General features: G+C 40.1%; 17 protein-coding genes across 21 annotated transcripts; 8 read left to right on the top strand and 9 right to left on the bottom strand.

Moving 5' to 3' along the window:
• The first annotated feature begins 13,511 nt into the window (after positions 1 to 13,511).
• LOC135942095 (atrial natriuretic peptide receptor 1) lies at positions 13,512 to 45,957 on the top strand. Of its 3 annotated transcripts, none has more exons than XM_065488049.1 (23): positions 13,512 to 13,800; positions 21,135 to 21,300; positions 21,717 to 21,794; positions 28,433 to 28,586; positions 36,768 to 36,890; positions 39,089 to 39,198; positions 39,340 to 39,528; positions 39,939 to 40,077; positions 40,292 to 40,519; positions 40,589 to 40,679; positions 40,973 to 41,081; positions 41,148 to 41,264; positions 41,321 to 41,578; positions 42,047 to 42,206; positions 42,505 to 42,663; positions 43,637 to 43,808; positions 43,975 to 44,121; positions 44,183 to 44,306; positions 44,356 to 44,424; positions 44,480 to 44,654; positions 44,710 to 44,808; positions 44,867 to 45,108; positions 45,168 to 45,957. In XM_065488049.1, exons 1-23 carry the CDS (start codon positions 13,538 to 13,540, stop codon positions 45,300 to 45,302), a joined length of 3,507 nt encoding a protein of 1,168 aa, XP_065344121.1. In that variant the 5' UTR covers positions 13,512 to 13,537; the 3' UTR covers positions 45,303 to 45,957. The 3 variants fall into 3 exon arrangements, with proteins under 3 accessions (XP_065344121.1, XP_065344113.1, XP_065344129.1); XM_065488041.1 differs by having other exon boundaries at positions 40,568 to 40,679; XM_065488057.1 differs by lacking the exon at positions 21,717 to 21,794 and having other exon boundaries at positions 13,513 to 13,800; positions 40,568 to 40,679.
• A 316-nt stretch (positions 45,958 to 46,273) lies between these two features.
• LOC135942113 (aldo-keto reductase family 1 member B1-like) lies at positions 46,274 to 47,757 on the bottom strand. Its single transcript, XM_065488067.1, has 7 exons — positions 47,619 to 47,757; positions 47,399 to 47,566; positions 47,223 to 47,339; positions 46,968 to 47,165; positions 46,691 to 46,897; positions 46,464 to 46,624; positions 46,274 to 46,409 (listed from the first exon to the last, which is right to left on the bottom strand). The coding sequence occupies exons 1-7, from the start codon at positions 47,694 to 47,696 to the stop codon at positions 46,379 to 46,381; spliced, it is 960 nt and encodes a 319-aa protein (XP_065344139.1). The 5' UTR covers positions 47,697 to 47,757; the 3' UTR covers positions 46,274 to 46,378.
• A 278-nt stretch (positions 47,758 to 48,035) lies between these two features.
• LOC135934024 (aldo-keto reductase family 1 member B1-like) lies at positions 48,036 to 49,558 on the bottom strand. Its single transcript, XM_065475524.1, has 7 exons — positions 49,407 to 49,558; positions 49,176 to 49,343; positions 49,001 to 49,117; positions 48,745 to 48,942; positions 48,478 to 48,684; positions 48,262 to 48,413; positions 48,036 to 48,204 (listed from the first exon to the last, which is right to left on the bottom strand). Exons 1-7 carry the CDS (start codon positions 49,482 to 49,484, stop codon positions 48,174 to 48,176), a joined length of 951 nt encoding a protein of 316 aa, XP_065331596.1. The 5' UTR covers positions 49,485 to 49,558; the 3' UTR covers positions 48,036 to 48,173.
• A 1,572-nt stretch (positions 49,559 to 51,130) lies between these two features.
• LOC135948344 (uncharacterized) lies at positions 51,131 to 52,981 on the top strand. Its single transcript, XM_065497570.1, has 3 exons — positions 51,131 to 51,332; positions 51,395 to 51,811; positions 51,864 to 52,981. The coding sequence occupies exons 1-3, from the start codon at positions 51,215 to 51,217 to the stop codon at positions 52,532 to 52,534; spliced, it is 1,206 nt and encodes a 401-aa protein (XP_065353642.1). The 5' UTR covers positions 51,131 to 51,214; the 3' UTR covers positions 52,535 to 52,981.
• A 79-nt stretch (positions 52,982 to 53,060) lies between these two features.
• On the bottom strand, positions 53,061 to 54,395 carry tex (THO complex 3 homolog tex). Its single transcript, XM_065497572.1, has 5 exons — positions 54,132 to 54,395; positions 53,905 to 54,061; positions 53,632 to 53,836; positions 53,407 to 53,568; positions 53,061 to 53,346 (listed from the first exon to the last, which is right to left on the bottom strand). The coding sequence occupies exons 1-5, from the start codon at positions 54,318 to 54,320 to the stop codon at positions 53,079 to 53,081; spliced, it is 981 nt and encodes a 326-aa protein (XP_065353644.1). The 5' UTR covers positions 54,321 to 54,395; the 3' UTR covers positions 53,061 to 53,078.
• Positions 54,396 to 54,707: 312 nt separating this feature from the next.
• LOC135948345 (cAMP-dependent protein kinase catalytic subunit alpha-like) lies at positions 54,708 to 63,068 on the top strand. The gene is made up of 3 exons (XM_065497571.1): positions 54,708 to 55,472; positions 57,231 to 57,605; positions 59,276 to 63,068. The coding sequence occupies exons 1-3, from the start codon at positions 54,945 to 54,947 to the stop codon at positions 59,504 to 59,506; spliced, it is 1,134 nt and encodes a 377-aa protein (XP_065353643.1). The 5' UTR covers positions 54,708 to 54,944; the 3' UTR covers positions 59,507 to 63,068.
• A 38-nt stretch (positions 63,069 to 63,106) lies between these two features.
• Positions 63,107 to 68,510, bottom strand: LOC135948343 (basic salivary proline-rich protein 1-like). The gene is made up of 7 exons (XM_065497569.1): positions 68,102 to 68,510; positions 67,967 to 68,043; positions 67,814 to 67,895; positions 67,511 to 67,730; positions 67,354 to 67,454; positions 65,461 to 66,523; positions 63,107 to 64,279 (listed from the first exon to the last, which is right to left on the bottom strand). Exons 1-7 carry the CDS (start codon positions 68,159 to 68,161, stop codon positions 63,915 to 63,917), a joined length of 1,968 nt encoding a protein of 655 aa, XP_065353641.1. The 5' UTR covers positions 68,162 to 68,510; the 3' UTR covers positions 63,107 to 63,914.
• Positions 68,511 to 68,610: 100 nt separating this feature from the next.
• Positions 68,611 to 72,893, top strand: Pcif1 (Phosphorylated CTD-interacting factor 1). Of its 2 annotated transcripts, none has more exons than XM_065497568.1 (11): positions 68,611 to 68,775; positions 69,093 to 69,405; positions 69,873 to 70,156; positions 70,218 to 70,372; positions 70,432 to 70,784; positions 70,836 to 70,977; positions 71,034 to 71,218; positions 71,276 to 71,556; positions 71,616 to 71,921; positions 71,975 to 72,125; positions 72,180 to 72,893. In XM_065497568.1, exons 2-11 carry the CDS (start codon positions 69,097 to 69,099, stop codon positions 72,339 to 72,341), a joined length of 2,328 nt encoding a protein of 775 aa, XP_065353640.1. In that variant the 5' UTR covers positions 68,611 to 68,775; positions 69,093 to 69,096; the 3' UTR covers positions 72,342 to 72,893. The 2 variants fall into 2 exon arrangements, with proteins under 2 accessions (XP_065353640.1, XP_065353639.1); XM_065497567.1 differs by having other exon boundaries at positions 69,858 to 70,156.
• Positions 72,894 to 72,899: 6 nt separating this feature from the next.
• On the bottom strand, positions 72,900 to 79,494 carry Ge-1 (Enhancer of mRNA-decapping protein 4 homolog Ge-1). Of its 2 annotated transcripts, none has more exons than XM_065497565.1 (19): positions 79,392 to 79,494; positions 79,029 to 79,103; positions 78,753 to 78,955; positions 78,492 to 78,702; positions 78,100 to 78,424; positions 77,928 to 78,040; positions 77,665 to 77,869; positions 77,331 to 77,493; positions 77,125 to 77,277; positions 76,786 to 77,072; positions 76,595 to 76,736; positions 76,288 to 76,351; positions 76,043 to 76,171; positions 75,525 to 75,988; positions 75,360 to 75,475; positions 75,074 to 75,239; positions 74,845 to 75,019; positions 73,601 to 73,954; positions 72,900 to 73,259 (listed from the first exon to the last, which is right to left on the bottom strand). In XM_065497565.1, the coding sequence occupies exons 1-19, from the start codon at positions 79,418 to 79,420 to the stop codon at positions 73,067 to 73,069; spliced, it is 3,567 nt and encodes a 1,188-aa protein (XP_065353637.1). In that variant the 5' UTR covers positions 79,421 to 79,494; the 3' UTR covers positions 72,900 to 73,066. The 2 variants fall into 2 exon arrangements, with proteins under 2 accessions (XP_065353637.1, XP_065353638.1); XM_065497566.1 differs by having other exon boundaries at positions 78,492 to 78,687.
• Positions 79,495 to 80,638: 1,144 nt separating this feature from the next.
• On the bottom strand, positions 80,639 to 82,045 carry MED27 (mediator complex subunit 27). The gene is made up of 6 exons (XM_065475482.1): positions 81,775 to 82,045; positions 81,564 to 81,711; positions 81,366 to 81,505; positions 81,213 to 81,309; positions 80,912 to 81,154; positions 80,639 to 80,857 (listed from the first exon to the last, which is right to left on the bottom strand). Exons 1-6 carry the CDS (start codon positions 81,957 to 81,959, stop codon positions 80,723 to 80,725), a joined length of 948 nt encoding a protein of 315 aa, XP_065331554.1. The 5' UTR covers positions 81,960 to 82,045; the 3' UTR covers positions 80,639 to 80,722.
• Positions 82,046 to 82,161: 116 nt separating this feature from the next.
• Positions 82,162 to 86,883, top strand: LOC135933993 (serine/arginine repetitive matrix protein 1-like). Its single transcript, XM_065475478.1, has 6 exons — positions 82,162 to 82,317; positions 82,415 to 82,496; positions 83,269 to 83,459; positions 83,513 to 86,119; positions 86,225 to 86,530; positions 86,614 to 86,883. Coding segments are annotated over exons 1-6 (3,417 nt in total). The 5' UTR covers positions 82,162 to 82,315; the 3' UTR covers positions 86,843 to 86,883.
• Positions 86,868 to 89,118, top strand: LOC135933999 (lanC-like protein 3). Its single transcript, XM_065475485.1, has 5 exons — positions 86,868 to 87,377; positions 87,468 to 87,737; positions 87,789 to 88,010; positions 88,473 to 88,589; positions 88,644 to 89,118. The coding sequence occupies exons 1-5, from the start codon at positions 87,011 to 87,013 to the stop codon at positions 88,889 to 88,891; spliced, it is 1,224 nt and encodes a 407-aa protein (XP_065331557.1). The 5' UTR covers positions 86,868 to 87,010; the 3' UTR covers positions 88,892 to 89,118.
• On the bottom strand, positions 89,103 to 89,836 carry LOC135944912 (guided entry of tail-anchored proteins factor 1; the record flags this gene model as incomplete). The annotated part of the gene is made up of 4 exons (XM_065492184.1): positions 89,103 to 89,333; positions 89,388 to 89,455; positions 89,521 to 89,686; positions 89,750 to 89,836. Coding segments are annotated over 4 exons (510 nt in total), but the record flags the coding sequence as incomplete, so codon positions are not given.
• Positions 89,837 to 90,049: 213 nt separating this feature from the next.
• Positions 90,050 to 114,337, top strand: nudC (nuclear distribution C, dynein complex regulator). The gene is made up of 7 exons (XM_065475480.1): positions 90,050 to 90,248; positions 90,920 to 90,997; positions 91,106 to 91,312; positions 91,581 to 91,745; positions 113,612 to 113,803; positions 113,925 to 114,127; positions 114,191 to 114,337. The coding sequence occupies exons 1-7, from the start codon at positions 90,174 to 90,176 to the stop codon at positions 114,240 to 114,242; spliced, it is 972 nt and encodes a 323-aa protein (XP_065331552.1). The 5' UTR covers positions 90,050 to 90,173; the 3' UTR covers positions 114,243 to 114,337.
• LOC135933997 (uncharacterized) lies at positions 93,618 to 102,936 on the bottom strand. Its single transcript, XM_065475483.1, has 5 exons — positions 102,679 to 102,936; positions 95,746 to 95,946; positions 94,892 to 94,987; positions 94,354 to 94,576; positions 93,618 to 93,839 (listed from the first exon to the last, which is right to left on the bottom strand). Exons 1-5 carry the CDS (start codon positions 102,772 to 102,774, stop codon positions 93,811 to 93,813), a joined length of 645 nt encoding a protein of 214 aa, XP_065331555.1. The 5' UTR covers positions 102,775 to 102,936; the 3' UTR covers positions 93,618 to 93,810.
• Positions 114,338 to 114,373: 36 nt separating the features above from the next.
• Npl4 (nuclear protein localization 4) lies at positions 114,374 to 118,564 on the bottom strand. Its single transcript, XM_065475479.1, has 10 exons — positions 118,392 to 118,564; positions 118,113 to 118,196; positions 117,644 to 118,056; positions 117,016 to 117,139; positions 116,781 to 116,960; positions 116,590 to 116,727; positions 115,958 to 116,257; positions 115,508 to 115,668; positions 115,279 to 115,450; positions 114,374 to 114,772 (listed from the first exon to the last, which is right to left on the bottom strand). The coding sequence occupies exons 1-10, from the start codon at positions 118,407 to 118,409 to the stop codon at positions 114,500 to 114,502; spliced, it is 1,863 nt and encodes a 620-aa protein (XP_065331551.1). The 5' UTR covers positions 118,410 to 118,564; the 3' UTR covers positions 114,374 to 114,499.
• Positions 118,565 to 118,866: 302 nt separating this feature from the next.
• On the top strand, positions 118,867 to 120,037 carry LOC135933998 (transcription factor BTF3 homolog 4-like). Its single transcript, XM_065475484.1, has 3 exons — positions 118,867 to 119,028; positions 119,208 to 119,691; positions 119,792 to 120,037. The coding sequence occupies exons 2-3, from the start codon at positions 119,212 to 119,214 to the stop codon at positions 119,795 to 119,797; spliced, it is 486 nt and encodes a 161-aa protein (XP_065331556.1). The 5' UTR covers positions 118,867 to 119,028; positions 119,208 to 119,211; the 3' UTR covers positions 119,798 to 120,037.
• Positions 120,038 to 120,401: the final 364 nt, after the last annotated feature.

Below are 120,401 nucleotides of genomic sequence, written 5' to 3'. Positions count from 1 at the left end.
ACCAAGCGCTAAAACTGGCACTCCTAAATATTATGCTTCAATATTCTAATTTGCATCGACACTAACAGATGGGAGTAGATTATAATATTCCTAAAGTTTTGTGTTAAGCAGCCACATAAAATCAAAACGAATAGAAGACTTTAACAAATTAAGAGCTTTACTCAATGGAAATTTTAAAGTGGGAGATGGGTGGAAAAAGTGGGAGAATTCAAATGAAAGATTTAAAACGCTCTCAAACTGGACAGCAATTTCGGCCGCTCATTCCCCTCAGGCTTCATCAAAATTAAGCATCCTCTCTGCAGCATGGATTTGGTTGGTTTTTCAGGTTAAGAACTGCTGATGAGGCATGAGGGGTCGAAACAGTGGCTTTCCAAGTATAACAAGAACGAGTGATCAATTTTTCTCTCGCAAATAAATACAAATATATATCAAATATTATATAAGGCTAGAAATTAAAGTGATAAATAAATAGCTCCGCACTAATATATGTGCAATTATACATACATATATATGAGAACAGAATGATACAATTTAAGACCATATATTGTTTAAATCGACGGATACCTCCTAATATTGCTTTTGTTCGTTGTCAGCTGCGCCACGCTAGTCCTCGCTTTACAAACTTAATAAAAAATCGAAGGAACAAATAAATGTTCACTAGCACTCTGGGCCATATCACACTATCCAATATCACTGTACAAATTTTCGCCATCTAGAACTGCCTGCCGCCGCCACAGTTGCTGTGAAAAGAGTTTGTTCAGCTGCCATCTCAAAATCTAAAAAATAATTATCTGATACTTGTGTCAAAAATGACTTTTGATAGTAATATTTTACAATAATTATAATAAAAGGTGTTTTAATAAATTAATTAAGAAATAATCTACATTGTTGTTTATTCTTGCCAAAGTCGTACATTTAAGATCAGAAAATTAAAATTAAAGCAAAAAATGGCTTACAGGGTTGAGGTTCTTGTTGTCTAGGAGATTTTGACACTTCAAACTAGATATCTCAAATAATCTAATCTCGTAAATAGACGAGAATATTTGAATATTTTCGGTAAATATTAAGTTTAAATTAGCTCGTGCGCATACTGCGATAATTGATTTTTTAGAATGATGGATTGTGGCTAATCAATGAAAGATATCAGCTAGTAAATAAAAAATATTCGTGCAAAAACAGTCCACTAGATTAAAATTGCTGCCTACTAAAAATACGAGACAAAATAATCTGCAAATCTAATGTAAACAAAAAGGAGGAAAGCAATACAGATAATTTGAAAGATATAGTACCCAGCACTCGAGAATATTGAATCGGTAAAATCGTGCCGACTGTCTCAACAAAAGTGTGTTGATCAGAATAATTGATTTTGTATTCGATTACTGAATGAGAATTTTTATTCCATATTAATGTTTGCAGATGCTTATTAAAGCTGATGTGCTTGGATTCAGATTGCAAAATGAAATTAGTGGACCTCTATATTTAAACCATCAATCTTTTGAAACCTCCATCTCCATCAGAGGATTATTGAAAACTAATTTGTAAACACTCCTTTCTATTTAATAAGAGTAAAAAAATCATCAGCATTCAACACTTTCCTCCATTTTCCATCTAGCTCTAGAAAAATATAAACATAGTGCCTCTAATTTTAATGGATGTTGATAAATGAAGGACAAATATTGAATGGAATGCTTAGAGTGGTATGCAAACTACATATTACGCCTCATCAAATTAGTTTTAAATCTCTTTACAATCTTCCCACACTATTTTCACCTCTTTTGACGTTGCGTCTGCATGCAGTCTCTGCGGCCCTGTTGGTTATTTACTCTATGCCATGAGGGTCATTATGCAAACATTTCAAATTTGTTGTCAGCTAAGCGGTAACTCTTAATAACGTGGAGAGCATCGAGGGGACAGCATCATCGGCCTGTTTGAAAAGAAGCAGAAAGTGTAGCGGTGAAAGGAAGCAGCAGCCTATTCGAAAAGAGTTCTGCTTACTCATCTGGCACGACCTATGTATTACTTTTTGACCTGCAATAATGTGAGGCGCCGTCGTAATTTTCTTCCTGCAATTGCGGGTTAGTGCAGGAAGCGTGCTGAATGAACCCTAAATGAATGAACGTGAAGGGCTCATAATGATTTTCTTTTCACAGAAAATGCTGCAAATGGCTCCAGCAGACCGACCCTGCTGGATTGCTTCGGTGGCAGCCCTTTACAAAAATTAATTATTTTTCTGCTGTGAGTTTTAGTTTTCATAGGCCAGCTAGAGTGCTTGGGAGAGTCCATATCTAATTTAAAAAAGTTTGCATTTTCAGTGCAATGCATGGAATTGCACTATGTTATTTTCTATGATATTTTAATAGTTTTAATCAAACGCAATCGAATTTTTTTTCTTTTTTTCGAACCTCTGCTCAGCACATCCTATGAGATTACCGAGTCCATTAACACCACTGAGTGGATAATATGGAGTCCAATGTGGCCATCTTTTCGCCTCCCTGCACCGAGATCTTTGATTGAAACGCTAAACATTTATTTGTCTCTGAAGCCGCTAGAAAGGTGCGAAAACCAGCAAGTGAGGAGTCGGCGCCGGTGCGCCTCCGAGCCCATTGAGCTATTTTAACCTTTCGAGTCACTTAACTAATCACCTTTTGCCATCTCTGACATTGGGCAGCCAGTATTAGATCCCCGAGCAACTCAAATATCTCCCATTGCTTTGACACTCCTGAGAGAAATGCTTCAAACAATGCAAGCCAACGGGCTAGTTGATCTATTCTATACATAAAAATACGATAAAAGCTTTAGGCAGGTAAATATCAACCGCGCTCTGCCCATTTCTGAATGAAAATAAAATGAAAATATTACAATTTACGAATTTAATCAATTTTTTTAACACAAAAAACGTGTACAACAGGCAGGGGAAAAATTAATCACACAATTCACATTTACGAATACATCCCTTTTTTAACCTATATTATGTACTAATTTTTCTCTCATTTAAACACATTTTAATATTATTACCAATAACATCATGTCAAAGTTAGGGACCGGATACTTTGAGTGCCACTCGCTTCTTTCCCTTACAGTTGAACTCCAAAGTTTGAATATAAAGGCATATGGCACAGTAACCAAATCCAGCCGTTGTCGATACAACCCACGCTCAGCGGCAAAGGCATTAATTTACATAGAAGATTCAATTCTCTTGGGAAGGAGTAGAGGAGTAGAGAAATAAAATAACCCGGCAACTGGCGCGATTTCAGAGAGCGAACCCGGTTGGATCCTTTTGCGATCCTGTTATCAGACGCAATAAATAGCTGGATGGATTTATTTCCCCGTTGGAGCAGGTGCATTGTCGGGTCGAAGCCAGATGAGCAAACCCTTTGTCGGCTCTTCGTGTACTACAGCTCAAAATATAAGCCAAAAGCGAATATCTTTCTTCGGCTTTAACAGAGATTATTAACAAGACATTTTGCGCAATATTTTCGGTCCTTGTGATGTCACTTCTTCAAATAAAAATGAAGAAAAAATGTGCTGACGGATATTGGTTTTCAACTCTCTTTTCATCAGGCACGATGGCTTTTTACAACGCTAATTGGCCCAACATGTAAGGTTTTAGTGCTCATTTCATCAAATTTATTTCTTGAAAACGCCTTTAGACTTTTCTCAGGATATTTTCGGCAAGAAAGGTGTAAACCTGCTTGCAGAGTGAGTTGGTGCAGATTGCGCGGAAGGGGAAATACAAATTCACAAACCATCCAAAAATTATTTTAGCAAAGTCAACACAGCGGTGCAGTCAAGCCTGCTTTTCCTCGAGCGCTCCTTGAAGTGATTTTGCTTTCGCTGCATGTCCTTAAAACTTGTCAGGAAAGCCAAACGCGAGTGCGGAGTGATTATTCACGATTTTGTTGATTTTACCTACGCGTAGGCGCCCACCGTTTTCGATTGCAGAGTGCGTAGGTTTAGCATTCGTTTCAGCTGGGTGCGCATGTTTTTCACATAGTAGAAAAAAGCGGGTAATCGGAATGAAGATGAATTAATAGAAATGGGGCGGCATTGAGGACAATGTACCATTGCAGACACGGTCTTAATAAAGTTTTGATTCAATAGCAATTCATTCGCTCCTACCCAAAACTGCGGTATAAAAAGCTTCGTCTTTCCTTTTCACAAAGTTGAAGCGATTTGTAAAAATTTTTGCTGCACAGCGGCACGATTTTATTAATACAGCCTTCTAATCCCAATATGAATGAGATAATTATTTTTCAAGGCTATTTCATATCTGAGATTAAGAGAAATGTTCACCGTAAAAAGTAATGGATTGAAGAAACTTGTTGCTTTGATTCCTTTTATAGCCGAGTGTTTCATACGTAACGCTTTATCTAGAGCGCTTCAGCAGAGGTCGCAATTAAAATATTCCGTTGGCTGAATGTTCGAAGTGCCTGCTAATTAAGATGTGTGAGTACGTCAAAGCAGTGGCTGCTCTCTTAATCATTCGCAGTGTGACGGTTTAATTTTGGTTGCACAGCGCTGAGGCAGAATCCAATTTGCAAAGTAAGGCTGTTTACATTGTATGATTTACGCGAAAAAAGCTTCAATTAGAATTTTTGCTACGGCCCAGAAGTTGCAAAAGCAATTTCATAGCTGGTCTTTTCGGAGCGAAATGAAAGAGATAACAGCACACTCAGCAGAGAATGAAAAATGCCTCTAATTTCTCCTGGAACGAAATCTGAGCTTTAACCTTTGCTTTCGAGATCCTTTGATGTGGCATTAATCTGCTGGATCAAAAAATTTGCTAGATACTTCAGGCGCACGTGCCGGGCACATTATGAAGAATTTTCGTAATAACTGTTTTCCCACTTATTCTTCCTCTTCTTTGTGACGCCGTTATTGCAAAAACTCTGAGCAAAAAATGGCTCTCAAGTTTGTATATTTTTTTGCGTCAAATAGGAAGAATTTTTTCTCGTTTTTCGTTTAAGAAATCACACCCATGTCGCGTTTTCGCCCTCCTGTGAAATTCCATTTGCCTCTTGTGTACATCCGTAAGCGACTGCTCCACCGACCGACCCAAAAAGCAAAGAAGCATTCCGCCTCGCGTCTAGCTGTTGTACATATACACGTGGGCCTGTGTGCGAATTCGCAGCCATGTTTGGCGAGCACTTAGATAACAGGCGGAATTTTGTCAAGTCGCGTTGTCGCTACCGTTTTTACCAACCTGATGTAGAACTAATATCGTATGCATAGAGACCTCTCCGGCGGATAAATGAAAAGCTGTTTGTGGTAAAAACCCCTTTTCTCCCCCCGAGTTGATAATAGGATGGGATTACTGCGTCATCAGCTTGGAGCATGGAACTAATCCCATTTGTGTCCTCAGTGGACTCCTTCGCCCGTGAACCTTTGTTATCCATCCATCTGACTTGTGCTTTGGCGAAGCGATCAAAATCAAAAGAGTGCAGAGAAGGCACTCGCTGTTGATTTTCCCTCCGAAGGAAATTTTTGGAGCTTGTTAGAGGAACAGAACGCGTGACTTTTCAATATTTGCGCTGTATATTTGATAGCATTTCGTGGCGTTCTGTTAGCAGTTGGGTCTTTTTTTAGGTCGAGTAAAAAGTAAGTAAATAACATTTGTGCAAGAAATTTTTGTTGCTTGCAAAAAATGTATTCCACTTCTTTGACTTTACAAAACGTCAAGAATAATTTGAATTTTTCATTTTAAATACACATCATAATTTATTCAAAAAATTATATTTGCCATCGAAATAGGGCTTGAATAGTTGTCTCTTTTGAGAGGTTGCGCATGAGGCAGATAAAAAACGAAGGGCAGTCTTCTTTTATTCAATCCCATTTATAATTAATTGCGATGCTCATGTTTTGTGTTACATCACCATTATTTCTCTCGAATGGAGCATTCAAATATCATTATTTGTGAAAGCTTAATAGCAAGATGAGAAAAGCATCAAAGATGCGAAAGGAAAATAAAAAATGAGGTGAAACCAATTTACAAATAAAATGTTATCCTTGACGAAACCAGCGCTTTAAAATCGCTTTGCCGATGTAATATTTATTTAACTCTATTCGATTTATAGTGCATATATAGGCCAAAAATATATAATGTTAGTTGAGGAAAGGCTGTAAAGGAAGCGGAAAACTGCTAAATCAGTCCGTATAATCACCGCAATATGCGGCCATCTTAGATCACTCAAATGTCAATTTCAATACAATTTTTTAAAACTTTCTTTTAAAAATGGTGCTTTAGGAGCGTGTATTCTACAACTTATTATGTGCAACAGTGATTTACTATGGTGCTGTTCACATATATCTTATTTGGGTTTCAAATCCATAGCCGGTTCGGTGTGTACCCTCCAACGTTGTTTTATTTTTTGGTTTCTCGTCGGCAAAAAAGGCAATCGTAACGTGCTCAGTCAGAGCGTAGGAAGCAGAGAGCAGAGTAACCCCACGCTATGCTAATCTCCTATTGTTGGGGCGTTTAGGCGCTCATATTGTTCGCTCGCCATGGTTTCATTGGGAATGAACGCTTAAGAAACTCGTTTGCGAGCAGAGTTTGAGAGGATTTAGCAAAAAAGAGGTGGGCTAAGCTTTGGCCAAACTTTGAGATCAGAGTCAAATAGATCTCAAGTCAAGAACGTTAATGAATTCCTTTGCGATTTCTTCATAGAGCCACAATATCAACACTTTCATGGATAGGTTGTCTCTCAAGTCTCAATCGTCGGGATAACGATCCGGTAATCACACCCACCTGTGTGGAGGACAAGCAGCTCTTCTTCATTCGCCAAAGGCCTCGAGGGGAAGAGTCGGTACGTCAAAACTGGCTGACAGATTCGATTGTTGTGTTGCGAAGCGTTTCCTATCGCCGCCAGCTAACCCTGCTTGCTGGACCTGTAAGTGCTATGAAATACATATATATTGTGTGTGCATGTGGTACTGTCAAGCACTCTGTGAGTACCGAGATAGGTGGCCTGCCAGCCGCCTGTCATCGATGAAAGGCAGGTTGCATACACACACCATGGCAGCTCAAACTCAATTCGCCGACGCTTTTATTGCGGTGTATACTTTGACGGCGTTCTTGTCAAGAAATTTAAACCTTCTTGTGATTTGATCTCTTCCTTTTCTCGTAGTGATGTTTGGCTTCGGAATTCCGGCTCAAAGGTGAATTTAAAGTGGTGACGTTTCTATTTCACCAAATCCTCCCATTCTAAGAAGTGTGTAGATAGCTCGAAAGCGTTTTGCATATCAAAGAGGATAGCCGCTCCTGTGTGCAAAGGGTGCCCGAATCACGCACATGTCCAATAAAGAACGTGCTCTCGCGGAAAAAGTCGATTCATTGCTGCTGTATAAGTGCCTGTTTTAATCGATATTGTGCTCTCACAATCACTGACTCCTCTGAAATTTTTATTACATATCTGGCACAAAAAATGTATCAGAAATTCCGAGAATTCCAATTAAATGGCAGCTGCTCGACTTTTTCCTTGAAGGAAGGGAGAGCGATCGTTTTATCACAGAAGGCGTTCTCAAACGAAATCAGATTATTCCATTCTCCAAGTCTCTGCAGCTCGAATTACAATGTTCTTTAGTTTATCCTTGATTTCGCTGCTATAATGAATACCCTCAGCTTGATCTCAACATATCGAAACATGGGATAATATTGAAAGCTTTATCTTGCGAGTATAATGTGTAATAAGCACATACATAATATATCAGGTAAGCCTCAACTGCCTCATGAATATGACGTACTTGATAACGTCGAAACTGGTCGAGAATTAAAACGACGAAATTGAAATAACGAGGATGAAGCCTAGTTTAATTTTTTCTCAACATGAAAACAACCTCGAGTGGTCGCCTATTTCAAAATCAGAGGTTTTATTATGTATTTGATTTCGTTTAACATGCTTGAGAAGTAATTTCTAACATATGACACCAAGATCAAAAGCTTTGCAGAAGATTGAATTAATATTCCGCTCACGTTTCAAAGACTCTTACTTTTTCAAATTGAGGAGATTTGTAAAAGTCTCCACGTCTTGACGTTGAAGTAATAAAATTTACTTTGCGAATTGCAGCAAAATCATTAAATTGTATTTTATATCTTTGAAAGATGCCAGCTTGATATTTACGGCCTATAAAATTATTTACAGCATATCATAATGGAACAATTTGAATATGGGCGTTATTTATCACAAGAATATAATGATGTATAACATCTCAAAAGAGTACTATGGAGAGTTTGCAACTTTGCTTCTTACTGCAAGCTACACCACGAACCAGTTATATAAAAAGTTGAACAAGAAAGTTGACGGATCTGTAGGCGTGCTACAAAACCGAATATGCGGTACATGAAAGGCAAGCCAGGATATGGATTGAACAAAATTTGCGAGTTTTGCAATTTGCAGAGAAAGGACGGAGAGCGTCCGAAAGATGGTGCGGGTGTGTGATTTTCCGTTTGCTGCTGCGCTGGAACGGAGAACCGCTCAGCGACAATATAGGGAACTACTAGAAGGGTGGCTCGATTTTATAAAGGGAACGATTGACGCTAATACATATATTTTATTTCATAATTTTAAATTTAATATACATCAGAAAGACCATAAAGATATTTTAAAAGTTATAGCTTAAAAAGTCTCACACTCTTTAACAAAATTTCATTCTTGATGCGATTTAAAAGAGTGAAATTTCTGTGAGCTTCGCGGCCTTCTCCGCTGGTTAATGATATTCTCAGCGTGCAGTGATTTGATCTCGATCACGCCAAAGCACTACTCAAACCAGCATAATAGATTTGTTGTAAAAAAACTTGGTCCCAAATTCCGATTTCGGACACCGGTTGAGAAATTACCCGAGAGATCTTGGCAATACACAACGCACTCGAGCAATCCGTCATCGCTCGTCTTTCCCGTCAACAAATAACCTTTGCTCGCTTGGTCTCTGGTCTCTGGCGCTGTAAACTTAATTTTATATCACGAGACAAGGAAAAATCCATATCGGATAAATTTAGTTCATATCATTTTATAATGGCTTATTCCACAGACGAATAACTAGGAATGGAAGGCTAAAAAACGAAAAAGTACGAGAGCGTAGTATGATGTCATATTTTCTCTTAAAAATTTTCAGATGTTTTAGCCTTCCATTCCAACTATGGGAGTAGCCATTGTAAAGTTGGTTAATATTATTCCATTTCTCCTTTATCTTTCCCTCTTTACTTGAGTTTTTTTTATATCCTACTTGCATGACTATTTTAACTTTCTTTTGATTTTCACCTTCCTGGATTTTCACGGCTTCACTCGCAAAAACTTCGCTCCCTCCAAACTGGTCCCACGCATATGGCAAGAAATTTCTCCAGTTCAAACCATTGAGTCAGCATAAAGTCAAGCTGTTCTAATCAAGGCTTGATGGCGAAAAACTCTAATCATCCTGATCTAGAATTATTTCAAATTCATGAAAAGGAAGTATCACTTCATGGTTGTTTCTTTCAATCTTTAAAAGGAAAAACAAGACTCGGACCAGTCATTGATTGATTTTAATAGTTTTTCAAATTTTCAATTAATTAACTAGTTATGACTTACCCGGTGAATGAGGAAAACACAGATTATTTAGATAGCTTTAACAACAGTTTTCACCATATTTAACAAGTCGGAGTATTAAATAAATAAATCCACACACCTAATTCATGAGTTAGCTACAGCCCTCTTCAAAAGACAAAATGATCATAACTAGTAGCTAACTATATAAAGTATGGCGTAATTTTTAGGATATATGTTTTTATCGTGAAATCAGGCGCACTGAGTGCAAGGATTAAGTATTTTTTCCTTTTTAAATTTCCAAAATTGTTGTTGCTTCTTCAATTGCTTGGAATACACTGTGCAAGTGCGTAATTCAATCAGAACAAATTTCAAAGAATTGACGTGTTTTGAATTGTTAAAAACGTCTCGTGTATTTTTCAACTAAAAATTCATGAATAGACACAAATCGATTTCTTCAAATGCTAAAGACCGATCGCATTTCCATGTCACGCGGGCTGCACGGGGAATGGAGCGTGTGATAGTGTTGCCTTCTCTATGCGATCATTTGATCCAAACCGGGGGAGCAGGTTGAACTCAGCTATTTGTCTACTTCCATCAACGCACGCTTATTTGACTGCGCCGGCGGGGGATGAGGAGCGATTGCCTGAAGTGGAAACGATTGCAAACTCAAATTGATTCCTTTTGACAAATCGCTGCAAATCGAGAGCCCAACCATTCCCGTGGATCTCGAGCAGGGAGCTTAGCAGAGCGAAGGAAGCACTTACAAATTGCGAGCCAGGCGGCGCGCGTCGCAAAATTACTTGCGACCGAGCCGAGAGAACTTCCATTCCATAACAACTAAGACAGACTACCTCCCTTGAGCACATGGGACGCTGCATGGTTTATTAATTTCCCTCCTGATTGATCACACACTTGCTTGGAATTTGGAGTGATGTTAATGCTGGGCTAAATAGACCGTGAGCTGCTTATATTCCACAAATTTCCACTAGATTTGTCAGCACATACATAATATCTTTTAAGTCGAGAGGGAGAAATTTTCGGCCACGTTTATTGATTCGTGTTACACGTAATAAAGCTGTTTTTGATAGCGTAATTTAGCTGCTAGATTTTATTAATTTTTAAAATTTCAGCAATGAAAATGTATGAACCTATTTTACCGATGATTTAGGTCGAATATTTATTTTAAATAACATTTAACAGTTGCAAAGGTCGGCCGTAAATTAAAAAAGTGCTATTTATTATCAGTGCAGTAAAGGACTGAATTGGATTTTAATAATATTTATAGATATTTTCAGCTAGATTTTTTTGCCTCCATTAAAAATAATATAAATAAATTAAAGAATACATTTAAATTTAATTCTATAAAACTCGAAATGCTCAAGTAGTTCGAAGGTCTGGGAGCTGCAACGACGCCCACTCGCCACTTGCTGGTTTTCGCACCTTTCCAGTGGCTTTAGGGACAAATGTCTGGCGTTGTCGTTTTAATCAAAGACCTCGAAGCGGGGAGGCGAAAATATGGCCACATTGGGCCCAAGTTCCTCTGTGGCCACTCGCCACTCGGGCCCCATATTATCCGCTCGGCGGTGATATTGGGACTCGGTGAGCTCATAATCCCTCGGGATGTGCTGAGCAGAGTGTATGCAAAAAAAAATATTAATTAATTTAAACATTCAAGCAAGTACACATGACTATGACAGCTTTTTTAGATTTATATATGATCCATGTTTAAAAGAATCACACATTAAAACGATCTAAGGAACTATTAAATGAAGAGCAAAGTCTGGATTATTTGGTTTTTTTATGAAGCACATAAAAGTCTTATGTTTTGGTCACGTGCATTTTATTTGTATTGTACTAGCTGCAATCTAGCACTTTTCAGTTAAATTATTTTATATTGGTTGAATGTTACTATCATTTATTTATTAATTTCCAAAATATGCTTCACTCGAATATTACAAAAACATACCATATTATAGCACATATGAAACGACTGTTCAAATTCACCGTGCAACCTTTATGAAAAAAACTGCGAACAAAGAATCGAGAAATTCATGTATTCCACTCTCTACCTGGGCACTAATTAAAAATTTTGCAGCAGAGGCGAATATTGAAAATGCTCCTGATGAATAATTCTTTATTAAACAGTCTTTTTGATATGCGTTCGCATGACGCCCCACTTATAAAAACATCTGATCGAAAATTTGGTCGCTGTTGTGAAATCGAATCTATTGTTTGTTTGTAGAGAAAATTAATGACTAATTAGCATGTATAGGCTTCAGTTAATTATAGCGCTGTGCGAGTCGATGTTAATTTGGGGCACTCTATCTGACTTTGAGAGCATGAGTAACATTATGCTGGTATTATTTGGAAGTGGGAAGCGATAAAATTTTAACGCGCATCGCTCTCTTTCGCAACGGTTCTATAGTGCTTGTGCACTTAACATTCAATGCACAGCTGTTAATAATACGATTTTACGGCAGGCAAACAATGTTCAATGACAGCTTTTATTGTTTGCATTATATCTGCTGTCACGTATGAAGCAAATTTACTGCACGTAAAATATTTTACGAGAATTAAAGGATTCGAAGAATATTGCTTGCATTAATAAAGAATTAATGAAATTTATCATTCCAGATGAAAATTTATTCAAAGGGTGTTTATTTATTGAGTCAATTAGTACTAATTGCCTCTTACGGCGCAGCAATTGCAGGTAGTGGCATCATTTTAAGCACGAAATGTGATCCATTACGTGCACGCTAATTTAGCAAAATGCATATGTTCACATACAGGGAGGTGCTTGAACAGCAGCCTTTGGTGTGTACTTCATTCGAATGTGCCGCAGTTTGCGTTTTCATGTGCAAATAAAAAGGATGGTTCAACCGGACAACTCATTTGCAAATTAATTAGTTTATTCACTCAATGGCTTTCAGCTGTACATCGACTACGTCGAATTTGAAAAATATGAGATTTTCCACAAACGAAGGCAATAATTTATTCCCTCGAATCTTTGATTTTTATCTCAGCCTTTCTCTATGAGCTACAATTTATTTGTGATATTATATCTATGTGTACGTCATCATTATTTGTTGGCAAAGTGAACCACAGTGAAATATCATTCGATATTCTATCCCGCATGAATGTGTTTGTGTGCAACATAGATGTATAATACATATTTGCTTCGTAAATTAATGAGTGAAATGTTGTCTGTCAAAACAAGGGATAGTGAGTATCAGTTACGAGCTGTGTGGGATGCCAATCCATTAATCTTCCCACTGCGAGCATAATAAAAATAAGTCAACAATTACCAACATTATGCACTCCACAAAGTTTTATCACTGTTTGCACAAGCGCTTCATAAACCATATTAATAATATGATTATCTGTCCTTTCTATAGCTCATTTTGCTGCCTTTCTTGCAATTATTTGTAAAGATGCCAAGGTCACACGTGATCAAGCATTTTTATGAAATGACAAAAAGACCAAAAACATAATTTTTCTATTCATCCAATAGAAAACATCTAGTTAACTTCTAGTTAAGGCTGTATTTTCTGTAACACCAGAAGCGGCCGAAAAGAAAATGATGTATAATGAACCCTTTTAAGAATAAAACAAATAAAAAAAAACTGGTGAAGACTGAATTTAAAACTGCAGTTCGAGGTTGAGAAATTTTCGGGAAATCTGCATTCTTGGCTTGGCACCGTCAATAGCCCTCCGATAATCAGCAAATCCGTTCATGCCTGATATTTCATATCGTTTTTTTTTTTTTTTTTTTTGTAGAAAAAAGGAGTTTGATTTTTCTTTAGTAGAAGCCAAACTTCCGAGAAGCACAAACAAATACATAAAGGAGACGCAGCACATGTCGTCCGAATGCAAATTGGACCTGCGAGCGACAAAGGGACATTTGAAGCGTGCGCCAGGACGTGCGCATCTGCAGCATCCGCTGGCTCGGCGCGACGCCCGACTGGAGACTCTCAGCCACCGCCGCCGCCGCGAGTGCGACTCAGTCAGTGTGCTCCGGGATGTGGCAGGCGACGCAACCTGCGCCGCGGCCGCTGTTGCCGCTGCTGTTGGTGCTGATGGTGCCGACCGCGGTGTTCGCGGGCGCCGTCAGCGAGCCCGGCAAGAACGTCACCATCCACAAGGTGGCGGTCCTCATGGCCTCCAACCTCGGCTCACCCTTCGACCTAGAGAGGTGCGGGCCGGCCATCGACCTGGCCCTGATGGAAGTCAACGAAAAATACCTCAAGGTGCACGGCGTGCAGCTGGAGAAGGTCCAGCGAAGGTGAGGCGCTTCAAATTGAAGCATGCTCTTCTACGGGCTCATTTCGTCGTAGCTGGTCGGCAGTTTTGCGCGCAATACTCGGTGTTGTATATTTTCTGGTTGTTTTTTACGAAAATTATGTCACGAGGGAAACCGGTCTTCTATAAAGTATTCTTTATTCAATATGAGTTCAAAGATTTTAGAGTTTAAATTTTGCTCCAGTTTTTTCAAGTTCATTGAAATTTGATTTTATATATTATGATCTTAAATGTGGTAGCATATTTCCTTTCGTGATTTAGATAAATTTATACTGATTCGTTCAACGAAAACCTTTCTCCAGATATAAAAAATTGATAAAATATTTCCGTGTTTGAATACCTCGAAAATCTGGACTTTTCATTGAAGCAAAGAGCAACTCTTTTCCTTGCTTTATAATAAGTGTCAAACTTATGACTAAAGCCGTTCTACATACATACACAATAATAAAAATATAGTTAGAATTTAAATTATCTTTAAACTTGATCATGATATATTTTCAAGTTTTATTTTTTTAAGGAATATTTTACTAAGATTAAATATATTTAACATGTATGTATTTTAATCGCAAAACAATATTTTATACTCTGAACTCAAGGTAAAGCATTGTAGTATACCAAGAAGATGTAGTGTCTCGAAATAATTTATAGGATGTTGAAATTCCATCGATATTCATAGTGGGAGTGTTCTTGCAATTTTCTTTCTAGATGTTTGAATTGTTCATGTTAGCTCTTACAAAATAGGCAAAATAGTTTCGAATAAATTTCACTCTTATTGGTAGAACTATAAACTCTTTCAAAATGAATTGTAAATTGGTAGACAGACTTTTTCGTTCACGATTTGCTTCCCAAATTTTCACTGCTGGAGGCATTTCTGACGCATATAATAAGTTTATGCATGGCTATCCAGCTCTTTTAAGGCCTCCAAAATCGACCGAGAGTTTTTCGCCACACTTTGAACAAAAATTGGTAGGGAGCCTTTTTCTGACAGACACAACATGTTCACGAGACAAGTTAGTCTCGGGCTAAAATATTTATTTTGTAAAAAGTTGCCTATCACTTCTACGCGAGTGAGAAATGCAAATATTGTGATAAACTAATGAACTTCGGCCGTTTCCTCGACTATGCGATAAAAAACTGTCTAACTTTGCCTCAAGCTGCGGAGCAACCGCGAAGTGAACTTATTTTTCTACCTCTGTTTTGCACTTAAATTGCTTGATAAAATATACATTGAAAGAAAAATAAAATCAGAATAAGCATAGAGACGAAATATGGAGTTTTGCTGCTCCCAGTTTGAACAAGAAAGAGTATTATAGAGTTAGCAAAGCAAGCATTTTTTTAAACAGTTTAACGCGATTAAAAGGAACAGTGTAAGCTAACTTTTGGAGTATCCTTACTTCCACCGAAATTCTCAGTCATTTTTAACTTGTTCTCGTCATAATTTTGGTATTATTCCAATTAAGTAATCTATCCCTTTTCCGTTAATCTAAATCCCCTGACAGGATGTCGGGAACGTCCTGCCTTATATTGATAAAGGTTGAAGCATATCCTTTAGAACAGATGTCCATAAAGAGCTCGACTCCAACAGCACATTATCTGGGAAACCCTTGTCTGCTCGTAAATCTGCGTTAGCACTGAAGAAATTCGTGCAAGATTCAGCGGAACAAGATTTACACAGGACCGGCCAACCGCAGGCCTTGATAAATTTGCGCGGTGAGCCGGCGGGTAAGCAGTCTGTGGCCGGCTTAATTTGCCTGGAACGAGATACAGTTCTTACTCACCCTGTTCTATACAGGTCTGAATTTTTCATACCTATGCTCGTCCGCGATTACCCGGGTAAGCCGCGCGGAAAAGAATGCAGCTCTCTTCCGCCAACTGGCGGCACTTCTACATTATAAATAAGTAGGCAATACCCACCTGCCCTTGCCATTATGGCCGCCAACTTTTTCTTCCCTGGGCTCAATTGCAGCAGGGACACACGATGCTGCGAGTTCCAACTTGTCGGAATAAAAAAGCGAGAGACCAGCGGCAGCTCCCCGAGCGGGAAGAGCTTTTGCAAATAATTGCTCCCCGAAAGCAGAGGGAACTTTGCAGACCGGCCCAAATCGTACCGGAGAGTTGGTTTTAATCACTCAGTCGAGCACAATTCCCGTAATAAACGCACACTCTCCTGGGAGACCAGTCGCATTTTGCCGCTGGCAAAAAATTTTGACAGCCAAAGACCGCACATTGAATTACACTCTGAGCTTTTTCTCTCAGTCTTCACTTTTTCTGCTCTGTGGTGTTCTATTTTCCCAGCTCTCGTTGCTCTCTGCAGACCGTCCCGTATTTTTGCTCCAAACCGCAAAAGTTTCTAAGCATTTTTACCCGACCTTTAAACAGTCCGGTAGGATCAGTGGAAATAGCGGAGGCATTTTTAAGCTCACTTCGGAATTTGGTACGCAGATAAAATTTAATATGCATCAAACCTACCCTCTTGAAACTTTTGCGTTGAATAAGAAATTCCAATATGGGGGCGCTCGGCCACAAAGAGGGTCCAAGTTGCAAATGAAACCACGGCGCAGCAGTTTGGTGATGGCGGTCTTCTGTAGTTTGCGCAGTCAAATAAGTAGACCCCTCCTCGGAGAGTTGATTGGGGCTACGTTCGTTTTCGTCGAATTTCAATTAATTTGGCCTTTTGTGCCAGCCGATACCCCGTGTCGTTCAAAATACTACATAATGTGATACACTTGGGACATACTCAAAGGGTCAAATATTCAGTTCCACGAATAACAGAGAGCCAGCATTAGAATGGGAAACGTTTGGCTGATGTGGCAAGTAAAACCCTAATCCCTCTGCGCTCTTTCCTTATCGTTATTCCCTGTGCAACACTGCACACTGATCAGTCTATTTGACCAACCTTTGGCCTCAGAGCTGTGGGGACAAACATAAGTTCTGATTTTTTGATCCACCTAACGCCCAAACAAAAATATTTGCTTATTAACTCAAAACTTACGTGCCTATTCATATCCAAATCAAAAACATAGTTGGAAGAACCCATGCTTACAAAGCTTATATTTTTTAAAGTTTTTATCTTAAAATTTGGTATAAATAACGTTTAAAATTATACTACGGCACCAAAAATTGTCTACGGATTGCAATGTGTGTTTGAACAAGAACACGTAAGCACTTAATAAGAAGTTCTAGAATTGACTTTAATCCAAGAAAATGAACTTAATGCCCCTTTATTAGTTAAAAAATATATGTGAAATTTAATTTAAAACACATCTCTTTGTCAATCTTTTTCCTTTGAAATATAACTTGACGACTGCATCACTTTACTTACTTCCATAAATTTTCCACTCGTCAAGTGCAAATTCTAATCATAAATTTGTAGATTTTGAAATTTGTTACACTGCTAACAGGCATCACAGTCCGGAATTAAATTATATTTTAGCATCAGCGTTTACGGTTGCAGTCGATACCCACGTGTAGTGGTGACAAGCTGTCAATCAATTCTTGACAGTTACAATTCAATTTAACAAATTCATACATTCATGCATCGGTGGCTTCTGCTTTTGCACTTGACTGGAAAATTCTGCGAATAGATTATTTCGTCTCCTCCACAGTGCTGATCTGAATTTCAAAGTGATCCCAATTCTTTCCCGTCTGACTTTTCCATTTGGTTCAATGGTATTGAAAAGGAGTCTCGTACTCGAGGAAAACCTTTCGATCTCTCTTCCGTTCAGAGAAAACTAATGAATTGCTTTATAATACCTACGTATCGAGAACATTTGCTTTTGATTTCAAATGAGAGCCTGAAAAAATTGCTCGTGAAATAAGGAAAATTCCTCATCAGACAGGCAACTCAACACAGGCTCAGCAGTACAAGCCAGATTTTCCAACCCTGGAAAACCACACATTGTGCGCGCGGACCGAACTTGCAACTTTGATAACAAGTTTGTTAGCTCAAGTACACTTTGATTGTTTCCATTTTCCAGCGGCCACAGCAGAGTGCGTTAGAACAATGCGAGCAGTAAATTGTACAGCCACTGCCTTTTCCAAGTCTCTATTCATTCAATTCCCCGCCTCCATGTTTGCGGATAAATATTTTGCATGAAGTTTCTTCTCTTGTTCTGTTTCTCACACAAAACGTTTTACTCCCAAGTGCACGAGGGCAAATACATATTATAGTAATCGCTGCTCGGCAGCTGCGACACGACTTGCCGCGCGTACATCCAACTCTCGGCGTTTGTTTTTCGCCTGCTGCTCAAAGACAAAAGTTTGATTGTGCAGAAGGCGGCGGCAACGGCGGTGGCGGAGAGTGAAAAGACTGACGGCCGGCTTTCTTTTGCGGAGCCTGCACAACTGCGCACAAATTACTTGCCTTCTCTGCAAGTGCCCGATTCAGCCCCGGCAAAATTGATCACAATAACGCAGCAGTAAAAAGGAGAACGAGCGGCGGCCGGCGCACATCCACGCAGATCGTCGGCAACAGTTCCTGTCTCATTTTCATCAAGATTTGGTGCGACAATTCTCGCCGCCGTATTTATGGCTTTGCTAAAAAAGTTGACTCATTGAGAGCAAAATAAAGGAATGAATCAGTGTCAAAAAGGTTTACCACGGGGATTTAAAGTTTTCATAAGCGCGGTATATTTATATTAAAAATACACTCAAGAAATCCTTTTTAACCGTTTTCACAATCAAATATATCATTTTATGCCAATTCTTTATACCATAATTTTTCCGATTCGAAAATTCAAAGTCTAATTGATTGACATAAAAGCTTTCAAATCATTTATATTTAGAGGTCTCAGCCAGCTGCACCGCAGCCGGCAAATTTTGGTTCACATGGGCAGCCGCCGTGAATCTAGCTGTAAGCTGCGCCAGCCGCCGGTGAAAAAGGTTTGGAAATTAAAAAATTCCAGGGAGAAAAAATGTCTTCCAGCCCTTCGGGCAGTTAAGCACTATCAAACTTCACGTTTAAAATATTGTCAACCGCGCCAGCCACCAGCCGCCGATGATAATGGCCAGCCAACAGTAAAAAAATTCGGCTAATTCGGTCCCGCCAGCCGCCACCGTAAATCTCGCGGCTGAGACCTCTATGTTTAAAATTTATAATTAAATCATGATTTTGGCCTCATTTTGCCGAATTTTAAGCCTCGGTCGTAAACGACCTATAAATTTTGCAAAACAAAAACTGATAATTCTTTGACGCTCTTTCTACATAGTTATCGAAAAATAAAAAATCTCACGAGAAATTTCTGACTTTCAAATTATATAATCATTTAATATATTTTCACATTCTGCACAATAATGCTCTAAACGATTTTACCCAACATTTCACTTTATATTAATTTATAGCAAAAAAACAAATTTGCAATAAAAGACAATTTAAAATATTGGTAAATTTGTGAATATGGCAAAAAACGATCTTCCCGGACCGAAGCAATCTTGATCAGAAGCTCTTGAGCGTTCGGAGGCGCAGTGACAAATTCGAGTTAAACTCATGCAGCCCGGTTACAGTGACAGCTTTGGTGGAACGGAGCGAGAAGCAGGATTAAGAACTAATTCCACATAATGCGCGCGGCCGGCGTTCCGAATTTGCAGAAGCGTCGGCAGCGCGCTCCGGGCGAATACCGCAGAGCACGGTTCAATTTGCGCCTAACTTTTAACAAAGCAGCTTTCGCCGGCTGTGTAAATGAATTATCAAACTGTATCTGCAGAGTGAGAGGAGCTAAGACTAATCTGCCTTTTCTGCTCTGCACGCACTTCATCAAGTGCTGGGCGCCCTATTCCAATTTTCATCCCTTTTCGGTTTGGGAAAATTCCACTACATAATAAACCAGAAATCAATATTTTCAGCATATTTACACGTTTCAAAAATGGAAATCTTAAAACGGAACAATTATAATTTTCTACCAACAATTTTGCAAGTATTTTTTATAAAAACTCATAATTTTTGGAAACACGCTGTTTCGCTGTCCAGATATAATGTTCTCAATATAATCTGATTAGACTTTATGTTTCTTTTTTAGTATATAAAACAAGCCATTAGGGAAATAGGAGTTATTCCATTCTCATGCATGATTCCAGTATAAAAGGGTCCGCAGAAATTAATTTCCAAAAGGACTAACGCACTGGCCAATTGTGGCTAGTTTCCGCATGCTATGAGGCGTCATTTCAAAATAATGCCACTTTTTGTTTGTATCCCTTTCATGTGTAAATAATTTATTGTCGAGCAACGTGAGTGGCACAAAAGCTTAGTTAAATTTGCGCTAGCGGCCAAAACAACGTCCGTGCACACCAAAGCAGAATTATTATCCCCTTCACTCTGCCGGCGCCCGCGATGCTTAATTAAAGGACCTAAGTCGAGACTTTTGCTTCCTTGTTTGCCCGGTGCGTGATGCGTAATTATGCATTAATTAATTAATGACGCAGCTACCAACCATAGCTCGTGAATCATGAAAGGCACACATTATACTTTTTACTTCTCTGTAGCCACCCGAATTTTCGACGCTCTTTGAGATAGCAGAGTCCCTGTTATTTAATTACCGCGCTGTATGGATATTTCACCCTTCCGAGCCTCACGCACCAAAGCCAAATTATGCGTTAAATTTTATTCGTTGTTTTAACATCATGATCAATTGATGACGCTTATGGCCTTTGTCTCCTTTAATGCAATCATGTTCACAATGCCAACAGTGCCAAATGTCGATCAAACCACCGACAAAATGGATTAAATTGTTGTTCATTGTTCTTTAATTAGTTCACATATTCATCAGTATTTTCAGTTGATGTCGTCAGCAAGTAAACCCGTGTTGTCATTTGTCATTTCTGGTTAATAAACGATTTTATAATCCCTAATTTTTTAATGTTAGCAGCTTTTATTCGTCAATTTTAGCTTAATTCACAAAAAGACTAAACTTGTTTATTTATTTATGCTTTTAAATGGAAATTTTTAAGATATTTTTTACTATGTCTTACTAAAAATAACTTAAACTTACGTTTTTACCCTATTATATTTAAGAAAGTTTTTTCCATCCAATCAAATGTAAAATTCAAAGCTCTTATCAGCACATTATTTTCTCAATAATACCTTAATTCCCCGTTGAGTTCAATATTGTTAAATTTCTTCTTTGATAAATTATTTTAGTAAATTTAGACTTTTGCAGCGCCGCATACAGTGACACGTTTTTGCAGTTTTTTGCTAATTCAATTTATTTGTGATTGTATTTTAATTTTATTTAAAGACTAAATTAACCAGGAGAATATAGTGATTTTCATTAAAATGACGCTGAGAAAATTTTTCTAATTGAGTCAATAACCGGCTGGTTGCAGTTACCCTACGTGCTCGAACGCATTGGCTCCTGGCTTGGCGTCCGATCTGCATTACTATGAACAAGTGATCGCCTTCATCGGCCCTGCGTGCGCGTTCGCTCTGGAACCAGTCGCAAGGCTGGCCGCGTACTGGAACATTCCAATTATTACTGGCATGGGTGATCAGGTAAGTCGAACGTGAAGAGCGATATTGTTGCTCTTAATTTCCCTTATTGACTGAAATGAATGATGACTTGAACCCTATAATTCATTACTCTCACATACTCCTGCATTTTGTCCCTGTAGCACTGTTGGTGTCGTTCAGATTTTTTATATGAAAGGGCTGAGAAAACTGCGTTTTAACTCTGGTTTTATTACTCATAAAAACATTTCCTCCATTGCGAGGAGTTTAGCTTTTTTTCATCAGAAAGTTTTCTGGATTTGCCACAAAGCTCTGGGTACGAAATTAATATCGTTATCAAAAGGAAGTTGAAAGCAGCCTTAAAAGTTTTTAAGTTATCTCTTCATTACAGTTTTTTGCGCCTCTTTCTCAGCCCTAACTTTTCATTATTTTTATCACTACCCCCGCGCCTGTCTCGTTAGCCACCAGCTGACGGTGAACTCACAGTGACCTCGCCGTTTATAAGCAAATTTGACAAACTGAAGAAAGGACAGTCATCCGTGAGTATCCACCACCATCTCTATGTGTGTTTTCCACATTTTTTGTGCACGCGTGTTCAATGGCTACTTTCGCGCACGCATCTTTCTGCACTCACCGGAAATGGCCAAGCTTTTCATCTGCGATGAGCCAGATTGTCTGACAGAGGACGCGCGCACCGCATTAATTAATTATGCATTCACTTGGCTACTTTGAATGTACAACGCGCGCTGCGCTTTAATTACTGACGCATCGCACGCCTGCCCGTAACACACACTCTCTCTGCCACTGCTGTTGCGCTTTGTAAGTTTTATTCTTTCTCTCTGTGCTCTTTCTCTCTAATCGCGTCGTTGATCCGTAAAGCCAGAGTGAACAAGAACGGCTTTGTGGCGTTTAACTGCAGCAGGGGGGGCTGGGGGCGTCTTCCTTCAGGTGCTATTCGCAATTTAAACTTGAGGTCGGTTGCATCCAGGATCAACGGGCTTCTCGTTTATTTATCCTTGCCTCCTAATGTATGCTCGAGCATGGAGGCAAAGTTTGCGCCATGAATTCTGTTCGGCTTAAACAGTTCTCTACTCCGGTGAATAGTGAATGAAGAAGGGAATGGGGTTAATGGGGTAATATAATGTAAATTCTCATTATGGCCGTTGTAAAATTACTCCAGTGCGTAAAGGCGATCTTAAACCACACCGCTGATATCTGTTTAATGAATGCTGTCAGTGATGTTGGAATGGGATAAATATTCTCAAGGAATTAAATCAAAAGTCATTCAATTTAATTCCCCTGTCATTACTTCAGAGCAAAAATTTAATTATTCTAACAAAAAATTGTGTAAATGAGCTACTCTAGAAACGATTTATGGTTATAATATAGTGCTCTGCTCTATATATTTGTCTTTTTCGGCGTCTCCGCGTTTTCTCAAATTTGACTAAAAATGCAAGACCGCTACACCATCATTGAAAATACACTAATTAAATCGAAATTTTTTATTGTTCTATCTGAAGGTTTTCTATACAAATGAAAGTATTACGATTTGATTCGCAAGGCTACAGAAACGCTAAAAATAACCTAATTTTTTCAATGCAGTCGGTTCGTCGTTAAAAATTGATTTTGGAAACCCTCGATCGACTCACAAGAGAAGGATTTAAAAAAATACACCCCGGAAAATTTAGAATGAAAGTAAATAATATTATCATTGATTTCCCTAAAAGGAAATCTTTTCCCCTTGAAAACTGCACTAAATATTACATTTATTAAACAATAAAAATATCTCAACGTCTGCCTAAATTGGATACCTCACCTTGATCTTCCCTATTCTCTAGTAAGCAAGGTTTGCGAAAACAGATAGAAATACCACCGAATTGAGAATTTGTATATTTATTTCGCAAATTAATTGCGCGCAATTTTTATAGATAATTAAATTTCTCAACTAGTTAAACCAAACATAAAATTATCAGAAGACCAGAGAGATTGAATTTTAGTGCAGCTTTTTGTCACACAAAAATAAATGAGCTGAATATATTTCTTTTGCTTTTCCTTCTTATTTTATAGTATAATCTAATCGCGACTTGCAATCATAATTGCATTTAGAAAAATGTGGAAACTCTCAAAATTGGTAGTTTCCCACCTAGCTTTTTAGAGAAAAATACAGTTCTACACTTTTGCAATTCGCAAATTTGGCAAACTCAGCAGGTGAGTGATTTTCTTAATTTGAAAGCAAATTATCAGGTTTAAAATTAAGACCTGTTGACATTCAACAACACAACTCCCCAAATGTCAAGGAAAAAATTCATGTGCTGAGAATTAATCAATATTGCTAATCATGGAAAATAAATCATCTCAGCGTTTACCTTCAACCTACCATATAAGATCGATATTTGAGCTACTCAAAGAAAATGACATACACACTCCCTCCTTGATGACATCCTTAGAAACCAATTCATTTCACTGCTAAACAAATTGTGCAAATCACGCAATCACAACATCACTGCTTGCGTAGATTGAATTACATGTGTGTGCTTCATCAAGCCGAGAGGCACAGGAGGAAAATTAATTTGTCCTGCGCTTGATGATGTTTTGAGTTGAGACGCAGAAATGAGGCCGAGTGTTGCGTGTTGCATCCCGTACAGTTAGTTAATACGATTCAGCAGCCTAATTGTATTCAGTCCGCCAGAAAGGCGCATCAAACATTTCCGACCAGACAGCAGGCAAGCCTGTTTCATCCCCCTGGGGACGCGGCAATTCTAGTCAAATTCACTCTAGCTCTCCTCTGTTTGTTTCTGCAAAGGCGGCTGAAGCAACATCATTGTCGTGACGAGTTGCACTTAAAAAATAACAACAACCGCCTTGACTGACGTAACCGCGCGCGCTCGAGTGGAGCACTCAAGAGGCATTTGAATAAGTGCGGATTTGTGCCGAATGCCAGATTAAATCAACCGGCGAAATGCTCTGCCACCTCAGCCTACGCGACGATGCGCTCGTCAGCATTTTAGCCACGTCTTTTCGGCGGAAGCTCCCCCGGGAAACGAATTTCAATGCACATTTTTGCTAGAGCAGTCAACAACGCAAACACGACATTTTATGAAAATGGGATTTTGAGTGGCTGATGCGATCAAAGAGGGTAAAACTAACGTTTCGTATTATTATGTGTAATTCGTTTATTTTCATGACAGCAGCAAACAGTTTTGATTTTGATGACGTGAAAATGGATAATTTCCTGTTGAAAATGAGCTTCCGGGACTCAAACAAAATGTTGTAGTTTAAAGAGATGATTATTGTTACTCAGTACAGATACAGAGTGGTTCAGGAAATTACAACACTTTTTCCTTTTTCCTTTTTTTACTCTCTTTTGAGACTGGTGTAACACCCTGATAGGGAACAACTCGCGACAACTCCGCGTCCCAATAACACCGTGGACAAATAATAACGTGGGCGCACGGGCCTCATTGGTGGAAGTCCAGTCCAGAAAAGAACCAAATCATGTTTTTGCCCCGCACCGGGCTCTTCTTAATTAGTCGCTAGACATTCGTCCAGTGAAACTAATTCACGCATGTTGGAAAGGTGGAAACCAGCAGGTAGCAAGTCGGGAAGCTTTCGCAATCCTCCCAAATCCGATGCAATGCACGAGAATCGAATTTAGGCGCAAATCAGCATGCATTCGACCCCCAAAACATCGCTCAGATTCTCTTTTTGCAACATGCACGCAAAGCATGCGCTCAACAATTCAAGCTAACTGCTTGGTTAAATCTGTTATTTCCTCGTAGCCATTTGCTATTGTATTAAATGAATGCTGTGATTCCTTCATTCTATAAAAATCTATTAAAAGAAATTGTTTATTTTGACTTGGTTGCGTTTACGTGTGTGAATTTCCATTTGGCTGCTTTGAGGAGGAAGTCAAACAAATTTGTGTTCTAGTGTTTATTTAAACTGGTGTTTTCGGTTAAAAACACTTGCTCCTCAAAGCAAACAGGAATGCTTGCACAACAAGTAAAGATGTGAATGAAAATTTCCTAATCATATCAAAATTTAAATTGCAAAAGGGCTGTCCCAGTTTCCTGACATGTGAAACTTCATCAACAATATTTCCATCACTGACTTCGGGAATGTTGACGCTTCCAAGTAGCGTAAAATAATAAAAAGGAAGAGCAAAGAAAGTTTTTTGAGTTAGAGAGGAATATATGAGAGAGTTTCTAAACTATAGTTTAGATGAAACTATCCTTAATGGGAAGGAAATTGAAAATTTTTATTCCCTTGATGGAACCAGTAAATGAGTAAATCCTATTGAAGAAATTAAATAGGGTCAATTCATGAGCAATATCAAATACGCAGAGCCCAGTTTATAATAGAACGAGGGAAGCGGGAGTTGGGTCTTTCAGCTCATTAGATGCGGTTAATGAGGTGATTTCTGACTTAGCAACCCAGTGTTTGGCAACGGTTAGGTGGCTCTTTGAATTCGATTCGTGCCATCAGCAATGATATCAAATGGAGGGTGTGCTAAATTACACCATTAACGTAACTTCTCAAAAGGCAGTATCGCTTTACTGCGTTAGATGCTTTCGAATGAAACTATCTCCCTCGCAGACATTCTCAATCCAATAAAAGAAACAACAGTTGTGCCAATCGAGACTGTTGAAGAACCATTTTCCGTTTCATTGCAAGTGTCAAGTTTTCTTAGTTAGACGCTCATTTGCCACTCGGGTGAGATCTCCGTTTTCACGACCTACGCAAACCACACCTAGCTGCTTACCCGAAATCGCTTTTCACTCGAAAAACGAGCCGCTGAATGTCACGGTTCAAAAGGCGCTTAATAAAATTTGGCACTAAATGGCGTGTCGAAACTCGAGTTTCTAGCTCGCGCGTCGACGCACGTGGTGCAATTACTAATTAATTCAAACTAATTACCGCGCTGCAGAAGCTGCTAATGGTACAGGGCCCCCGACTAATGGGCCACGTGCAGCTGAGAATCGCGAGCCGCCGCCGCCACTGCCGTGCGGGGCGTAAAATGTATTACTAAAACCTGTGGTGGAGAAGTTTTTGGCCGTTTGCCCAGCACTGAAAAATTTTGTGCTCTGCGGGGAGGATGATGCAGTGGAATGCCATGCAAAATCGCTCGCTTTTCAAGCGCTAATGCTGCAGATAAGCCATAAATTTAAACTTGTTTATCTGCATAAAATAATTCATTGGAAGTTATGCAAGATGCTTGGCTCGATCACTAAATAAATTAATCTTGATCTGGTAAAGTGGTTTTGCATTTATTTAAATTTTCAGGTCAAAATCGCTGCCTATTTTAGTTGGATTTTCCGTACTTTGACGAATTTAGACAAAAAAATCTATGAACAATGTAACTTTAAAATTAAATTTGAATTTCAATTGAAATTTATATTTTTACTGGAAAAAAATCCAGCTCTATGTATAATGAAAAAAAAATCAATTTCACTTGGCACTTTTAACAGAGTTAACAAAAGTTTTTGTTAAAAAAAGGTTTCGCCAAAATTTAGTTCCAGGCCCAATAATTCCAGGAAAAAAAGACTTTTATTGTATGAATTTTGCCTCAGTTAGAGCTCGCCAAAAATAAGATGAAAAGTTAAAATATTTTGATAGAAATAGGCAAACATAGTCGATTTTAATTGGTATCTGGGAGAGTCTCAAATGGTTTTAAGTTAAAAAAAATTGAATATATATTTTTACATATGTCGGCTTAAATTGATTGAAAGTCTACAACTCTGCAGCACATAGCAAAGTACAGGTGAAAAATCTAACGCACAACCCTAGTCGGAGACCATTTTTTTAGACATCTTGCAACAGGGGTCAAACATTTTTCTGCTTGATTACTTGCCCCGTATAAATTCTTCGCGCTTTAAAAAACTCACTGAGCTTCCCGGGGATAAAAAATTCACATGTGCGATGCAAGATTATCAAACGCAGTGGAAAATATTCTGCGAGAAAGGAAAGCACGGATAGTTTCGCAACTCAAACAGCCACTGAAAGTTTGCTCATGGAAATGAACGATTGCAGCCAGTCGTAATTCACACTTCTGCTTTGCTGCTGAGCAAATCTCGGCGGAGAACGCTTTGTCGGGCTGGTTGGTGCAGTACGATTATATGGCGGCACAAAAGCAAGCCAAGTTTGCTTAATATAAATTTAATAATAGACATCGTTGAGAGCGTCGAAACTGCTGCGCTGACACTCGTCGCCTTACGTGTGTATGGAACAGACGTGGGAAAAGGAACGAATGGCAGGCAAATCGAAAGTGCTGATGCTGCTCCACTGCGCGATGAACCCGCCCGCCAAATTATATTGCTTTTTAATGTCAGTGCGCGCCCGCGTTGGCGGAAGACGCACCAATTTCAATATCACTTCCCATTTGCCCTGAATTTCGCTCGGTAATCCTGCCGTGGAACTCAAATCGAATTCCTGAACTGCACCGACGTGGTCGTTTGAATAAAAAATTAATATTTCACACGCGTTGGCAGCAGCCAGCTCTCGAGAGGTAGTCAAAGACTTGCCATAAAAAAGGTTAGAGGTCTCCCGCAAAACCTAGAGCTTGCAGGACTCGTAAAGATGTTGTACTAAAACCTCCCCAGACATTTCGCACTTGAGTCCTTTCCCGCGCACACTTGATGCGGGCGGGCAGAATGCGAGAGATATTGCCAAACGCTTTTCAAGAGCAGGCCAGATGACTCTCTTTGATTTGCAACCGCAGCAAAGGCCGCTATGCAGTAATTTTGCTCAGTGAATTTCATAATAAACCGAACGGTGCGGTTAAAACGACTGCGTTACGAGCTTCGAAATTGGCTCTTGGTCTGGAAGAATTGCTTTTATGATGAAAGCCGGAGACTCGCATTAAATATGCTCATATTGCGGATATAGGGATTTTGTAATATTGCATGCGAATGTGATAACTTTTGCTCAGCCAGGTATACAGATGTTTGCTTGCTCTTCGAGTGTTCACTGCATGCTGTGTTCTCTCCACTGCTCGCGAATGCACATTTTCAGTGAAATTACCCCTTCACTTAATATTATACGTACATGTTAATATGTTTTGCAGAATTTTCCATTATACAACGTTATCTTTTAAAACTCCTTCAAAGAGACGAAAAATGCACTAGTTCGTTGCTTTTTCCACCCGCATACTCGAGCTAAGTCGATTTCTTTTGTGCAGCGAATCTTCAACAAGACAGAATATCCAACCCTAACGAGGATGTCGTACTGCCAGTGCCGACTTCGTCTCGTTTTCGCCAGCATTTTCCGTCAGTTCAAATGGCACCACGTTGCCCTCATTCTCGACAAATCTGATCTCTTCAGCTTCACCGTCGGTGAGTACAATCACCAACTGCTTCGAATCCAATTATATAACTTTCCATAAAAAGCGTAAATGCGAGAGAACTCTGTATTTCTTTCAGATCTTCTTTACAGAATAATGGATAAAATTAAAGAAGGGCACGTAAAAGTGTAACTTATTTATGAAAAAAAAAACATTCTTGATTTTTATTTTAAATAATTTTACTTGAACCATCTTAAACAACTTCATTTATTCCTTCCAAACCTATTTCATGGACTACCAATAAGAGTCTGAACTCGTTTGGCTCTTCTGCTAGAGTTCACAGACCAGGAACTCTGCAACTCTCCCTATTTTATTGCAGCATCTGCGTTGGATTATCGTAGATGAAACAAATATGAACCGACAATAACGGTTAACCCTCGACTGTTAATGGCCAATGTCTGCTGGAATTGTATACAGCAATCGATTTGCCATTGAATTCAACAGCTCGGCGACGCTATCGCGGCAAGTAGGTCAAACGGATTATCAGGTGCATCATCTGCAGCCGAGTAATCGCGGCGAGCATCTTCCTGCCGGCAGTTATTGTGAACTCGTGTTGCCTTGTGTGCCGAACGTGTAAGCACGTCGCAGCCCTTTAGCAGCGGCGGTGGCGTTGGTAGTGCGAGAGAAATAAATGGACACACACGCGATCCTGCCAGATAAACAAGGAAATGCCAATAAAGTGAGGCAGCCACCTATATATATGGAAGTATATTGCGGCGTTGAAACTAAATCTTGAACACACCATTGCATTTATCGACAGTGAAACTGCCAACATATTGCTAAAGTTTTGATTTAGTTTGAAATAAAAATAGCAGCACACAGTTCTGTGCAATTGTCACTTCAGATTTTAATTTCATTTTATTATTATGGTGGACTTTTGAACAAGAGTGAGATCATAAGCAGTAGTGTAATTTAGAGGCCGAATATATATTGCACCAAAAATATTGAAATTCAGGAAGAGAAAATTAATCGAGGTGGTTGAACTATGTAAGGAAACATTCTGTTTTGATTTAAGCATTAAAAGAAACCTGTCACCAAGAAAAACTACTCTTTCCATCACTGCAATATCTACTTACAAGGCTGACGGCATTCAATGAAAAGGAATCGCAAAAAATTAATTTGCTAAACGTCTATTTGTTTGCTTGCAATACTGTGCAAACACCCCAGTGCAAACAATTTCATATAAAATGTTTGCTCGTTGATTGCCAAGAAGAGTATTATACTACTTTCTTGGTTGCATTAATTTTTTGCTGCAATGTTCTCATTATTTCCATTACGTTTTTTTCTGGTTTCTAAATAATTGTTACGTGCTTGTTAACAATTTTTCACTGATGCTGCGTCGATGTATTTTTCATACCGTTATATTTGCGTAAGAATTTTCTGGATGCTTCGGTAATAACAAGAAATTTCCTGCAAACACAGCCACCTCCGCGCTCCTTTGATATTCAAGCTTATTTATTCGTGGAACTGACTTTGAAAGGTTTTATTCATAGAGTAACTGAAGAAATTTGAGAACACGCAGAGTTTTAACAATGCAGGCCCAAATTAAACAGAACTAAACGAACGCGCAAAATGAGCGGCTTTGAAATAATTGTGCACAGACGGAGCGAACGCGCTTTTGTTCCATTCATCTCGAATGGAGGCAGGCGCGCACACCCGCGTGCAAAACGTCTACAGTTCTTGATTTTCGCTCCTTCTCTCTCTCTCTTTCTGGCTCAAACGCACAGGCAGGCAAGAGCAGCCAACCAGAGCCTCTCCAACCAGCAGCCGGCCGGCGGGGGTTGCAAAAGCAATAAGGGCACTTCTCCTTTAACGCGCACGCCACCGATGGAGAAGCGGACGAAATAATCTGTCGACCCAAATGACTCGCCGCGTGAGGCCAAATAATAGTACAATTCGCAGCAAATATAGAGAGATAGACCTGCAACAAAGATCCTCTCGAGCGATGACTAGGCCTAGGCGGAACTCGACCCTTTCGTGTTTGCTGAGGAAATCAATGGGAATTCGCTGTGATTTCAACCGTCTGCTTGTTCAATAAATCACCTAATGCTAGCTGCGTATTTCACAGGGTGCAAACAAACTAGATTCAATGTTTGGAAACGAGTTTTTTAATCAAATCAATGGGTGGCGAATTTGTGTGAATCCACGCTGGATAAAAAAACAACTGCTGAGTACACATGTGGGAAGTTTAACAAATGCGAAGTAATACGTATGTAGGCTTTTAGGGAAATGAATTTTTTAATAGAAATGTTCATTGAACACTCTAGAAGTACCGCATGCACCAAGTCTACATACATATTATTTTAACAATTATTTGCTTCTCTAAAATTAATTATTCTTTTGTAGTATATTTTTGAGTCAGGATTCTTGCTTTTCACAGCACTCGTAACAAAACTTTAAACTGCGTTATCTTTTTGGTTCGCAATGAAATTACCGGTTTACCTAGAAAAGATAGCCATGTAAATCTAGTTAATTCATTCAGCACAGAATAATTAATTTCTTTAAACCTTGTGCTCTCTTTTAATTTATTTTTAGCAAATGCAGCTCTTCCAAGCTATTTTTTACAGATTACGATTCTAATTTGAGCCTTCATCACTCGTCACACACAAGTCAGCAATTCCCTTTGAATGAGACAAACTTCCTGCTCCGCCGCCACTTGGTGAGCGGTCTTTTCAAACGCGGGCTCTCTCGAAAAAATGCACCCTCAGCAACAGATGCAAGTAAAATACACACACACACACTCTGCTCTCACCACTTGACCCGAGGCACCCAAAAGTCTCCGCATTTAGTCGGGAAGGGAGTGGGAGTGTGGGTATGGCCCGCAGCCAGGGCAGAAGCAAATCAGCAACCCACAACACAAAGCATCAGTAGCGCGGCTGCGTTTTCGCGTCGCTGGCTTTTCCGCGGAAAGAGTTTCTTTTAGGCGTGCCGAGCGGAGCGAGAATCAAATCGGAACACGTCTCGCACGGAGCCGCGTGGGATCAATCGAAATTAAGGGCCGGAAGGTGATTTGTCCAATTTGTGCTGTCTAATTGGCGATAAAGCGGTGCTGCCTGCCGGACTAATTAAGCCCAAAAATAAACAGCGATTTGCTGCCAGGCCGAGCAGTCAATGTCGCTTGCCTCTAATTCCCGGCTTTCGTGCCAAAAAGCGTAATATTGCCTGCCGCGCTGATGAGCGACTCTGATTGCCGCCCGGCCGCTCGATTCAAGTCGAAATTGGCCAACGCAAACGCAGCTTTTAAACTCTTGACGCTGCCGCGTGCTCCGGCCGCCGCACATTTAGGCTCGACCGGTGACGATGAGCAGCATAATTTTGGCGGGACGGTCGATAGCAGCTCTGCGGTGTGGGTGTCGGGTTTCAAAGGGTAATATTTAAAAATGTATCACATATGTTGAAACCTGGACTACTTGCTGCTTTGCACGAGAGCGAGCATCGGGTGCGTCGCCGCGGAAATGCTGGCTGGGTCATTTTCCCCCACTGTAAAAAAACAAATTTTGAAATTTATTGCAGTGAAAAAATATTCCCTGAAACCATCCTATCAGCTTTTTCGATGGATATATCGACAAATGTTTCCCGGGAAATGTGGCAGCTGGAAAAGGAGTTCCTAGCAAAATGACTGCTGCTTGGGCCGTTATTTTCAATTTGCTCTATACAATAAAAACAATGTGTGCCGATTCGAGTCAATTCTACGTTTTTTGAGGCTGTAAATACGTACAATCAGGCGAGAAATTGTTTCGCGTGTCAGGCGCAAATCGCAACTGCCTGCAGCGTGTTTAACAGACACCCCGCTGTGATGAGCGCGAGCGGAACCGAAATTGCAAAGGTAATTGCCGTAAAATTGCCAGACTCCAACCTACGTGTCGGCAAAAAATGTTCGTCTAACGAACTGCTAGCTGCATTTCGTCTCCCGCCAGCAGCCAGCCCACTCGACGTTCATAAAACGTAGGTTGGCCTCAAAACCAGGAAAGAACCTTCAGCATTGAGAAGCCATTTAATTTTTTCTAGCAGCCGCATCTACTATAAAGCCTTTTATGCATTTTAGACCTTGAATCATTTTTCTTTGAAGTAGGAAAATTGCGGTAGTTAAATAGGATGTCAGAAAGGTGAATGAAGGATAAAAATATGCTTGAATGAGTGATGTTGTAGTGTTGGCAGTATATTGCAGAAATTTGGTAATATATGTATAGTGGCTAATTACTTCCACCTTGCTAAAATTGTACGTGAATATCATTTCCCCCAACTTCTGGAATTTTAATATATTTTTTTTAATTACGGTTATGTGTCAAAGTGATCTTTTTGCTTTCCATACGTTCCTGTTTGTATCCTTTAAATTATTTGAACTCAGATAATGCCCTTTGTCAATATGTAACGCTCGAGGTTGGTTTTTCCACGTTGAAAAATAAAAGCAGACTTCATCCTCAGATAACGTCTTAAAAGAAAGATTGTTTTTATAGACATGACTTGTTTTGGAGAATCTTTAAGTTTCCTGATCGAAACGGCATTTTTATTGCCAACACACCCGTGTATTTTTATAGGTTTTCCTACACTCATACGGTTCAAATACGCTTTCTTCCTTGTGCACGTGATGCCGTTTTTCGGTTTATGGCTGTAACAAGAGCATTCGCATAGCTACGCACATTATCCCGGCGGGAATTCTGATGTTGTCTTAAGGTCGCGCGCTTAACGAGAGAGAGGCTCTGACTAATGAGACTTAGCACGGGTCCTCTCTCAACTGCCTCCTAATGAAGTTTCGACGGTGACGCGAGAGTATTTCATCAGCCACCCACGCCTGCTTTTTTCTTTTTATTTCAAAGCTGTTGGTTCGCTCGTTCGAAGACTTGCAAGCCGGAGCAATATCATAATTATTGTGAGCGAGTTGGCGTGTTTTGTTAGTGTTTTGCTTAATCTTGAGAGCAGCTCGGGGGCTACGACCATCCAATTTCCATCCGGGCCACTCGCTTTTACGGCTGCACATTACGCCGAGTTACTTTTTGAACAGGCGCCGACTTTATTAAATTTGCTTGGCCTTGATGGTGTCTCATTATTTTCGCCTGGCGGAGCGACCGGGCGCCTCTCTCGCTCCGCAGGCACAAATCCAACCAGTAGGCCCGACTTGCATACAGAGTGTTTAGTCGCGCGATAATTTTTCCACCGAGTGCTCAGATAATGAGGCTGCTGGGTTTGTCTTCGATCTGATATACATCTTGTCACTTGCCGATGTCAGCGACATTGGCACACTGACACCAAACCCAGATCGATAAGTAATTGATGAGATCATCCATCAAACACTCTGGCCAGCGCCAACACAATATTATGCACGCTGTTCAAATGTACATACTTGGCTGCAAACAATTTGTCCCGCGTGTTTGTCAAGCGCAGACGTTGCTGGCAGGAGACAAGAGCGACGTTACACACAGTCAACAATAAAATACAACGGATAGGCGTGTGATTTTTTCATGTTGACAAGCAATGTCAAAAGTTATATTATACGTGAGATAGTATTTTTCTGTTGTAACAGTTTGCTGTTGCATATACATGAAATACATATAAAAGCAATGACTGCGACCATTTCAATCTAGAATAAACACACTACTTTGAATTTCTGAATGTTACTAAACACTCTAGTACAGCATGACATTTTCTCACAGACCAAGTTATCGTGGAAACAATGGACACAATTTTATGAGCAAAGAAAATTCAACGTTTACCACGTGCGTGTTCAATATCTCAGCAAAATGTAGAATGAATTTCACATGTGAAGGTTTTTGAGGAAAAATTTAACCCGGAAATAAATATCCAGTATTTTCTCAGTTCTATTTCTTGAGACATTTTACTGTCACATTAACTTTATCTGCTAAGATCTCGGCATTATGGCAGTTCTCAGTTTGGAGAAACTTTAAATTAAGTGTAAAATAACCAAATTTCTTGTAAATTGTCATATGGTTTTTTCATCCTATATTGCGCACAAAATTATTGTTAATTTTAACAAAAGGTTTAAACGGCTACGTTTCAAATTATCTACCAATAATACACATTGGCTGTATCAAGAATCAAATTGGAATAAAAAAAAATCTTGCAAAAAATATTTTGCCTTCTCGCTGATGTCCGAGATAGAATATTAATAACAACACTGCCGTCAGAGATTATTATGAAATGGGCAGGCTGGCTCTTTCAAAAGGGACCGTGGACCGTGCGTTTGTTTTGTTATCCAGGATTCAGAAGGATTTTTATAACAAACAGCAGCAGAGCGCAGCGTCAGTCAGCCGTAATTAGGCAAACACAGCTGGACGTGGCGTTGCAGAGCAAACACATAACACATTGCGACTCTTTGTTTCGGCGAGCGAGAGATGCAGCTGGTTGCTGATGACTTTCGGCGTGTCTGCCATCCGGTCTCGCACCGAATAAACCACAAATTGGCTGCCAATTTTCCCCCCAGAGGCCCTGTGCCTCAATAACGCAGCACAATTTCCATTTCCTTGCTGGGATGCGAGCTACCACCGATGGCTTTTTCTTCTTTGTGAGCGCGTGTGTTTTTGCCCGGTGCTGGCAGTGCCGATTGATAAAAAGCCAATCTCGTCGGCTAGATTATTTGCTCTTCTTGCATTGAGCCGAAATTAATGCTGACGACGGGGCCGAGATGACTGCTCGTTTGTGCCTCCGGCGGCGGCGTCAAGCCGACGTTCGGAAATCAAATCGACAGGCACCGCGTGCAAAAAAAATATCGCTCCACTCGGAAATTGGAGAATAGGAGCCAGACGTACAGATATATCCCATTGGCTGATTTTTGATCAGAGCGCGTCTCGGGAATCGTTGTTGTACAAGCTAATATTTTCTGTGATCGTGGCAAAACTTTCAAATATTGACCTTGAGTAGAATAAGAAAAATCAAAATCTTTTTTATTAGTATTGTATAAATATTATGTAATTTTTTGGCAAATGATTAGTGCTACAGGGGTGGCCAAAACTTGGTCAAGATAAAATAAAAATTTGAATTTTTTTAAAAGCACAATGAGGACAAGTCTGAATTTTCTTCAACATATATGCAAACCTCATGTGGAGAATTCTACTGAAAAATTTAGATATTCAAATAAAAATATTATTCCAAGTTTGGTGTATGCAAAATATTGACCAACTGACGGTAAAAAATATACATTTTAGCCTTGTTTGCAATTTTTTTAAAAATCTTTAACGAAATTTAAAATTTGACATTAAAATATGGTGACAAATGGTTTCATAATAAACTTCGCTACATATACATTCTCGAGAGAGCAACACAACCGCAAATTTATGCACCTCTTCCTTGTGAATGTGAATGCCAAGTGTATTCAGTAAACTTAAACAAACATGACGTTACTTTTTGTTGGTTGTGATGTTTCTCGCGCTCCACTGTGCTTGACAGGATTATGTTGCTCGCGAAATAAGCATCACATGGTGATATCTCTCCGCTTTTGACACGATCTGTACGCGCAAAAATTGTTCAAAGTAGCAGCAGGTTCACATTTGTTAGCTACACGGCAACACTTTGAAGTCTTTCTTTCTGTTTGTAACAAAAAGAGAATATTAATACTTGGCTCGGCATGCTGCGAAAAATACAGCTGGAGGAAAAGATTGTTCGCGTTCTCGCAGCGTTTGAAGATTTAACGAACTCAGAGCTTGAATTGTTTGGTACTGTGCCAAACGTTGCATTGTCATTCTTAGTTTTGTTTGGAAAGCTAATTTTGCAAACCATTAACATTTTACAAAGGATGCGATTTTTTCGCTCAAACTTCAAGCAATTTATTTCTCTCTAAACAAAAGATACATTTTTACTCAATTAAGACAATATTACAAGAACCTAGTTTTCAATTCAATTTGAGATGGGTCCTTCCATTATTTTTTTGGTATGCTCTGGACGATCGCATTTTGTGTTGCAGGATCATTTTGAATTTCACATATCATTTTGTTGGTGTTGGTAAGAGGCGCAAAATGAACTAGACTTTCAATCAAAATACCTTAATTCCGGTGACGGAGATGTTCGATTTTGAAAAGTACTTCTCACAGAAAATATTTTAAATATAACAAGAGGAGAGCTGTTTATTTTGAAAGATACATTTTTTTCTGAGAGATAAAAATTAAATTGTGACAGGATTTCGGATTGTGCGTGTATATTTAAAAATTCTCGTGTGTTGCAGGACGCAACCTGGAGCATGGACTGAAAAAAGAGGGCTTCCAGCTGCATGTTCGGGAATTTGACGGTAGTGAAGACAATATCGATTATGCTGATCATCTGCAGGACGTCAGCATCTACGCACGAGGTGAGTGAGCTATATGCACATATAGTGCGAGGTCTAGTGGCTGCGACGACGACGACGACAACGACGAGAAGACTAATCTACATGCGCCGCGCTTGCTTAATGAAACTTCATCCGTCCTTTGTCAGAGAGCAACAACAACAGCGCCTGAGTTTAAGCCGCGTGCTTGTTAATGAGAGAGAAAAGCCGCTCTCCACTCGCGTTTGACGGCGCTAAAGTTTGTGATTAATTTCCATTGCTTGTGGGCACTTAGATTTAAACAAAAGATGGATTTTGAGACGGGAGCGTTGGCTGAGGTCGAGCTTACTGATTCTTTGGTTTTTTTCAATTGTACAAAAAAGTTCTGGAGTATAAACTAAGCCGCGCTAGACATTTATATTGGAACAAAAACTTTATAACAGATTTACGAGGAATGCAATGCACAAAAAGATATCTCTTTGTATCCTTATTTACTGCACTTTATTCACGGAATAAAAACCTTTTTGTTCAGAACGCAGGCAAAATTATGTTTGCATTGAAAACTCGATTTGCACTGTCACGCTACAAAAAATAAGAAAAGCATCCGCGAGAAATAAACCCCGTTGGTGAGGTTGCGTCATTATTGTGCGCGCTCGTCCTCCTTTCGCCCGTTTGAACGAGTGCCTTCATTACGCTGGTGAAGTCATGTGCGAGCACGGCTGCCTGTCACTCACCGGCGAATTAACGTCGTCTCTTTCCCACTGATGATACCGGCCTACATCTATGGCTGGCTGCCACAATCAATGAAGCTGCCGCCGCCGCTGCCGATTGTGAATAGCGGGTGGAACTGCAGTCGCACTAATGAGCGGTTAGAACCTGCTTTGTTGTTGCCACGCCACCATTCTTGTCGGGAGGAAGCTTTCAAAATTGTAACACAACTTGTTTTTAACAGGCAGGGTGACACTTCTTCCGCGGCGTAAAGGTTAAGGACGCGTGAAATATCTCTCTGAAAGGAAATTATTGCACATAAATCAATTATCGATGATAATCAGGTTGTCTTATAGCAATTTCCGTTTTTGCCCTCACGACGAAACTTCCATTATCGCCAATTAGCGAGAGAGATTGCTGAACAGAAATCCCTCTGGTAATTCTGCTCAACTGCCCCAGTTGTGTTTCTCTTTTCTGAGAATTGCGCTCGAGATTCTTGCACATCAAAACTTTTGCGCGACTGCCGGTGGTACTTGATTGCATCAAACGGTCGAGCTGCGAAACTTTCTTCCTTCTTTCCTGCTTTTTTCCTCGCTACACGTCTCGCACTCTCTGCTCGCTTCATTGATCGCTCGACGGCATTATATTCTCTTCATTTCCAGTCGCAAACTTTTCCATCGCCTCTTCAGAATGATTTTCCATTTGCCGCCGGCAGCTACATAGCGAGCGAGAGGAAGAAAATTCTCTCTTTCTCTCCTGAGCCCATCTTGAGAGCGAATAATTTCATTTAAGAGCGACGTGTGTGATTGCACGTAGTGCACTCCTAGTTCCAGCCAGCGTTAAATAATAATTTGCCGTGGCTCACCTCGTTCGTCAGAGAAAGCATTAGCATGCGCATTTGCAAATGGCAAATGGCAGGCAGGCCGAGCGATCCAGCAGCCCTGCAGCCGGCGTTTATGCGCGAGTATGCAACCTGCTGGGAGCGAATGACGTGCGCGTTGCCTACCTGACTCTCGCTGCAGGCGCTCGCTCGCTGCAGGCAGCGGATAAACGGCGCTTCACCAACTTGGAAATTAATTTGCAACGCATTTAGACACTAATTTATTCTGCAGTAGCACCAGCTGAGCCGCCTGAGTGCTTTTTCCCTGTCGTGCCGATGGAATTGTAAAATGGGCGTTTTCTGTGCGCTTCGAAAGGCCAATTTGTCTCTCTAGGCGGAACTTTGCATTCAAATTGGACCGTGTGAATATTTAGTAAAATCCGTCAAAGGATTTCAAGTCTGAACCCAATCATGACAGCCTCTGAACCGGAAAATCCAGCAATTTTATTCGAAAATTCGTTTCCAACGCAAATGAAAAGCAACATTCGTTAGCCGAGCGCACGCGTCAATGCACACACACACACACATACACAAACACGCGTTCGTCCTCGGCTGGTGCTGGACCTCGAGCTGCGGTAATGCGGCAAACACGACATTAACAAACGCAAACGAGAAGAGCAAACTCATGTTTTTCTGTGCCTTGGTGTTTTTCCAGTGATCATCCTAAGCGTCCGCGGAACACTGACACGGAATTTTCTTCTGGAGGCGTTCTACCTTAACATGACAAAAGGCGAGTGGGCGTTTTTAGACGTCGAGCTATTTGAGGTAACGCGCTTTGATCATGCGGCACAAAGTGAGACACGCGCTTTTGCAATTAGCCGCTTCTGCTGATTAAAATTTGAGCCGCGCCCGACCGCGTGCGCCAGTTGTTTGATGAATATTCATGCGTGTGTTTCCCGCCCACAGAATTCGTACTGGGGCGATAGCGGCTGGCAACGCAACGACACAAACGACACTCAGGCCAGGGAAGCGTACCAATCTCTGCTGCGGGTGTCGCTTTTGCAGCCTAGGGATCCGAAATTCAAGTCGTTCGCCGTGGAGGTGCGGCAGAACGCTGAGCGTGATTACAATTACACGCTGCCAGAAAACGAAGAGGTAAGCAGACACGCCGAGCACCCTCATAAATGCAGAAAGCAAAACCGGACAGTCAGAATTAATACCGACTCAACTAGTTTCAGTTTACAAGCTGAAGCCTGCTTATGCAATGAGAGTAAAATTGGAATCAATTTGGGTTTCAGCTCTGAAACCTGAAACTAGCGCAGATGGTTTTAATCAGAATGTCCAGTTTTGTTATCTTCAATGAATTAGCCCTCGTGTGGATTCCTCCATGAATAGCAGACAAATTTCAATAATTTCCAATGGTTCATGATGAATTCCTATGTTTTACAAATGCACAAAGCTTTGACAGCTACTTTATTACATCAAACCCTGTCATGTCTTCTAATTAATGTGATTTTCCTTGTTAAACATTAATTTCAAAGCTCTGATGTGCTTTTAACCTCCAGGTCAATTTTTTTATCGGAGCTTTTTACGACGGAGTAATCTTGCTTGGCATGGCCCTGAACGAGACGCTGACCACAGGCGGATCAATTATCAACAACGGTGTCAATATCACCAAGAAGATGTGGAACAGAAACTTTCCTGGTACGTCCCATTGCAATTTTCTTTTTGTCACCTCTCGTTTGACCTTGTTTTCTTCTTCTTAACTCACATTTTCCTCCTTGGGCACGCCACAGCAATATTTCTTTCCTCCATTATTGTTCCACTAAAACTTTTTCGCAGCAAATTGGCTTTTCACGATTTTTTTATGTCAGTGAAATAAATGATTATAAATAAATAATTATCTTTAAATGGACAGGAATAACGGGACAAGTGCGCATTGATGAAAACGGAGACAGAGACGCTGACTACTCCCTTTACGATTTTAACCCGAGCAAAAACAAATTCGAGGAAGTGGGCAACCATACAGGACGCAATAAAACCTTCAATCCACGCAGTGGGCGCGTTATCCACTGGCCTAATGGAAAGCCGCCCGCTGATCAGCCAGAATGCGGTTTTTTGGGCAAAGGCTGCATGGGTCCAGCAGGTAATAAAGAGGTTCAAACGGCTAATAGCTTATGTGAAAACGTGGAAGATTTCGTCCTGTTTGTTTCAGATGATGCTTACCCTAGCATCATTTTCTACGTGTCGTTCGCCCTGATTGCATTTATTGTTTCCGGAACTACTTTGGCGTGCATCACATACAGGTAATTCAATTTAATTTAGCTCGTCTCAAAAAAACAAATCAAGGGAAAAAATATTTTACCCTCAAACGAGCGGAAATAATATTAAACAAAAATATTTTAAACATAAATTTTCAAGAATAAAATTTACCCCTCTTTCCATGCATGGAACATTATTTGTGTGAACAGTTCATTGCTGCGTGTTGCAAATCTAACGGGAGAGTTGCAACACCGCAAGCACCGCTAAATTGCCCGGGATTTGTTTGCGGGGAAAATACCGTGCTTTGTGTGCACAATTGGCCAACTCGCAATTCCAGACACGTGCGTGCGGCGGCCGATTTGAACAACATGTCGTGGCGGGTGCGGCCGGAGGACATCAAGCCGGAGCCGTGTGCTTCGAGACAGGGATTGCAGTGGATGTCTGAGGTAAGACTCTGTGTTTTCCCTCTGCAAATCGTTGCAATTTTCTCCCTTGGTCTCGTGCCGCATTAGGGTCAAGTGGGCCTGGATTTGGTCGGATTAGGAGTGGCCGGGGCCCGCGGCTCGGTCACTTCCTCGCACTCGCTCAACATCGGCCAGCAAGCGTTCACCACGGTCGGCATCTTCAAGGTGAGTGCCCGCACCTTGTTTGATCGATTATAGAATTGCAAATTTTATACTCCAAGGGCACGCGAGTGGCCGTTAAAAAAATTGCACGGAAAAAGGTCGACGTCAACAAGAAGCTGCTGTGGGAGATCAAACAGGTGCGCGACGTGACCCATGAAAACACGGTGCGCTTCGTCGGCGCGTGCATCGAAGCCTCGCCTGGCGTGATCATCCTCACCGAATACTGTCCAAAAGGCAGTCTCAAGGACGTGCTCGAGAACGAGGCAATCACTCTCGACTGGAACTTCAGAATGTCGCTCATCCACGACATGGTTAAGGTAGGTGCAAATTTTGAATTTGTTTAACACGCGTGAAATCTTCTACAAGACAGCGTTTGGCTTGTGATTTGGCGATAGTCGGCTTTTTCACATGAAAATAGCATCTGTCTTGTTCAGAGATCGTCGCAATTACTTATGGTGCTATAAACTCGGGAGCTGACGGGAGAGATGATCAAAAAATAAAGAGCGTCGCAATATAACACGCCAGAGAGCGGCACCACTTCATGAAAAGTGCGAAAAGTCTCTTGGGGGCCTTGACTGCTGAAAATGAAAAACTCATCCTGCCTGCGTTCGCTCTTTTGCCTCCATTCTTTTCAAACTCCGCAGTTATATTTGGATGCGAACAGAGGGATCCGCTATTTTAGTATAGGAAATGTACAAAAAGGTGGCGTGGCTTTGTGAGCAGCCAAAAGTTTGACTTGTTCGCGCTTCAAAGCCTTTGCTGGAAATGTTTTTCTTTCGTTCCAGGGCATGTGCTATATTCACGGAAGCGAGCTTGGCGTTCATGGCAAACTGCGATCTGCCAATTGTCTAATCGACGGCCGGTTTGTCCTCAAAATTTCTGATTTCGGCTTGCATACGCTGACAACACCCTCGGAGGTTACAAGGGATACAACATTTTACACTAGTGAGTGACTTGTTGAAATTGCATGAGAGCACAATTACCTCGGAGACTACCTTTTTCGTTATACTTTCATTACTGCGTTTGTATTCATAAACAACAGCGGGCACGTTAAAAACTTTTCATGCTGTTTTTCAGCATGACGAGAGTGGACGGACAATTTTTAAAACATCCTGCAATAAAACACAGAAATATATACAATTTTTTGTGCAACCTTCTGTTTACACGCGTTTTTCTTTCTACTGAGAAGTAGCTCTAAAGCCTCTCGCCTCTCAATTTTTCTCTCTGCTTGCGAATTTCCCAGAACTACTGTGGGTGGCACCGGAACTGTTGCCGTTGACGATCGTCCCGGGCACACCTGCAACCCAGAAAGGCGACGTCTACAGCTTCGCCATCATCCTGGAGGAAATAATCGTGCGCGGAGGCCCCTATGAAGCAGCCTCGCAGTTTCTCGGTCCGCAAGGTAAATTAGATTATACGCCCGTCAAGTTTGTTTGCTTTGTGAACGAGAAGTCCGACTTGCTTTGTGCGCGAACGTGCGAGAGCGTCGTCCGCTCTTAATGAATTTATGTGTGTCGTGGGACATCCACCGACGGTCTGTCTACTTTATAAATCCACACACCGAGGGTCAACTTATTGCCATCGTTATTCAATATACAAACTTGGCTAAACAGGTCGGTATAGACATTAATCCGATTTTTGTCATGCCAGAATTTTCAGTAACATTTTCTGTAAAATAACAACTGTCGAGATTTGGACGATTTTTCAAAATTCTCATTTAAAAAATCGACCTTTACGTCCAAGCCTGCTAAATCATCAAAATGAATAAATAAAACATTATTTTACTGCTCATTCTTTAAATAACTTTTACTGAAAAAAAATTGTTCTAGCTCTAAATTGTAATTCTTCTCCCCCAAATTTTGTTTTGTATCGTAAACAAATAAAAAATACACCCATTTTCATTACAAGAAAAAAATATCCGACATGATTAATAAAAATTACTTTTGAACTTCTTGAAATGATTGATTTAAATATTAAAAAAATTTTAATCGTTAATTTTGAAAATTCAACCATATATTTTTAGCCTTCTGTTAAAATAATTCTTTGAACTGTACATTAAAACAACTATTTTTACCGCATAGTTAAAATCAAATGCTCTATGTTTGAGTTTGGTCCAAACATAAATTGTACATAAGACAATTTAAAATATTATCTCTCGTCCCTTGCTATCATTTGTTCAAAAATACAATTTGAATATTTTGCAAGCATAATTTTACTATATTTGAAAAATGCGACCACTCGAGGTCTTTATATTCAACATAATTTTATTATAGTTTAGATAAAACGTATATATTTATCAACATCTTTTTCAAATTCATATGGAATATGAAGGTCATGAAGTTAATAGAAGTTGTGCAATGTTTCAACCCTTGCAGATGTTGTGGCTCGAGTGGCTGCACGCGAAACACCACCTTTTCGGCCTGCGGTGGCTGCTCGAGATGGGCAAGAAGAGGAGCTCAAGGAGTTAATGGAAAAGTGCTGGGCGGATGTCCCCGACGAGAGGCCGAGTTTTGAGGCTGTGAGAACCGTCATTCGTCGTCTCATGAAGTAAGAAAGGGCAACACAACTATAGCGCACACGTACACTAAATTCGCCCACCTTGCGTAATGCGCGCTGTTAATAAGCTGCAACTTTTCCTTTCGGGGGGCGCGCGCATCATAATCCTCCCTAGCAAGTTCCGCAAACGCTAATTAATGACAATGATATATCTCAGGGGACACTGCGAAAATCTTATGGATGACTTGTTGAGACGCATGGAACAATACGCGACTAATTTGGAAGCGCTCGTCAGTGAAAAAACGGAGGCCCTCAGCCAGGAGAAAAGGAGATCGGAAGAGCTGCTGTACCAAGTCCTGCCCAGGCAAGTGCCCAATTATTTCCAGCAATTTCCTTTCCCTGTATTAAACGAGATCTTGCTGCAGACAAGTTGCAGAGCAGCTGATGTCTGGGCAAGTTGTGCAACCGGAGCAGTTTGAATGCGTGACAATTTATTTCAGCGACATTGTCGGCTTCACGTCGCTCTGCGTGCACAGCACGCCAATGCAGGTGAAATTCTATCTTAACGTCTATATTCTAAACTTAATGTTCTTGCCAGGTGGTTGGATTTTTGAACGACCTGTATAGTACCTTTGACAAAATCATCGGCTACTATGATGTTTACAAAGTATGAGTTTTAAAATTTTAATGTGGCTTGGATCTAAAAATTAATTTCACTCCAGGTGGAGACGATCGGTGACGCGTACATGGTGGTGTCAGGCTTGCCGACGCGGAACGGAGACGCACACGCAAGAGAAGTGGCCCTCTTGGCTCTGGCGGTTTTGGACGCTGTGAAAAATTTCACCATTGCGCACCGCCCAGACGCTCAGTTAGAAATTAGGATCGGGATCCATTCTGGTGAAATTTTTCCAATACCAAAAATTAACAACTAATTAATTATTGAGTAATTTAGGTCCTGTTTGTGCTGGCGTTGTTGGGCACAAAATGCCTCATTACTGCTTGTTTGGGGACACTGTAAATACTGCCTCGAGGATGGAATCCAGTGGACTTGGTAAGATTTTCCACGCGTGAAATCACAAGACAGTCTTTGAAATATGACAATGTTGTAGCGCTTAAAATTCACGTCAGCGATGCGACGAAACAGATTTTGAGCCGATTTGGCACGTTTCAACTGGAACTGCGGGGTGAAGTTGAGCTGAAGGGCAAAGGCCGAGTCACGACGTACTGGTTGCTGGGATGCTCGGAGCCGGACCTTCGTCGCCCTCCTGCCACAGACGAGTCTGTCGGCCACGGATCGACATCGGTCGCTCCCGCTGACTGCGGCGTCAACGCTTATCCCCTTGTGTTTATGGTAAATTCTAGCCATCCGTTTTGATTTAACAAAAAAAAAAAAAAAATATTCAATTGCAGCGCCCTTCTGGAGAGGTTCCAGAAGTGAGGGTAACAGGATGCGACACTTCCCTCAACATGGAGCCGTGCTGGCCGTCTTCGCCCAGGATGCCCTCCTTGCAACCATCAAATTCCGAAATGGAAAATCTCACTTGATCCCTCTCATCGGTGGAATCAAACTAGCTTTCTTGTCAATTACAAGTAATGATATACGCGGCTATTTTTCTTTTTCTGATGCAATTTTCTATCAATGCACACTCTCAACAGACGCTATTTTCTCTGCGATCTGAAATTTTAAGTTGATCTCGATTTCGACTGATGTTTTCTATCTTTATGTTTTTTGTGTCAATATATGGACGCGATATATCCCGTCTGTGTGGTGAAAATGTGTACCTGTCTGTTGGAAAGCCTAGTCTAAGCAAACATGACTGCTATGTTGATGATACTTAAAATCATTCTATTCTATTTGCATTCCTGCATTTTTATCATAGAAGCACAGGCGTGCTAACTGCGTTTTAATACTATTTTTACTTGAGAGTGGATACGACGAGCAGCTTGAAAAATTGTTTGTGATAAAAAAATCGGTACAGGGATCAAAGAAAAGTTAAGCCAGCAGAGATAGCTAATCTGATTAAAAAGCCTAACCAAAATTTTACCGTGGCTGCTTGGACACTTAATTTTTCTCTGAGGATTTCAATGTGATATAATGGAGGAGATGTATTTTTAAATGTTAATATGTAATGAAAAACATGAAAGGAATATTTGTTTCGTATCAGAGCCGATAAATAAAAAACCTGTACTATTGATGTGTCAAAAATTCGATTTTTTTTATTTACTTCCAATATTAACATTTTTAGTATTTTCCTAACAAATATGACTAACAAAGAATGAAAAACTACCAAAATCTTAATTGAAGAAATATTAACAATTTTCATTTGGATTGTATAACAAGTTTAAGCCATATATTATTCAAAATATATAAGATGTCAAAATATATAAATTGGTAGAAAAGGTTAAATGAGAATAATTCCCTATTTTTATCAAATTTACTCCTTTTACCCATTAACTGTAATAAATTTAATAACTCCTCAAAAAATTTGAAATTGAGGTAAATTAGACATTCACGATTTTCGCACACCTCACATTTAATATTAAGGATGCAACTACTGGCCACAAATTTTCGTCAACTTATTGTCACTTCTATTCCGGTGATTGCCCTCACCACAGAAGCTCTAAAAAGGATAGTATTTATGGTTTTTGCAGCTGCAAAAAAGAGAGAATGTTAAGAAAAAATATTTTTGCTTTTGTTGCACTTACAAAGACAGCAGGGCTAGTCGATATATGCGACCATCAGGTCTGTTCAACTTCTCAATTTCTGAAATGTCACTTGGGTCCAATTTGAAGTCGAAAATTTGTTTGTTCTGTTTCATCCTCTCTGGCGAAACCGTCTTTGGAATGGTTATGTGACCGCAATCGATCTTAAAGTAATAAAAGTAGAATTTAATATTGTTTGAATACATATCAATATAAAAATAAAATTTTACTTGATAGCGGAGCAAGATGTTGGCCACTGTTTTGTTGTATTTTTTGGCAATAGCCACCAGTGCAGGATCTTCAAGCAGAATTGGCTCGTCAGGACCTACCCACGACCTGCTTGGTCTCGCGAATGGACTGTAGCCTGTCACAATTACACCCCGCTTTGCGCAGTGCTCCGAAAGAGACTTTTGATTAAAATACGGGTGACACTCGACCTGTAAAATAAATAAAATTTCAAACAAATTGAAATTTGGAAAAAAATATTATGTTAAAATAATATATTACTTGATTTGTGACCGGTTTGATGGTGCAGTTCGCCAAGATGCGATCTACCTGCTCTTCGTTAAAATTAGATACTCCAATTGAGCGAACTAATTTCTTTTCCACCAACTTTTCCATCGCTTTCCAGGTATCAAGGTAATCCCTGTCAGTTGTGATAATCTGGTTGTTTGCATCATGAGCAGGTACAAGTCCAGATTGTTGCTTCAAAGAATTAAAAATAGAAATGAATAAATCAATCCAACGTATTGATATTGTTACTTTGAATCCAATTGGAAAGTGCATCAAATACAAGTCTAAGTATTCCACCTGAAGGTTCTTGAGGGTGGCTCTCAGCCCTTCCTCGACATCGTCTGGCTCGTGATAAGTTTGCCACAACTTTTAAAATAATTTAAAGTTATTCTCGAAAGTAAAATGGAAATCACCGAATCACTCACCTTACTGACGATATACATCTGGTCTCTGGTGACAGAGCCGTCTTTAATTTTGGCCGCAATCGCATCACCCACCTCTGCTTCATTTCCATACGTCGGGGAGCAGTCAATGTGCCGGTAACCAGCAGAAATCGCAGCATCAACAGCAGTTTTCACTTCACCGGGCTTCGACTGAAATATTATGGGTTAAAATCTCATATTCGGTAATTAAAAGAAAATCAACCTCCCAGGTTCCCAAGCCAAGAACAGGAATTGAAGTGCCATCCAATAGCTTCACGCTGGGGATTTCAGCTGCAGCCATTTCTTCTATTCAGTTTAGGTGTGTGTGAGCAATGCGAAGCTTTTTCACATCTGACGACTGCTAGTAACAAGGTGTTTTTTTTGCTTTTATCGCTGAGATGATTAGATTTTTGTATTTGCGATGTCGCTTGATAAGCGCGGTTTGTCCCATTATATATAATAGTATGACAGAGAAGAGAGGATAGTATTAAAAATTCTAATCGATCTTCTGTACACATTTCTTTTGTTTTGATTTAGCGTTTTTTAACATAATAATATAATTTTCTCTGTGTTTCGGCTAAATATTATAACAGCTTAGTATGATGATTATTTATAAGGTTTTTTAAAGAAAATTATGAGCTTATTTTCAATCTTTTATTTTCATAAGCAAATAGCATCCATTTCTGTTGGGGTTCCAAATTGATAAAGTAAATTTAAAACAGCAGGTTGTTCATTTTTGGTTTTCAAGTCAGCAGTTTTTCTTGCCAAGAAATGAACTCTAGAAAGGGTAGTATTTGTGGTCCTTGCAGCTGAAATATGATGAAAATGCATAATTTTTCCTGGAATGTAAAATGGGCGAAACTCACAAAGACATCAGGATTACGCGGCCATCAGGTCTATTCAACTTTTCAATTTGCGAAATGTCACTTGGCTCCAATTTGAAGTCGAAAATTTGTTTGTTCTGCGTGATTCTATCTGGCGAGACCGACTTAGGAATGGTTATGTGACCCCGCTCAATCTATTAAATAATGCAGGTCAAATTTCAAACATTATTGCTAATCATAACATTACAAATTACTTACTTGATAACGGAGCAAAATATTTGCCACCGTTTTGTTGTATTTCTTGGCGACAGCCACTAGTGCAGGATCTTCAAGCAGTTTTGGCTCATCTGGACTCGCCCACGATCTGTCTGGACTCGCGAATGGACTGTAGGCCGTTAAAATTATACCCTTGTTCGCACAGTGATCTGAGAGAGGCTTTTGATTGAAGTACGGGTGACACTCGACCTGTAAAATAAATTTCAAATCACGTAAATAAATTACGTGTTTTACACCATAGAGTATTACTTGATTTGTGACGGGTTTGATGGTGCAGTTTTCCAGGATGCGATCAATTTGCTTCTCATTGAAATTGGAAACTCCGATCGAGCGAACTAATTTCTTCTCCACCAACTTTTCCATCGCTTTCCAGGTGTCAACGTAATCCCTGTCGGTAGTGATAATCTGGTTGTTTGCATCACGAGCAGACGTATGTCCAGATTGTTGCTTTTAAATAAATAAAACCGTGAGGAAAAGGCAATTTCTTTCAAAAAATATTTCCTACTTTAAACCCAATAGGGAAGTGCATCAGATATAAGTCCAGATATTCCACCTGAAGGTCTTTCAGGGTGACTTTTAGTCCTGCCTCGACATCATCTGGCTCGTGATAAGTTTGCCACAACTTAAAATAATTTGAAAGTTATTCTCGAAGATAAAATTGAAATTCCCAAATCGCTCACCTTACTGACGATGTAAAGCTTTTCCCTGGTGACAGTGCCGTCTTTAATTTTGGCCGCGATCGCGTCACCCACCTCTACTTCATTTTCATACACCGGGGAGCAGTCGATGTGCCGGTAACCAGCAGAAATCGCAGCTTCAACTGCAGCTTTCACCTCACCAGGCTTAGACTGAATATTTCGAACATTTTAATTTTATAAAAACTTATAATGAAAAATTGAAAGAGAAATAACCTTCCAGGTTCCCAAGCCAAGAACGGGAATTGAAGTGCCGTCCAACAGTTTTACACTGGGAATTTCAGCTGCAGCCATTTCTTCTATTCAGTTTTGTCTGTGTGTAAGCAACGCGAAGCTTTTCACTTCTGACTGTCAAGCATGAGGTGCTGTTTGCTTTTATATAGACGAGATGACGTGATGCTTTTTCAGGTGCGGCGCTTGGTGATAAAGCTGATGAACCATTATGTAATAAAAAATAAGCAAAGTCATCCTTTTTTGAACGAAGTGCATGCCTAAAAGTGGTGTGTTTTAACAGGCGCCTGTCAAGTATCAAAATCTAGACGGTTCTGAAGAGCATATTTTCATAATTTGGTGCAACCCGCGGTTGGTTGAAATTTGATTGCACGGAAATACACATTTTGAAATTAAAAAATAACAAAATTCTCTATATTACTCCTTACTCCGTCGATATTCTGTTACCTTATTAATGAGTTAAATATTAATCCAACTATGGGTTATTAGGTTGAAATATTTATTTACTTTATAGCAAAGAAACATTTTTTAAATGTGGTTAGCTTGTATTATAATATTCTGAATTTTGGCCATTTTTAAAACAAATTTTAGTTGTAGATATCAATTAGGTTTGTGTGTGTAATGTGGGTAATACGCGTTGCAGAAATTATAAAAAAAATTATATTTGATTTTAGCTTATTTTTGTAATTTTTGCAGCCTTTTTCTCCATAATGAAAATTAAGAAATTAACTGTAGAAAATGAAATGTTATTTAACTCTCTGGGCGTACAAAACACAAAAACTGTTGAATTCAACGATTCTTTTAAACTCATATCTGACACACTCTATTTTCTCTATTTTAATAACAGAACGACTTTAACATCACAACTCGCTAATATAGACGTTTTTAACCAATTGTAAACAGAAAATTTTGAAATTATATAAGTAAATAAATGAATGGCTGCATAGCTGGACTTCTTTTCGTGCATAATGTTATGTTTCTCAATTGTTTGCTTTTTTGTGATAGCGTTTGTTCGTTTGTTGATAACGCGTTTCATGCGTTTGATGATTCGGCTCAGTCTTCTTCAATTAACGATCACTGTCATTTTTATCACGCGTTTTCTAGCATGTTTAGCCCTTAATTGTTATCTCCTATACCTGCGTTTATCATTAGGGCCAGCAAAAACTTTCTCGCATCAAACGAACCAAAGGAACATTATATACATAATATGACATAATTTTGTTTGCCACAAGTGTAATCAAAATTCACAAAGTTGACTAAATTTAAAAATAAATGTTTAAATTATAATTTTAGAGGTGTTAGAGGGACCGTGTTATTCATCGTTTCAATAAAATTTGATTTATAAATGAATTTTATAATAATTGAGCCATATTTAATTATAAAATAATGATTCCTAATACTTTTATGTATTAAATTGCTTTAGACTTTAGATGCCTTAAATTAAATATTGGTCTGGAAATTTTCTTGGAGATCAAATATTCAATTTGACTTGAACAAACAATTTATTTTCTGTAGTTTCATTTCATAATTTCGTCTATTTATGGGGATATTGGGGATAAGCAATTATTTGGGTAATATGAATAGAGAAATGAAGCAAAAAACAAAACACAGTCATCGCTGAGTTACCGCCAGCAGATTGGCCGCCAAATTCATAGCAGACGCCGCCCACCAGCGTGACCAGGTGTTTGTTTCCTTTGTTTTTAAACACGATTCTACAAGAACTAGATGGTTTAGGAGGAAAGGAATTTCGGGAATTTCCCTAGCTAGCTTGAGGCTGCAGCCCAAAGAGCATTATGAGGCAGACACGTCGTTCCACAGTCACAGTCTTGCAAGCAGCAGAAGCCGAAGGGGCCGCAAAACAGACAAGATCGACTGCTAAATCGAGGCAGTCGTTGGCAACCGCCCCAACAGGTTAGCACGCGACCGTGTTCACTATGCACTTTTATTTAAATGTTACTCTCTTGGATGTTTAGAAAGTGATGAGGCCTCTCCAAAGAAAAGGAATTTGGCCGCTTGTAAGCCACTAAGCAACAAAATGAGCGGAGACGAGGATGTGAGATCTGTCCATTCTGAAGAATCTGAGGAAGATGAAGATGTGCATTTCTCCATCAAGTGCCTGAAATGTGACGCGGAATTCTCCCGAAAATCGTACCTCTTCTCGCATTTCAAACTAGCTCACAACATAGACTTGAGCACGCTCACCCCAGAAAAGAAGGGCAAACACTCTAGCAATATAGAATTGAACTTCGGAAAGGAAAAATTGAGCTACCCTAAAAATGGGAACAAAAAAATTGAGGATGAAGACTACTTTAGCTGCTCGTCCTCATTTTCCAGTGAAATATGTTTTGTGGAGAAGAATGACGAAGTCAGCAGTGACCTTGATGTAGAAAGTGAGTTTGTTAATTTCTGATTTGCCAGTTCATTAACGAATATTTTTTCCAGACAACTTAGATGACACTACTGTGTGCCCCGACTGTAATACAAGGATTGTTACACATTTGGATGCTGACGCGCATGCTAATAAAAAGTGCCTATTGAGAAAACTGAGTGTCGAGCACCAAGACATCATCCTGAACCAACCTTTTGTGAACCTGCAAAGACTGTCCAAAGTAGCAACTCGCAAGAGACGCCACAACGTAATAAACTTTCCACATGTATGCCCGCTCTGCAGTGTAAGGTTCGCGTCTAACATAGACATGAAGATCCACGCTCAAATGGAGCACCGAGTGGACCCAAACCTGATGAATTTTGTGAAAGGAAACGGAGAAGATAACCACAAGTTCCTTATAGCCTCCAGGAAAAAGAAGGGAGACTGTGTCAAGGACCCCAACCCCAAAAAGAGTGATCTCGCCCAGAACGGTTCTGGAAAGGTTGCGTGTCAATCCTGCTCAAAATCGTTTGGGTCAAAAGTCAAGCTTGAAAAGCATATTGAGAAGAGTCATCCAAATGTGGCAATTGTGCTAAAGCAAAAGTATGATCACAATGCAGACCCTCTTGCCAAAGCTCTGGCAAAGAGAATGCAGCTAACCAAGCAGGATCCGAGAGCCCGAGTGAAATCTCTCTTCAATTTTATGGGACTTCGGATGCAACATGATCAATCAAAATGGATTTAACGCCGACGCTGCTCTTAAGATATTTCCAGACCAAAAAGTTCTAGATGTTGGAAATTCCAGCTCAGTTTATTTTTTCCTACATATATTTTGTGCTAGATAGCACTGTTTTCATTCTGGTCTGTGCTGTTGTTCAATTTTTTGCTGCTTTAAGTCACTTCCTCTTTTGTTTTGTTATTTAGCACTTGTAAAAAGCGTGTCTCGTACTAGCTGCTAAATAAACTATTTTTATTAAATGTAATCAATTAGAATTTAGCTTAAAAATTTGTGGTCCAAAATACAATTATGATGAATTACAGTGATTGGCATTGGTGAATTAAGTTTTGAAATCCACTCCATCTCAAAATTAAATTAGAATTAATCAGTATTAATGATTTCAGCGTGGAATGACTCGGAGGTAATAACTGTATGAAATGATTTGATGAAAATAAATGAAATATTTGTATAAAATTAGACATTCTTTTTCCACCTAACATGATCAAAGTGTCTACCAAACTGCACAATTTGATGGTAAATTGAAACAAGCAGGTTGATGTAAATTTCAAAATTATTCATTACTACCAAAGCAGCCGAACAATCTGACAGTGCCTGCTCCTCCTTTCCTCTCATATCTTTCCTGTTTGTCATCACAAGCGAAGGCCAGCAAGTACTGCTTTGGGTGCCATGCAACTGTGAACGTGGCTGCTTCCACAGCTATCTCTGTAACTTTTTCTCCTGACTCAACATCACCTATATCGATGATCAAATCTTCAGACGCAGAGGCCAAAAGTTTTCCATCGTGACTGAAGCTCAGAGTTCGTACTGGCCAGTCTAACCTGTTTTACAGACATGTTTTTTTTTAATTTGTAAGATGAATAAACTTAGATGAAATTCACCTCTGAAATGTCCTCATGCAAACCAGATCGCTGACATCCCATAGGGACACCAAAGCATCTGCTGAGCCAGTGGCGAAATATTTACCAGTGGGATCAAATTCGATGCAAATACAAGTTCCTGGGTGGCATTGAAGTACATGACGAAGTTCCAGGCTTGGATAGCTGGATTAAGTTAGATATATCAAAGAAAAATATATTATATATTTTTGGGCACTGTATATCAACCTCAAGATATTAATGCAGCCTTGGCCGTTTGTCAGGAAAAATAAGTCGCCTTGCTTGTTCCATGATATCTCGTTGACCTCGAACCGGAACTGCTTCTCTTCTTTAATTTTGTCTGTTCGAGTGTCAATGAAAGTGACAAGATCTTCCTTGTTGCCAACAGCGATTGTACTGCCATCAGGAGACCAGGTGATGTTTATGTTTTCACCTGCAGAGACAGTGAAAAGTTTACTACATATTTATATAATCCAAATTAATTAAATATGAAGTAAATACCTTTTGTATTGATCTTAGTCACACACTTCTTTGATCTTGAGTCCCATATACGGACAGTTTTGTCCCCACTGGCGGTACTTAGCAGGTTTGAATTGCTGGAGTGCCAGCAGATCTGGTCTACACTTCCATCGTGCCCTGTGAAGTTGTGCTCCTTGCTCTAAAAATTTTTTTTATTTTATTTCAAAACTAAAATTTGTTAACTATGTATGTATTAATATTTGGCATACCAATCTGTCTCTGTCCAGTGTAAAAACAGTGACACTTTTGTCAAAGGAACCGGAGGCTAGTCTTCTCCCGTCACAACTCCAGCCCACCGAATGAACTTTGGAGGTGTGCGCCTGGTAATCCCGGATTTTCTTGTTTTTCTTAAAATGATTCCTCAGCTCTGCTAACTCTGCTCGTACAGGCGAGATCATTTTTTCGTGGAAAAATTTCCTTCAACGAGATTTTGGAAACTTTGGGTCCTTGTATCAAATCTTTTCTGAGCAGGCAGGGGCCAAACAACAACACAAGATCCAGCAAAACAACATTAAAACCGGTGCCGGCAAATAATTGATAACCGGTGTTTTGAACTCCACAAACTGCTTACAGAACGATGTAATTTAAAAGAATAATATAAAAAACTTAAAAAAATCTTCTTCACTGTATACAAGAAGTTAAAATTTTCAGATAAAAGTAAGAAAGTAGAGCGTTGTCAACAAGATTTTACAAAAGAATTTTTCGAACTTCAAACAAACCGGTAAACCGCCCAACGCTCAAGCAGATTATTGTCAAGCACATTCAAGCATCAGGCAAAGATTTGTTATTACTGCAGCGGAAGCGCCTCACGTGGCGGAAGTACGAAGCCGCGGGCCTGAGCGAAGGGAGAGGAGGAGAGAGGAGAGCAAGAGCAAGAAGAGCAGCAGCCTAGTAGGTGAACGGTGAACTCGTTGGTGAACCTGTTAGCAGCGAGTCGTTCGGCTGCGGATCGATTGCATGGTGGTAGCGGTGCAGCACAAGAAGGCTGAGTGTCCGTGAGTGAACGCGCGAGATTGCTGGCGATGATGGTTCGAGGCTCGGAGGGTTCGGCCAGTGGCTACCGGTATGATCTGTCGAGCGACAAGGACAGAAACCAGAAGGCTCGCTCGCCACCCCCGTGGAGCACCGGGGGCGGCGGTGCAGGCGACAAGTTCCTCTCCGAGGCCAAGAATGACTTCATGGCACGCTGGGAGGGCAAGTCGCACCCGCCGGCTTGCCACCTCGAAGACTTCGACCGCCTGCGGACACTGGGCACCGGCTCGTTCGGACGGGTGATGCTGGTTCGCCACCGCTCGAGCAAGCAATTCTACGCGATGAAGCTGCTGGAGAAGCAGAAGATTGTCAAGATGAAGCAGGTGGAGCACACGCTGAACGAGAAGCGCATCCTGCAGTGCATTCGGCACCCGTTCATCGTGCACCTCGAGTTCAGCTTCAAGGACAACGACAACTTGTACCTCGTCCTGCCCTTCATCTCGGGCGGCGAAATGTTCACCCACTTGCGCCGGCAGGGCAAGTTCAGCGAGGTGCAGACCAGATTCTACGGTGCTCAGGTGAATATCAAAAAATAAAATTATAAACATACATAGCAGTTTTCACGAACAATTATGAATTTCTAAATTCGCGAAATCATGTTTTCTTATATATATCAAAATAAAAAGTTCTGTAATTTAATCTTTGGTTGGATTTCTCTAAATCGGCCTTAAAATCATAATTTTGTACCTCGTGTTCTTACCGTTTATATTATCATGAATTAAATTTCGTTCAGTTATTTAAGTTCGTTAAAGTTCGTTCATGAACGCGTTTAAAAATATTGTCAGGACTTACCATGTTGATTAAGATATTGTTTTCTCTTTGACGAAACCAATTGATTTATGTGGTTTCAAAAAATAACTTATTTTTTTAGATCGTTTTTTCTGTAATTGTTCAATATCTTGATATAACAAGAGGGTGGATTTTGAAGAGAATCAGGACAGGCAGAATATGAAAACAGTGAGTCCAGGTGCGTGCGTATAAATACTCGGAAGCCTTTCAACGCACTAAGTGACATAATAATAAGTTTTTGTATTGTGTCGTTGAATGCTCCTATAGATTCTTTGGTCTGTCCGGGTTTTTCAGAATTCATCACTCATCATCATTTTTTACTCGATTGCGATTAAAAATTAAACGGTTTGATTAAAGTCAAAAAGTAGAATTATTACTCCTTTCAGCATGTAAATGTTCGCTTCGCAAGAAGGCGCGGCTCGGGGCTCGGTTATAATTTTTGCATTATTCTTACTGACACACATTGTGCCTGGTAACCTTTGCGTTGACGAGTACAAAGAGAGTGACATTTGACGGAAGAGCTGGAAATAAAATTCTAGGTTGCTCACGTTAAACAAAAGCGCTATATATTATGCATTGGTTTATTGGTTTTCTCAGCGCTGAATTAAAAAAAGCCTTTGTGCCGCGTCATTTCTGAATGTCTCTGTTTTGACTCGAGTCACAATAGGCTCATGAGGCTGAATATTTTAATTTTTTGCCTTCTTTGGAAACTTGCTTTCGAGGCACAGGGAAATGTTTCGAGTCATCGCTCACTGGATTTAATGAACTCCAGCTCGCATTTTGCTGACGAAAGCTCGGAGCAAATACTAATATGCCTGCTTGCCGGCTTGATGAAACTTTTTCTCCTTACCGGGCGGCGGATGTAATTTAGATTGTGAAATGCGCACGCATTTTGTCCTCGCTCAAATTTTCACAGGGACCGCCCTTTTGCCTTAAAAATGTGTCTCTTCTTTTTTCCCGTTTTATTTTCCCTTGATTTACTGACCTCTAACCCCTCGTCAGGGCCTTCGTGATGATGGGGCAGCTAAAGAGACAAAAAACACGCACACAAAGCTCTTTTTTGCACAAAGGAACACACAATACGTTGTGCTTTCCTCAAACCTTAGGGTCCTTATTTTTAACGATTTCCCACCGTCAAACAAAGCAACAAGCGAGGATGCTCAGTAATCCCCGTTTTCAGACTCGTAATAAAATTCCTAAATGATTATTTCCATCCTTTGGCCGTCAGCGTTAAATCCATAAAAATCCAAGATAGGCAACCAGGAGAGTACAAACGACACGCTGGTTGTCTAGCCTGCACTGTTTTAAAAAAACCCTCTGGGATCGGTATCGCACGGCAAAAACAGCTCCAAATATTTGCCCTCAATAATGCTGTTGTCGTTTCACGCATCTTGTCCGACATATTTGCATAAATTATTGGCTGGCGATAGAAAACAACTCTGAACTTTTTTAATAAATAACATCTCTTGCTGCCATTTAATTAACAGGTGGCCCTTGCGCTCGAATATCTGCACTACCTTGGTGTGGTGTACCGCGACCTGAAGCCCGAGAACATCCTGATCGACTCGACCGGGTACGTGCAGGTAACTGACCTGGGCTTCTGCAAGATGATTGAGGGCCGCACGTGGACGCTTTGCGGCACCCCCGAGTACCTAGCGCCCGAAGTGATCCTGTCCAAGGGCTATGGCCGCTCGGTCGACTGGTGGTCGTTTGGGGTGCTGCTGTACGAAATGGCTGCGGGCCATCCGCCCTTCTATGCCAAGGACCAAATGCAGATCTACGAGAAAATCGTGTCCGGCAGGTACCGCTGCCCGCCACACTTCAGCACTGACCTCAAAGAGCTCATCAGAAACCTTCTGCAGGTAAGATTCTGCTCTTAACTCAACTGCATGATCGGGAATTTCTCAGTCAAGATTTTAATATAATCATATTCATTTCATTCGAATATTGATACTTTTTGATCTATGAAAGCGGTATTGTTTGTTTACAATTTCTTCAAATTTAGTTTTTAATTGGTTAATATCTTTTGAGATGAGCGGCTTCCTGATTGCGACGAATTCCCCAAAAACATCGCAATCGAATAATATGCGCTCTCGAGCCTCAGTGGGAGAAGCCCAGTCCAGAAAAGGACCACCTTGCAAAAAAATATTTTCGGCGTTGAACCATTAATCTACACAAACTGCAACATTATACACGCGATGTACATTAATTATAATTCTATACCAACAGAAAATCTGTGTAATCAACATTATAAGTGATATATTCAAGGCTTCAGGTTTCATGATTTTGTCCAAACTAGCCTGCGTTATTTCCCGCCTTATAAAAATGCAGTTCACTCGGCAGCAAGTTAGAATTTCGAAACTGATTTGCTGTCAACCAGAGAGGTGTTTTTACAACCAGACCGCTTATTCAAATTAAGTGATACGGATTTAGTGATTTTTACGACACGCGCGCAGACAGATTTTCTCCTCGAACGCAATAACATAACACGGCTTTTATATTGTGGTGCGTGCCTGTGTGTTCGCTGTTTCCCCCGCAGCACTTGTTTTTTGCCCATTAGTGCGGGACTCGTGCTGCAGCACCATCCAACTTTTACCATTGATCTAAGGGAACGTGTGTCTGTGTTCAAAAATAGCAGGCTATTGATGCAAAATGCGGATGAGCGAACAGCCTGACACTAGCTAGCTCTCTCAGCATACACAGTATGCAAAACGAGCGTGCGCCCGCCGTAAACTCTGATTTATATAACGGTCCGACATGAAAAGTCTATTTTTCTTGCTGAGAACGACCTTTGCACACCCGTCCTTTTTGTTTTACGATGTATCAATAAATTTAGAATTCTTTTCTCCCTTTAAACTGCCACTCGTGTCTGTTACTTTTATTGATCTGCGCGCGTGAAGTAGCACAACACAACCTTCAGTTTTGAAATGCGCTCCGCAGCAAAAAATACTCTCAGTAGTTAGTTGTCACTTGCATCCGACTTGTTGCCACCGCTCAAAAGGACTTTTAAACAGAGGCGCAGAGGCTTTTTTATCTCTTTGCTCTCGGCTTTGCGATTATTGTCGCTGTGAAGCTAAAGCGATCCAGATTAAGCAGAGTTGTCTAATTGCAAGCAGCAACGATCTGTTTGCATTCACTGAGAGCTTCTTGAAATTCGGTTCTTCTGGTAATAGGGGCTATAAAGATGCTCTCGCAGAGATGCGGTGCCGAGACCAAGTTTTATTGCTGGCTGTAACGCTTCTACGCAAATTAAATTTTATTGCCTCGCTAAATCCTCTTGTCTCCATCCGCAGTTTGTCTTAAACCATACAGTTTTATTTACTTTATGTTTCGCTTTTATTCTCTTTCTCTTTTATTGTGTCTGTATCGATAGTAACATTTTGCTTACAATCAGGAAGACGGGATATCGTAAAAAGTTTTTTTAACATTATTGTGATAGCATACTTACTGAATTAATCGTAAAATGACAAAATTCTACAGTCAAACTAAGCTCTTAGAATTCATAAATTTCCGTGTTTTAATTTTGATCCAGATTGACCTGTCAAGGCGGTTTGGCAACCTGAAGGACGGCGCCGCCGACATCAAGCGTGACCGATGGTTCCGGCCGATTGACTGGGACCAGATTCTGCACCGGCGAGCTGATCCGCCGTTCCGACCCAAGTGCAGCAGCCCAGGTGACGCGTCCAACTTTGACACATATGAGGAGGTGACCATCAAGGCCTCGTCGACCAACAAGTACGTCAGAGAGTTTGAGGATTTCTAAGGGAAAAACACTGTTCGTCGTATGTGTGCAAAGAAGAAGAAGAAGAAGTGATCTGCCTTTGACTGCTTGGATGTAATAATTACTGAGCTCTCTGATTCGTTATATTTGAGATTCTGCCACTGAGCGCTTTGCTTTGCCCAATATATTGTTGTTGACATATCAACGTGTCCGTAGTTGATCTGATAAAATATTGAACTCGCTCCTCGTCCCTCCCCTCCGGCTGGAACGACCAACACAGACTGACCCTCGCGGCGTCCCGATCAATGAAATGACTGACCGATCAGTTGGCAAACACAGGCAGATTCGAGTGCCGCGCGTTTGAGCTTCACTGAATTTTGCACACGCAGCTCTGTGCGAAACTGACTTTGTGCAGTGCATATACACATTTTGTTGAGCTTTTTTTTCAGCACAGAGCACCTTACTCGTGAGCCGATAATACTTTTCCAGGCATTCAACGTGAATCAAATAATTGTAATTTTATGTGGCAGAACTAATTTTGTTGCAAATGCTAAGGCATTTTAAAATAGCCGATTTTAATTCAGAAACTCACGCAACGATTTTATCGATTTAAAAAATTGAGAAGCAAACCCGCCTGATTTAGTTTGCTTTGTTAACAAGAATCTCGATTTTTTGTTGGTTTTTCAAAAACCAAGTGCGCGCGTTCATATGTTCAACCCAATAAGTCATTTGAGCTAACGCCACAAGTTTCCTTTTTTAATTATTGATAGCATGAGCTTACACGGGATCAAATAAATTGAAGAATGAGCGTATATTTATACACATGCGAAACTATAAGGTATTAAGTTCGTGGAATCAGTCGGCTGAAATGGAACAAATCACTCGCCCAACCGCCCGACTGCCTGCCTGCTGAACAACTAATCAGCACGCAGACACACTTACTCACAAATTGAATTCGACCTTTTAGGAGAGATGCACTCCCACGCTTCCACAATTAGAAAGTATCGCGAAGGCGAGAAACACTGCGTACTTAAAACGCTACCTACCGAAAATGATGTCTCGCGTCACATTTTATGCAAATCGACGTGTCCAAATTGCCAGCAACCCATTTATATCGCGACAGGTGCAAATCCAGCGTTTCAGAAACTTGCAAAACCCTATCACACGTTCCTATCAAAGACGATTATATTTTTTCATTTCACAACGCTCTGATGTTTGATTTTCCTGCAGTTCCTATAATGACCAATCTGATGAAGTTAGAACCCTACTTCTCGCGAATCAAATCAATTTCGTTGGTAAAGTTGAATGAGTAAACCAAATGACAATCTCGAAACAGCGCAAATCTCGGTGTGAAAATTGTTATGTAACAAATTTAAAGTGTCATTTTCAAACATAGCTCTTGTAATTATATACAATATCAAAAAGTGGATGTACCCATCTCCTGTGTCGTCCTCCCATTTGCCGTGTTCACGTCAAAATTAGGTGTGTACCACTCAAGCCATGATATTTGTGTGCGAATTTAATCAAAATACTCGTTGCCATTATTAAACATAAAAATAAAATTATACACTTAAATTTTCCATTATATTCTCCAACGCGTGAACTGCGCTGCGCGCCAGATGATATTTGTGTTAAATTCTAAACGCATTAAAATATTATACCTTTTGCTCATTTTACCAGAATTGTATTTTGTGTGGATAGCACATAAAATATATATTTAAAAATTTTGCATTGTTATATATTGACGTCCATGTTGTAATTCGAAATCAAAATATCAATCATTAAGATAATTCATCAAAGTTTGATCAATTGCGTCGATCATATAAAATACATTATCTACCAGCTGCGTGTTTACCGACCACGAACAAGAATGAGATACATTTACAGACGAGACGCTCCACTATATTAATAAATAATTAAAATGTCATTTCATGTCGATCAATGTTTCCAATCTCGTAATACAAACTACTCCCGGTAGCTATACATGTGATAACGAGATTAAACAATATTTTAAATAATGTGTACAACTCTCAATTTGAATCACTTATATTTTAATTCATATTTCCAAAGTTGTTACTTATTTTAATGAAGATAAATTGATTTGTGCATTTGAATGGTTGATATATATTATGATTGTTGGAGAATATTTAACCATTTACAGAGACATTCCCTAATACTGTGATAGCTCTATATCATTTTAATTTCCAATATTTTTTCCCACGATTATTCATTCACCTCTCACCGCGAACAGATCAAAGCCGATATGTTCTATCGATAATAAATCAAACTTTTCCCAACTGAAGTGTTTCCTAAACTGGACCGCCTGCTTTCCACAACTCTTTTATGTATGAGATCACGATATAATTAATAATGGATTTGTGTCACCCGCCCAGGACCTCTTGCTGTTCCTTTTGCATTGTAGAAATATGTATGTGTTAGCGATCTTCAGGATGGTCCCGAGAAATTGATATTAAATGTTTATAGGATACCAGATAATTGAATGAAACAGACACAGTAAATCAAACACCAAAATTTTGAAATTTTCACTTTTCAGTTTGCTAAAGTACATAATTTTATAACAAAATGCGGTGCTTTAAAATGGGGAGTAAGAAAAGGGAGAGATTTTAGAGATTTCGGACTTTCAGAAATTATTAAGTACATCGATTTGTGCGTGTCATTGTCATTGCTTTACAAACTTTCATAAATGACGGTCGCTACACCGATATTTTCCCGTGCACAAAATTTATTGTGTCACTCTGCCGAGTAAATTGACAACATGAGTGAAAAATTATTAAAAAATCACTGGTTTCACTAACAAAATATTAATTTGTCTCCCACTTCGTCGTAGGCTGAAAGCAATATATTTGCAACTAGTGATATTTACAAATTGAAAGAAACAACGCCAATTAGTGTCCACCCTCGTCTGAAAAATTTGTTGCGTTGAATAAGAACGGTCCCCAAAAGTGGAGTAAATTTGAGTTGACGAGCGTCATAATATTATGTCACATTCTCTGCTCACTCATATAGGCTGACCAATGAGCAAAAATTGATACACATTTGTTCATCAAATAAACCAACAAAGAGTCGATGTGTTTGTGTCCCCCACTTGACGTATTCACTGCCGCCGGTCTTGTATGTCTCTTGGTCCACAAACTGTAAGATTGAAATGTGCATTTTATCTTGCTGGGCAGAGTATTGCCAAACGTAATGTCGCATTCTGACTCGCAGCCTGGCGGCCGCACCCTCTTGTCTGTCTCAGCTTATAGATTTTCATGTTCAAATTTAGTGCTATTTCGTTTCCATAAAACTGGGTTTGTATCGAAGTAGTGCCATTAAGTAAAACTTGTTACCAAGTACAAAACGTCTGATTGATTTGTTTCGAGAAGACTCTAATTTTTATTTTTTAATACTTCAACACCTTCCACCATGATTTTATTATTTGCATTTCAGCAGCTGATGTATGACTTTCTGGTATGATTCAAACGAAAATAAATTCGAATTCTGAGGCTACTTTGATTTTGAGGTCTGAGTATAATTTTGTGTAGTTGAATAATATGTTATCCATGTTTGTAAAATAAAATTAATATATATTCTATCTAAAAGACCTGAGGTTTTGTTTCAATCAAAAATGTTTCACAAAAATTTCTGAGATTTACATCAATACAACAAAGATGCATTTATTGATTACAAAATACAGCTGAATTCTAAACTTGACGCAGCCTAACTACTGGGCACATAATATCAATCGTTGAGGATTAAGTGCCAGGAAAACCGTACCTGCACCAGACATACAAGATATAAGTACGCCAAGACTATTCTGTCTTGAAAATCTCTCTGAGTCACAATAATAAAATCACACTTACTACTAAGTCATGAACTTTGAAACATCTTCTGATTAACTGATTATCAGTTGACTTGACGAATGTTGATTGACTACATATATCAGAAATTGTCATCTCGAAAGCTTGTGGCTAATAGCTCTCAAAATCACTGGAACTGTTTATTTTAGCATGGTAAGAATCCTTTTACTGTCAATGAGACGTGTCTAATAGGTTCAAAACCTTCTGGCCCTAGAATGAGCTGGGCATCTTTGCAGCATGAGCACTGTTTTCTTTCCAGTTGTGCAGTGGGAGCTCACAGCAAAGTTACAAGCAATTAAGTTCATTCCCGGTTTAAGACTGAGAGGTCAAAGGATAAAAAAATAGAGTCAACACATAATATTGTATCAATTTAAGTTGCTTTAAAAATAAAAGCAGTGTTATTAATTATCTACACGAAAAAAAGGAAGGTAAAACAAAGAGCGACGCAATTAACATTGTGAAACAAAAGTTACTTTGTCTGTCATGTGCATTTAAGAAATTTTAGTAATGTACAACACAAAAATATATCACCACTAAAACGAAAAGCTACATTCGGAATGTTCAGCGTCGTCAACCGCAAGCAAGCGTCCTTACTGAGGAGGTGGCTGGTAGCCCTGGAACCTAGTTTGATCGTAATACTGTCCCTGGGGTGGTGCTCCCGCCGGGGGCGGCTGTTGCGGGCCCCCAGGAGGAGGTCGGCTGTACTGCTGCGGTGGGTAGCCTGCCGGAGGAGGTCCCTGCGGGGGATATCCCTGGGGTGGCTGGCCGTACTGCGAGTACTGTCCCGGACCCTGTGGAGGTCCGTAGCCTGCAGGCCCGCCTTGGGCGGGTGGGGCGTATGGCTGGTTGGCAGGCGGTGGTGCGTAAGGGGTTGCTCCTGGGGCTTGCGACGATGGCGGCTGATTCGGTGTGCCCTGTTGTGGTGGACCGTTGCTGGGAGGAGCGTAACTTTGACCTGCAATTCAACGCGCGTCCTTAAGTCAACCGTACTTATTTCACTAATTATGCGAACACTTCAAACAAAAGCATTCAACTGTCGCGAAAAAGCCAATTTCAAACCAATTTGATAACAATAAGACTCAATTCAGAAAATTTCTCCAAAACAAGTAATCACAAATGAAATAATTTTAACAATGGCCTCTAATCAGGGTTGCAAGAAACCAAACAAATAAAAAATAATGCATTGGACTAATTTCTTTTTTAAATCAATTTTTACCAATTTCTTACTTGCAATTTTTGCACAAAATAGTTTGTTAGTTCTTTGCGTATGACCTTGACAAGCGTTAAGGATGGATACAAAAGTATACCGAAATCGAGAGCAGAAAAAGTACACAGCAGAATTTTTTCACCAACTATGGCATAATTGGAATTTTAGCATCGATGTATTTTAATGAAACGCTAGTCACTCGTCTCGTAAAATTCATTCACGCATTCTGGAAAGGTGCAAACTAGCAAGTAGAGAGTGTGACTGTCGAAAGAAATCCTCTAATATCTGCAAGAAATTGGTAAAATCAACTCGTAATCAATTGCAAAACCAGTGGTGAAAATAACGCCTGAAATATCTGAATAAGGTTGGATTTATGAGGGTGTATTGTTTTATGCAAAATGAAACACCCTCACATCAATATCATTTGTGAAAGCAAGAACACAGTCCTACCTAAAATTCTTGGCCCCCAAATTCTGGCAACCATTTTTCAATTTTGCATTTTTTATTACATCTTGTAATCTGTTAATGACTTTTTACTTATTAATACTCTACCTTAAGATAAAATAAACATGAGAATATATAATTTAAAAAATGAACCACTGAACAAAAAATCGGCCCTGCATGCAGAGGCTAGTGAGCACCCATTTGATATCTAACAAGCCACAATATTCAAACTCAAAACAAATGGCAGGAGAGCAGATATTTCCATCATGATGCTGCCAATGATCCCTGCCAGTTGAGGGAAAATTTTCCAGCAGTGCAAAAATGTGAAATGAAAACTAAAGCAGTGCTATTGTTTGGAAAACCCCTGTGCAATCATGTTTGAAACAAAAATAATTACCACATCAATAATTCAATATCTTTCACTTCCTAAAATGTAGAATTAAAATAATCAGATTTCTAGGAATCAACGAGGAAGGTGTGCGAACCTGGTTGCTGCGGGGGTTGGTTGTATCCCGCAGCGTTTGCGTTCGGTGGATATGGCGGGTACTGTCCCTGCGGATACTGGCCTTGCTGGTATCCGTAGCCACCTTGACCCTGGTAGCCTTGGTAGCCGTGATATGGGCTCTGGCCACCGTAAGGTGGGTAGGGCTGCGCCTGCGGGGGCGGCCCTTGCTGGTATGGGGCAGGGCTGCCTGGCGCCTGACTGCCTGCAGGGCCAGCCTGGGAGGGAGGCGGTCCTTGCGATGGGGGCGGGTAGCCCGGGCCCTGCGAGGTGGTCGGTGTGTACGGCTGCTGCTGCTGTTGCTGCTGCGGTGGCTGAGGAGGTGGTGCCTGCTGTGGCTGCTGCCCCGCGGGTCCCTGTGGAGGAGGCGGGTACTGGCCGGTGGGCGGAGTGTTGGACGACGGTGGCGTCTGAGATGGGTTTTGCTCATAGCGGGGTTGGCCTGGGCCGCCGCCCCCACCATACGGTCCGGCGCCAGGCGGGTACGGCGAGCCGCCCTGGTTAGGAGGGGGAGGACCGTAATTTGAAGGTGGAGGACCACCCTGGTAATTCTGTGGACCTGGCGGTCCTTGCGAGGCCGGAGGACCGCCTGAAGGAGGATAATTTTGCTGGGGCGGGCCTGAAGGTTGCGACTGCTGCTGAGGCGGAGGCTGCTGATGCGGGGGTTGTTGCTGCTGCTGCTGTTGTGATTGGGGTGGTTGCGGTTGCTGAGGGGGTTGCTGCTGCTGCTGCTGTTGGGAAGGCTGTTGTTGTTGTTGTTGCTGCTGCTGTGGTTGTTGTTGTTGTTGCTGCTGCTGCTGCTGTTGTTGGGGTGGCTGATTTTGCTGTGGGGGAGTGGCTGACGGACCACTAGGCTGGGGGGTAGATGGCTGGCTTGGAGGACCACCAGAATGTTGAGGATTGGGCTGAGGAGGTGCTTGTGAGGGGGTTGGCATTTGATTGTGCGACTGAGGAGGACCTTGGGGATGTGGCTGAGATGGAGGCATCTGCTGCTGAGATGGCGGAGGGTAGTTTCCTGGAGGGCCTTGCTGATTTGGGGGATAGTTCTGTGAACAATGAATGGGAACATCAATTGGGAAAACTCTTGAGTTCAAGGTATTTATAAAAAACTTTCAATAAAATCAAACAAAATGTTCATTGAACAGGCAGGGGAAATATTGAAAGTTCAAAATTTGGAAGTTTTTTAAATTCAAGAAACAAGTCTGAGTTAATAAAATATAAAATACAGTATTTTGTTTTCCCAGCAAGCTCTTGGGAAGTTGCATTCAACACAATAATAGCAAGTGGGGAAGTTGTGATATTTTCAGGAGATGCCAAAGGCCCATCTCCTTTTCGCAACCCTGAAAGAATGTTCCCAGCTGCTAAAATTTTAGGGAAACTCAAGCTAACTTTTTAGTGTAAATTTCCAAAAAAAAAAAAATGTCAAATAATGTGCAGCAAAATGGATATTGTGTTGAAAATGTTAGATATATTTCATCAGCTTTCAGCTGCTGGGCTTAATACTGTACATTTATAGACGCCGAGTTATAACGTCTAACACATACGTCTTATGAAAGTAGATTATTTCTTTAAACCCTTACACAAATCCATCTTAAACGCACTTTGTGGTTATCTGATCAAAAAACAGACTTGTTTCGGAATTTGCGCAAAATTTTGTCATGGCAATACTTCAGTTAAATCAATTTCTTACACCCTATTCTAAATGCGTTTAACATAAAAACCCCATTAGAACCTTTCCTCTACGTCACAAGGGCAGCGAAGCTGGAATTTTCACTCTAACCCAACCACCAACCCTCTTGAAAGGTCAATTCTTTTTAAACGTTTTGAAAGTGAGTTTGTAAGAATTAGTGCAATGGTGAATGCAAGTAATATCCACCTGAGCTCCTGGTTGAGGACCATACTGCGGACCATACTGATGTGGAGGTTGAGGAGGATAACCTTGAGGACCAGGTCTGTAGGGCTGTCCTGGGCCTGGTCCTAAACACATATTATATCAGGTTATATGATTGTAAAACCTTTATTATGTTCTTTACTTTGTTGGGGTTGATTAGGAGGCATTGGTTGCTGCTGGGGAGGCGGCGGTCCGCGGTAGCCACCTGGCTGCGGTGTGGGAGGCCCCTGTTGGGGATTCTGTCCATGAGGTCCATGCTGGGGACCCTGCTGCGGCCCATTGTATGAAGCATTCATGTCAGGAGGACCACCAGGTTGCTGATTTGGTGGTGCTTGTCCACTTGATGCCATTGTTCCAGGAGCCTGACCAATGAATATGAATAATAAATTGTAAAGCAAATGTATTTGAATGGAATCCTTTGACAGCTAAAAGATTGAGAACTCACCGGCAGAAGAGTGTGTATGTTTTGATTGGAATCTGCCATGGAGGCTAGATACACGAGATTTCGGTGTAGCATCTGTTGAAATCTATAAAGTACATTTAATTATGAAAAAAAAATCAATTTTATCACTGATAATGCCGTGAGGACTGAACTTACTGCATGCATTCTTGCCCTTTTCCTTTGTTTTGGTATTCCTGAATCGTCTGGATCAATTGACTATTTTCGTCCAACAACTAACAACAAAATAGGAGATGAGCTTGGTTTAAAAAATTATTCTCCACTCTCTCTCACCTTCTGTATTTGTTGGGTGCTTGGCTGAGGCCGGTTTCGCTGCACATAGGCCACTGACATTGTGCTAAATCGCTTAAAAAACGCTTCGATAGCGAAATTAAAATGACTTGGTCAAACTAGCCGTGGGGATAAGTGCAGAAAATCCAAACCTCGACTCAGAAATGTGTTAAGTTCTGATAATAATTTAACTATAAACTTCCGTGCACGGCACACCGCTGAAAAGACGATTTAATGCGTCTGCTTCTGCTTGTGTGCCTGTCTGAGTCTGATATCGGCTACAAAAGCAAGGCAGACGCACTAACTTAAAGGAACAACGTTGCCGGAGCGGAATATTTACATTTAAAAGTTGGTGCAAATAGCTAACAGATCACCAAGCATTTGTACCAGTTATTTTGTTTTGCTTTAAAAAATCACAATAAAATCAAAACAATCAGGGAATCAAACAAACTGATTAAGTTTAATGCAGTGTTATTGCTGCAGCGGCTTCAATGAGCGGCATCACTGTAAATGGGAGGGAACGCTAGAAAAATAGTCGAAACTGATCACGTGACTAACTTCAGCTGAGGCAAATGGCGTCAGCGAGAAGGGACTCTACTTTTTTGTCTCTCGAAATTCATGAATGAACCAGGTAAAACCTGAATCTCAACCCATGAAAACTCGTCAGGAAGTTTCAGGTATGGACGATGTACTGGCAGTGTAAAAATTCCAGTCCATAAACTGGCTTACGGCGCGATAAATCCATTTTCAAATTTCACGTGCCTTGGCGTTCACTGTCAACAGATTATGCACAGATAGCATTTATTCTAAAGATCTTCGCTATAAATTGAATTTTCACCTCACAACTTTTATTTCTGTTGCCTGGATTCACGCAAAACTAATTTTACCAATTGTCATCGGTAATTAGACTTGTTTTCTACTCCAAAAGCAGTTACTGCAGTTTGGCGCTATTTTGCACCACCCCTTGCTTAAGCGCAATTTATGGTTGTTTCAGAACTATGAATGAAGTGAAGCCCGAAAAACACGGGCCCATGGGGGAACCACACTGGGATACGTCCTCAATGGTGCCAATCATGCCGCCCATGGGTGCGCCCACCCCTATGCACCATATGCATCAAATGCCACCCCCGCCACCACATTTGATGCATCCAGGTGCGATACCGCCAGGACACCCGGGACACCTACCAATTATGGAGCATAATATGCCTCACACACCTGCAGGGCTCGTCGCTCCCTGTCCCATCAGGCCAACCCCCATGATACCAACTGCGGAGCCAATGCCTCTGATGCCAGGACAAGTTCAAGGGGTATGGTTTTATTTTCCAAGCTCTTATTGGGGGGAAAACACGCTTTGCCTGTAAGAATGCGCGAAGGTTGAGGAGGAAAATAGTTGTTGTCACAAGACTTAATTAGAAATTTAATCTAGATACATTATATTTCTCTTGGTGGTGAACGATGTATCATATTTTGAAATTTTCAACAAAAAGAATAAGTTTAAGAGAAGCAGCAAAGAATTGTAAAAATTTATACAGACGATTGTAGGCTTAGTGTTGCACGCATAATTGCTTTTAATAAATTATTCATTCCTTCTTGATAAATGTCAGCTTAGAGTTATAGATATTTACGTACGGTATATTACTGTTCAGTATTTCAAACTGTTCTTAAAAATCGTTGTTAAAAATTTTGTAATAATAGTTCAGACAAAGCATTTTAATTTGCCAGCATAATTACCTGGATTGAAATTTAATACCAGCTATAGTTTTGGGTTTTTCAGGAGGGTAGCGCCCCAATTGGTGAACCGATTTTGGCTCCCCTGACACCAGAGCTTATGAACATTGGCTGGCGACAGTGCTGGAGCAAAAGGGAAAACAGGCCCTATTTCTGGAATAAGCTAACCAATGAATCGCTTTGGGAGACGCCGGTCCTGAAGCCCCCACCGCCGCCGCCTCACCCTCAGCAGAGGTTTGACCCCATCACAGATCCTCTCGGCATATCGTCTGGCACCAAACGAAGAGCATCTGAGGAAGCGAATCCGCAAGCGAAGAGAATTATATTGACGTAAGTCTATCCTAATTTGAGCCATCTTTTGCTCATCTAGTTGCTATTTCACTATTTGTAGCGGTCCGTGGGATTTGGAAGTCAGTACAAATGTGATCATTTTGGAACGATCTTTGTCCGAGTTGCCTCAACCACACCCTGAGACGGAAGCGATGAGGGCGAATTTTGTGGCAAAACTGAGACAAAGCTACCAAGATCTTTGTCACTCGAGAGAAGGTTAGAACTGTCTGCGCTGCTCATTTGTCAATTGCTATTAAATAAATCACAAATTACAGCTATCGATGCGCCTAGAGAGTCGTTCAATCGCTGGCTGATGGAGAGGAAAACTGTTGATACCGGAACGGACACGCTGCTACCCAGCAGGTGCGCGCCCGAGGTTTCCCCAGCAATGTTTGCCGCCATCATGGACGATATTCCAATACGTCTGGTCAAGCCTAAATTCACAGGCGATGCGAGGAAACAATTATCCAAATATGCTGAAGCTGCCAAAAAGCTGATAGAGTCGCGGACCGTGTCGCCTGAGAGCAGGAAGATAGTGAAGTGGAACGTGGAGGAAACATTTAACTGGCTGCGCAAAACCATAGGAGCCACTTACGACGATTTCCAGGAGCGGCTCTCGCACTTGAAGGTGTGTTAAGCTAATATTCGCAGGAATTGACAGTAATTTTTGAACTTGCAGTCCCAATGCCAACCACACTTGGCCGAGGCAGTGAAACGTTCTGTAGAAGGAATATGCCTGAAAATATACACTCTGTCTTGTGATTACGCGCGCAAGGTGCGCGAAAAGAATGAGGAACTATTGAAAGCCAACAATGTGCTGAGTTAGTTTTACAAGCATTAATTTTGGCGATTTGTGTATGATCCTTTGCCCGGACAGTACCTGAGGTTCCGCCACTTCCACCAGCCCACATGCGGAGGAAGGTGTGGTGCTACCCTGTGCAGCTGGCTAGTCCAGGTGCACGACTTCCGGCAATCGAGTACCTGCCCGACAGAGCTGAACAAGCTGTATTGAGGTGGAAAGGAGATGGAGTTTCCATAAACATCATGCACCTTCAAAAATTGGTAAGACTCGTCTGTGCCTGGGAATGTCACGTTGCTATTGCTGAGTATCACTTTCAGGAGTTACTTTACAAGCACAGTTGTTACGACGATAAGAAATATGAAATGTTCCTGCCGAGAGTGTGGTGTTTACTGAAGAGGTACTCATCCTTCATGGGCGAAAATCTTCCTGGGGGAGGTGGAGCCAACTCGAGTCACTCTTCTTTGCCAACCGCGGTCTTTGAGTGCATGCAAAGCTGCTTCGGCGTCACGTTTGAGTGCTTTGCATCCCCTGTGAATTGCTATTTCAGGCAGTATTGCTCTCCATTCGCTGACACCGATGGTTTTTTCGGCTCTAGAGGGTAGGTGCCCACCATCCACGTTAGGCCTATTAATTTAAATATGCGATGTCATCTTTCAGTCCTTTTCTTGAGTTTTGGCCAGTAAGCGGGTCTTTTGAAGTGAACGCACCAGCCTGCGAGGAGCTTCTGCTTGCTTCCCTAGGCCACATTGAAAGACTTCTTGCTGGCTCGCCGGAACCTTTGTCGTTTATTGTGGCACTTCCTGAGCGCAGAGAGGTGAGCGCCCCTGCTGGTCCTGATTCGCAAGCACCAGCTCCAACGTCGGCCCTTGAGGCCCTCAACAAGTCAAGATTTGGAAGAAGACAAATTGTTGTGCCTGCTTTTGAACATGAAGCTATTCACGGTCTTCAGCACTGCATACAAAGGTACTGCATCAATTACACCAACTAAGTACGCGGTCACAAAACAGCTCTTGCAGGAGTGAGGCAATCATCAAAAGCTCGCACGCCCTGGTGCTGGTGTGGCTTCAAAACGAATCTGGCTTCCAGAAATGGGGACCGACCGAAGAGAGAGTGGAACAACTTCTAGAGGCGTTTCGCCCGGGGCGCCACTCTGACCGAGAGAGAAAGGTTTGTTGTCAGATACCAGTGCTGAGAGCGGCGCTTACTTTGTTTTTTGAGCAGGAACTGTTGTCGCCCACTCGGCCAGGCTTAGGCAGCAGTCACCACCATAGTGTTCCAATGACGCCAACCCTTCCCGTGCCCATCATCCCACTGACGCATCTGCCTGTTGTAGTCGACCACCCGCTGAGCAATGGACAGGTTTTGCCCCCTGATTCAAAGTGATCCTCAACGATTTTTCATAAATTTGTCATATATATATATAATTATACATACAAAATAATATCTTTTAAACGTGCGTGTCTGAGTTAAACGTTTTTGCAATTATCATCATGTATAGAATGAAATGTTTGGATGTGGAGAAGTGCGATTGAATATTTGGTAATGAAATTATTTAGTCTATGTCGACAATATAAGGCAGAAATAACAATGATTAGAGGTACAAATTAACTTTATATTTCTTGGGATGATGTGGAGACGACTGCACACTATGACTTTGTGCAGTACTACAGGAGTACGCCCTCTTGTTGTCTTTACATTGTTGCATTTTCTTATATTTATGAATTTTTAAATTTTGTTTCATGCTTGGAAAGCGAATATATTTTTTGCAAAGCGAAAGCTATGGAGGTTATCTTAACACAGTAGTAAAAACTAATGTCTCAAAAGTCTTATCCTAAAGTGTGCAAATCACTGGAACTCACCAACTTCCCGTGTCACTGTTTGTAAAACATCAAAAGGCAACGTATTAAATGTTAATAAAAGAAATGCACGCAAAAAGGCCTATTTAATTTGCAAACTTAGGTTTTAATTTGAGAATTCAAAGGTACATAGGTGGTGGAAAGTCGAATGAACCTTAAATTATTTTTCCTAACCAAGTAGCACCTTACAAACTTTACAAGGAAATCAATCCATGAGTCAGTCAACACGTACCGATCATTCAAACAGTCACTTCAATACTTATTGGTGGGAACCAACGCTTGTGTGGCTAGCAGAAGCATTTTCATTGATCGCACCACCTTTTCGTTGGGATGCATGGAGATGAAGTTGTTCAGCTGTTTTTGCAAGGAAACCACTATATTGGGCACATACTGCTTTGTATCAGTGCTGTCTGGCACCAAGTTCACCACAGCCTCTTCCAAATACCTAAAACAAAGATTAATTCAGAAATACTCTTGTTGCGTTGGTAGTTTGGATGTGAAAAAATATATATATTCTACCTAAAACTCGTAAAATGAAAACCGATTAAAAAAATTGCAAGGGAAGGCAGATAGTAGCTCAAAATTCGAATCATTCTTGCTAATTTAATGGATAATCTTGGTTTGTCCATTATTAAAATTTTTTTAAAAGTGAAGAATAAAATTCTAGTTGTTAAACATCTATAGGTTCGTTTTTGTCGCATTTTTTACACATTCTGAGAGGTCAAATTATATTGGAAGTTGAACGACTAAAATTGTTTGATAGGCATTTTAAAGCATGCTGCATACCTGACTTTCAAATCGGTGCTGGTGGTAAGGTCAGCCGACAGCTGCTGAATGAGGGAGAGCAGGACATTTTGTTGCAGAGGACAGGGGTTCAAACAGAAAACATGCTGTGGGTTGACTCTCTCGCACAGCTTGACCACCAACTGCAGATCAGAGGCTGACAGCGCCTGCTGGAAAGCACTGTTCAGCTGACCCTGTTGGACGAGTGTCAGTATGGCAGTGAGCTGAGCCTGGGGGTCGCTTCTGGTTTGAGGGGTGTCGGGGCGTGAGGTGATGGTGGAGGAATGTTCACGCATGGCTCTGCCCACAGACTCATTGACGGCTTCTCGAGCAGCTCGAATGACAGATTCCTGCAGACTGAATGGCGGATATCGTAAGAAAAGCAATCAACATTAGCCAAAGAGGCGGCTTAACCTTTCGTCAGCATGCTTCATTATAAATTTAAAAAATATTGCAACAAGAACTCAACTAAATAAATACATCACAATTGTATTACAAGACCATGGGCAGTTGAAAATATAATGAGAACTTAAATCGCAGTATCGCATGACCTAAACTTAATTGCTGGGACAGTTTCTTTAAGACAGAAAGCAATCAGCTGACAAAAAGTCAAGCGCACTTTCTTGATTCACACATGCTGGAATAGTGCAGTCCAGTAATTGGCAACCTATCATAAGGGAATGGCAATAAGAACAAATCATATGTCGCACTCTAGCCGGCACTCATGTCAAACGCATTCTGGGTTGCAAAAACCCCGCTTTTTTAAAATGCAATGCAGAGGTAAAAAACGGTTTTTCAATTTTTACCAGTTTATAGCAGGCAATATTTGCACCTCAGTTTTCAATAATTTTCTAATTATTTGCTCATGACCTTGACTTGGAAAACTGTCAGAAATAATATTATTGCGAAATTGAGGCAGCAAATGAGTTTAAAATATAAAATCTGCATAGCAGAGAAAATATTGACCATTTCGACCGCAAATTTAAGATTTCCCCAGGGGAAAAACCGTTAAAAACGAGTGGTGAAAAAAACCTGGTGGTAATCAAATGCCACCCTGAACGCAAACACTCATTCTCGCATTGCAGGTACAAGCATCAATTCAAATGTGAGCCACCAGTTCACATAGTATGCGCATTATAACCATCACGAAAAGGTTACATTTAAAATTTTAGTACTATTTATAAAAGACTCAGGATACAATTTTATCGCTGTGGGATATTAAAAATCATGTATGTCATGTGACTTACTTCATTGTGATGTTTGATAAGGCCGTGTGCAACTCTGTTCTCACCATCGCGGCAGTTGTGTCATTTCCTAAACGAACAGACTCTCCAAGAGCAGCTATTTGTGAATTCGTCTCGCGGGACTTCTCGTGATTCCGCATACGCTGCTTCTCAAGTTGTGCCTCAACAGCAGCCAAATCTGCATTAAAATAAAAACCTGACTGATCATTAATTTTCCTAGGAAAACACATACGTTCAGAGGTTCCTCGCGAGAACGCTTCGTTAAGTTGAGCAAACAACGTCTTGCAGGTTTTTTCAAATGTTGGCACAACGGTGGCCAGAAGCACGTCTTTGAAACATGAAGCCATGCTCATCTGGAGAGAAGCTGTCACAGTGGCGGCGAGTTGGTCATGAAGTTGCTGCAAGATGAATAATTTGGTTAATTTATAAGTTCTATGCGGCTGATTTTAGGTTTTGTTGAAAAATTTCGTTTTCAAAGAGAATCATTTGTTCATGTCCAATTTAAATTGCGCACATACCTTGCTGTGGACAAGTTTGCCAATGTACTCATTCAAGGCCTTTTCAGCAGCTTGCATCCTGTGAGCAATGTCCGTGTGCACTAACCCTTTGATGTGCTCCATGTTACTGATCACGCCTGAAGAATTCGTAAGTATTTATTTTCATTATTAACCACAGATTCTCACTTGGCTTGATCATCTTCTGGAACTCTGTTTCGAACACCATCTGCATCTTGTTGTACACATGCACATCAATAGACTTAGAGAATGAGTTGACCAAAGAATTTTCCATTTCAGTCAGCTTCTGTTTGATCTGGCTCTCAATCCCTTGGGATTGGCGACTCAACTGCCGTGAAAGGGCTTTTTCAAGAGCGACTGTGGCAGCATTTTCCAACACATCTTTCCTAGGAACTGTCCTGAGAACCTGCGTTTGCAGATCTTTGATCTGCACTTGCTGTTCCTCAATGATGGTGGTGAGCGCTTGCATGCATCTCTGCATTGATCGCAATTCTTCAAGAACCTCCTTGTTGTAGTCAATATCGGCTTCAAGCACTTCAGCTTTGATGACTGGTGCGGAAGCAATTGTCAAGGGCGAAACGGTCGGAGGTGACGGCATCAAGTTGGGTACACTCGGAATTGTAGGCATTTCACTAGAAAAATTCCATGCCTAGTTAGAAAAATTCTTTAGTGCTATAAATTCTTACATTTTGTCTATGCTTGGCACTTCTGTATTGATTTCTTGTAAATTAGGAGGCATCTCAGGTATTGGAGGTATTTGAGGCCAATCATAGCTGTCTTTTTCAGCAATTGGTTCCTCTTTCCCCTCAATATTTCTGCAATTTACATCAAATCGATGTTACTTGCACATAATATGAGAATAAATGAAAATCCATAAAAGAGTACATATTTGCAATTTACACAATAAAATTAAAATTAAATGCTTTCTTACATGTCATCCATGCTTGTATCATGCTGATCCTCTTTAGCTTCATAAAAATCATCACTAAGGCTTCCTACAACATTTTCATTTAAATATATTTAATATCCCAAAGCACATGGTGTTAAATTTTGATAATGATGTCAGTAAGTGTACCTGCTTTCGTAAAAATTATTTAAACCTGACTTGAATTGAAAATTTCAAATAAGTTGATGTAAGTACTGAGAGCACTTTCTCTAAAGATAATAGAAATCTAGTAAATTTGGTATAAAAATTATACATTTTATTTATAAAATATACTATAAAGTAAACTTCTCACCATCCTTCTCTTGAGACAAGATTTGTTGAACCTCTCGACTAGGGCTGCTACCTCCACTGGCCAAACCGGCATCCCTTCCTCGAGTGTTGAGAGATTCTTCCACGTTCAGGTTTTTCTCATCCACAGACATCTGACCCAATTTCTGTAAAAACAGATAAATGGATGCAAATTAAATTTAGATAACGAATTACGGTGAGAATAGCAGCAACATCTGATGACGATGTGATCGGTGGAGGAGTTGACAGCGCCTTCTTATTGCTTCCAGTGCTGATCGTTGAAGCCGCTGATGGGCTTTCTTCTTGCCTCGTTTTGGGTGAGGTGAATGCCTCAGGAGTCATCAAGTTCAAGCTACTGGAACTCTGAATACTAGCTGCACTGGTATTCAGCGCGTCAGCAATTGAAGTGTTGACTGAACCTTCGCTGGAGGCTGCTATCATTGTTTTCTCGCAAATATCACTTGGCATTTCGCTAGGGAAGTCTGTAAGGAAGCAGAGATAAAACTTGCATGGTCAACCAAGGCAAACTTATACCAAGAGTTTCGGTAGAAATAGTAGGTGGCTCAGCAATAGGCTCAAACACAAGTTCACACTCTTGCAGAGACTTGGGTCCGACGATGTACTTTTTCAATACAACACAAGAGGTAGCCTTTAACACATCGTCTTCGTCGTCGTCATCTTCGTCATCTGAAACACTTGGTGAGTGATTTGGTTATTGCTGGGATGTTTTAAGCGCGAACCTTGGCTAGAATGAATGTCTTCACGGCCTAGAATTCTTCTTCTGGTTTTGATTCCCGCATCTACAATTGCAAAACTGATTGCTGGGTGGTGCAATTTGAATCCTGACACTAGTGAAACATGAGCTGGACTGTGGTCTGTTTGAATTTGGAGCACATAGAGCATCTGCAATAAAAACAATGAATATATATTATATATATATTATATATATATATATATATATATATATATATATATATATATATATATATATATATATATATATATGTTGGAAAGATTGCAGAAAATAACTTAGATTCAAATTTTGGTTTATTACGGATCAGCAGGGCAACTTACCCTGCTGTTGATGTCAGAAAGTACTAAGTACTTGGAAGACAAGTCAATGGCTGCTTTGAGGACCAACTTGCTGGTAGAAGGTGCACTGAGATTTGGGCCCAACTCAAAATTAATTGTCTGAAGACAAGCCCATGTTTCGCATGCCCAAAGTTTAATTTCAGTGTTGTCCCTGGCACCGGTGAGGGCCCATTTCCAAAACTGTATCCTAAATAAATTAAAAAAGAAATTATTATGTAACATCTTATTAGTGACTTAAATATTACTCTGGTGAGTGTTCTTGATGATTGTCTAAGAACAGCAGAGTGGAGAGAGGCTGGTCGTTGTGCGGAGTCCACGAATGCAAGCACCGAGGTGGCGCTTTATTGTGCATGTACACCTAAAGTAGATCCAAAATTTCAGCACTCAAGATAGTGTTGTAGAAATTGGAAAATCAACCTGGAAAAAACTGACAAGTCCTCCTGCCGTGGCAATGGCAATCGCCGTACCGTCTGGACTGAAGGCAGCATCAGTGATGGTGTGCTCAAAATCAGGAACTCTCAAGACTCCATCGGTGACGTTCTCTGGTTTCAACGGTCCAGCACTGTATTTTGCAGTGACCATGGGCACACACCACATTTCAGCCTTCTGCCCACTGGTGAGGACAAGCAGTTCAGCGACCTCTTTGTCCACTGTTCCATCCGGAATGTAAGGACACCAGACCACTCGGTGAACAATGTTGCTTGCGATACAAACTTTGTCAACATGAAGAAGCAACTGACACCTTAAAAAGCGTTAAAAGATTATAATTAGTTACAGTTAATCTTCTTTTTTATTTTAAATCAACACACGCCAAATCTGAAGTGCCTTCCTCTATGGCGTGAACGAAAAGCGATCCTTGAGTGTCGACAGATGCTAAAATGACCTCTTCCCTGAGATGAGAAAAAGCCAGGTCCTGGACAATCCCCTTCAGTCCGCGAATTAAGCCTCTCTTGCCCGATGATTCGCTCACTACGCGAAGAACACCGTTGTTATCTCCTTTGATGGCTGAAATGTTTGAAACTGATAAGGTAGCTATGCAAAATAAAGGCTAAAGAATTTATTTGCTATACCGATCACGCCGTAGGCAAAATATCTTCCTAGGCAGTGGACAGCGATCATTTGACCAGTGCAATAGCGGGACTCCCAATTAAAATCAACAATATTCTTGTAAGTCAATTTTGACGACCCCTGCGTGTGGAATCCCTGTCCGCACACCACCCTCACGTCTGTGCAGCATAGCTCGTGGCTTTCAGCTGCTTCTGCGATGAATTTTCTAGAAAACGAAAGCGACAGATACATTTTATGCAGTGTCTGTTGACAGGCTTCAAACATAATGCTGAACTTACACATTTTGAGTGCAGTTCATCAGCATCTTCTCCTTGGCTGTGGACGAAGTGCTAACGATAAATTCCTCTTTCTCCCTAAGAAACAGAATTAATGCCACGTTTTAAAAGAGCTCACAACATAAGTTGAATAACAAAACGAAGAAAAATTTTGAGAATGTTGTGTTAAAGCCGGTGCGACACGCCTTGAGAGCTAGCAGACACCGGTGCTAAAAACATTGGAGCGTGAATACGCCAATGCTCTAAATTCACCACAGAAATAAAAACACAGGATCGCTTATCGGTAGTTCAAATTATTAGCTTTGCATTATTTGTTAATAACAAAAGCTTAATTTGTAAATAATCTCAGCGCCGAAATGCTCTCACCCCATCGCTTTCGCTAACAGGCCTCTCATCAACCTTGGAATCAAGAGGAGAGGCTTGTGAAGCGGTGCTTCACTCTTTGTAATTGTGGTGGCGCTGGCGCAACAAAATTGCATAAATTTGCCCGGGAACTAACTTGAATTTTCTATTTTCTAGCCCAGGCTGGTCCAAGAATTTATTTATCCCTCATATAATCAAATCATCATCATTAACTTGAATATGAATCTATCCCACTAGCACTTACAAGATATTTTTCATTAAAAATTAGGAAAAATAAGAAAATGCCCCTTTTAAATAATTATTCTGATTTTTTCATATTATATAAATATTTATATATTTCTCCCACACGACTTTTGTTATTATATAATAGACTTGAGAAATTTATGCGCACTTTTACACCAAAAATAAAAACAAAATCCAAATCTTTCACACCTTTAAATTTTAACTGAAGTATTACGTTGAAAAAATATAGAAATATACAAACACTATTTTAATTTTATATAATTTAAACATTAAACACTTTTTAAGTTTAGGAATTTCAGAGTAAATATATAAAAAAAGTGTTTAAATTCTGATATATATCTTATAAATTATCTTATAATGTCACGCAAAAAAGCTTAATGGAAACGAATTATTGACCCTTAAAACATCGTAATAAATATTGATCGATTAAGGGAACACAAGTACGATGACAGATGATTTACTAAAATATTAAACAACGCATGAAATTTCCGGAAAGTCAAATATGAGCTTTGTTTATGGAATAAAATAATTATGTTCCTCTACATATAGCTTTTGTGACTCATCACGATAATTAAATAAAATATCATCGGAAATTAAATAAAAAAAAAATCAATACAATATATAGTTTTTATAACCTGCAGATACCTGCGGCCCTTGATTATTTGCAAGGTTAAGGTATGGAACATATTGTCCAGCATGCATACTGCCGAGTTCTGGCTTTTTTAATATCTTTAACTATAATTTTTATTATCTTAGTGTGCAAATTTAGCTTCGAGTCGGGATCTTCAAGAATTTGTTTGAAAACTTATTTTCTTTACTCAATAACTGAACGATTTTGTGTCTTAATAATGTTACCAGCTGGGAATAAATATTATGTTAGTCCAATATATTTCATTTTTGTCCTTCTCATTAATTGTGCAGGTGTCTAGGCTACATCAATTGAAAATTGAGTGGGCTACTTTAAAATGTTTGAAAATGAAATTTTGCTTTATTTCAATACTTTCAAAATCTTTGTATTTTAAGAACTTAATGGTCACACCAGGTAATAGTACATATTTTTTGTTTTAATGAGTAATAGCTTCCGCTGTGTTTCAGGGCTTGCAATCTTCATGAAATGCTTCAAGTGTTCTGAAGTCTCTCCAAGTAGGTGGCATAGCGCAGAGAAGGTGATTGCCGCACCTCCGACAAGTATCAGTAAACAAAGATCTGAAGCTGTGGAGCCAAGTCTAAAAAGACAAAAATTCAATTCTAGCCCAAACCAATCTTATAGCAGAGCTCACCATGAATGACCGTACAGCTAAGTCTGGCAGAGTGGGAGAGTAAAAGTGCAGCATTGCAGCATTGGCATTTTCAGTGATTTTTCGGAAAACATGGTGGCGTGAGTTGGTCCACAGGTCAAGTTGGCCAAGTTGGCCACTGTCTGTTTGGAACTCTTCATTGTACGCTTTGACCTTGACCCACTCAATCATCATGCCCCTGAATGAAATTACTGCACGCAAAATTCTACCAAGGGAGACCTGTATCTATATGGGGTTTTTAGATCATTAGATATTATTGCATCTACAGCATCACCCAAGTTACCTGCAAATTGTGGCAATTAGAGGGATGAGGCCTGTACACATTCACATTCATATCCTGGTACTGTCTGTCTATTGCTGTAATTACGCCTTCCACTGAACTGTAATCAAAATCTCCATTAAATGGTTGCTGTTTAAAAAAATTAACTATGCATACCTAATAGACATATTATGGCAGCTTGGTGTTAATCGCCTTCTCTTTGCGTTCATTCCTGAAGAGTTCAAGTAAGAGTTGTACGACCTCTTCATCACGTTTTGTGCCAAAAAGCCAAACGTGATGTTGGATATTTCATGGAGCTGAAATTTCAATTTTTTTTCAGTTATGGTACACGCCGGGAGCTGAGTATTGGTCCACCTTATCAGTCCATTTGTAGCTTCCGACAAGCTCACTGTATAATGCCTGTCGATCTTGTGTAGTTTCGTGGGCCAAATGAGCTGTGTTACCCAAATTAATCTGTCCGTCAGGCGGTAGCGGAATGTTAGAGCAAGTCTGTTCTACTTTCCTGAATCAATTTCCAAAGAGATTTCAACTTTCATATTGCGTATAAAACGAAACGAACATTTACCTCATGTTGCTACTGATCTCTGCAACGAGATCTTGAAGCTCAAGAATGTATTTTGTTTCTCTGTGATCCTCGCCATGTTCTGAACGCACTCCTTGACTCAAAGACAAGAAAAAGTTGCCCACGCATGACCTGAGGGAACTCACTGCCTTCAGTGCCTCATTTAACGCGTCAAGCTCCACGTTCATTTTCGCTTTTCAGCAGCAAACAGTTTGAACTTTGTAGAACACTAAAAATATAGATACATATAATGAAGCTTAGAAGGTTTTAGGTTTTGTTTTGTGAAACACCCACCCAACCACACTGGTCTGACTGGTCCTCTAAAGCGATCTTTGCGCCCCCACAGTTGAATCCTTTAAACCATGTTGTGTAATATAATTCGCGCCAAACGAGAATGTAAACACAACGTGGAATGGGCCACTTTGAAGAGGAAAGAAAGTGAAAGATTACTGCGGATGAAAATGGTTTATCGCTACCATCGCTACGGTCAAATTGGTATAAATCAGATGTGTTGACAGCCGAGTGCCCGCTTCTCAACGCAGAGATGTAAGTTAAATCATAAAATCTAAGCAGCGAGGCAGTGTTTCTATATGCATACTAAATATTCGATTTCAGAAATCCCACATTAATGTTGTCGTTTTAGGTTGACAGGAGCAATGGCCGACGAAGAGATTGATATTTATGCAAACTTAGATGATTTTCGATCTGAACGGAATATAAAAGAGGTATGTAACATCACTAGTTGTTAGTAGTTAGTTGTACATAACATACATAAACATGCAGGTACAGTTTAGACCAATTTCGAATTAGGTGAGAACGCAGAGGGTTCTCTTCATCCTATTCGCACCAAATTTAGTTGCATCTTTACTTTGGTGCAAATATGAATCTACCATAATATTGTATGATATGTATAGTTAAAGAGAATTGAAAAAATGTACTGCTAAACCTGGAAAATCCTTGTTGCTATAGGATTTAGTTGAAGCCCTAATTATGGACCTTTAGCACTAAATTTTTTAGAAAAGTGGCTGCAAAGTTAGTAATCCTTTTCAAATGGTGTGGACTGTCTCCTTGGGTGTTTACTTTAAATCTAATTTTATTTCACAACAAAGTTTCCCCAAAATGTGGCATAATATAGTAGAACACCGTTGGATATATCTCAACGAGAGGAATCGAAATCTGCCAAGAAAGCACTGTAAATTTTAATTTGGAGAAATTTTGAATATTGACTGTAGAAATTTTTTTATTACAAATTATATAACAAATTTTTCAACGATCAACTGCTGCATCTGACTGTATCCAACAAATCAAATAATTTTCAAATGTTGCCCTGTATTGATCCAGTTTAAAAAAATGCACAATAATAATTGAAATTTTATTTACATTTGTACTGACTCCCCAAAAAATATGAACTACATCATTTTTGTAAGGAAGGCAACCTGAATCGTTTTCTATGTCAGCCACCATTATTATATTTAACGGCGTTTGTCTCTGTTTTAGTTGGAATTAGAAAACTCGGATTTGAAGAAAAGGGTTGAGGAGCTTGAAATCGAAAATACGTTACTCAAGACAGAAAACAAAAAGCTTTCCAAAAGGGAAGCTTCTCTGAATAGAAATATTTCTGTTCTCTATGCAACAGCTGTTGCCGAGCTTGATTTTAATAAAAACGAGCTTGCTAATCTTACTAGGGAGTAAGTTGTTGTGTTTCTATAAACTTGAGAAAAATTAACGAACTGTTTCACAGGAGAGATTCAATCTTGTTTAGAAGAGGTGATTATGTAAGATTGAGCAGCAGTCAAACCCAAAACGAAGATATGTCTAGATCCAGATCGCAGCAATCAAAGGTAGCAGAGGCAGCATCCATTACAGCTGACAAAATATCAACAGTCATAAAGATAAGTGAGAGACCTTCACAAAAACTTGAAGAAAAGAGGCCATCGCGCTCAAGTGCACGTGTAAGGAGTAGGAAAACGTCAGGGAGTAACAAATCACGTGCTTCAAAAAATGATTCTTCTGAAGTGCGTAAGAAACCTGCTGCCAGTGCTACTTCGGTACCTAAAGGTGAAAGGAGGAGATCTACTAGGATGGCTTCTAAGAGAAAGGAGAGTGAGAGTCATTCCTCACCTAGACCATGTGAGACTGCAAATAAATCGAATAAATCCGAACAGCCAGTGGAAAAACCTCAAGTGCTAGTGGCTCATAGGGATGCACCCATTGCTGAAAGTGCTTCTAAAAAAGTTCAACAGTGCAGTCCTCCAGAAAAAGTGGAAAATTTGGGAACGCGTGAAAGTGACAGAACTGCTGAACCGTCAACAGAAACTAAATCTCAAGTGCTGGTACTTAACAAATCTTGTGATGTTGATGTTTCTCCAAATGACTCGAGAAAGATACAGCCATCTGAGAATGTCGAGAACTTGGAGAAACAAGAAACTGTGGAGCGACATTCTGACACTTCACTTGAATCGCACGCTTCTTCAACAAAAGAAAACTCGAATGAGTCAAGGATTTTGAGAGCTGAGCGTATCCACAAAGAAGTAGAAGGCAGTTCACCGATTTCTCTCGCCAAGGAAATAAAAAAGCTTTCACCAAGGGTAAACAGTAGTTATTATGATTCAGATGGTGACTCCCAGCACGGTGACCTTTTCAAATCTTTTCTGGAGTCTGGAAAAGAAAGAATGAACTTGCCTGACAAAAAGAAGAAAAAGAAAGCTGCTGTGCCAGTTTTGTCTCCCAATGAGAATCCTGTAACACCAGGAAAATTTCTCCTAGACGGGCGTTTGTCTGAAATGTTGTCAAAACCACAGCCTGAAGTTTTTAGCAGCACAGAAAAGTCTCTTTCCCCTGAGTTTGCTGGTCCCCCTCAAACGCCGGGCAAGCACTTGCCGAACCAAATTTTTCCACAGATTGAAATCTCGCCTGTTACTAGTGCTACCAGTGATGACAGTGCGCGGAAAGAGCTGAATGAAGCCGTCAACAGTATTATGCCCACCCCTCTAAAGAATATAGTGCCAAATCTACTAAGCCCTTTGCATGCAACTCCAGTCTGCACAGGCCCTCCTCAAGAAAACGTTACACCAGAATCGCCAAGTGCCACAACCACGTTTGCACTTACAAAGCCACAGTCACCAAACCATTCATTCAATTCCTCAATTACCTCTGCCAATTCAACTCGGCTCATGATTGATATGTCTCGCTTGAGTGCCGCGAGTGAAACGCCTAAAGCAGTGACTCCAGCTTCCAGATTTCCTTTCAAAAGGAAAAGGGTACTGAAGATAAAGTGTGGATCAGCTGGAACCACAAGTACTGAAGAGAATAATGATACAAGTGTAGATGAGCCACCTAAGAAAATGGTTTGCGTCCCTCTTCAAGCAGCCTTGGAAAATCACCTGTCTTCAATTATCTCACCAGTCAAAATGCCCAATTCACCTGAGCAAAAATCGAATGAAGTGCCTAAATCCAAGAAACTAACCCCTCCAAGATTGAAAAAGAAAACAGCTAAACCTAAAGAAAGGGAGTTGGTTCCTTCAATGTCAAATATGTCGCCTGTAATAAGTATGGCAACTCCTAAGCACCAAATAGAGTTTGCACCTGCTTCACTCCCAAGCACTGGGCGGAAATCCAATGACAGCGGCACCTCTCAGGACTTCCACCTCCACTACACCTCTGGATCGGAAATGTCCAGATCACCTTCGCCGTTTGTTTCTTATCAGCCATCCATGACCACTTCCACTCCCAATGCAATGAAACCTCATCTAGAAAAGTTGTCTGTATCGTTGAAATGTCTTACACCAAGCTCAAAAATGAAGAAGCTTAACTTCATCATGTCCGAAATGTTTGGCGACTCACCATGCAAAGAACGCGACGACCAGTTAGACATAGACGTGTCAGAGGAAATGCGGAAAGACCTGGGAGTTTATTCGCCCGTTATGAAACAGGAAAAGCAGACTCAATTGGGGGTTAAAGCGAAACCCGAGCAGGAGAGACCTAGCAGCAGCTCGAAGAAGGGGCGTAAATCGCCTGAAAGGCACCTCAAAGTATTAAATGTTGACCATAGGAAATCTCCAGAAACTTTGAGAATGGCGTCACCTGAAAGAATCAGGAGGCGAACTCCTGAAGACCGAAGGAGGCCTCTCGAAAGGGACAGGAGAAGATCACCTGAGAGGGAGCGAAGGAGGTCTGTGGAGAGGGAATCAAGGAGGGAGCGGGAAAGAAAGTGGGAACTTGAAGACCGTGAGCGACGCAGGTCCCCCAACGACAGTGAAAGAAGGAAATATTTTGAAGATAGAGCAAGATCACCTGAATATAGGGACAGGAGAAGACTACCTGATGACAGAGACTACAGACAAAGGAGGTGATTTGACCAAAGAAATTCAACTATCAAATCCACAAACGTTTTTTCAAAATAGTTATTTTGTTAATTAATTAAGTGTTCACATATTTATTATTTTACTTATAGAAGGAGTCGTTCTCCAGAGCTAGCAGGATATTTTTCATCTAGTCGAAGGTCTCCAGGACCTTACTACAGAAAGACTTCTCCAAATCAAAGGTCTATTTCGCCTTATGAAAGCAGGAGGCATCAGGAATATGCAAGCTCTCATCAACCAAGGGAGGAAAATCGGAGGTACATCAAAGACTCTCGGTCGCCGTCGCCAAGGGCTGCAGGTAGCTCTTGGAAATTCAGTGAAAGGAGACCTGAAGAAAAATACAGACGCAGAGATTTTTCTCCTGGAAGACCATGTCGCACCGATAATTTAGAAACCAGGTATTTTGAAGAACTTTTCAGTAAAAAATTATCGTTTTCAAACGTATTCCATTATATTGCGATTTCAATATAAAATATTTTAGGTCTCAAATGTTGCCTAATCCTGATGGGAGAAATCAGAAGTCCCAGATTCAAAGTGGATATCGAGAAATCCGATTGGAACATAATACAAGCAGGGATTCATTGGACAGTCGAGGGGCAGTTGCTAATTCAAGACTTGAATTACACTCTGAAAAGAGAAGAGCTGCTGGACATTCAAACAGAACTGACGCTAGTATAGATCATGAAGATGGAGAAGTTTGTTCTGATTGACAATTTTAAAATTAAACCTTGCGGCAGAAACGTATCAAGAACTTTTGAATTTTAGCGCGATTTCCTTATTTGTTTGCCAAGAGGGTGTGGCGATATTTTGGTTATTTTCCTTGTCAGCTCTAGAGATAGCGCGGCTTTTAGTCTCCTTCAGTTATAGAAGACGTTAGTATGAGTTCCCAATCACGGTATTTGCCAAACAATATTCCAATTGGGGAGGACAGCGTGCTGAACCGCAGCTTGCTCAAGTGCAGTGTCATTGAGAAATATGAAGCTATCATCCAGAAACAACCGCCGGACCCAAAGGACACGGAGGGCGGTATCTATGTTGGCATAGCAGGGATAGGCTATCTCTGTTATCACCTCAGCAAGTCGCCGCTTTTTCAAGACAGCAGGGAAGCCCTGGTTACCAAAGGCAAGGAATATCTGGCAGCTGCGCTTGGGGCGATCCGAAACAAAGATGGCAGTTCAAAGGACGACACAGCGTTCATTCTTGGAAATGCAGGAATCAATGCTGTTGCTGCCGCAATGTACAATGGTAAAATTCTCAGACTTGAATTTAAAATAAACATTTTACAGTTTAGTTTTCTAGTGTTATATTTCTTTACTGAAAAACTCCCCTTTTCAGATGAAGGTTTCCTGAGGGACTATGCCCAGGGATTGGCAAATTGCAAAAAGACGAATTTCCTGACCTGCGGAAGTGATGAGCTCTTTGTCGGCAGAGCTGGTTACCTTATGGGTGTACTGTGGCTCCGGAAAGCTCTGCAGAAACCTGTGATCGCTGACAAAGACCTGATGGCCGTGTGCACCACCATTGTCGAGTCTGGTCGACACTATGCACGCCATCATCGCAGCCCTTGCCCACTGATGTTTGCTTACTACAACACCGAGTATTTTGGCAAGTTGACTCAAGCATTGTTTAAAGTCAATTATTAATTAAGTTAATTAGGCGCAGCACATGGCTTGTGCACTATTCTGCAAGCCCTGCTGAGCGTCCCAAGCTTCATCAGCAGCAGTGACCCTTCAGTCGAAAAAGATATCCAAGCCAGCGTCGACTATCTTCTTTCTCTGCAAACTCCTTCTGGAAATTTTCCCTGTGACCAATCAGAAACCGGAGCTGCTTCTAGATCCGAGTCTGATGAACTGGTCCATTGGTGCCATGGCGCTCCAGGTATGCGAGTTCAAAATATTTTAACTGTAGGTCTCAGCTGTTTAATTTTGAGACAGCGGCTGGCTGCCTTGCTCAAACGAAATTTCAGCTCGGCGGCTGAGCATTTTTTTTCGAGCGGTTGGTGCGGTTGATACAATTTTAATAGTGAAGTTTGATAGTGCTTACTGACACTTTAGGCCAAGAGAATATTTTTTTTCTTTGGTATTGGGCGGGCTGATTACGTGATCTTAAATTAGCCGGCTAGTGTGGCATAGATTGGCTGGCTGAGACCTCTGTCTTAATTTGGATAAGCCTTTGTAAACCCCAAAATCATATATTTGATTTTTTTTATCAAATTGGAATCTATTTGTAAGACAAACAACTGCGCTCTCAAATTTTGATTAAAATACCCGTTACCTTTCAGAGAGTAATCAAAACCGGACAATATTATTTATTTCCTAACTCATTACTGGAAATGTCTAGGTGTTGTCTACCTAATGGCCAAAGCCTATCAAACTTGGAATGATGAGAAATACCTGCAATCATGCGTTAAGTGTGCTGAAGTCACATGGAACAAAGGCTTGCTCACTAAGGGGCCTGGTAAGTTTCAAATCTTGTTTAATAATTTTGATAATTTATGTATTTGGTTTGTAGGAATTTGCCATGGCGTAGCTGGTAGTGGCTATGTCTTTTTGCTTCTGTTCCGTCTGACAGGAGAGCAACACTACTTGCAGCGGGCTCATGCATTTGCCAGATTCATCGATTCTGAAGAGTTCAAGCCATATTTGTTGAAGCCAGATTGCCCATTCAGCCTGTATGAAGGACTAGCCGGAACATGCTGCTTCTTGAATGATCTCGCTTATCCAGACACAGCTTCATTCCCATTCTCTGATATATTCTAATTCATTTTACATGGCTTATTTTCAGCAATAACCTTGCCAAACTTTCCATCTTAAGAGATATGATTATAACAATAACACATTAAGGTTTTATAATGTAACCAGAACAAAGTATGGATATTTTTACTTTCTTGGGTGATTGTACTTCTTGTCAAGACTGAGAGTCTCAAATCTCGATACCATTGTTATCAAATAACAAAATAAATGGATTTAGGGATATTAAAAAATTAGTTTTATGAATGTGTATTCCTTTATTTTAAGCCTTCATACTGGAGAAAACTTTTATACTTGTCCTGGACAAAGCAAGCCAAGCTGCAACTGAAATTGCACCTTTTTCACCTGTTGGCCAGCTGAGGAGACCATCAATAGGGTAAAGCCAGCCCTCTGATAGTGTTAAAACAGGCACATATCTGTAGTTCCAAACCAAGTAAATCAAATACAATCCCTGCAATTTAAAGCTATTATAAAAACTATCATCAGACGAATTTACTTCACTTACTAGTGCCGCGTTCACTAGCTGAGTGTATAGGGCCTTATTTTTAGTTGCATTTAACATTCTTGAGTTGGCTGCAAGGAAAATAGGTGGTATTACATAACATAATTCTGATATGAACTGTGTGAATGCTATTTACCAGCTGATTTCAAATCATCCTGCATTTTTGTAATCTTCCTCTGCAATTTTGCATGCCGGGCAAACTCATCGACCATGGAAATTCCCATTAATTCCATCTTCATTGATTTCAGCTCGGCTAGCAGTTGCTTTTCTATCTCTGATTTTCTTTGCCTTGTGTCAACGACCTGAAATTATTTTCAGCGTTGAATAGCGATTTGCAGAAAGTTATATTAGATATTATAGCATACCCATTTTATCAGAGCGGGCAAAAACGCACTGCAGAGACTAAAGATAATCAGGCGAACAAGCAGAAAATAGCTGTCCATTTTTTTCAATTATACAAGTAGCAGGTTGAATAACTCATCAAATAGGCTTACTATTAATACATACATATAACTTTATAAAAGTCCTTGATCTATGATAATGTAATTTGACTGGATTTAATGTTTTGTTCTCCTGCAACTTGAGTTTAAAGCGCAACAACTACTGACTGCTTGATAACAAACTGGTACCCGCCCTCAAATCCAGCTGTAGGCGGCAAACAAATAAAACAAATGAATGCGTCCTGGCCGCCCTGCGCTGAATCACGTTGACATTCCGATCTTTTGGTTCTCAAACCAAAACAACAATTTAGCGCAAAGTTCAACCAGTTTTTGAAATCATTCAAGCAAAATGAGTGCAAACCAAGAAAATTTCGATGCTCTGCTCTTTTCTATGGCACAACAAATGGAAGGAGGAGTTCCAGAGGTATTACAAACTTCATCCGGCTTCTTCTTTGTTTTCTCTAGGAGTGATAAATTTTGGAAATAGTCAGTTTTTGAAAAGATAGTTTTAAGGATTAATTTAAATGCTAAAAGTTAAAGAGTTTGTCCATATTTTGGAAACAATGTTACACCTTCGGATCATGACGAACTTCAAAGATTTGAGCAAGCTAGAATATACAAAATTATGCATGTACATAATAAGATGTTGAAAGTCCAAAATATACATATGTACTTACACAGGCGACCAGGGCCGGGAAGACGTCCCAAAAATTCTTTGCATGGGTTGAAAAGAAATTTTAAAATATTTTTTAGAGGAAACAAAAACAGAGTCTATCGATAGAGGGTGTGAATAAGTCACGCTCGTCAGTCTGTGTGCACATGTGCCGGGTGACTGGTGGGTTTAGTATTTAATTAGACATGTTTGCAGACGAGGCTTGGGATTAGCCAAACCAGTGTGCTCGAATTGATTCTGTGATTGTTCTCCTTGCACAAATTTTTAAATTTCTTGTATCGTGACCGCGTACAATACAAACCAGTAGAAAATTTACACTTCCAGTTTGGGAATTGTTTCAATTTTATATATTTTTTATGAAATAATAACTTCAATATTTGTTCATCTTTTACATACTTCTAAAATCTATTTTGCATTGCTAGATGTTGGACACTGTCTTTGGTTTCCTGTTGCGCAAGACGGACTTTTACACAGGAGCCCCAGATGGGCAGGCAGAACAGGTTCGTACTCTCTTTTGATTAAAGAAAAATCAGCTCTGAAGCACTTAAGAAACTTCTAGATTTTATTTGAGTCCCCGTGAAAAAGCAAAATTGTGTTCGCTCCTCTAGATGGTGCTAGACGCATTTAATAAACATGCCAAGGGTGCAGAGGAGCAGAGAAGGAAGAAGAAGGCAGAAATTGCTGAGGAAGAGAGAAAGCGCCATGAAAGAGCCAAAAAGAAGAAGGAGGAGGAAGAAGAAGAATCAAAGAAGGGTGCCACTGTCACAGAGCTAACTGATGAAGAGGCTGAGAGAATTCAGAAGGAAATCGAGCAGGTTTTAATTCACTTACTAATGCCACATTCTCTAGCTGAGCGTATAGGGCTTTTTTAGTTGCATTTTTACTTTCTTGATTTGACTGCAAGGAAAATAGGTATTGCAAAGCGTTATTCTGAAATGAACCGCGTGAATTCTATTCAGCATCTGATTTCAAAACATCCTGCATTTTTGTAATCTTCCTCTGCAATTTTGCATGCACGGCAAACTCATCGACCATTGAAACCTCTGCATGGTGTGCTGTTACAAATAGCTCTTTTTTGTTCAGGAAAAGCAGAAGAAAGAAGCGCCCAAAGATGATGTCAAGAAAGAAGAAGAGTCAAAGAGTGATGACGAAGAGCAGGACAAAGACAAGGGCAAATTGGTGCCTAACGCAGGCAATGGTTTTGACTTTGAAAACTTTTCCTGGACGCAGACCCTTCAGGAGATAGAGGTGAGTACAGCCCTTTCTATAACTTATTACACATATGATGCACAAACAATAATGAATATGATTAAGTTTTCTTACTTTCGCGAGAACTTAAACTCTAGTCAAAAAATTACTACTGAGGTAAGGTTATGGGAAAATGGAATTAGTGCGGTAATGATAACTCTGCTAGCCGCAAATTGGATTTTAATTATGGATATTGGAGTTAATTATTGTGAGAACTGTTCATAACATTGAAGAGTAAAAACATTCTGCTGGGGGCTTAAGAGAACTCATAAAGCAGCAATATATTTTTTATCGCAACATCAAAATAGGTTTTACAAGGAACTTTCAATATTTAAATAAATGCAGGATTTATTTTTAAGTAATAAGGCAAACTATATACTCAGACCAATGTTGCGAAATCTCCTAAAATGTTGTAGAAAATTTGTCCATAGCGCTGACTAAGTATGCAGTAACAATGGTTATATTTTTAAAAAAAATTTAAATATATTAAACGCAGGAAATTTTTGAAATTTAAAATCAACGAATCACGGGAACGGTGAGTGGTGGGGTTGACAAGATTTTGTTACAAGGCTCCTCTTATAAATTTTGCTCAGCATTGAGTTTTGCCTGTGGTTTTTAACGATTGCTGGTTCAGAATTTTCTGCAGCTAAAACTTTGGTTTTGAATTTTGTTTTATAGGTAAAGTGGTAAAGTGCTGCATATATGGCCTGCGGGGCTTAAACAGTCGCTGTAAAATACCAGAATGTATTATTTAACCCTCTCAATATTCCACTATCAGCTGACCATTCTGAATTATTTACCGCGCAAAGTTTAACCATGTAATAATTTTAAATTTTATTCAACATATGATTCAATTTTGCGGATATGTCCTCCGTGAAACCCTTTATTGATTAAATTAATGCGTGTCACGAAGTTTTTGGCTCTTGAACGCACAATGAACAGGGGTCACTCTAATGCTTTGGCGTGACGCTCGACGCATATTAATAAATCTCGTGTCTTATTGTTGTGGGCGACACGGCGCGCAGCTTTGCTCGGTCTCGACCGCGGAATGCAGTTGGTGCTATGGGTGTTGGGTGACCCCCGGCCGGTCCGGCGGCGTCGTCGGTCACTGAAGGCCGCGTAGGATGGACCCAAATTATACCTACCTGGTGTTTTCCTCGTGCGGCCGCCCCAAGGTCGGCGTGTCGAGTGAAGCAACCCAGGGTATGTCATAGCCTTAGGTCGAGAGCGCTGGCTTTTTCTCCTAATTAATTAATTTCTCTGTGCCTGGTTCAAACCAGTCGCATCACTTCCTCGTCCTTTCATCAGAAACCATTTCAATAGGTCGACCGGCGCGCCTATGAATTTGTCAGCTAACGCACGGGCTCAGCTGTCCTTGATCCAGCTTAGGATCAACAAAAATATTTTTTCTTGTGGCAAATCATGCTCTGCCAGTTCATTTTAAGGTTGACCTCTTTTATTGGACTAATTTTTTCCAAATTTGCCTCCCGCGGCGGCGGAGCTCTGTTTTTTACCTGCATGCTGCAAGGTCGTTGTAAAAGGGATTGTGAATATTTCAATGCACCAAGTTGCATTTTTGAGGAAAGCATGGTCCTAAAGAGAGGGGGAACGTAGATAATTTTTTACGCATTATGATTTTACCAAAAGAATAAGTTGTGAAACACGATGAAAGAGCGCAGAAAGGGGCAATCAAAAGCTGAGTTGGTCCGACTGCTTTTGCAAATTTTTACAAGTCCACCTAGATAATTTTAAATCAATGAAATGTAAGTCTTTTATATTTTTTTTAATAAATATAACTTACCAAGATAAATAATTTTTTTTTGGTATTGCACAGTCGTACGAGGGTTTAAAAATGAGAACAAAAGATTTAAATTGATTTGAATACAATGCATTATTTTTAATTTTGCAGTCGCATCTATTATTTTATATAAATTATCTTAACAGTATCAATTCAAAATAAATATTACAGCACATTTCAGTTGAAGCAGCATTATAGCTTTAGCACTCAGAATATCGAGCTTAAACTCCACAGCACTCTTTGTCCAAACAGCCACTCGGAATCATATCACCGCGCGTTGTATTCCTTAACTCGCACTGAAACAAAAATGTCAAAATAAGCGACACCGTTCAAAATTGCATTTTTCATTATGTGCTGCACGTGGTCCAAATGGATAAATAATTTATGTAAATTGACTCACAAGATGTGAGGTTTGCCTTGAGCTGGGTGTGAATGTGAGAAAAAATTGGCGTGCCGCTGTTTTTTATTTATGGCATACCACTTACAATGAGCTCAAGCGTCCAACTGATGAACTTTTTATTTTATATTATTCCTCTTGCAATTGAACTGTCAAGAAGACGTCTTGTACATGTTATTGCTGCTAAAGGCTGTTTAATCATGATTTAAACATGCTTTTAAACGAATATTTCACAATTTCCGTGAAACACCAGAAATCTAAAAACGTTTTTGTAGCTGAACCAAAATATGAGCTGGGTCAAGTTTAATACCGATTCTTTTCATCACTAACATAGACGCTAACAAATCCAAGCCATATTAGGTCAAGTTGAGGCACTAACGAATTTAAAAAAAAAATAAATTCATGATACTCACTTTCCATAAGGATGCATGCGATAGTGATGCCTAGTAGGAAAATGAAACTCATGGTAAGAACGAGAACAGTGATGCGATGAGATTGGCTGCAGCAGCGGCTTCTTCTTCGCCCCTTGACGCTGACACCCCCGATCATGGTGAAGTGCGTTGAGGAGGCCAACGAAATACTGTCGCCATCGCATCTTTTGCTGATGGTTCCGATTTCGCCACCTGATTCCACGTCCTGCAACAAAATCCAAATTTTTAGCAATTTATCAAACATAAAAGTTAGGTTTTAAGAGTTGATAATTTTGTTTCTCAACCTCTAAGCGGTTGCTTAATAGGCGGGACGTTTTTTTACCGGCATTGACAGGTGTTAGCCGAAAAGTATTTATTCGGAAGCCAAAATTAAAATTGGCCTTGGTAACGAACAAATGCATCAGTTGCACTGTTGTGCTTCTCGCTAATTGCCGCGTGGAAGGAAAACAAGCCATAAAGATGTCAATTATTGTCGTAGCCAGGGCGTGATGATTCGCTTTTGCAAAGGACGTGGTCTCACCTGCTTGTGAATTTCGTCCTTGACGATCAGTGCTGGGGGATGAGGGGGCAGCCACGTGGGCGCAGTTACTAAGGGATGACCGCTGTTGCCGCTTAGCTGTAACATAATACGCCATTTAAAATTAAACTCTGATCATAATTATGCTTAGTGAATCAAGAGGAATTTGCATGAAAATTTGGAAAACGTGGTGCCGCAGAAAGTATAAATGAAGGGTCGTAAAAACTTGTGATGAACCGGATCTGTCAGCTCAAAAGTGCAAAAATTCGTACAGCTAAATTGGTGCTTAACGCACTTGACCTTCGCATCGCAATTAAAAACCATTAGTGCTTGAATCTTGTTCACTTATCTTCACCAAAAATGGAACTGGCAACCGTTTTTAATACATTGATATCATGACTGTAAGAGGAATATTGTACCCACCGCCCTTTGAAAGGTCGTAAGGACAAAACAATGTTTTTCCGCGATCGTAAATATGCTGTCCTCTCACCTTTTAGCTCGAAATTTATTGCAAGGAACGAAACACAACATGGTTTCAGTTTTACATGCGCCAGTCATTTACAGTAATGAAAATGAAACTACAAAGGCGTGAAAATAATTTTTGCATTGCTACACCAGCGGCGAGTGAGATAATCTCCGAGAGCTAATTACCATCAAGTCACCGGCAGCGATTTCCTTGCATTGTGTGAGACAAGTAGTATGATTTAAAGGACGCGGAATCGCACGATCTGAGTGTCCATTATATACAAATTCGTATAGTACAAGTGCCACGGTGATCGGGGCCTTTAAATTGAGATCAAAAGCTGGTGTCCTTGCTGCAAATCCGCTCTTGATGTGTTCAAAAAATGTTAAATCACCTGCGAACTGGCTGACGAGGTGGAAGACGAGGAGGCGCCGCCGTTGCCATGTACCCCCGGGTGCGTCGAGTAGCCGAGACTAGAGTGCCTGGAAGTGTTGCTCCAGCTATGTTTGTCCGAGTTGTCCTCGGAATCGCGACGACTCGATGCCCGCGAAGACAGAGATGGACGTGGAATGTAGTACCATTCGGTGCCCTTCTCCTAGAAACAAAAAATGAAATAAAATTTCGTTGCTTGTTGAAATGTGAATGTACTTTGCTTCAGTCGTTTGTTTGCATGTAAGTGTTAATTGCCCCAAGACCATTTATGATATTGGCAAATATGTAAGTTGGAAGCAGATTTTTCGTCCCACGATTTTCATATTATTTGCATCAAGTTTGCAATTTTTCTCTGCTTGACAATACCCACTGGATTAACGTGTAGTAACTCGTTAATCAGGAAATGAGCGACTGCGATGACAATAAACTGGCATAACCGTCACCGCAATGTGTGTTTCCACTAATACGACACCGTGCACTAATGTGCACTAGATCCGCGAACGAAACAATTCACGGTCATTAGAGAGACGGATCTGTTGCATGCTAAGCCGCACCTGCGCGAGCGTCGGGTTTCAAAACAGCTATCGGATTCAGGCTTTGGTCCAAAAAGTTTGTGTGGCGCATGGGAGTTGTCGTTCGAGAAAATGCCGAATTTAAACAAACAAGTTTTTGTGAGGAATGAGGATGTGCTCGCGCGAAAATCGCGCCCGAGGGCGTCTGTCTCTCTCGCCCAACATTAAAGATCTGCGCCTCAAATGGATGCAAGTGCGCCGGAATGCACGACTACTGCCACACCCGTGTAGTTCCCCTGAACGGCCGAATTTCTATCGGCTGGCACTCTGGCAAGGTGAACAAGTGGCTGCCGAACAAGGATTGAATATGAGCAACGCGATTTTCTTCAGACCCGAGTCTGTATAGGTTTCAGCCCCAGTCGAGCGTGATGCAGCCGCAAAATCTGGTGCCGGATTCACTCGACGCGTGCACTAACGAAGCGCAAGAAGAGAAATATTTCAGCCTGACAAAATTTGAACCATCTTTTGTCTCAAATCCGGAATAATAATGACATCTCCTTTTGACATTGAAAAAAGCTCAATGTATCATATCGCAATCTTAAACAGAAATAGCTTTTCTCGTTTTCTGTGTTATTTATAGCACACAAACTCGGCTGTTTATTATTGCTAATTGAAACTTGTGCTTTGTGCACGCGGTCGTTGTAAACCGCGGATGACGGACGCGTGGAATCCCAACTTCGTGTCAGGCAGCTTCTGTATCTAAAAAGCCGCAAATGGCCTTTGAATAAAATTAATTTGCATAAAATATATACCACATGCGGATTCAAGTTATGTTGGAGAAAACCTTTTTTTAATTTTATATTGTTCAAAAAAAATCTAAATAATGAAAACCTTTCCCTAATACAACGCAATTAAAAATAGTTATGTTTGCCGTCTACTCAAGAAGAGAAAAAACTATATTGGTACCTCATTATAGAAAAGATGGTCAAAATTCGTATTACGAGCTAAAAAATGTGGCATTGGTTGCTAGCTCATGCAAGCCCAATTTTTATTAATTTATTTAGCGCATTGCAATTTAAGAATTTTCTGCAGATGCTCCTTAAAACAGAAATTTCCCTGGAGTTAGATTTCGCTGTTCTGTAATCAAAAAGGCAAAACTGCGGGGGGTTTCCTGTACTGAGACCAGACGGCGTGGGTGTTAGCGCACAGACGATGCATTCACGTCGGCTCAATTTAGTCTGGAAAGATGCAAAAATTCCAAGTCGTGATCCGCCGGCGGCACATTTAAAAATAGACGAGTTTTGTTTTCGGCTGCCGGCTTGCTCAATGTCAGCAAACCAATAAAACGGTGTCTTCTCGTCCGCGTGCATTTTCGCTCGTAAATTGGGTAAATTGCAGCGTCTGTGCGCGATCAGGATGTGCGAGCCTGAGATTCTCACAAAGCGAGCGCGCTCCTCGATCGCGTGAGTGGAGCATTTCATTGTCAGTCCGCGAGCCAGATTCAGGTTCAGTGACGCAAGTGCGGCGCTGATTTTTCTTCGGTTTATGCGGAATGCAATTGATATCGTGCCATTCTTCAAATGAGCCGATCAAACACGCGTTTATTGTTGGTCTTTATTAAGACACGATTTTGCCTGTTAGTACTAACACATCGTTAATCACGAGGGGTATAAAGTCTTTTTCGGCGAGTTTGATGTATTCGATTTACATTAAAAGCAGCAATAAATTATGATTAATTTTTCTTCCTGGTGTGTTTGTTTCCAATTTATTTGAATTGCAAAAAAAATATTTTTCTTTAGTCTTTAAAATTTCCAGCAGGTTTTGTAACAATTTAGCATATAAAATTGAACATTGGTTACTTGAATAGGCTGGTTAATAATATGCTTTCAAGGCTTCGCAGTGAATAAAATTCAATTAAACTCGCACCCCACGTTAAACTCACTAGCACATCATTCACAAGTCACGACCGACTCTGACTGACTGCCGGTTTATTTAATTACTCCCACTTTAGAGGTGTGCGAATTGAAATCAAGTCTGGCCGTCTTGAATAAAAGCGTATTTAGTGGTAATTAGCTGCTTCCTTTGTGCAATCGTTAATCATCTCGGCCGCACACTTTGTACTACTCGAATTTGCACTTCCGACATGTCTGATCTCTGAAAAAAATCGGGACGTCCAAGCATGACTCGCGTAATTATGGATGTGAGCACAATTCTTTGCAGATAATGCGCTCCCTAAGGCCTCGTGCAGACTGAAGGTCTCGATTCTGTAGAAAATTCGAGTGGCATTTTGCTCGTAATTGAATCAAGTGCAGATTAGCCGTGCTTATGTTTGCTCGCTTGCAGTTTCAATTCATTCGCTTCGCGCAGTCTCAAGATTCTCTCGAGAAATTTGTTTTTTTGTTTGTTTTCCGCCTGGCGCACACTAGAAAAAATTATGCTTTATGCTCATCAAGCGCAAAAAATGCAATATAACTTGATTTCCTGGTTTTACTCTCTTGCCGATTTTTTTCACGCATATTGTCGAAAAGTGACACGGTGTGACAAATCAAAAAGTTTTTAAAAGAGTTTTACTTTGTTTAAACGCAGGTTTTGCATCAGTTTTGAATAAATTGGCGCTCCTGTGAGAAAATTCCAGTAATATCAAGGTTCTTAGATTATTTTCTCACTCAAGACAAAGGCACGCTTGTTTTCTATCTTTTCGCACGCTCGAGTTAACGATGTTGGCAAACCAGATGAATAATTTTTTTATGAAATATAACATCTTTTGAGATTTTCTTTAATATAATAACGCTCGATTCATACTGGTCTAGTGATGGTTCAACAAAAGCTCACAATTAACCACTCAACTTGACAGCAGTGGCCGTAGTTTTGCGATTGCTCAACAAAGTAGTAGCTAGCCGGCCGGCCGGCCAACTGGCACTTTAGTTTGAGTAGCGCATTTTAATTTAGAATTACATGCTCGATTAATTAGGACAGATTTATCATTGTTCTTAACCCGCTGGCTGAGCCTCTACTGCTCCAGCGAGTTGAGAATGGGAAACCTCGCTGTGATTTATTCAAGCGCCGCTGCAGATTTATCGAGTAGACGGACGCATTGTGTGTGACTGACTGCCTTTCTGGGTCACCAGGGGATGAATTTAACGTTGCACAAGTTGCTTGAAAAACGAAAATGAAATGCAGCCTTGAAGGCCGAGAAATGTTTTAAAAGCTTGAAACCGCAGCGATAGGATGAAAGAACATAATAGAGGATAATTAAGTGATTTTAATACGGATAACCGAGCAGATCGAATAAAGTTTATCGAGGAAGAAGAAAATACTCAAGACATTTTGGCTGTTGTTGAAATGTTTCATTTTGTTCATAAATTTTGAAAAAATAAAACTTAAATATACGCTAGAAGTTTGAAACAGAGCTATAGTTGGAACTGCGTAAGGAGCAAGAACCTCCTAGAGGATCAGCAGCCAGTCATGACCTTTTGATGAATGCGAGTATACGGACGAACCAGATCTGGAATTGCTTGCGTTTTTATTGTAATTCTCTCGGTGAACAGCAGCAGCAATTCTCCGATTTCAAAACAGCAAAGGTCGTACGCTGATGGCATCGCGACGGTGCTTTGCGCTATCTGCTCGGCAAATCAGCTGAAAATCACAACGCCGTGACCAAGCGCGTCAATCATCGCCACTGATTGGACGCATGTTGACGGAGAAAAACGACGATTGAGTGCATATTATTATTGTTATCGGCTGGTGAGCGACACGCAACGCGTCTAGAGCATTTTCCTTGCTCCACCGACTCTCGCCTTGCGTTCACTTTCTACAGGATAGTGTGAAGGCACAGACTTAATGGAGCTAGTCCGCGTTGAATGAGCGAGCGAGAAAGAAAAAAAGTGCGGATAGTGTGCTGCAATAAGGACTTGGCGGTTCTTTTCTCCCAAATAGCACATCAGGCGTGGAGGAATTTACATTCATTCGGTTCTTTTTGCTTCCGCGACTTTGCATACAACATTTTATGGCGTTTTTTTTTCTTTTATTTGGTTGGATGGTGTTTTTACAACGTGTTAAAATCGTAATTGCCAGCAATTATTTACACTTCCTAAAAAAGTCCATTAGTATAGTTGAAATAAGAAAAGATTGCATGTCAGCTCTGCTAATCATAAAATTGATGCACATTATCTTTTCAAGGTAACAAGTCTTTTCACCATTACACTGTCGGTCATTTGTGTTGTGATAAAATCAAATTAGCTTTGCAAAGACAAATATTTATTGCAAAATTTTCTGAATCGAAAGTGGATTAAAACTCCGTTCATACCATACTTACAAGGATTTTAAAGCACAAAAATTATCTTCGCTCTCGGCTATGTGATTATGTCGCAAAGCAAAGCAATTAATATTGAATCAAGAGAAGCTTTTGGCACCAGGAAACTTTTCCCCTGTGTGAGACAAACTTAATTTGTAACAAGGCAACAGACTCGCGCTTGTCTTTCCGTTGCCGGTTTGCAAATCGCACACTGCTCGCGGATGTGTGAGTTTAATTGCAAGCGAACGCTATTTATTTTTTTTTTCTTTCGGCGATGCGTGCCGAGCGGTGTGATTCACCACGAGACCGTTTGTTGCACGCCGCTTCTCATTATCGGAAGGCGGATCAATGAGTGCGCGATTTTCTTCCCCACTAAGGCGGATGCGAAATTATTTATTCTCTGCTCCTGGAATTCGTTCACCATTTGTATCAATGTACAATAGTTCAATGGTGTTTTTATTTATAGAAGGCGGTGCATATTTTTACTTTCAAAACCTCTATCATATTTTTTATATTTCTATAATGAAGCAAGCTTGTTTCAAATTAAAGGCTCACAATCGATTTAATGTTTTCATGATGGAGATAACTGATTCATTCTGTAAACTGAGCCAGCTGAAACCTATGTCATTGTTGACATTACGAATTTATAATTATGATCAATATGCTAAAATGCTAACACATTTTTTTACAGCCAGAGTAAATTCTGCACTCTCATTCCGGAGACCGATTGTCTGCCTTGAATCGAGACGAGAGCAAACTTACTTAAAATTCCGCATTTGCATGGCGAGTATATTTACAAAAAGAAGCCGCAAGTGAAAATTTTGGGCACGTACGCGCGAACGTGCACTTAGTTTGCTTTTGGCGAGCGAGTGTTTACCTAGCCAATCGAGTCGCAAGCCAACAGGGAGTGTTTGAGTGTGTGAACCTTGACATTGAGAGGCGTGCATTTCAATACTAACTTCGATTTGCGTGTTTCATCAGCCGCCCAATGTGCCGCGAACGCCCCGTCTCATTTTAATATTCTCGCTGTGCGGCTTCCTTATTGCCGAGATGCAAATATTATTTGCTTTCTGAAAACTCTAAATATTTTGGCCCAAAATCAGCCACGGAAGAGAGCCTGTCGCTTTGTAAGGGACAGTTTGGCTTGCGGAGTGGAAACGCCGCTCTTTGGTTTGCAAATAAACGTGCGAATGGAAAAGGTAAATGTTATTTTTTGCCAGCCTGCTCACATGCTTGCAAAATTTGCTCCTCGTGAAATACAATGTATATATTTAGCATCATTAGCAAGTGGTTACGCAGAAGTTTGAAAAGTAGGTTTGACTCCTGCGTTGCCCTGTAACATGCACACTATAATAGAAAAGAAGAGCCATTTATTCCAAATTAAATTCAATTGAATGAATTCATATCGATGCATCAATACTTGCTCGTGCTAATGAAGATTAACTTTATTGATTGTTAAGTGCCTCACAATGAAACCAAAATGAATCGCACCTGTTGATGCGGCCTTACGCTGCAGTGCTCATTGTTTTCAGCTTCGTTGCTGATTAATTAAATGGTCAAGTGTGTGCCTCTGCACGGCCACTGAATTAATTGCGTGATGCAACTGGCCGGGCAGAAACGTGCGCCGCTCGTGGAGAGGAAAGAAGAGCAAGGTGTGCTTAATTTACCAGCACCTCTTCGTGCCATTGCACACGCTATTGTCCTAATTACATGTACTCACTGATTAGGATTATCGCTATGTAAATTAGCGTGTTTTTCGTCCTTTCATTTTCTATTTTAGCTGTCGCACACTCAAGTATCAAATAGTTGGTTAAAATAAACGCAATTAAAGTATTATAATTGAAAACTCAGTTCATGATTTATTGAAATTTAATTATTTCTATCTCAATTGATTTGTTTTTGAAAATCCGCTCGGATATTTTGAACCAATTCTGCTTTTTTTGAAGTGATATGTTAAAATAAAATAAAAATTATGTGTAATTACAGATTGCTTTGATTTATTTATTATTATTATTCAGAAAAAATTGACTATGCCATGAAAGGATTGCATATTCGACAAATTTGAGAGTAAACAAAAATAATAACTCACATGCACTTCACACTGCACTTGCAGCGGGGAGGTCTGCACCCAGAGCATTGTGTTGCTCGCTTTGGGGTTGGCTGCTGATTTTTCGGCCACTACCATTGTTGACGACAACGGTCTGTCCGGCTGAATTCGAATCTGGTGTCTTTCTTTCTCTTTCGCGTCGAGCGCGAGCTGGTAGAGCCGGCCACTACCTCGACGGCGAGGTCTGTCCGGTGTGTTCGGTGCCTGTGCAACGACTGCCTGTTCGCTCGCCCGACCTGAGCAGGGTACCCACCAGGTTACGTCAGGCGTCACGTGGGCCCCCCGATGGATGGCTAGACCGGCACGTCACTTTTAACCTTAAACTTGGACGCTGCTGGCGCGCGCTCAACACTCGCTTTCAATGGCTCTCACTTTCGTTTTCACCTCGCCGATGCATCCAGTGCAAAGTAGCACAGATTTGCTCAAAACTCGCAACTGCCTGCCAGTGTTTCCCAGTCTTCTTTGCTCGCGGAAATATTATGCAACCTTCGCTGATCGTCTAGAAATCGCTCAAGCTCTGTGGTGGATTCGTAGACAAGAAGGTTGATTTTGTTCCCTCTGATCTTCTGGGAAAAGAGTGAGCTAACTGGGAGATTTGAAACTTGAGAATTCATGGAGATCGCATATGTTTTGTTTATAAACTTTGTTCTGACGCGAGGGATAACATTTAAACTTTCGTTCTCATATATGAGAAAATATGAAAGAGGAAAACTTCAGTTAAATTTATGAAAAAATATGAAGTTTATCATCTTGCTAACTTATTTTGCAGCTTCTCGAACCAATTTTTCTAGTTAACGTACACAAATAAAATTTTCGGTGCACAGCTATATGAAACACAAGTTACTTAACAATGGATTCATTTATCATTTTTTACAAATTGGATTGCACTCTCTGAAAAGCTGCAGATATCTTTAATAAAGTTTCCGTCGTTATAAACCACAGCCAATTAAACCTTTTTTAAAGTTGATATGCCTCCTAAGATAAGGGCCCATTTTATAAAGTGAATCTGGAAACAGTAGGCAAAATAATTGGTGCTTGCTATGAAATTGACCGCGTTTAACGTCAAAGCAATTCAGCTTGAGTAGCCTATTGTGTAAATCCAAGACTTCCTCAACACAAACGCCTGATTGTAGATAGTGACTCTTCTATAAACCCACGCAAAACTGGAAAAAAGATCGTGCCATCTCTGATAAAATTTATTGAGTGGAGATTGAAATTTAAATTGGCTTACTAAATAAACTCGCACCTTCAAGAGAATACGCTCTAAAAAATCAATGCAACAAAAATCAGTTTAAGATACAATTAATTCCACAAACAATTAAATTATTTCTGCTCCTCTGATAACGAAAAATTCAATGTCGATAAAGCGATGGAGCCAAGGATGCATCACGCAACAAGCGCCGCAACTCCCTTCACGGGTTTTTGATTTCAATCGTTTATAAAAATCGAATATCTTGTTAGAAAAGTAGGGCACGAAGTAATCGTCAGTTCCAGATCATAAACTAACGTATTAAGAACCGCAACTTTGAATTGCAATGAGCTGTGATTCATTTCAATACTATTTTTCATCTTTCTCAGGTTCGAGGAAATGATTAGTATGCATTTTTTCAATGCAAACTTGATGGAAACAATATTGCCCGCAAGCGAAAACCAACATGCAACCATCTCTTCCTGAAAAGAATAAATTTCAGCCTAGATCTTGATAATCAAACGAAAAGAAATTTATCTTGTCCAAAACCGAATGCTAAACAGGCGGTAATTCGTCGTTCGTCTTCTCAAAATCAAATTGGCTGTTTCAGCAAACGATCGCCTTGCAAAGTTCGCCTTGCTTTTGCTGCTGGGAGAAAATTGCGCGCTACCAATTTAAAAACCATTAGATCAAATTGCAAGGAGCAGGTGCACGCAAACGCCGACTCAACGTAAACACTCGTATCATCTGATGCGTTACCAAAGTCACCCGCTCGTACTATAGCTGTTCAAGATCACTCGGCTATGTGTGTTGCAAAAAGTTATCTAACAGGCTGCAACTTGCATTTAATGTATGGAATTATAATACGACTGCCACCACAATTTTTTTCGGGAAAATAATGCGTATAGTTTTACAGGAAAGCGTCCTTCGTTCTCTACAATTTGCGTGCGTCAGGCGGGCGCACTTGAATTTTCCCCGTTTTTGAGAAGGCCGTTCATCGCCGGTGAGGCAATAGGAATGCCCTTTGCGGTATGCTGCTGTGTGTTATTGTTTCAGTGGCAAATTGCTGTTTATTCACCGCTCTTCTTTCTGGACGCGCCGCATTGTAGTTGCACGCGTTCCCTTTTTATGACTTTTCGTGTCTGAACAGCTGGCGGTAATGCTGGCAGCATTAGCAATTCTGCTCGTGTCGAGAGAATATGCGAGTGCAACGGTGGGCGCGGGCTTTTCCGAGGTGAGCCCACGCCCGGGCCACATCTTTCTGCGAGGATCGTCGCTTTGTAAGCCTTCCTCAGAGATTGATATCACAATTTAAAAAAAGCAGCAGTTGACGAAAAAGCATTCTTCGATGCGACCAGGATATTAATAAACTTAATATATTTTGAGCATTATAATTATATTCTCACAAATACTCCTCCAAAGCATAATGATTGATAATTCTTTTGATCAATTTTAATCTCATATCGGATATAATTGCTTACTAATTTTAAAAAAACGGTGAAATTAAATATAGAATGCAATTAAATAAACTTAAATGAAAAGCACTATTAGATAATTTGCCCTCTAAATTTGCAGCATTTTAACATTTTGTGCAATAAATAATACAAATAATTCATTTAAATTTTCGGGTAAAGAGCGTAATTAAGATGTAGGGTTCAAGGAAAAAATCCAGCATTTCAATTCAACATGAAAAATTACCTCGTTAGGATTCTTCAGGATCGTAAATAAATAAATACTTATTTAGATATATTTTGAATTTAATAAAAAAATTTAAACAAACATGGCGTTACACATTAACCATACGTATTAACAGTGAGCTGTGAATTCAACCGTTTACTTTAAAAGTTATCGCTGCAATGCCGTCAACAGTCATACGTGATTGGTTTCACGTGCCGTGCACTACCTGAACATTCGTTGCTAAATGTAAATGTTTTTTTCACTCGAGAGTTGGTGAAATCAAAACATTGGAAATGTGGGTGGTGCTAGGAATGTAGTACACATATTTTCATGGGAATAATCTATGGAGAATAAATAGTGTGATGTGAAACATAATAGTGCATCAGAACTTGACGTAAGATTTTCGTGGACCTTAAAAGATTTGATCAGTCGATCAGAATTAATTATTGTTTCCAACAAATGTATTTTTCGCATTGAATTACTTTTTAATATTGACAAAAAACAGATTAAAAAATGAAATTAAGTGATTAATAATCTGCGAGCCAGATAAAATTCAGAACTGCTACGAGATTGAGCTATTTTCTTAAGTAAATGTTATAACAAATATTTATTCAATTCAACAGGACATGCGTTTACCGTTTTCTGAATTCAATTTAACAACCAGGATACATTAAGCAATTACTAATATGTTTTTACGATTTTGAAGCGAAAATACATTGCAAAAACATGTTTTGGAAAATCAATGATGTGACTTAACAAACCTTGAAATTTATAAAGCGTCAATTTATTGGTACAGCTTGTAATAACTTTTATTATTTATTTTATAGTTCCCTACAATCAGCAGATCTGCAATTTACAGGAAAAATTAAACGCTTATTGCAGTGCGCTTCTTGTGTTTAAACAGCCTTCGTAAATTTCGCCAGTATGGCAACCTGCACACACAAGTTGATATTTAACTGATGCGTTAAATGTGCAAATTCGAGTCTTTTGAGCTGCAAGACGCAGCCCCTTCGTTAAACATTTTTCGACCTTAACGACGATTCGATTTGCGCGACGGTGAGAATGGCCGGAATGCGGAAATCGGTGGCGTGATGCTGTTTTAAACTACTGAATTCGCTACTCCTCTTGTGGTAATAAAGTCAAAAGGCAATATTGAGACTCGATTGCCCCCAGGGGTCAAGGCGAAGTAAATTGGAGAGAAAATTGACATAAAAATACCCGCGTGCGGTGTGCGACACTCCTAGTTGTTTTGCTTGTTTTGCCGGCGCCGCATTCACCTTGAGAACGATGAGCACTCGCGCGAACGGGTTCATCAACTACGGCATTTTTGTCAAATCGATTTTTAATTTGCCCACGCGCATAAAAAGAGCAAAGTCAACCATCGCAGGCCGTAGGTTGACAAACAAGGAAGACGCTGGGCACAATGGCTTGTTCATTATGTTCAGTAAAATGTGACTCACAATCAGGCGGCAAAGAATCCGCCAGAGATGGAAGGTCGCTGATTCTCGCTTAATGCACACGCGTACAAAGAAAGAATTCGTGTTTTTGCCTCAATTAACAAACACGCCGCCTGGCGCCTACCTGAGAATCGTTAACTGCAGAATCATGATTTCACTTGCAAATGATTCATAGACGGATTACTTCATCCAGCGCTAAAGGTTAAAAAATATGCCTGCTGTTTGATGAATGATGCCGAAAAGCTATTTTTAACTACCATCACATTTCTTAAAAATAGATTATTACATCATAAATATAAAGACAACAAAATTAAATCACGGTTTGGAATCATATTTTTATTCCAATTACATTTTTCAAATGGACCATCGAGTTTTTCAGGCCCCTTGATAGACAAATTCACCTCTTTGATTCATCCCAATTACTTCTTACTCCCCTCTGTATTTTTAAATTCTCTTGCAAGTCCCAACATCCATTAAATTTTCTGCTTCTGGTCATTTATTATGAATGTATGTTTATTCTCACAATTAGTCATACACAAATTAACGTATTAAAAGCATGTGAGAAACAAGTCAGCTAAGACCCTGTCTGCATTTCCTCTAAAATGACCAACCGCAAAGGAATTTGTACAATTGCGACGCCATTTGATACAACAAAGGTCGCATGTATCACTCAAATAATGGCTCGATTGCATTACAAAACAAAACGCTCGCAGTCGATCACGGTCCTAGACGGGCAACAATGCACGCGCTCGCATGGGCCTTATACTTTTAGTCACGACACGAAACGTGCGGAAAAGCCTACCTTGAAAGTGTCCACCTGGAAAGGAAAAATTGCTCAGTACTGCAATTGAAAGAGTCTCATGTTCTTATCATTGAAGACAACACAATTGCTCTCGTTTTTACTTCCTTCTTAATTTGATTACGTGCCGCCGTGCCGTCGACGGTCACAAAAGGCAAGGCTGCTCCGCTGCTTCCGTTTCGCTTGTCATCCATCATCTCGAGAGCGGTTGCGTTTTCGCGAATAATCTCGTAACAATTTCATATTTTTAGAAGCCATTTGTTAGATTTCAACCGAATACTGAATCAGACAACCAATGAAACGGATCAAACGTGGCTAAAATTAGCCATCGGAAAGAAACGTAATTGCTTCAACCGAATACGTTTTGAGGTAATAAAGCAAAAAACTGTAAAAATTGTTGAATTAATATTGCCAAGAGATCTTCAATTTATTTTTCCGACACTCAACTTCTGAAGCCCTATATCATGGCAAAAATATACAAAGAAGTGCGTAATTTTAAAATTACACGACATAATTAAATGTATCATGAAATATGACTTCAGATGTTCTGTTCTTTGATACAACAGTGACTTTGACAGTGATACATTAATTTATATCAAATTGCAAGATTAATCAAGCGTAAATAATTATCAACATTTAAAAAATACTAAAAATCATAAATTTTAAATTCTGAAAAAATACCTGTTTAAAATTTGTTTGCATAGAATTCTTAAATTCAGAATATAATTTAAAACCACGTTGGCCTGAAGATTTTTAAAATGTCACTTTATTAACCATTTATTTGCAGCTTATTCTTTTGTTTGAATTTGAACCCAACTTGCCAATTAAGGATGTCCGTATTCTTGCTGTTCCCTATTTTCATCCGGCGCCCTCGAGATCCGTAATCCGTGTTGGTCAAAACCTGTGGGCGGTCGGTTCATTATTCTTTTCGCTGATGGAGCAGATCAGGTTGTGCTCGCCACTTTCGTTGCGTCACTGCCGCGCGGATCCGTTAACAACAATACAAGCATGAAATGATCTCGTTCTTGCTGATGTCACTACATACGGAAAGTCCCATTTTTTGCCATTGTGAATCCATTCACCTTTTATCATCCAACAGCGCTTCCGTGATGCGCCCTTGAACTCCGATCCGCCAGCTTTTTAAGGTTCAAGGTGTGTGTTTTTGTGTTAACCGTCTCATCTGAAACCTTCCGTCCTAACATAATTAATATCAAAATATTTGACACCATCTTTGTCTTAACTTTTTATGTAAGGTCTTCTCGAATTTTCCTAACAATTGATGCATATTACTGGCGAATAAAGTTCATTGTCATTTCTTTCGTGGATTAATTTTTGATACACAATTTTGTTTGTCTTGGTCGTGAATCGTGAACTTGCGTTGGCAATATCTACCACTTTCATTTCCGTGTAATGATAAAAATCATCGAGAAGAATTAAATTATTGCTATTTTATACTGAACGCAAGAAAGAGGGAATTCCTTTAACACATGAAAAATAATTATTTTTACCGTAATTAATTTTCAATGCAAATATTAATTTGTAAAATTTGCAAAATTTTTGTCATTGTTTAAATCAATTGTTTCGCACTTTAAAAGTTTCGTTTCTCCTGTGTTAATTTTCTCACCTTAAAACCATTCATCAAGCAATTTATTTGAAAATTAACTTGAAAACTTGCGCTTAATAGGCAATTATTTCACAATGATCTTGAAAAATCGTCTCATCATTGCAGAGATAAATTGCAGATCATAATTTTGCTCTGAATCGGCTAGACTTAAAAATTCTGTTATAAAAAATGCTTTAAAATCAAAAAGATAGTTAACCATAATTTGGAGTATTCGCTTCTTTATTCTAAATTTGCTAATAGATCTTTCACTGATGGTCTTGATTCGATTTTATCTTAATTCTTGTCATGTAGTAGAAGCCGGCTCATTTGCATTCCAACAAGTTGGTATGCCAAAAACTGACTCATCTTTGGTGCAAAAAACTCGAGCTGATGCCAGAGGCGATCGTGCATCGCATTTTGGTGCGAATTAGGGAATATATGTTTTGTAAGACAACTCAATTTGTCAGACTGAAGCATCCGTGTTCACCGTTGCAGATCGTGCAAACGTTTTATCCTCTCTGCATTCAGATTTGGCTGCAAAACTTCTCACACAGAAAAAAAAAGTTTTTTCAGACCACGCGGCAGTTCAAAAGGGAAGATGAGAGAGCAAAAGACCTTCAAACTTACATATTTATCTCTCTCTGTAATTGTTTTTCACAGGCGTTCGCTTGGAACTAATTCTCTCTCTACGTGTAAATCTGATTTTCACGCCCCATGTATGATTACTTCACTTAAAACCCGGAAATTTCTGTTTGCATAGAAAATGCATGTCTTTATATTTGCTGCCATCTCTGGTATTGGACATTCAATCAAAAGGCGCCAAAAGCTTTTCAGTAGAAAATTCTCACGTGGTTTTAATTAAATGGTACAGCTTTGCTCATTTCAAGCAAAATCAACGAAAATGAGCAGCTCCTAGGCCCTCCAGTTCATTAGGGAAGGTCAAGATGAGTCTCACGGTGTGCATTTTTTATAAATTCTGGTTTTTAGAACGTCGGATTTGCAGTCGAACTGTAAAACTAAAATGCTCGCACAGAAGTTCGCGGCCTCGGGACTACTTTTGAGGGAAAATTGTTTCAGATGCAACAAACAACGTCCAAAAATTCCAAACAATTACCTTAAAAAATAATCGATCTTGCCTGAAGCCCTTAAATTTGGTGCTCATTCGATCAGGCTTGACAAAAAGGATCCAATGCACAATGCACACCATATTGTTTAAATTAAATCACGAAGTAAATATTTCATTGTGCTCAAAAAATGTCCTGTATATTTTGACATGACAGTATATACCGTCAGCTAGTGTGAAATTCGTTGATTTAGCCGAAATTACCAAGTGATCCATGCCTTTTGCTCTATTGCTTTTTCACGACTACTATACTGTCGAAAATCTGTCTCAGTACAATCCATCGCAACAAGCGTTTCACGGAATGTGAAATAAGCAAATATCGCTTTACTTTGTTCTCTTGGTACCAGTCTCGCTGAATTTAATTATAAACTACACCCATAATTAGATAAGGCTATTTAGTTGCAGGACGGTTTGACAGCTACACCGAGTCCGCTGGCAGTTTAACTACAGAAACGTGATAATAGCTCTGCGTTTTTTAATTGAACTATACGAAATGAACTCAAGCACTTTCTGAATGTTTCATACTTGACCGTATTGCGAGATAATGGGGTAATCGTGTGTTATGCACGCTAAATTGCAACTCTTTGTGGCTTTGCATAATAATAGGCAGATGAGGCGATTGCCGGGAATTAAAAGAGATAAAAACAGGCTTCACGCTTCCCGAGACGAGTGCGTGCCCAAAGCAAGCTGTGTCGAATGCACGGCCTTGGTGGTCATTGACTGGTCACTGTCCAGAGAACTATTTTCATTTGCAGTTCGTTCTGAATGCGACGAAGAAGCGCAACCGAGCGGAGAAAGTGCGCGCACGGCAGCCTCTTTCTCTCACAATGCAGGCGCCAGAATAAATATTTTGGGAGCGTTAGCACATCATCTCGTCTCGACGATAGTCTTTTCTATTGATCATCTGTCTCTTGACACCAAATGTCACAAAATTAAATTATGTTGCACTGCAGGCGTTTTCAAAAGACCCCGCTGAGTTCACGCACGCTTTGACGCCATTGTTGTTAGAGGAATATAACCCGCCTTTTGGCCGTTTCAAAATTTCTGAAGCAACTCCTTCGCGAGAAATGCTTATTTGGAAAATACTTGCTTCTCATTATCTCGCGTAACACACAATTTTTAGAAATGGAAATTTATGTTGCTGCAAAGAGAAGTGCGCGTGAACAAAGAGTTGGAATCAAAAACGATTGAATGGAATGAACAAAAACGAACCATTTAGGATTTCATTGATGAGCATGATGACGCAACATTTCTCTATCCATTTCCGTCACATTCCAATTCGATGAAGGCAGCAAACGTTTCGCGCTCTTCGCCAGAGCACTTTTTACAATTGGCAGCCGAAACAACCTTTGCCGACCTTCGGCGACCTTGTTGCCTTTATAAACCGATTCCGCTCGCATAATCGACGCTATAGCCATACTCTATGCATATGATGTCTGAAGTCATTTTCTCGACAGAGCAAAAAACCTTAAAGTATTTTTTACTGGGTGTCTCGTTTGAAATATATCGAACCAATCGCGCAAAAGTTGATTAATGTTAATGTATAGTTTGGAAATCTGTAATTAAGAGTCTCCACTTCCTGTTTAAACATTAATATATCACATTTGAATAATTTTCTGATCGAGAGAGTATTGAAATATAAAAAGATTTCCACATTTCTACTCGTTCTGAGACAAAGATTAGTTTTTCCTCATAAATTTTGATGGACCACAAAAGTACATATTACCACCTGCTCAATTGTTGCGCAACTATTAAGGAAGGAAAAGTGTGCGACTTTCTTTTGCAGTGCGGTCAAGGTGGTGTTGTTTGTAGTCACTTGGACGAAAATCCCTGCCGCGCGTTTCTGGCGGTATTGTACCAGCCAGCGTCGGCACCTGAGATTACGCACCAGGTTCGCGTCTTCGCTACGCTGCCCGGGAGATTCCAGTCTAGAGTTCAAAGATCTTGACGTCAGCTGTGCAAGGTGAACCGGCGGCGGCGACGACGACGGTTAAAATCTCCAGAAAGCATCTTGTAAAAAATACTCATAAAACATACGCACATGCCAGTGAAATTCCCTATTTTGTTCCGACGACTCACAACAATACTAAGAATTAATTACAGCAACTCCTTCCATCTGTTGTTGTTCTTTTCCACTAAACAGGTTCAAAATGTGGATCCAGATACTTTTTTGCGTGAAACAATTTTTTGATATTTTTTATGAGCATCATGATATCTGGTTTGCTTTATTTGGTTGGTTTCGTATTCAAAGGTTTCACCAAAAACTAAAACGTCGAACCCTAAGAGTTTCCTTGCAAGCCACCCATTATTTATTTTCCGCTTTTGGGATGAGTCGTTGTATAATTTATTTTGCTCAAGGAATGTTTGTGATACACTGAGTATTTGAACAATTATTCTTTTTTAACTTGAATAAATCGAATAAATTAACCAGACGCTCTCTGGAGAATGCCGTTAACCTTGCCCATACTTAAATACATTTTAGCTAATTTGAATTAAGTAATCAAGTCATGTTTGGGAGACTAACAAGCGATTGACTTGAGAGAAAATGCAGTCTGACCACATTATTTGCTAAAAGTATAAATGGGTACTGAACGAAAGAGGCATGTTTTTCCTTATTATATATATGCAGTGGAATTTAAGGAATTTGCTTTACGGTTTAAGTAATTAATTTCCCTTTTCCATAAAATTGCCACATGGGAGTTCCAATGAACTGTCTCATTTATCCGTCATAATGATTCGTCGGTATGTTTAATATTTTTGAATTGAAACAAAATTAATTTGTTATAGGCCTCAATATGTACTATTTCTAGCAGATTAATTTAAAATTTAGTTTTAACTTATACTTGATACTGTGAAATAACTTGACAGAAATGTGTTTTTTTTTTAATTTCGGAGACAGTTCCTCTGAAAGTTTGGCACTCTTAAATGAACTTCAGGGTAACCTTCCGTTTGTTTGTGCATCAGAGCCATCAGACTCAATTCTTTTACGCTTGAAATGTGCGGCCAAGGCCGAAAATTAAAGCAGTTGGCCAATTGTTTATTTATATTGTATTGTTTACGTTTGTAGGTGCGGGTGGACCTAGGCAAGACGCCACTCAAGTCGCGCGACCTCTTCATCGACATTAGGAAAACTCACTTGCGCTGCGGCATCAAGGGCCGGGACGCCATCATCGACGGTCCTCTGCCCCACGAGATCAAGGTGGATGAAAGCACTTGGACTCTTGACGCCGGACGCTCACTGCTCATCAACCTTGAAAAGGTGGGGTCCTCCGAGAGAGAAAATGACTCTTAGCCTAGATTTCAACGAATCTCGTGATCTAGATCAATTAAAGAACGCGATAATTGCATTGTGCAAGTTTTGATGGTCAATCCTCCCACAGGTCAACCAGATGAACTGGTGGAACCGACTGATCACAACGCACGAAGAGATCAACACTCAAAAGATCAACCCTGAACCTTCGAAGCTGTCCGACCTGGATGGGGAAACTCGTGGACTGGTCGAAAAAATGATGTACGACCAGAGACAAAAGGAGCTTGGCTTGCCCACATCTGAGGACCAAAAGAAGCAAGACATGCTGAAGAAGTAAGGCTCTTTAATGTTGTAAAAAAGGCCGATAATTGTATCCAATCACTTTTTTATTTTCAGATTCATGGAGCAGCACCCAGAGATGGATTTCTCCAAATGCAAATTCAACTAATGAAGTTTCTCATTTGCAATATTTACGCATTTACTTCATGATGTAAGAATTGGAAATAAAAGATGCTGAAATGACAACGTTAATTAAAAAAAAAACGGAATTTTTAGTCAGAAATGAAACGTCGTTTGGTGTCAGTAGCAAATTTTCATTCTGTTCTTTCCATGTACAAATAATTTTCGGTCCAAACAGCAAAAAATTAACAGCAGCAACCGAAATCAAAGCTCAGTAAATTGTGATGAGAAAAGATGAAAATGAGTCTACCGAGGCAAGTTGCACATTTCGCAGCTCGAGTGTTGAGCCTGGTTTTCAAATGTGCAGTAGTTGCACACCCACGGCGCAGCGGAGGGCAACGGCGGGATCTGCGGTGGCGCCTCGTTCATCGGCAAGAAACTGCTCCTCGCCGACATGTCCGAGCCTGCGGCGGCGAGCATCAACTGCTCCACAGTCGTCCACTGTGACGTTCGCGACCACGTCCAAGCAGCCTCTGCGTCCTCCGACTTTACTGCTTCCAGAAGAGGAGCCATGTGGCCCTGAAAACATTTATTTGCAAATTAGTAATTTGACAAAATATCAATTTGTTAATTAATTTGGTACACTCAGGAACGGAGGCATAATTCATTGAATTGATGACATTGCTTTGTTTTTAAGAAACGTTAGTATAATATGTGCATTAACGTATATGTAGTTTTACAATGGCATGATATTTGTAAGTTAAGTAAAAAAGCAAATAGATTTAACAATTATCATGTGCATAGTGAAACGCCTTAACCTGAGGCAGAGTGTGGATTTGTTTCTTTGTAACGTGACACTAAATTCGTGGTTAAAGCCAATCCTGAAATATTTTCTTGAAAAAGTGCCTAATTCAAGCACAAACCAGTTGAAATGAAAAAACAATTAGTGAGCAGGAAAAATACTAGAAATCCGCGATTTTTCAACTGTGTCAAAACGGCTCTAAATCAAATAAGTTTATCAAGTTAATTACAATGGAAATCGATTTGCATTATTGGATTTTCAAAATTTCAAGGATGTTGTCTACCTTCAAAGGCAGCATTTCCATGGTAGCAATGTAGAAGAGAACATGAAAATCAGACACGGCCTCGAGGAACTTTCGTGCCATTTCAGCAGTGTTGCTGCCACCATTCAGCAGGTTGAACTGCTGGTAATACGTAGTGAGGGCGTTGAAGTCTTGGATTTGATTATCCACGAGCCTGCAATGTCAATATTTAGGATCAAAATCCTACTAAAACACCAGTCAAATGTTATACCTATTCTCTATTGGAAAATGAGTTCTGTTGTGCACGGACTGGTTTGCCAAAAAGGTGAATTGCGGGCTGAGAGGAGTGGAGGCTGGTACGTCCACCAGCAAGTACTCGACAGGTAGAGGTCTGGCTAGCCTTTGCACTTCATTACCATATTCATCAGTCACCTGAAAAAAATGGAGGATGGGATGTTACATAACAAAAATAATCGAAGGCTGGTTGAAATCTAAAAAAGTGAATGAACTCATTATAGGGAGCTCTAAAAAAACCATTGTCTGCAGACTGACATTATTTGAAAACTAAAAATTTCTACAAGCTTTGAGAGATAATTTTTACCATCCACAAATTGATTTTATCTCAAACTGTTCTGAAAAATTAATTCATAAACTATCTAGAAGAGTTTTGATCAAATCAACAATGGAGGTCTCATCTGTTGCGTAAATGAACGTTTCTAACTTTGTAAAAGACGTCTGGCACGTATTGCTCGTTGGTCGAGTTCTTGATGTAGCCCAGCTCGGACGCGTCCTTGGTCGGCACCAGGCAGTTGTCCCTGACGAGCGCCATGCACTGATTTGACACGCTGTAGCCCTCCATGTGCACCTGATTGTTCTTATCGCCAGTCACGCACACGGTCACAAACTTTGAGCCAAACTGCGACTTGTGGATGAAGTTGGGGTGTCGGTTCTGGAAGTGGCCAGCCGTGATGCACTCTTGCGCAGATAGAAAGTGGCTCTCGATTCCTCGCAAATTTTTAACCTGTGGAATAAACAAAAAAACATTGATGCAACATTGAGTGCTCTCCCAAGAATTCTCTCAATGTTTTCTCAATGATTCTGTCATTCTGGATCATAAATTTTTTACATTTTGAATTTACGCAATTAATGGTTAAGGACTTAAAACAGAATCAATGCTGATTTTATGCTTTCTTTGGCATCAAATATATAAAGAGTCGCCACCACTATCATGGGTCTTCAAATTTGATTTAATTTGGTATGCATACGTGTATGTTGCCCTAACTCACGCGTTGAAAATTGGTAAAACAAGTTTTTGCAACACCAAGAATGAAAAAGAAACCCAGGTGTACTTACAGTTCCCTGTTTTGGGTCGTCGACCACCAAGTCTGTGAAGATCCAGCCCACCCTCCTGAGACCAAGAGCTTGAGCTAAACTGTCCACTATCTCTTGGCGCTCATCTGGCAGGAGCTTGACAAGATCCCTCGAGTTTTCCTACAAAAACATACAATTTATCCCTTTCCCAATGACAGTTGCCAAATTGTCACCTGAGGCGGTTCGTAAATAGCAGCTACTGTGGCCCTGATGCCAAGAGGCACGTCCGCATGAGACTCGTAGCGGCCGTATAGGAAACCGATGCGCTGATAGCCAGTCGAGCGCCAAAAGTTCAGAAAGCGCTCCACAAGCCTTGGGTTCTCAAACATCACATTGTCGACGTGCCGATAGGACTAAATTGGGAGGATTCAGTTTGAACTTCACTTTTAGGCAAAATTGAAGGTCTACCTGTCGATTGAGGGTAATAGCACTTGGCTGGCATTTGGAGCAAATTCCTTTGGGCCAAGGCAAGTGATCTTTGCATCCAGGTTTTATCTTGCAGATGAGATCCTCCATTCCAACAAATTTTGAGCTGTTAAAAGAGCAATTTTGTTAGCTGCCTGATGTATTCTTTTTTAAATACAAGTATCAGATTTTCAATCATTGTCATTATAGAGTACTAAATGAATTATGTAAGTTTTCATTAATACTTTTGAATGAGCTCAATTGATCTGCACTGGAGCGTTTCTCATTGACAGGTTAGGTATTTGAGCTTAAGGATTCATTAAATTGACTGTCACAATACAAAAGATTATTTAAGTTAAGAAATGCTATAGCGAGGAGTTTGGAGGAAGTACCCAAAATTGTTTATCAATTTGTTGAAATTTCATGTTTGAGAATAATATTTAATTCATATTATGACATTATGCTGAAATAATTGCAAAAGTCTGGACAAATTCAAGTGCATACATCCTTGTAATATTTGGTAACAGGAAGTGAATGATAGAAGAATGCGAAAAATAATTAACAATCAACTTGGATCCAGTCTTTAAATACAAATTTTAAAAACTTGCCCTTTGAATTATTTAAACCTTACCCACTAGCTGACGATGACATTTTCTTTAAATAAGAGTGAAAGGACAAGTGCTTGATGTTATGCTCTTTTAAATAGGCTTCGTCGTACGGCTCAAGGGGTGAGCAGTGGATGCAACGGCCATTCGGTCCGTGTCTGCACAGCTTTTCATCCCTTCCTCGCTCTATTTTTCCTTTATCAGCAAAGAGCTGCACGTCGACAGCATCCATTGCCAGCTCTTTGTTGGCCTCTTCAGTCTGCATCGGCTCCTCAGGCTCAATAACCGATGCGTGGGGAGAGCGAACTAGATAAAATATTTGCCCATTTGGAAACTTGTTCAAAAGATTCCTCTGGGAAACCGGCACGGCTGGGCTGCTAGGCTTTTGATCCAAATGCATAGAATAATTCTCAGGCGTGTCCTTTAATTCTTCGCAAACCTACAAGATTATCAGATAATGAGTCAGAGAAGTGAGCGCAAAAGAATTTCTTTTACTTTTTTCAGAAGATCAATGGTGGAAGCTGATTGATTGCTGAATGTAAATCTGTGCATCTTCTCCGAAGAACGCACCCGGATAACCTAGGCATAAATAATATTTTTACATAATTATCAGAAATAATATTATATTTTTGTTTTATTAATGCATGACAAGGCAAAAAGTTGCTCGTTTAACGCCACTTCAAGATTGTGCTCATTGCTTCAAGTGACAAAAATATGAGCTTTTATTGATTCTGTTAGATTTATCGTAATTCTGTGAAGAAGAAAAATACTCACTAAATCTTTGGAGCCCATTTTAAACGTGTGATTTGCAGGTTTGTCGAAAGCAGTCTCAAACGTTCTTCATTCTCTACCAGCTGTACGGTTTATACGAAATTACATCAACAACACCGCCAGCAGTACTGCTAGCATTAACTGCAAAATAAGGTTGTGCACTAAGGAGTCGACGATCTTAAATGTAAAACAGTTATCTTTCAGATTTTAGGGCTTAATAACAAAAGAACTTTTAAAACTTTCGCATAAATGAGAAATTTTGTAGATACAAACAACAAAGAAAATCGAAACAATTGATGAAAATAAAATTTAGTGTTCAAATCTCGTAATGTCATCCATAATCCTTTACTGATAAAACGTCTCGTCAAACAGTGCCATCTATAAGGTTTCAGTATTACTTGCAGAATTTGAATCGAATTGGAGAATGTTATTATTTAAAGTTTGAACATTCGCGCCTCCACCTTCCCTCTTCCCGCTTCCCGACAGTCATTTTTTGGCTGTTCCTTCTTTCGCCTCATGGGTGATAGACAAACTGCAGTCCGTAATTAGCCGGTTTCGCAGCTAAATATCGCTTAAACCCTCCGCGCGAGTCGCCGAATCTTTAATCTACGCAATCCTTATTAAACAAAGTACACTTTAAGTAAGTTATCACGTCGAAAAACGAGTCGTTTCTCGTTTGAAGTACGAATTCGGGCCGCCCTTGCGGCGCACCTGCCTCCGTGCGTGACATTGAGCGTTCACTTCCTTGTTTTGGGCGAATCGCGCCCAAAACGCCAACCTGTCTCCCATCACATATTAACAATTCTTGCTTTCCCACAGTACCATGAATGAGGAAAAGCTGAGGAAGCTACAGGCGCAGGTGCGCATAGGCGGAAAGGGCACCCCTCGCCGCAAGAAGAAGGTTGTCCACGCCACTGCTGAGACCGACGATAAGAAATTGCAGAGCTGTTTGAAGAAGCTCAACGTGAACCCCATCCCTGGCATCGAGGAAGTTAACATGTTCAAGGACGATGGCACGGTTCTGCACTTTAACAACCCCAAAACGCAGGCTGCTGGTGGCGCAAACACATTCGCTATCACTGGACGCGCCGACGAAAGGCAAATCACGGACATGCTGCCAGGCATTTTCAGCCAGCTTGGCCCTGACAGTATGAGTCAGTTGAGACGTCTAGCCACGTCCATTAACGCTCAGCGCGCAAACCAAAGTCGCCCCGCTGAAGGTGAAGATGATGACTTTGTGCCGGAGTTGAAGTCAAACTTTGATGAAGCCAGTAAAGGAGAAGCCCCATCTGCCAAAAAATCGGTATGGTGTCAACTCTTTTTCTTTTTGCACGTGTCAAGTTTCAAATTTCTCATTTTACAACAGGATTTTTCTTGGTCTAATGATATTTTTTCGCTTACAGGATTAAGAGAATCCATCTCCAAACTGACTGTTGCAAAAGATAAGAAACCGCTTGAGGAACACACTTCAGGAAGGAATATCTTTGGACATTCCTAGTGCCTCTTTATTTTCAGCAGCAGTACTTTTGATTTTTTTCGACACCATTAATTTTCGCAGCTGTTGTAACTCTTCTGTGTTGGTGTAATAATGTTAAAAATTAAACGTTTCCACAAATCAGCCTTTGATTTGTATGAACTATTAGACTCTACCTCATTTGGTTTATATATTTCTGACCTTCACTCGAGTTGACTAACACTTCTTGTGTTCTGTTTGTTAATAAACGATTATAAAATCACTGATATGAAACCAAGAAGGGCATTTAAAAGCGCGCAGTTATTGAAAAGTGCTTATAGTAGCCTTAAATAGTTCTACCATTGATCTTTGAGAAATGAATTAGCGTTTTACAATGATGGTTCCAAAGTGGATTTGTAGAGTAGCTTTAAAAAATTATAGATGTTGCTAAATCTTATATTACTTAAATTATTATCTCGGTTTATCCAACGTGAAATTAAAAAAAAAAAACTTGAGTAACATATAACAAACATGAGAATAATAACACCATAAATTTTAAG

The sequence above is a fragment of the Cloeon dipterum genome, chromosome 1, assembly GCF_949628265.1.
Source record: "Cloeon dipterum chromosome 1, ieCloDipt1.1, whole genome shotgun sequence".
Lineage (NCBI taxonomy): Eukaryota > Metazoa > Arthropoda > Insecta > Ephemeroptera > Baetidae > Cloeon > Cloeon dipterum.
Note: the sequence above shows the minus strand (reverse complement) of the source record. Positions and strands in the feature narration are given on the sequence as shown.

Excerpts from the sequence above, each read along its gene's own strand:
- nudC (XM_065475480.1), top strand. The coding sequence starts at position 90,174 with ATGAGTGCAAACCAAGAAAATTTCGATGCTCTGCTCTTTTCTATGGCA. Across the intron at positions 90,998-91,105 it reads CAGATGGGCAGGCAGAACAG|ATGGTGCTAGACGCATTTAA; the intron begins GTTCGTACTCTC and ends TCGCTCCTCTAG. Across the intron at positions 91,746-113,611 it reads AGACCCTTCAGGAGATAGAG|GTGCGGGTGGACCTAGGCAA; the intron begins GTGAGTACAGCC and ends TTACGTTTGTAG.
- LOC135933993 (XM_065475478.1), top strand. Across the intron at positions 86,120-86,224 it reads AGAGACTACAGACAAAGGAG|AAGGAGTCGTTCTCCAGAGC; the intron begins GTGATTTGACCA and ends TTTTACTTATAG. Across the intron at positions 86,531-86,613 it reads ACCGATAATTTAGAAACCAG|GTCTCAAATGTTGCCTAATC; the intron begins GTATTTTGAAGA and ends AAAATATTTTAG.
- Npl4 (XM_065475479.1), bottom strand. Across the intron at positions 115,451-115,507 it reads CATTTTCCAATAGAGAATAG|GCTCGTGGATAATCAAATCC; the intron begins GTATAACATTTG and ends TTGACATTGCAG. Across the intron at positions 114,773-115,278 it reads TGGAAATGCTGCCTTTGAAG|GGCCACATGGCTCCTCTTCT; the intron begins GTAGACAACATC and ends AAATGTTTTCAG.
- LOC135948343 (XM_065497569.1), bottom strand. The coding sequence starts at position 68,161 with ATGTCAGTGGCCTATGTGCAGCGAAACCGGCCTCAGCCAAGCACCCAA. Across the intron at positions 67,731-67,813 it reads ACATACACACTCTTCTGCCG|GCTCCTGGAACAATGGCATC; the intron begins GTGAGTTCTCAA and ends TTCATTGGTCAG. Across the intron at positions 66,524-67,353 it reads GTCCTCAACCAGGAGCTCAG|AACTATCCCCCAAATCAGCA; the intron begins GTGGATATTACT and ends CATTGTTCACAG.
- LOC135942095 (XM_065488041.1), top strand. The coding sequence starts at position 13,538 with ATGTGGCAGGCGACGCAACCTGCGCCGCGGCCGCTGTTGCCGCTGCTG. Across the intron at positions 21,301-21,716 it reads TTACTGGCATGGGTGATCAG|CCACCAGCTGACGGTGAACT; the intron begins GTAAGTCGAACG and ends CTGTCTCGTTAG. Across the intron at positions 44,122-44,182 it reads CTGTACCAAGTCCTGCCCAG|ACAAGTTGCAGAGCAGCTGA; the intron begins GCAAGTGCCCAA and ends ATCTTGCTGCAG.
- Ge-1 (XM_065497565.1), bottom strand. The coding sequence starts at position 79,420 with ATGAGAGGCCTGTTAGCGAAAGCGATGGG. Across the intron at positions 78,956-79,028 it reads ATGAACTGCACTCAAAATGT|AAAATTCATCGCAGAAGCAG; the intron begins GTAAGTTCAGCA and ends TTCGTTTTCTAG. Across the intron at positions 76,172-76,287 it reads GATACAAGCATGGATGACAT|AAATATTGAGGGGAAAGAGG; the intron begins GTAAGAAAGCAT and ends TGTAAATTGCAG.
- LOC135933998 (XM_065475484.1), top strand. The coding sequence starts at position 119,212 with ATGAATGAGGAAAAGCTGAGGAAGCTACAGGCGCAGGTGCGCATAGGC.
- LOC135933999 (XM_065475485.1), top strand. The coding sequence starts at position 87,011 with ATGAGTTCCCAATCACGGTATTTGCCAAACAATATTCCAATTGGGGAG. Across the intron at positions 87,738-87,788 it reads CTACAACACCGAGTATTTTG|GCGCAGCACATGGCTTGTGC; the intron begins GCAAGTTGACTC and ends TAAGTTAATTAG. Across the intron at positions 88,011-88,472 it reads TTGGTGCCATGGCGCTCCAG|GTGTTGTCTACCTAATGGCC; the intron begins GTATGCGAGTTC and ends GGAAATGTCTAG.
- LOC135948344 (XM_065497570.1), top strand. The coding sequence starts at position 51,215 with ATGAGGCAGACACGTCGTTCCACAGTCACAGTCTTGCAAGCAGCAGAA. Across the intron at positions 51,333-51,394 it reads GTTGGCAACCGCCCCAACAG|AAAGTGATGAGGCCTCTCCA; the intron begins GTTAGCACGCGA and ends TTGGATGTTTAG. Across the intron at positions 51,812-51,863 it reads CAGTGACCTTGATGTAGAAA|ACAACTTAGATGACACTACT; the intron begins GTGAGTTTGTTA and ends TATTTTTTCCAG.
- Pcif1 (XM_065497567.1), top strand. The coding sequence starts at position 69,097 with ATGAATGAAGTGAAGCCCGAAAAACACGGGCCCATGGGGGAACCACAC. Across the intron at positions 70,785-70,835 it reads AGCGGCTCTCGCACTTGAAG|TCCCAATGCCAACCACACTT; the intron begins GTGTGTTAAGCT and ends TTGAACTTGCAG. Across the intron at positions 71,557-71,615 it reads GGTTTTTTCGGCTCTAGAGG|TCCTTTTCTTGAGTTTTGGC; the intron begins GTAGGTGCCCAC and ends GTCATCTTTCAG.
- tex (XM_065497572.1), bottom strand. The coding sequence starts at position 54,320 with ATGATCTCGCCTGTACGAGCAGAGTTAGCAGAGCTGAGGAATCATTTT. Across the intron at positions 54,062-54,131 it reads CACTGGACAGAGACAGATTG|AGCAAGGAGCACAACTTCAC; the intron begins GTATGCCAAATA and ends AAAAATTTTTAG. Across the intron at positions 53,837-53,904 it reads GACTAAGATCAATACAAAAG|GTGAAAACATAAACATCACC; the intron begins GTATTTACTTCA and ends CTGTCTCTGCAG.
- LOC135934024 (XM_065475524.1), bottom strand. The coding sequence starts at position 49,484 with ATGGCTGCAGCTGAAATTCCCAGTGTAAAACTGTTGGACGGCACTTCA. Across the intron at positions 49,118-49,175 it reads AGCTTTACATCGTCAGTAAG|TTGTGGCAAACTTATCACGA; the intron begins GTGAGCGATTTG and ends AATTATTTTAAG. Across the intron at positions 48,685-48,744 it reads TCAAACCCGTCACAAATCAA|GTCGAGTGTCACCCGTACTT; the intron begins GTAATACTCTAT and ends TTTATTTTACAG.
- LOC135948345 (XM_065497571.1), top strand. The coding sequence starts at position 54,945 with ATGATGGTTCGAGGCTCGGAGGGTTCGGCCAGTGGCTACCGGTATGAT. Across the intron at positions 55,473-57,230 it reads CCAGATTCTACGGTGCTCAG|GTGGCCCTTGCGCTCGAATA; the intron begins GTGAATATCAAA and ends TTTAATTAACAG. Across the intron at positions 57,606-59,275 it reads TCATCAGAAACCTTCTGCAG|ATTGACCTGTCAAGGCGGTT; the intron begins GTAAGATTCTGC and ends ATTTTGATCCAG.
- MED27 (XM_065475482.1), bottom strand. The coding sequence starts at position 81,959 with ATGAACGTGGAGCTTGACGCGTTAAATGAGGCACTGAAGGCAGTGAGT. Across the intron at positions 81,712-81,774 it reads GAGATCAGTAGCAACATGAG|GAAAGTAGAACAGACTTGCT; the intron begins GTAAATGTTCGT and ends AAATTGATTCAG. Across the intron at positions 81,506-81,563 it reads GCTACAAATGGACTGATAAG|CTCCATGAAATATCCAACAT; the intron begins GTGGACCAATAC and ends TTGAAATTTCAG.
- LOC135942113 (XM_065488067.1), bottom strand. The coding sequence starts at position 47,696 with ATGGCTGCAGCTGAAATCCCCAGCGTGAAGCTATTGGATGGCACTTCA. Across the intron at positions 47,340-47,398 it reads AGATGTATATCGTCAGTAAG|TTGTGGCAAACTTATCACGA; the intron begins GTGAGTGATTCG and ends TTATTTTAAAAG. Across the intron at positions 46,625-46,690 it reads ACATCTTGCTCCGCTATCAA|ATCGATTGCGGTCACATAAC; the intron begins GTAAAATTTTAT and ends TATTACTTTAAG.
- LOC135933997 (XM_065475483.1), bottom strand. The coding sequence starts at position 102,774 with ATGGTAGTGGCCGAAAAATCAGCAGCCAACCCCAAAGCGAGCAACACA. Across the intron at positions 94,988-95,745 it reads CCTCGTCAGCCAGTTCGCAG|CTAAGCGGCAACAGCGGTCA; the intron begins GTGATTTAACAT and ends ATTATGTTACAG. Across the intron at positions 93,840-94,353 it reads CGCATGCATCCTTATGGAAA|TGCGAGTTAAGGAATACAAC; the intron begins GTGAGTATCATG and ends TTTTTGTTTCAG.